Raw genomic sequence first — 143,812 nt, forward strand, 5'->3', positions numbered from 1 at the left:
CTGCATTGCGCAGACTTTCTCCCGCCTCCGCGTTTTCACGCTTGAGGAGAAACCTGGCCCAGCCTTGACAGGTGGCAAGTCTGCCTGCGAAGCAGAGAGCCCGGCTTGTATGCCTTTCCGTGGCAGGGTTTTGAAAGGAAGATCAAAGCCAGGGAAAGTGTTTCTGTACAAATAACGCGGATAACTGTAAAGTAAGCACTGGAGAGAAAGCATCACATTTCAAATGCGGCAACTGCCTCAATTAAGCTGAGGTGGGTGGATCTGGTTGCCGGCCTCTCGCTGTCTCCGCTCCTTTCCCCGCATTTTTGGATGACGGAACAAGTCTCCGTTCAGCAGAGCGTGAACCTCCATCCATCTCTGTTCGTCAAATGTGGGGTTTAGCCCTACGGAGGTATGCAAGTCATGCCAAGGGCAGGGAGACTTCCAGAAGTTTTCACCTCTCTGAATTTCACCCTGGATTCGGAGTTCCAAATTATCAGGCCTTGTCTTTTGAGGATCGCAGAGCTGCAGAGCTGCAAGGGGCTTGGGAGACAAAAATAAAACCTTCTTCTCAACGGAGAAGCTTTCAACCATGAGGGCTGGCTGACCCTGGCAATTTTGGCTTCTTTCAGTTTATCATTTCCCTAGCCTTAAATTCCGGTCCTCACATTTCCACACCAGTCTGCGGATTATTCCTTTTGAAAACCCTCATAAAATTCACCACCATTTTAGTGTGCGTTTCTTGGAATGTACACCTTTTTTTGCTGTGCAATCTTTGTAAATGACTACCACGATAGAGACGCAGGTGGCGCTGTGGGTTAAACCACAGAGCCTAGGACTTGCCAATCAAAAGGTCAGCGGTTTGAATCCCCGCAACGGGGTGAGCTCCCATTGCTGGGTCCCAGCTCCTGCCAACCTAGCAGTTCGAAAGCACGGCAAAGTGCAAGTAGATAAATAGGTACCGCTCCAGCGGAAAGGTAAACGGCGTTTCCATGCACTGCTCTGGTTCGCCAGAAGCAGTTTAGTCATGCTGGCCACATGACCCAGAAGCTGTACGCTGGCTCCCTCGGCCAGTAAAGCGAGATGAGCGCCGCAACCCCAGAGTTGGCCATGACTGGACCTAATGGTCAGGGGTCCCTTTACCTTTAGGGTGAAGTGTGACTTAAAAATGTGTATGTTACTGAATATAACACACATTACATTAAGCAAAACTGTTTTGCCCAGAGGTATATTAGGCCAAAAATGTACAGAAACATGTATATTTTCTTTGTGCATATCCTTTCAAGTTTGCAGTATTGCAATGCAGCCATCCAACCAAAACCTATGTGCAAAAATGTGTTAGGGGAAAGTATCCAGTAAAAAAAACAAAAACAAAAATACGCCACCTACATTAGCGAAGGCAGTGTACAAAAATGTGTTCTATCGTGGTAAAGGTAAAGGGACCCCTGACCATTAGGTCCACTTGTGGCTGACTCTGGGGTTGCGGTGCTCATCTCGCTTTATTGGCTGCGGGAGCCGGTGTACAGCTTCCGGGTCATGTGACCAAGTTACAGGGAACCAGGCAGAGGGCCTTCTTGGTAGTGGCGCCTGCCCTGTGGAACGCCCTCCCACCAGATGTCAAAGAGAAAAATAACTATCAAACTTTTAGAAGACATCTGAAGGCAGCCCTGTTTAGGGAAGCTTTTAATGTTTAATAGGTTATTGCATTTTAGTGTTTATTGTTGTTGTTGTTGTTGTTGTTGTTATTATTATTATTATTATTATTATTATTATTAGCGGGCTGCAGAACTGCATTGCAAAATTTGAAGCAGCATGAATCTCAAAGGAGGGTTCCTTTTTGGGTTGTGTGTTGTTTTTCGAATTAGGTAGGTTCCCCTTTAAACGCGGACCGGATCCCATTTCTGTCTCAGTCATACCTGATACTCATCCGGTAGCTGGATTTTTGTTTGGCAGGGGGAGGAGCCAAGTGCTATCTCAGTAATCAGTTTCATTTCTGCGTTGCAGCCTGGCACTGGAAACAAACGTTCTCCTGTTAATCCTCCTCGGCTGCCACTGTGTTTTTTTAAGGGAGTTCCCTCCCTGGCATGCTCTTCCAGGAAGCATTGCCAACGTGCATTTATCATAAGTGGATCTGATAGTCCTCATTAGTTGGGATAAACAGGCAAGCGTTTGAATCATTGCCTAAGCTAAAGGGCCCGAGGGGGTTCTGCTTTGCTTAACACGTACAAATTCACACTATCGTCTTGTAGCGCAGGGGTGGGGCATCTCAGGCCTGGGAGTCAAATGTGGCCCTCCGGGCCTTTCCTTTCAGCCCCCAGAATGCTCTGAAGGCCACGCCACCTTCTCCCAAGGCCACCTCTCCCTTCACTGGCTATCACACCTTCCTTGAGGGCCTTTGCCCAGCTGAAATGTGTCTGTGAACTCTGATCCTGTCTCTCACTTGTCTAAAGGAAGGATGAAGAAGTATTTGTGCATGTATACACAGAAACTAATTTTGGTTACCACTTTGGCCCTTTTCACCACTGGCCAGAGGCAAAGAATTTAGCCTTTGAGCAGAAGAGAGTTCCCCACCCTCAGTGTAGTTAATTTAAAGGCAAAGGGACCCCTGGCCATTAGGTCCAGTCATGACCGACTCTGGGGTTGTGGTGCTCATCTCGCTTTATTGGCCGAGGGAGCCGGCGTACAGCTTCTGGGTCATGTGGCCAGCATGACTAAGCCGCTTCTGGTGAACCAGAGCAGCGCATGGAAACGGCGTTCAACTTCCTGCTGGAGCGGTACCTATTTATCTACTTGCACTCTGACGTGCTTTCAAACTGCTAGGTTGGCAGGAGCAGGGACCGAGCAACGGGAGCTCACCCCGTCGCGGGGATTTGAACCGCTGACCTTCTGATCGGCAAGTCCTAGGCTCCGTGGTTTAACCCACAGCGCCACCCTTTGTAGTTAATTTGGGTGTCCCTTAATGCAGGGGTGGAGCAGCTTTGCTTGAAAGGTGGCCTTCTCCTTAACTTCATGTGGTTCGCAGAGATGGGTTGCACAGGGGGAAAGCAGGAAAGGTGTGGGAGAGGGAGATGGGATGGAGATGGGATGGGTGTGGGAGAGGGAGATGGGATGGAGCAAAGAATTACGTTCCGATTTTCATTGGTTTTAATATTGTATACTTGGGATTTCATGTGCCGTTTAGACATCTCCTGAATAAAATACTTGAATCAACGGGAGTTCTACATTCTTGCGGTGCTGTGGTAGAGCATCTGTTTTGTATGCAGAAGGTCCCAGGTCACGGCAGCCAAGTGGTTAAACCATATGGACATTAAACCCAATAGGGTGAAATTTTTCAGACCTGACAGCGGGCAGCTGACCACCTCCGGGAATGAACACTGGTTGGGCGATGTCAGGCGTTGCCTGGAGGAATGGTTGGCGAGTTGCTGGTGGTGTAGGTATGTGGAGGTGACGCTCCGCTTGTGCGGAGGCAAACCTTGCACCAGGCATGCAACAGTGTGCCAAGGTGTGTTGCGCCCACACTCCCCGACCTTCTGCCTTCTTGGCTAGCAAAAAGGGTTTTCCTCCTGACCGTCATTTGTCCTCTAACAGATTTGGTTACTAGACATAACGCTTGGCTGGAGCATGACCAGGGATGCAGATGTAATCAAGTATCGGAGAAAACATTTCAGGGAAACACCTGCTGACACGTGTATTTGCTAATGCTGGAAACGTGCTTAGATGGAAATACGTCCTGTTCAGAGTGGTTTCACTACTGTTTCCAATTGTTGGCTTCTGCTAATAAAAGGAACCTTTGCAGAGCTAGTCGGCAGCTTGTTTTGGAGAATGCTTGCCATTCAACCTCCCGTCGTCTTCGTTACAGTGGTACCTCGGGTTACATACGCTTCAGGTTACATACGCTTCAGGTTACAGACTCCAATAACCCAGAAATAGTACCTCAGGTTAAGAACTTTGCTTCAGGATGAGAACAGAAATCGTGCTCCGGCGGCAGCAGGAGGCCCCATTAGCTAAAGTGGTGCTTCATGTTAAGAACAGTTTCAGGTTAAGAACGGACCTCCGGAACGTATTAAGTACTTAACCTGAGGTACCACTGTATTCCTGCATAGGTAGCCTTGGCGGTGAGACCGCGATTCCGTGGTCTCAGGTGGCGGTTTCAGGCTTTGGGCAGAATCCTTTAGTCTATCATTCAAATAAGGGGGGGGGGCGTGAAGTGATGACTCACCCCCCCCCGGCGACAGTGTTTTCAGGGTTCCCTGTTAAAGGGAGTTGTGCGAGGGGAGTCACTGGCAAAACGCTGAAAGGCACTTAGTGAACTCCCCTAAGTTGCGCGGAGGGGGTCTGGCTGGCTGTGTAAACACATGTTTTGCAGTGCCCCCTCTGATCCGATTAACCCTGCTGTGCCCCAGTGCCCCGGCTGGGGGACTGAGAGGGATACACGCCCAATGCCTAAGCCAAGGTTGCCTACATCTGAAATGGTTAATAAAGCTGTGGCCATTTTGAATCTCAAAGTACATTGTCGTGTGCAATTCATTGCTCTTGGACTGTCTCCTGGGGGGGCAGGGATCTGCACCTGGGCACGCAAACATCTGTAACAATGGGAATTCTACATTCTTGCAGTGCTGTGGCAGGGCACCTGCTTGGCTTGCAGAAGGTTCAATCCCCGGCATCTCCAGGTAGGGTTGAGAGGGACTCCTGCCTGGAGTCCCAGAGAGCAGCTGCCAGTCAGTGTAGACAACACCAAGCTCAATGGACCAATGGTCCAACACAGCATATTCCAGTAATAATAATAGTAGTAATACAGTCATACCTCGGGTTACAGATGCTTTAGGTTGTGTTTTTTGGGGGGTTAAGGACCCACCGAAACCTGGAAGTACTGGAACGGGTTACGCACGCACAGAGGACTAAATCGCGCTTTGCGCATGTGCAGAAGACCAAATCACAACCCGCGCGTGCACAGATGCATTGCTGCGGGTTGCGAACATGCGTCCCGCGCAGATCACGTTTGCATCCTGAGCATCCAATGTAATAATTTTAATTGTACCCTTCCCTCCCCAGCCGAAGCCAGGCTCAGAGCGGTTAACATCATACAAATAACGCAGTACACATAAAAACAGGCATCAATTAATTAAAATACATCTTAAAATTAATTCAGACAAATTAAAATCTGGACAAATGGCAGTTATCAGGTTAAGACTGAGAGCGGTTAATACTTGCCAGGACCAACTGTTTTCACTGGTCATATAAGGACCTGTGAACAGGCTGGTTCTTATACTTCATGCTTGTTCTTATACAAAGGAAAATAGGTCAGACTGCCCCCTGGCCAAAGGCCTGGCGGAACAGCTCCGTCTTGCAGGCCCTGCAGAAAGATGTCAAACCCCGCAGGGCCCTAGCCTATTGTGGGAGAGCGTTCCACTAGGCCGGGGCCATGGCCAAAAAGGCCCTGGCTCTGGTCGAGGCCAGTCTAATTTCCCTGGGGCCTGGGATCTTCAGAGTGTTGTTGTTTGAGAATGTATTCTTAAGGCTGCAAACTCCTTTTGTTTCTGCCTACTCATCACATGCAGTTCTGGATTGACTTTCCCCATGGGGCAAAGGCCCCTCATTAGTAAAATAGTTGTGGTTCCTCCTCCCCTCCCCATCTTAAGCCAGGATGGGACTTGAAGTCCTGCCACATCTGGAGGAAACGTTGGGGAACGTTGGTCCTCCAGATGTGGCAGGACTTCAAGTCCCATCACCCCTAGCCACTGGCCATGCTGGCTGAGGCTGATGGGACTTGCTTTGCAGCAACATCTGCAGGGCCACAGCTTTTGCAGACCTGTCTTAAAGGTTTTCAAGGTGCAAGCCCATCACTGACCTCTTCTGAATGCAGGGCACACATTTTGACTTTCCATTTCTGGGATCAGCCAGCAGAAAAATCATTCCCGATATGACGGATTAAGTCCAACCGTTTCAAGAGCGTAGGAAGAAGGGCAGATCTGAAGGCAAGAGTTGAATCGGGATAGAACCTTTTGTGTTCTTGAAAGACTTGGGCTGCATTCAGGCAGCACTTCATTCCATTTTCCTGATTCCAGCTTCCTTACCTGGCAATTTCCACGTGTGATTTCATGCGGCAAAATCTGGGGAGGAATTCTGGCGTGGAGTTCTTTCCCGCCATTTGAAACGTAGTGTGACAAAGTGGTAAATTGACCAGAAGGCCATGGTTCCGTAACACAACAGGTAATGAATGATCCTGGACGAAGGAGTTGAGGGGATGCTCATTCAATTTGCAGATGACCCCAAACCCCGCTAATCACGCAGAAGACAGAACTGGGGTTCAGCAGTGGAGAACTGGGCCTAAACTAACAAAATGAATTTCAGGAGGGACTAAGGTAAGGTTCTGCACTTGGGCAGGAATAACCAGCTGCACAAATATAAGATGGAACACGTGAAAAGGATCAAGGGGTCTTGGACAGAGATGCTGTTGTGGCTAGCAGTCACAGATAGCCTGATCTTCCATGGATTTGCCTAATTTTCTTCTAAAGCCACCCAACGTGTTTCTGCCCATTTCCTCAACTTTGGGGTCAAATACCAGGCTACACCCTTCATTTTACCATCCCTCTGGAAAAAAACTAAGGCAGAATGATGGAAGCAACATCTACTTAGAACAGGCATCCACAAAACTCAGCCCTCCAGATGTTTTGGGACTACAATCCGCATCATCCCAGACCACTGGTCCTGTTAGCTAGGGATGATGGGAGTTGTAGTCCCCAAACAGCTGGAGGGCTGAGTTTGGGGATGCCTGACTTAGAGGAAAAACCAGATTACATCCAAGATTACTATCTTGGAAAATGGCACTACAGATATTAACCACATTTGCTTGGCGGGTAAGGGAGTATGTTTATTTTTCCATAAGGATATGCACCATAAATATAACAGCATCTGTTGTGTTGAGGAGGGTCCCAGCAGATCATCAAGACTTGTGCAGTCCAATGTGTGGTTTAATACACAAGCTGTCATTAGCTGGCATCCGGGAAAAGGGGTGGGGGGCAGCTGGCCAGACTGCATTTATTTGTTTGGTGAACTCACACACACATTTTTCAGCTCCGCACACACACAGGAAATAATCCGAATCATCCATCAGGCCATTCAAGTCAACGTTAGCCTGGCCGATATTGTTACAACGAGGCCATCCCTGGAGAGCACGAGGCGGAATCCATCAGGAAAGGAGCAAATCCCTTTTCGTTTCCATCCGTCCTGCTTTGCCGTCAGTTCCATCCCATCAGCATAAATCCAGATTGACGTCTATGGAAAGGAAAGGACAAAGAAGGGGGGGAAATAGCTGACGGAGAACAACAACATCGAAGATTCGAGTTCGGTTTCTGAGAAGCTCTCTAGGAGGCCGCAGTATCATGATGCTAAAACAACAGAAATAAAAGACTTGCAACATAAAGGGATCAATTAAAGGAAGGAGCTTTGAATAGAGATGGTGAGGATTAGCTTTGTACCCTGCGTGTAACTGTGTATGGTTCCCCCCCCCTCCTGGTTTGGCTGCAGCTAAGCGTCCTCAGGTTCCTTTGGTGGTCTCACGACAGGAGAGGGAAATCGATTTATCTCCAGGGCCCACAAGTATACAAACAACTGGATGGGGCTGGCCCACCCATTAGGCAAGGTGAGGCGACTGCCTCAGGCATCACGATCCACGGGGGCAGCCGATCCCAGTGTAGATCTTTATTCCCCCTTGTTTCTGACACAGATCTTCACTCGCCCTTTATCTCCTAGCAGGGAAGGGGGAAAACATTTTGTGATGTGCCTCTGGTGCCAAAATGTCTTGGAACAGGGTGGAATCTTTAGCTAAAATAATGCAAAAGGTCTCTTCATCACAGGCTGAAATACAGGGCAGGGCAGGAAGAATCAGGAGTGCTGAGGCGACGCTGCAGCAACGAGGCGTTCCGTGCCATCCTCCCAAAACCAAACCAAACCAGAAGAGGTGAAGCTTCAGACTGGTGCTACTGGGAAACAGATGCCTGACTTATCATTTTAATATCGCATTTAGGAGCTTCCAGATTACCTGTTTATTGAGCGTTTGTCCTGATGTGCTTGCCAGGAAATTAAGACGTTGCGTCAAAGCAAGTCTCACCCCACTCTTTTCCAGGGCATCGTCCCATCTTTTTCCTCATGGCAAGAAAGTCTCTTCTTCTTCTTTTTTTATGGGAAGCAGGCTGGTTGCACAAGGCTGTAACTGTACATGACCTGAATTTGCTGGTATGTGACTGAACCCCATCTGAATACAGGGGTGCCTGGGAGAACCCTCTTTTCCCATGGACAAAACCTACCAGGCAATGGAGGTTTTGTACTCCAGTGGAGTACAAAGGAATTTGCACTGTACTGAGTCAGACCATTGGTGCATCTAGGTCAGTATTGCTGACACTGACTGGCAGCAGCCCTCCAGGGTCTTTCCCCTGCCTGGGACTTTCTGCAAGCAAAGCAGGGGCTCTGCCACTGAGCTACAGCCCTCGTGGGAGAATCTTGTGTTCCTGTGTAATTGGGAGTAAGCCCCATTGAGTTCAATAGGATTGACTTCCGAGTAGACAGGGTTAGGGCTCCCGCTGGAAGTTGGCAGCCGGTTCTTCAGATCAAATCGCTGGCAAGGGTTGCCTTTGCAGAAAGGCAAGCAAGAGGGCTTTTTTAAAAAAATTAGATTTGGATTTTGCTATCACGGTCCAGTTAATTATTTTCTGCTAAGCAGACAAACCGACCAACTAGGCATCTGCCTTGATGCATGTTAGGGAGCATCTCCCCCTCCTGGCCAAGACGGAAATAAGAAAGGAATTAGGAAAGGAATGAGGCAAAAATTTAGAAGGGCCGTTTTGCTTAAGGAATAAGTAGGAGCTGCAACTGTTGTTGTTGTTGTTCCGCCCATCTGCCTGGTCTGCCCCAGCCATTCTGCTCAGCTTCCAACAAATTAAAACATTAAGCACAGTAAAACACCAAAGATTAAAAGCTTCCTGATACAGGACTGCCTTCAGATGTCTTGTAAAAGTCAGATACAGTCCTACCTCATGTTACGTTTGCTTCATGTTACGTTCTTTCAGGTTACGTCCCACAGCGACCCGGAAGTACCGGAAAGGGTTACTTCCTGGTTTTGCCACATGTGAACAACAGCGGCATAGCGTGGGTTGTGAGCACCCGGGGCAAGGCAAGTAATTTGCGCCCCCTAACCCGGGGCAAGGGAAGTAATTTGCGCCCCTAACCCCTAACCTGCCGCCGCTGCCAGCTTCTTCTTGCTGCTGCCTGGGCTGGTCGGGTGTGGTTCTCTCCCGCGCTCAGCGCTGCGCTGGGCGGCCGCTGCACTGTCCCTCCCCCAGATAGTCCCTCCCTCGCTCTCTCTCCACTCCGCACCGCAACGCACGCCTGGCACCCTCCCCCTCCACAGTGGGCTGCGACCCGGCAGCTCGGATCGGATTCGCACAGCCAGCACTGCAGTGAGAGAGAGAGAGTGAGCCAGGTAGGGGCAGAGAGCTGCGAGTGCGAGCGCCCCCCCCAATGTTGCACCCGGTGCGGCTGGCCCCCCTGCACCCCCCATGCTACGCCACTGGTGCACAAGCGCCAAATCGTGCCATGCACCTGTGCAGATACTGCGCTTCAGGTTGCGCTCTTTTCATGTTGCGAACAGGCCTCTGGAACAGATCCCGTTCGCAACCAGAGGTACCACTGTAGTTGTTTATCTCCTTGACATCTGAAGGGAGGGTGTTCCTCAGGGAGGGCACCACCACCGAGAAGGCCCTCTGCCTGGTTCCCTGGAGTTTCACTTCTCGCAGTGAGGGAACTAGCAGAAGACCTTTGGAGGAGGACCTCAGTGTCTGGCTGAACAATGAGGGTGGAGACGCTCCTTCAGGTATACTGGAGAACAGTATGTTGGGCAGCTGTGGGCAGGATTCGCTCATTGCAAGCAGCTGGACTAGATGAGTCTCGGGGTCCTTTCTAACTCTACAATTCTAGGGTTAGGGATAGGCCTCTGGCCTGATCGAATAGGCCACTTCTTAAGTGGTTTCTTCTCCTTAATCTCCTTTTCCCTGAAGAGTCTTTCGGGACATCTGCATGAGAACGTAAGAATAACCTGCTGCGTCAGGCCAGGGGCCACCCAGTCTAACATCCTGGTCTCAACAGTGGTTGCCCAGATGTGTGGGAAATCTCAACAGGACCTGAGCACAACAGTACTCTCTTCCTGTGCTTTTGGGCAACTGATACTCAGAGGCATTATTGCCTCTGACCAAGGAGGTAGAGCATAACCATCATGATTAGTAGCCGTTTGATAGCCTTTTCCTTCATGGATTTGTCTAATCTTCTTTTAAAATCCATCTAGGTTGGTGGCCATTCCTGCCTCCAGTGGCAGTGAGTTCCACAGTCGACCTACGCACTGCATGGAGAAGTACTTTCTGTTATCTAGCTTGGATCTTCCAACATTCGCCTTTGCTGGATGTTCACAAACTCCAGTGAGAAAGAGAGAAACCATTCTCTAGCCACTTGCTTCCACAACATGCATGATTGTATAAATGCCTATCCCGCCACTTCTGACTCGCAGAATTAAAAAGTCCCGAATGCAGAGATTGCTCCACCTGCTAACTTTGTGGCTCCTGCAAGCCTGGACATACCTCCTTGTTTTGTGCACGGATGGTGTTGTTCTGGATCCAAATTAGAGAACGCAACTGCTCTCGGCACACAGGGTGCAATATTCGGCTTGATGAGACGCAGCCCCCATGCGTCCAGAAACCAGGATGCGGCGAGCAAAAGAGCCACGGAGCCGGCTGAAGTTTCATTTCCTGATTCGACGGCTTGCCTCTTCCGCAGTGGGAACTCGCAGAGCAAAATCAGGATGTTTACTTTACCCTATCTGTTCTTTCGATCCCAGCCACGAAGCCTTGATTTTAGCAGAAGGCTGCTCTGCCCTCCCTTTCATAACCCCTCTGAAAGAACAAAGGCTTCCTTATCAATGGAATTAAAATCATGCCATGCTAAAAAAAAACGAAAATGAAAAAGGGCCGCGTTTCATAAAAGGCAGCCGGGCTCCACCAGCAGTAACCTTGAGCTGCCGAGTTCATTGGATATTTTTCAGGCCTAGAAATAGGGACATAGAAGCTGTCTGGCACAGAATCAGGCCACTGAGCCATCTAAGCTCAGTACAGTGGTGCCCCGCAAGACGAATGCCTCGCAAGACGAAAAACTTGCTAGACAAAAGAGTATTCTGTTTTTGAGGTGCTTCGCAAGACGAATTTCCCTATGGTCTTGCTTCGCAAGACGAAAACGTCTTGCCGCTAAGCCGCTAATAGCCCTGCTTCGCAAGACGAAAAATTCGCTAGACGAAAAAAACTCGCAGAACGAATTAATTTCGTCTTGCGAGGCACCACTGTACTATTTACAACAGGAACGGGGAAGATGTAACCCTCCAGATGTTCTCGGATTCCAACTGCAAGCATGACCAAAAATTGTTGGCATCCGAGTGTGCCTTCGGGTCAAACCACTGGGGAGTTTCGTGCAGCTGTAGAGTCCGATATGGGAGAGACATGTTTTGCTGCAACTGGGGCAGATGAGGGCATCTGGCTGCGCTGCTGCAGATGCTCAACAGCTTTTCTTGAAAGACCTACATTGGCTCCCAGTATGTTTCCAAGCACAATTCAAAGTGTTGGTGCTGACCTTTAAAGCCCTAAACAGCCTCGGTTCAGTACGTCTCCACCCCCACCGTTCTGCCCCACTGAGGTCCAGCTCCGAGGGCCTTCTGGCGGTTTCCTCATTACGAGAAGCCAAGTTACAGGGAACCAGGCAAAGGGCCTTCTCGGTGGTGGCACCTGTCCTGTGGAACACCCTCCCACCAGATGTCAAAGAGAACAACAACTACCAGACTTTTAGAAGACATCTGAAGGCAGCCCTGTTTAGGGAAGCTTTTAATGTTTGATGTATTATAGTATTATAATATTTTTTGGGAAGCCGCCCAGAGTGGCTGGGGAAGCCCAGCCAGATGGGCGGGGTATAAATAATAAAATTATTATTATTATTATTATTATTATTATTATTATTATTATTATTATTATTATTATTTCTTCTCTCTGCGCTCCTCCCAGCAGCCATTTCTGCTCTGGACACGACCTGACTGTCTGCGGTCATCTGCAAGGGATTCCCACACGGCGGCAGTGACGTCGCCAGCCTTCATATCCTGTTTGCAGACATTTTTGTAACACAGAGCCGGTCTGCCAACAGGCCTGGTGCCAGGAGCCAGCTCCCCGTAGCGCACGTCCATGCAGATCCTGCCACCTTCCATTCTGTGGGCATGACCAGGCCAGCACAGATGTCGCTGAGACAGGGGTGTAAACATGCTGGGGTGTTAGAATTCCTGCTCCATGATTGCAGTCACGGGATTTTTGTCTTTCACATGACGGTGCATATTTTGACTCCACAGAGTGGGAAGTGACGAAGACAATATGTTTGTGGTACTGTGTTCCGTGAAGTGGGACTATTGTCCTTTGTTCTTTTTCTCTTTGCTGTCTGATGCTAGAGAGAGAGGGAGCCATGTTGAAGTGCTCTGTGTATAAAGGTAAAGGGACCCCTGACCATTAGGTCCAGTTGTGGCCGACTCTGGGGTTGCGGTGCTCATCTCACTTTATTGGCCGAGGGAGCCGGCGTACAGATTCCGGGTCATGTGGCCAGCATGACTAAGCCGCTTCTGACCAGAGCAGCGCACGGAAATGCCGTTTACCTTCCTGCCAGAGCAGTACCTATTTATCTACTTGCACTTTGACATGCTTTTGAACTGCTAGGTTGGCAGGAGCAGGGACCGAGGAACGGGAGCTCACCCCGTCGCGGGGATTCGAACTGCCGACCTTCTGATCAGCAAGTCCTAGGCTCTGTGGTTTAACCCACATCGCCACCCGCGTCCCTGCTCCATGTATGTTTATATGTAATTAAATTAATTAGCCAAAATGCTGAGTTGCTGAGGTCTGTTACACATGATGCGCAGACTCTGTGGATCCCTAAGTGTGCCGGTGTCGGTTGGCATCGGTCGCTGTGATGTTTGGGCTGAAGAAAGCTTTTGAAGCTCCCGAACGAAAGACGAGGAGGGAGAGAACATGCCAGTTGGGCATGTGTCTCTGCCAGGGTCCTACTCGAGTGTAGGCCGAGCTCCTTACAACAGGGGTCGCTGAGACAGGGGTGTAAACATGCTGGGGATGTGAGGAATTAGGGGAGCACGTCTTTTTTTGAGGCTCTGCCCTGCCATGAGATAGGAGTGACAAACTCCTTCCCCTGCTCTCCCAGAATCAAGAGAGGCACGCAGAGGGCGGAGAAGAGGTTAGCTTCATGCTGGCGCAGCCTCAGATTGCTTGGGGGGAACCCTGGAGAGGAGAGGATTTAGGCAGCTGTGGGGAGGCTGGGACTCTCGATCTCAGCAGCTGTGTCACAGAGGCAAGACCTGCCAGAGATGGGTGCTGCGCTCATTAGGCCTGACACTGCAGATCCTGTTTTTGCTAATAAAGAGTTAACTCCATCTTGCCCAGTGTGGTTTACTGCTGGCTCGCTCCTGTCACCTGGAGTAGCACACAGGCATCATGTCTAGCAGCCTTGCCCTCCAACCATTTGTCTCATAGTCTTTCAAAGCAGTGTTGGGGCCTTGGAGCCGGCTCTCAGGACTCGAGAGGTGCGGAGGGCGGCAACACTACAACAGGGCCTTCTCTGCAGTGGCTCCCTGTCTGTGGAATGCTCTCCCCAGGGAAGTTCGCCTGACGCCTTCATTATACCGTCAGGCGCCAGGCAAAAAATGTTCCTTTTTAACCAGGCCTTTGCCTGACCTGATTGACACCCTGTACCCTTTTAAAATGCGGTTCTTTTTTGGAGGTGTGTGTTATTGGGTTATTGTTTTTACTTTGATTTTATATACTGTGATCTTTTATGTGAACTGCCCTAAGACCTCTGGGTATAGGGCGGTATATAAATTCAATTAACAACAACAACAACAACAACAACTCTCCCCCCCAAGACACCCCTCACTGTTTGTGTCTGACTCGAATGTGTCATTGGAACAAGGCCTTTTGCTTGTCTGGATGGAGGATAAAGGTATCTACTGTGCACAAAAGCTAGCCTACTGCGCTACAGAAACATTTCACAGAATCATAGAGTTGTAAAGTTGGGTTCCAAGGGTCATCTAGTCCAACCCCCTGCAATGCCTCGCCCAACAGCAGGCATGTATGTCACTTGCTCAGAAGGGAATGTGGCCTTTGAGCTGAGAAAGGTCACCCCCCCACCCGGTTTTACTGCTGTCTAAGCTAGTGGCATTCACCATTCCATGTAGCAGGGAGTTCCACAGTTTAAGCATCCCGAAACACATTCTCCTTGGACCCAAAAGGCTTGCAAGTGGGACCAGGCTGAAGGTTGGCAAAAGAAGGCTAAAGCAACCAACCTGCCATTTCTCAATCTTCCAGCTGTTCTCTCCTTTTCTTCAGATTCCTGATGCCGGGTGCTCTTTCGGTTGCTACCCAGGGATGGCAGCTAACCTCAGCAGCCGGTGACAGTAGGATCGGCCCCCGACCGCTTGGTGATGTGCAGTTTGGCCACTTCCTCTGCAGAGGTCGGGTGGATCCCAACCGTCTTTGCCATTTGGGAATAGGTAGCGCCACATCTACAAAGAAGGAAAAGGGATAAAATTGCGTGGACAGCGAAAGCCCTATCGAATTTTTCCTGCTACAGGATTACTGAATCAGCCTTTAATGACACATTTCTTTAATGACACATTTCCTCCTAGGAGCCAGAGCAATTGATCGCTCGTGTTTATTTCTTCTTTTACTGCAACTGCAAGAACAAAACAAACAAGTATGCAAGGAACTGTTTGGGCTGCAAAGAGGGAATTTTTTTTAAAAGGTTCCACAGGCAAGGAAATGACTTAGTAAAGGGAGAATTCAGTAATGTCAAAGGCCGAGTGAACAAGAAGCAGCTACAGTGGTACCTCTGATTAAGTACTTAATTCATTCCGGAGGTCCTTTCTTAACCTGAAACTGTTCTTAACCTGAAGCAGAAATCGTGCTCCGGCAGCGTGGCAGCAGTGGGAGGCCCCATTAGCTAAAGTGGTGCTTCGGTTTAAGAACAGTTTCAGGTTAAGAATGGACCTCCAGAACGAATTAAGTACTTAACCCGAGGTACCACTGTACTCTCCACAACACGCAATGTGCAATAACGTGTCTTGTTAAATCCTTTGCAAAACAACAGAAACAATCTTCATTTCCTATAATCCAGGACCAGGTTTAGGTTTGATGAGGCTCATAGCTACTGAAGGTAATGGGGCCCTTTATATATCCAGCTGTCAACAACAAATTGTCACTTTTTTGTGCTGAAAATATGCTATATGGTAATTTATGAATCTAACAGGTACCTAAAGCCATTTGCACATAACAAAATATGTATTTTATCAAAGTAATTGTTGAAAAGTCCATGCAGAATGCTAAGTCGATGCAGAATGCAGGCACCCTATATATTGAAATGAGAAAACCAGTGATATTGTAGGAAGCAGGCTGGCATTCCTTACATCATATGAGCCAACACAACAGAAAACATTGTTGCTGTACGTAGGTTTTATTTTATTTGTTTTTTATCTTATATATTGGGAATGTACATCTAGTTTTTCCCCCCTTTACATTTTTTTGGGCCCCCCAAGAGAGTGGGGCCCTAAACTATAGCTTGTTCAGCTTATACATAAATCCAGCACTGCTATCATCCCATGCAGAAACTTAGCTTACTTACTTAGACATTACTCCTTTCAGACGCTAGAGAGCAGCAGTTACAAGGAAAAGGAACCTGGCCCCAGGCACCAGGAGAGCAAAGTTTCTCCAGAATGGAAATTTACCAAAATTGCTTATCTCCAGGAGCGCCTTCCCCCACTGTCCGCAAAAAGCACCGCAGTCCTTTTTTAGCAACAGTTTAAAGTAATTAGACCAGCCTCTCCTAACTTGTAGTTCACTCCAGATGTGGTGAACTACAACTCCCCAGTGGCGTAGCGTAGGGGGTGCAGGGGGGCCGGCCGCACCGGGCGCAACATCTGGGGGTTAGGGTTAGGGGGCGCAAATCCATGGGTTAGGGGGCGCAAATTACTTGCCTTGCCCCGGGTGCTGACAACCCACGCTACGCCACTGCAACTCCCTGATGATTGGCCATGCTGGCTGGTGCTTATGGGAGTCTCCAGCAACATCTGGTTGGGGGAGCCTGAATTTAAGAAACTCAGAGGGTGGGTAGAGCAAATCTGCAAAGTTTAAAAGTTACTTTTATTTTATTTTATTTTAAAGCCACTTCTTACAACGCAACGTCTACTCAGTGGGACTGACTCCCAGGAAAGTATGCACAGGACTGCACTTTAATGAAATCAAAAGATGCCACAATTCAGTTTTTATTTCATTTTAAGGAACTGTTATTTTTAACCTAAGTTTTTTGGGGGTATATTTTGAGGTATGTTTCCCCCCAAATATATATTCCTTTCGTACGGTATTATGGACAGAGAAACACATCACGACATTTGGAGATGTGTGAATCTTGAAGGCACGTGTTTCAGTTTGAGTACTGTTTTTGAGAAGCGCCAACCAAACTCCTCCGCTATCCCAGCCTGTGATCAATGACTCTCCAGCTATTTTGGGCTATAGGACGCTTGGTTCCATAAACTCACCTCCTGTGCCCTCTAAGGTAAAAGGTAAAGGACCCCTGGACAGATAAGTCCAGTCAAGGCTACTATGAGGTTGTGGCACTCATCTTGCTTTCAGGTCGAGGAAGCCGGCATTTGTCCACAGGCAGCTTTCCGGGTCTTGTGGCCAGCAGGACTAAACCGCTTCTGGTGCAATGGGACACCATGATGGAAACCAGAGTGCATGGAAACGCTGTTTACCTTCCCGCCGCAGCGGTACCTATTTATCTACTTGCACTGGTATGCTTTCGCACTACTAGGTTGGCAGGAGTTGGGACAGAGCAACAGGAGCTCCCTCCATTGCGGGGATTCGAACCGCCGACCTTCTGATCAGCAAGCCCAAGAGGTTCAGTGGTTTAGACCACAGCGCCACCCTCATTCCCTGTGCCCCCTAACCCTATAAAAAGCATTATTCAGAATAGGGCTTGCATGAACCACTAACAAGATCGAATTCAAAACAGTAACAATTAATTGCACGCTTATTCAAAATCCAGAACTTTTTAGTTTAATTAATGCAACAAAACTGATGAATCTGATCCAGTCTGATAATCGTTTATACTGACAGTGCCCTACTGCTGCATCCTTGTCTCTTAGCACCCTGCTAGGTAACCCCACACTTTCCAGGAGTTGGGACCCCCTCAGTTCTGATGTTGCCAAACTGCAATCCTCACCAACTCTGCCTATTGGACCTGCGTGAAGTTGAACAACATCAGGAGGGCTGCAGGTTCCACACCTCTGGTTTAGTGAAACCAACACCCCACCCCCACTGTGGACGTGGGTGGACCTGTGGGTTAAACCACAGAGCCTAGGACTTGCCAATCAGAAGGTCGGCAGTTCGAATCCCTGCGACGGGGTGAGCTCCCAAGGCTCGGTCCCTGCTCCTGCCAACCTAGCAGTTCGAAAGCACGTCAAAGTGCAAGTAGATAAATAGGTACCTCTCCAGCGAGAAGGTAAACGGCGTTTCCGTGCACTGCTCTGGTTCGCCAGAAATGGCTTAAGTCATGCTGGCCACATGACCCGGAAGCTGTACACCGGCTCCCTCGGCCAATAAAGCAAGATGAACGCCACAACCCCAGAGTTGGCCACGACTGGACCTAATGGTCAGGGATCCCTTTACCTTTACCCCTCTGCCACGGTGGAGACTTTAAAGGAAAATATGACCATTCTCTCCAAAGCTTTGATGATTCCTCCTGCAAGCCTCCCCACAAAACATAATCAAAAAAAGCTTTTAGATTCCCCCTCCAATCTCTTTTAAAAGAAAGGCTTCTGCATATTTCAGCGATCATTTATTATCCTGAAAACATAAAGCTTTTGCCTTTGCTGCACTTTGAAGAGTTAACAGCTGCGTAGCAAAATGGATTTTTTTTTGGAGGAGGGCTGTACGGTTTGCCAAGAAACATATTTCATAAACATAAATGCAAGAAACCTGGTACATCCGTCACTAAGCCCAACATTTTATTAATAAAGAAAAGCCATATTTTTTTAAAAAAACGAAAATCTAGGAAACGAGACATAAAAGTAAATGGAAACATGGGCTCTTTTTTTAGCACTGCCAAAAGCTAAACCGCTATCTTTCATAATCTTAGGGTGACTTAAAAGAGAAGGCTTTCGGAAAACTCTAGGAAGGGAGCGGATGGGGTGGAGTGCAAAATTCTCGATTCCACTTACTTGATTCCAAGGGCAAATCCTTGAACAACTTCGCCGGCGTTTGGGCCAATGAAATGAAGGCCGAGGATTCGCTGTTCTTGCTGGCGTAGGCACACCATCTGAAAGCAAAATGAATATTTATTAAAGTTTTTAAATATAAATGCACAAATAATAAACAATCTTACTTCTATCACAGACATAATTTCATGACTTCTTTGGACTCCCTCGCGTCTCCCGCTCCCATTTACATCGTTAAAAGTTTTTTCCAAACAAATTATCAACTTGTTTACAATCTCATGTCCACACATTCAAATATAATCTAGCACTTCTTCCAAAAAGTTTTATATTTTCTTTAGTCTCACTTATCATCAAATTTCAAATCTAATTTAGTGGTGGCCAATTTTTTATAATCTAGCATCCTTCTTAACATTCAACCAAATTACAATGTTTTTGTAGATACTTCTTGAATTTCTCCCAGTCTTCCTCCATCTTCTCTTCTCCCAGGTCACGGATTCTGCCAGTCATCTCGGCCAGTTGCATATAGTCCATCAGTTGCATCTGCCACTCTTCCAGTGTGGGTAGATCTTGAGTTTTCCATTTTTTTGCGATGAGTATCCTTGCTGCCGTTGTTGCATACATAAAGAATGTTCGGTCCTTCTTTAACACCTTCTGGCCGACAATACCCAGAAGTAAGGCCTCTGGTTTCTTAGTGAAGGTATACTTAAATAACTTTTTCAGCTCATTATATATCATTTCCCAGAATACCTTCACCTTAGGGCATGTCCACCAGAGGTGAAAGAATGTTCCTTCGTTTTCTTTACATTTCCAACATTTATTATCAGACGAATGGTATATTTTGGCAAGTTTAACTGGGGTCATGTACCATCTATATATCATTTTCATTACATTTTCCTTCAGAGCATTACATGCGGTGAAGTTCAGCCCAGTGGTCCACAACCTTTCCCAGTCCTCAAACATGATGTTATGCCCAATGTCCTGTGCCCATTTTATCATAGCCGATTTAACCATTTCGTCTTGTGTATTCCATTTTAACAGCAAGTTATACATTCTAGATAATACCTTAGTCTTTGGTTCTAACAATTCAGTTTCTAACTTCGATTTCTCCACCTGGAACCCTAACTTTTTATCATTTTTAAAAACTTCTTTAATCTGAGCATAATGTAACCAGTCTCGCACCTTATCCTTCATTTTCTCTAAACTCTGCAATTTCCAATTGTCTCCATCTTTTTCTAATATTTCCCAATATTTTGGCCATTTGGCCTCCATATTGGGTCTTTTTAGGGCCTTAGCCTCCAGAGGTGAAAGCCACCTTGGAGTTTTATTTTCCAGTAAGTCTTTGTATTTTGTCCAGACATTAAACACTGCTTTCCTGACAATATGGTTCTTAAAGGCCTTATTGATCTTAACTTTATCATACCATAAGTATGCATGCCAACCAAAAGCATTGTTAAAACCTTCCAAGTCCAACACGTCAGTGTCTTCGAGAAGTAGCCAGTCTTTTAGCCAGCAAAAAGCTGCGGCTTCATAGTACAACTTTAAGTCTGGCAGGGCAATGCCCCCTCTTTCTTTCGCATCTGTTAATATCTTAAACTTAATTCTGGGCTTTTTGCCCTGCCAGACAAATCTGGATATATCTTTCTGCCACTTCCGGAAGCACTCCGTTTTGTCCACAATCTGTAATGTTTGAAACAAAAACAACATTTTTGGCAATACATTCATCTTGATAGCAGCAATTCGGCCTAACAAAGAAAGCTTCAATTTTGTCCAACTATCCAAGTCTCTCTTAATTTCAGACCAACATTTTTCATAATTATCCTTAAATAGACTCAGGTTTTTTGCTGTTATGTTTACCCCTAGGTATTTTACTTTTTTAACCATAGTTAGTTCTGTTTCTCTCTGAAACCGTTCCGACTCTATATCTGTCAAATTTTTTCCCAACACTTTAGTTTTCTGTTTATTTAATTTAAATCCTGCCACCCGACCAAAATCCTGTATCAGTTGTAATACTCTTTTCGTACTAGATTCTGGCTCCTGCAGAGTCAAAACTAAGTCATCTGCGAAAGCTTTCAATTTATATTGTTTCGCTCCGACCTGAATCCCTTCCACCAACCGGTCCCCTCTGATTAAGTTCAAGAGCACCTCCAGAACCGAAATAAATAACAAAGGGGAAATCGGGCAGCCTTGTCGTGTTCCTTTTTCAATTTTGAACTCTTCTGTAACCACATTGTTAACTATTAGTTTAGCCTTTTGTTCTGAATATATTGCGTCAATCCCATTCTCAAACCCCCGTCCCACTCCCATTTCATTCAAATTTCCCTTCATTGGCGTTTGGGCCAATGAAATGAAGGCCGAGGATTCGCTGTTCTTGCTGGCGTAGGCACACCATCTGAAAGCAAAATGGGGAGCAGCAGGAGACTGTCAGAAAAGGGCACAGGAAGCTGCCTTCTGCTGAACACTGGTTCATTGAGCTCAATTCTGTCTACACTGGCTGGCAGTGCCTTTGCCAGGGTTTCAGACAAGGGACCTTCCCAGCCTGACCGGGAGACGCCAGGGACTGAATCTGGGGCCTTCTGCAAGGTAGATGCTCTGTCACTATCAGAGGATAGCTGACTATCTAGCGCATCAGACCATCAGTCCATCTAGCGCAGTGTTGCACACACTGACTGGCAGCAACTTCTCCATGGTTTCAGGCAGGGGACACCCACAGGCCTGCCTGGAGATGCCAGGAACTGAGACTGGGACAGGTGAGACTGTTTATCCACCTGGCCCTAGTCTGCTCTGACTGGCAGTGGGTCTCCAGGGTTTATGGGCAGAGAAATTCCTTTCCAATCTGGGAGCATTCTGCATGCAAAGCATCTCCTTTTGCTTAAAATATAGGAAACTGCCTTATTTGGAGGACTATTCGTCCATCTAACTCAGTACTGTCTGCACTGACAGCCAGCAGTTCTCCAGGATTTCAGACATTTTCATTTCTCTTTTAATTTGTATACGCCTTTCTACAATACGATACACAAGGCGGTTTGCAAGCTTAAGAAACAACAAAATAGACAGCAAAGGGCACAACGCCCAAAAACAATCTGATTCAATACAAAAAAAAGTCATAATAAAGAGATAACTTTAAAATAAACAACTTGTAGCAAATAAAGCAATACAGTGGTACCTTGGTTCTCAAACACCTTGGTACTCAAATGCCTTGGTCCAAACACTGAAAACCCGGAAGTAAGTGTTCTGGTTTTCGAACATTTTTCGGAAGCCAAACATTGGCTATTGTTTCTGGGGCGCTTGCACTAATCAGAAGCTGCGCCTTGGTTTTCGAAAATATTGGAAGTCAAACGGACTTCTGGAACAGATTAAGTTAGGCGCTTTTGTTTTTGCTATTTATTTTGCGTTTTTGTTTTTGAGGCTTTTTTGGTTCATTTGTTTTTGTGATTGTGTGGTACCCAGTTTAGCTACTGATTGGTTGATGTGTGAATGCGGAAATGGATAAAAGCCCCCCATCCAAATAAAAACTATCATCAGTGCAGGTAAGAAAAAAAAAGTAATTTTATTTTTTATCATCTACAATACTGTTTTATTTTATAGTACAGTACACTGATTATCACTTTTATTTTATGGATCAACGGTCTCGTTAGATAGTAAAATTCATGTTAAATTGCTGTTTTAGGAGTTGTTTTTAAAAGTCTGGAACGGATTAATCCGTTTTGCATTACTTTCTATGGGGAATCGCGCCTTGGTTTTGGAACACTTTGGTTTTGGAACGGACTTTCAGAACGGATTAAGTTTGAGAACCAAGCTACCACTTGTATTCAACAATCCACTGGCATATAATAGTAAACAGTAAAATTAAATACCAGCAAATAATAATTAAGTAGTTTACGCTTAACAATTGCAATGAAGAACTATAAAAATAACGGCAAGTAACAATGCATAAAATGCCACAAAACATACACAACCTGGGGGGGGGGGCTGCCAACAGCAGAGGCAAATGTGAGCCTGGACAAGAGCAGGACACCCTGGCACTGGGAAGACAGGGGTGGCAGTTTTTTTGACACCCTACCGCTATGCAGAAGCAAATCATCAGGTAGGGCAGAACTGCTATGGCAGCTTCCCGGCAGACGAGGAGGTTGGTGCAGTGCAAACGCAGCAGCAAGGAGGCTGGATAGGCTCCGACAGTGCATTTGCCCCATGCCAGCCTCCCCAGGTAAGTGATTATAGCAAGTGCCATGGACTGCAAGAAGATCAAACCTCTCTCCATTCTTAAGGAAATCAGCCCTGAGTGCTCACTGAGCTGAGGCTCCAATACAGTGGTGCCCCGCAAGACGAATGCTTCGCAAGACGGAAAACTCGCTAGACGAAAGAGTTTTCCGTTTTGGAGGTGCTTCGCAAAACGAATTTCCTATGGGCTTGCTTCGCAAGATGAAAATGTCTTGCGAGTTCCTGCGGGTTTTTTCCCCTCCCCCCCCCTTTTTCTAAGCCGCTAAGCCGCTTATCTGCTTATCCGCTAAGCCGCTAATAGCGCTAATCTGCTAAGCCGTCAATGGGCTTGCTTCGCAAGACGAAAAAACCGCTAGACGAAGAGACTCGCGGAACGGATTCTTTTCGTCTTGCGAGGCACCACTGTACTTTGGCCACCTCATGAGAAGAGAAGACTCCCTGGAAAAGACCCTGATGTTGGGAAAGATGGAGGGCACAAGGAGAAGGGGACGACAGAGGATGAGATGGTTGGACAGTGTTCTCGAAGCTACCAGCGTGAGTTTGACCAAACTGCGGGAGGCAGTGGAAGACAGGAGTGCCTGGCGTGCTCTGGTCCAGGGGGTCACAAAGAGTCGGACACGACTAAATGACTAAACAACAACACACATACTACGACCCACCACCTTTCCAGCAAAGCCAAGGATGCAGAGCCTCCGTGCTGGAAGTGGAGGTCAAACGCCAGGAACACGGACTTACTTTTATGTAACATTGAGCTGCATCTCTTTCGGCCACGGTAAATTCCAACGGCTTATAAAACGCATGGTACACCTAACAGAAAGGAATATCGGAAGATGCAATCAGAGCCAGCGCCTGCCTTACATCATTGCTTCATTTTACATTTTTATCATTTCTGATAAGAGAAATCTCTCTCTTCTAGTGTTTCTTCTGCTAGCTGTTCCCCACCCAGTATTTCCCAGCTTCTGCCTTCTGAACTAGGCCCCTCTGCAAACCACTGTTCCTAATCTATACTGTCCTCCTGCTCCCGGGAAGATTCAGGATCAGGATTAGGTTGGAGGGGGTGACACCCACCATTCTTCCTCAGTGTAGCCCTCCTAAGCACGGTCCCTGACACACAGTGGCAGAGCAAGCTGGCTACTCAGCACTGGTGGCCAGCAGCCATGCCTGTCAGGAGCCCAGCGTACCTCTATATGATCTGCTCCAAACCGTCCAGCAGCTTCTTCTTCCGACAGTCCTACACAGCCATACTCCAGGGGAGTGAAGACAGTGGTAGGCACCTAGGCGATAGAAGGCCATCCTGTTACTTTCTCCCCCCCCCCCTCAAATTTTTTTATTCATTTTATAACACAAATAAAAAACACAAACAGAAAAGACGAACAAATCGAACAAATTCTTGTCATATCCTTATTTTTCTAAACATTGTTAAGTGGGCCTCCCCAAGTCCCACCTATCTGATTTTCATTTTACTTCATCGTTAGCAGTTTACATATATCATAATTTCTAACCATCTTTTTTTTAAAATCACACTTAAAATAACTTCACATTTTATCCCTTACAAATAATACTATTTTAAAATACACTATCTTCTACTTCTAACCCTACAGCCTATATCCACTTCCAAAGCTATACTGAGGTTTAAATATTAACACATTTTTTTTCAAATATTCCTTAAACTTCTTCCAATCTTCTTCCACCGTCTCTTCTCTCTGGTCTCGGAGTCTCCTGGTCAGTTCGGCAAGTTCCATATAGTCCATCTTCAATAGTTGGTAAATCTTGTTTCTTCCAATTCTTCGTGACCATCCTGTTACTCTCAAGCCAATAGATCAAGAGCCCCATGCTTCTCCCTATCTCCCAAAACTTAGTGACACACAGTAGTAGTGTAGTGGAAAAAGCCATCTAGGCCAACCCCCAACAATGCAGGAATCTCAACATGCGGTCCCCCATCCAATTTCAAACCATACTGGACCCTGCTTAGCTTCACAAATGTGTTAGTGGTTTCATTGCTGCACCATTTGGAGGGGTTGATGCAGGACCCCTTCATAATAGTAACAGCCAGGGCAACTCACAGCCATGTGTCCCCCACCCCCCAGATTATACAATAACTTTATAATTATACAAGTTATAATTAGGGATATATTGCAATGATCAGTGCAGATCCTCCATATATTGCCTTTCCCCTAGATCAACTCCTTCTCGGTGTTCTTGCCTCACCCCTTCTCCAGAGTGACCCCGGGAGCCAATCCTCAGTGGCTGACTTGCCTCTTTGCACTGTGATTGGCTCCCATCAACACACAGAGCAAGAAGGCTTATTCTCATTGGCCAAAAAAGCTCCCCTTTCATGCTGATTGGGTGGTTCTAGGATGCTATAGACAAGGACTCTGCTACAGAAATAATACTAACAAGTCATTGATCCCCCACAACCCTAGCATTGTTTTGCTGTTTACTTGAATTATCCATGTTTTGCAATTTGTGAACTGCTTTGATGCCATATTGGCAACTAAGGGGTATATCGATTTAATAAATACAAATTAGTGGTTAATTAATTAATTAATACTAATACACCGGCACAGGGATGCGGGTGGCACTGTGGTCTAAACCACAGAGCCTAGGGCTTGCCGATCAGAAGGTTGGCGGTTCGAATCCCCGATACGGGGTGAGCTCCCGTTGCTCGGTCCCAGCTCCTTCCAACCTAGATGTTCAAAAGCACGTCAGAGTGCAAGTAGATAAATAGGTACCACTCCAGCGGGAAGGTAAACGGCGTTTCCATGCGCTGCTCTGGTTCTCCAGAAGCGGCTTAGTCATGCTGGCCACATGACCTGGAAAAACTGTCTGCGGACAAACGCTAGTTCCCTCGGCCAGTAAAGCGAGATGAGCCCCGCAACCCCAGAGTCGTCTGTGACTGGACCTAACGGTCAGGGGTCCCTTTACCTTTAATACAGTGGTACCTCGGTTTTCGAACGTAATCCGTTCCGGAAGACCACCTGACTTCCGCAAAGTTCGAAAACCGAGATGCAAAGGGCAGTCTGCAAATTCAATAGAGAAAATTGTGGAAAACAACAGATACATGCAGCAGAAGCCGTTTGACTTCTGAGGTGCATTTGAAAACGGAAGGATTTACTTCCGAGTTTTCGGCGTTCAAAAACTGAAACATTCAGCTTCCGAGACGTCCAAAAACTGAGGTACCACTGTACTACAGATGTTAAATAACAACCACAACGAAACACTTATTCATGCCCAGAGGTATGTGATTGCTTTGCAACAAATCATTCATTTTCGAACCCCCAGGGAAGAAAAAAACTCGCAAACTACTCACGTTGTCATAATCCATGAGTTCTGCCGACTGGCCAAATAGCCTCTGAGCAACCAGCTTCCCTGCAGCAATGGCCGTAGGTGTTAGCTCGGGGCGACCCTAAGACAAGACAACAGAATTAGGAGAGGTCCAAAATGTCAGTACAAGACTTGAACTCATGACCCGGACTAAGTTATGTTATCTATCTATCTATTCAGTCAGAACTCAACAGAACTCAGTTCTGGCAGCTCTTAGCTGGGCTCCATTGCCATTGTGTGTGTGTGTGTGTGTGTGTGTGTGAGAGAGAGAGAGAGAGAGAGAGAGAGAGAGAGGGAGGGAGAGAGAGAGAGAGAGAGAGAGAGAGAGAGAGAGAGAGAGAGATAACAAACATGACTAATAGAATATTTCCAAAAATCAACAAAAGTGTGGTGGGATACAATTGAGAACGGTCAGGTATAAGGTAAGGAGACCAAAGATATAAAGAAAAACATTGGAAGAATTGTACAGTGGTACCTCGGGTTAAGTACTTAATTCGTTCCGGAGGTCCGTTTTTAACCTGAAACTGTTCTTAACCTGAAGCACCACTTTAGTTAATGGGGCCTCCTGCTGCTGCCGCGCCGCCGGAGCACGATTTCTGTTCTCATCCTGAAGCAAAGTTCTTAACCTGAAGCACTATTTCTGGGTTAGCGGAGTCTGTAACCTGAAGTGTATGTAACCTGAAGCGTATGTAACCCGAGGTACCACTGTACAAAAGAGGCAATACGGTAACACCTCAAGATAAGTCATAAACAGCAGATCATATAATCTGTTCGCCTTGTTTGTTATACGTTTAATGATAATTAAAAAGAACAGAAGCAAGTCCCAAGTTGCAGCTTGGGATTAATCCCAAGGTTTAGGCAAATGTACGTGTTATCTCCTTTTCTGAACTAACGTTTTGGCTTTCAAGATCGTCTGTCAATGTGATTTGTCAACGTTGCCGTTTCCCTCTCCCTCTCCCCCCCCCCCCCGCAAACCGCCTGAAATGCAGCTGCCAATCATTTCTGTGGCAGGAAATACAGATGTTATTTTGGCGTTCCAGAGATCAGAGAAAGAGATAAAACCTGGAGGGTGGGGGAGGAAAGCCTCTGGCATACATTCCTTTAAAAAAAAGCACAAGGAACACCCAAGCTAATTACTAAAACATCCCTGCAGACATAAGCGCAGCATATTTTTCCCCCCTCTGTGCGTATGAAAAAACAATGGCTTAAGACTTCCCTGAGTAAACAAGTCGATAAAAACACTCGCTTTGCACCCATGTGTGGGACTATGTTAGATTATCGGCAATAAAAATTCTAGGACCGGTGAAGGCTTGCTGGGAAATGGTATATAATGAGTTAAAGAAGGGGTTTAAAAATACTTTTCTTAAAAAACTGGAAACCTTTCTCTTGGGTATAGTGGGTGAAGAGATATCAAGAGAAGATAAAAGCCTGTTTATGTATGCAATAACTGCGGCAAGAATTGTTGTTGTTGTTGTTGTTTAGTCATTTAGTTGTGTCCGACTCTTCGTGACCCCATGGACCAGAGCATGCCAGGCACTCCTGTCTTCCACTGCCTCCCACAGTTTGGTCAAACTCATGTTGGTAGCTTCGAGAACACTGTCCAACCATCTCGTCCTCTGTCGTCCCCTTCTCCTTGTGCCCGCCATCTTTCCCAGCATCAGGGTCTTTTCCAGGGACTCTGCTCTTCTCACTAGGTGGCCAAAGTATTGGAGCCTCAGCTTCAGGATCTGTCCTTCCAGTGAGCACTCAGGGCTGATTTCCTTCAGAATGGAAAGGTTTGTTCTTCTTGCAGTCCATGGGACTCTCAAGAGTCTCCTCCAGCACCAGAATTCAAAAGCATCAATTCTTCAGCGATCAGCCTTCTTTATGGTCCAGCTTTCACTTCCATACATCACTACTGGGAAAACCATAGCTTTTACTATACAGACCTTTGTTGGCAAGGTGATATCTCTACTTTTTAAGATGCTGTTTAGGTTTGTCATTGCTTTTCTCCCAAGAAGCAGGCGTCTTTTAATTTCGCGGCAAGAATTATTTTAGCCCAAAAATGGAAACAAGAAGAAGTACCAACAAAAGAAGAGGGGCAGATGAAGATGGTGGACTTTGCAAAACTGGCGAAGCTGACAGGAAAAATCCCAAACCAGCAAGATCAAGTATTCCAAAAAGACTGGAGTAAATTCATACGATATCTGAAAGATCATTGTAAGCAATTAACACCACTAGCAGGGTTGTCTGAAGACTTGTAATGAGAAATTTCCTCTCTTTCTATCTTTATTTAAATTTTCGAGAAATTCTGTAATGAGTGTAATTAGAATTGGAAAACGTATAAATTGCGATGATATAAAAGGTGAATTTTGAAGGCCATGAGGTGGGAGGGAAGGAAGTTGATAGGCTCTAAGAGCCAAGGCGGTATAGTGGATAAAGATGATGTGAATGCATAATATTAAATGAAAAAGAAATAAAAATTATATTAAAAAATAAAATAAAGAATAAAATAAAATAAATAAAAATTATAAGTATCTAGGAATGGTGGTACAGGCCTCAGAAACCAACAAACTACACATAAATTCCATCGGGAGCTCAGCAGAAAATAAATAAAAATTTGAGGACCCAAAGCAATGAATTCAAGTTACAAGAATGGTGATTCCGACTAACCATCAAGAATAACGTTTCTGACAGTAAGATCTGTTTGACAGTGGAACAGACTCCCCTGACAGCCGGTTAACTCTCCTTCTTTGGAGGTTTTTAAGCGGATATTGGCTGGCCATCCATCATGGATGATCAAGCTAAGATTCCTGCATTGGACTAGAGGACCCCCGGGGTCCCAATTCTACAATTCTATGATTCTAATAATAATAATAATTTGTTATTTGTACCCCGCCCATCTGCCTGGGTTTCCCCAGCCACTCTGGGCAACTTCCAACAAAGATTAAAAATACATTAAAATGTCACACATTAAAAACTTCCCTGAACAGGGCTGCCTTCAGATGTCTTCTAAATGTCAGGTAGTTGTTTATCTTTTTGACATCTGATGGGAGGGTGTTCCACAGGGCGGGCGCCACCACCAAGAAAGCCCTCTGCCTGGTTCCCTGTAAGCTCACTTCTCACAGTGAGGGAACCATCAGAAGGCCCTTGGAGCTGGACCTCAGTGTCCAGGCAGAACGATGGGGGTGGAGACACTTCTTCAGGTATACTGGGCCAAGGCTGTTTAGGCCTCTAAGAGCCTGCCAGATCAGGCCAGGGGCCCATCAAGTCCAGCATCCTGTTCTCACGGGGTAAACCAGGTGCTACAATGGGAAGCCCACAACAGTGGCGTAGCGTGGGTTGTCAGCACCCGGGGCAAGGCAAGTAATTTGCGCCCCCTAACCCATGGATTTGAGCCCCCTAACCCATGGATTTGCACCCCCTAACCCTAACCCCCAGATGTTGCGCCCAGTGCGGCCGCCCCCCCTGCACCCCCCACGCTACGCCACTGGCCCACAAACAGCACCCAAGTGCGCCAATAAACGGTGTGGTGTGGCGGTTGAGAGTGCTGGACTAGGGCCTAGGTGGCCAACTTTGCTGAGTGACGCTGGACCAGTCACCCAGGCTCTGCCTAACTTCTACCACGCAAGGCGTGAGGGTACAGTGTGGAGAAGTGTGTTCACCGCAGCAAGAAAGGCAGGATAATATGAATGCCACAGATAACTAAAGAATACCCTCACTTCCTGCTCTTGACAGCAAAAGATATTCAGAAGTGTTACCTCCTCTGACAGGGGTTGAGGGCCGGATCCGGCCCAATCGCCTTCTCAATCTGGCCCGCGGACGGTCCAGGAATCAGCGTGTTTTTACATGAGTAGAATGTGTCCTTTTATTTCAAATGCATCTCTGGGTTATTTGTGGGGCATAGGAATTTGTTCATTTCCCCTCCCAAAATATAGTCCGGCCCCCCACAAGGTCTGAGGGACTGTGGACCAACCCCCTGCTGAAAACGTTTGCTGACCCTTAGCTTTCTCCTCCACACATTTGTCTGTTCTCCTTTAAAAGTCATTCCTGATAGAGGATTTGTCAAATGGTAAAAGAATATTGGGAAATAATATATAATGAAGTGGGGGGGGATGTTTAGAAGTACCTTTCCAAAAAACAACAACACCAGAGTCCTTTTTGTTGGGAATAATTCAGAGGGAAATTCCCAGGTGTAAAAAAAAAGGTTATTTGTGTATGCTACTACTGTAGCCCGTGGTTTTTTTAGCCTCAAAATGGAAAATGAGCGAGGTCCCAACCAAAGAAGAATGGCAGCTTAAACTGATGGAATCCGCACAGCTTGCAGATTTAACTTTTTGAATAAGAGAACAAGAAGAATGTACGTTTAAAGAAGACTGGGAAATGTTTACTGAATATATGGGTGAAAATTGTGGTTATTTAAAAACACTGGTAGCATGAAGTTTTGATGGATGTAACAATGGATTATTGAATGGTTCAGTTCATGTAAAATACACAGGGATGAATGGTATGCAAAATGAACCATGGAAAGAGAAGAAGGGAAGTGTTTGATTTAAGGTTGTGTAAATGAATATTTTGAAATGTAAATTAGAAAAATTACTTATATGTAACGTCATTCCAGTTGGTAGCCATTATTACCTTTTGTGGGAGCAAATTCTATAGTTTAACTAGGGACTGTGTGGAGAAGCTACTTCTTTTTTTTTTGTCTGTACTGAATCTTCCGGCATTCAGCTTTGCTGGGTGCCCTCAAATTCTAGTGTATATTAGAGATGGAGAGGAAACTTTCTCTGCCACACAACATTTTGCCTCTCTTGCAAGAATGGTTAGAAGTTGTGAGTTGCTGCCAGCAAGACAGCATGATGCATTTCTTTCAGAGAGAGAGAGAAAGAGAAAGCAAGCAAGAAGTGTTTTTGCAAAAACTGTGTGAACTTAATTGTCAATCAGTTTGATTTCACAGTCAAATTACTAACACCTTCAGCCTCTTTTTTTAAAAAAAAAGCTGTATTTTTTTTAATTTTTTTTTTTGCCTTCCACGGGCAGCAAAACCTATTTATTTCAGAGGCAGAATTGATATAGGATAGATAACAAAGCCTTCTTGCCAGCTGTTGCCACATAATGCTTTTCACCTGATAAGCATCAGTAATAATCTCTGATGCAGAGGTGTTCTGCGCGGAGGAAATTACTGTTCTGTGTTGCTGGCATAAACACTCTAAATGAAAACGAAAAGCGAGGCTTTAACACCCTGATATAGGCTTGACGACAAATGGGCAGCGGTTATTAATCAAGAACAAAGTAAGTTTTCCTGTCATTGTCAAGGAGTTTATGTAGACGTCTACCTCTGTTATGTCTCCAATTGCATAAATGTGAGGGAGAGAAGTGGTTTCTCTTGCATCAACAATGATTTTCCCCGTCGCGGGATTTGTTTTCACTCCAGCCATCTCCAAGTTGAGAGTTTGGGTGTCAGGGGCTCGGCCTGGGAAAGAAAGAGTAAGAGAATGCATATGGTTATTGTTGTTTTTCTTAGAAAACAATAAAAATTAAAAGAAACATTTTAAAAAGATTTTAGCAGTTTTAATTCTTACAAAAAAATAAATAAATCCCCAGCAATGTAACGACATAGGAAGAGCCTTCTAGATCAGGCCAGTGACCCATTTAGTCGAGAATCCTCGGTCCAGGTGGAGCGTCTCCACCTCCATCGTTCTGCCCGGACACTGAGGTCCAGCGCTGAGGGCCTTCTGGCGGTTCCCTCATTGCGAGAAGCCAAGTTACAGGGAACCAGGCAGAGGGCCTTCTCGGTAGTGGCACCCGCCCTGTGGAACGCCCTCCCACCAGATGTCAAGAAAATAAACAACTATCTGACTTTTAGTAGACATCTGAAGGCAGCCCTGTTTAGGGAAGCTTTTAATGTTTAATAGGTTATTGTATTTTAGTGTTTTGTTGGAAGCCGCCCAGAGTGGCTGGGGAGGCCCAGCCAGATGGGTGGGGTATAAATAAGAAATTATTATTATTATTATTATTATTATTATTATTATTATTATTATTATTATTTCAATTATATACAGGAAACCTGTAAGCAGGACCTTAGTGCAATTGTACATTCCCCTTCTGTGGTTCCTATCGACTGGTACTCAGAAGCAGGGATGCGGGTGGCACTGTGGTCTAAACCACTAAGCCTTTTGGGCTTGCCGATCGGAAGGATGGCGGTTCGAATCCCCACGATGGAGTGAGCTCCCGTTGCTCTCTCCCAACTCCTGCCAACCTAGCAGTTCAAAAGCACACCAGTGCAAGTAGATAAATAGGTACCGGAGTTTTCAAGACTCCGTTGGGATCCTGCACACTCCCGCAGAGGATGCCTTGATCAACCGTTGCCGACTTACGAATCAACTCCCCCCTGCCCACAGACAAATGTCGCCTTCTGCAGAAAGCTCTCCAGATTGTTTTGAGAAAGGTCCGTGCAGTTTTGGGGTAGACGCAGACCAATTTAGCCAACTCATTAATGCGAAAAGCAAAGGCCTTGACTGATTTCGACAAGGATGAATCCCAGCTGTTCATTTTCCTCCAGCTTTGCGGATTCAATCCTTCCCAAGGGGGCATGCTGGGGGTAGGGTGGGGGGAACAGCTTGGAATTTGCCAGCCGGTTCTCTTGTCGGGGATTTTTAATGAGGTCCAAACATCTCCTTGGACTCAAGAGGCTTTCCCTCTTATTACATGACAGAGATTCACCCCCCCCCCAAACCAGGCCATTGTCAACCTAGAAACCTCTAAAGTTACAGGTGGACAGATTTTGGCTGAACCTTAAGGAGGAACTGCCTTGAACCCTAAACTAAGATCCATTGGTATTTTGGTTCTGTGTGGGCCTATCCAGATGTTCTTTTTATTGTGCATTAATTATTATTGGGCGGGGGGAGGTTTATTATGACCCCACTTTAAATACTGTTTGTGCCTGCAAAATTTTGGGGCAAACATGCAGCTTTATTTCTAATCTATGCATTTCTCGTAGCTTCCTGGTGAAATCTTGTACAATAATAATAATAATAATAATAATAATAATAATAATAATAATAATAATTTTTATTTATACCCCGCCCTCCCCAGCCAAGGCCGGGCTCAGAGCGGCTTACAAGCAATAATAAAAACAAGTTGAATGATTACAACTTAAAAACAAAATTAAAATGCAACATTAAAATATTGAAACATTAAAATATTAAAATGTAGCCTCCTCGCAGGAGGAGAAGGAAAAGAAAAAAGAAAGAGAGGGAGGGAATCAAATTGGCTCCAAGCCAAAGGCCAGGTGGAACAACTCTGTCTTACAGGCCCTGTGGAAGGAAATCAGATCCTGCAGGGCCCTGGTCTCATGAGGCAGAGCGTTCCACCAGGCCGGAGCCAGTGTTGAAAAGGCCCTGGCTCTGGTTGAAGCTAATCTAACTTCCTTAGGGCCCGGGACCACTAGGGTGTTGCTATTTATGGACCTTGAGGCTCTCCGTGGGGCATACCAGGAGAGGCGGTCCCGTAGGTACGAGGGTCCTAGGCCGTGAAGGGCTTTAAAGGTCAAAAGCAGCACCTTAAATCTGACCCTGTACTCCACCGGGAGCCAGTGCAGCTTGAAAAGCACTGGGTGAATATGCTCCCATGGCGGAGACCCCGTGAGGAGCCTCGCTGCAGCATTCTGCACCCGCTGGAGTTTCTGGGACAGCTTCAAGGGCAGCCCCACGTAGAGCGAATTACAGTAGTCAAGCCTGGAGATGACCGTCGCATGGATCACTGTGGCCAGGTCGGGGCGGGAAAGGTAAGGGACCAACTGCTTGATGCTATATTGCCTCATTTGATTTTTTTAAGCAGAGGTTGGATAGCCATCTGTCAGTGATTCTTTAGCTGTGATTCCCATACTTCCGGGAATTCGAAATGTTGGCCCTTAGGGTTCCTTCGAACCTTATGATTCTGTGTTCCAGGTTTCTTTGTTTCCCTCCACTTTAGGCATTATACGTGCAAGTCTCGATATTCATACACAAGGCATTCTCAGGAAATAGTTTGCCAGTGTTCACAAAATGAGCCAACAATTTCCATTGATTCCTGTGGGGAAATTTCTAATGCGTTCCCGACCGCAGAATTTTGACCTCCAAAATGTCAACAACAAAAACCCAGAAAAACCTTCGGAAACCTTACAAAAGGCATACAAGAAAGGAAAAAAAAATGCTTCCTTATTTGTCCAACCCCCTCCATCCTTCCCACCATGGTTTCTGGTGAAATGTCTGTCGAAGACCAGCAAAACACAAAAAAGTAAGGCTTGTTTGTTTACAGTACTACAAGCAGGTCCAGCAGTTTGGATATCTGAATCTGCAATGTGTGTGGGGGGAGGCCAAGATTTGGGTCCTAATTCCTCATGTTTGGATAAGTGAATTTTTGTATTTGGATAGCGGGACCCGCATATATTGTGCAAGAGCGTTCCTCCAGGCGGCAATAGTGTGACCGAAGAGCAAACAATGTAACAGAACAATGCGTGCACAGTCCAGTATAAATCCACCACTGTTGAACTATTATTGCGTCAACCAACTGTCCACAGTCACATCATGTGTTTAGAGCGCTGTGATACTGCTTTTAACAGTCATGGCTTCCCCAAAGAATTCTGGGAGCTATGGTCTGTCAATGACAAACCTAGACAGCATCTTAAAAAGCACCTTGCCAACAAAGGTCCTAATAGTTAAAGCTATGGTTTTCCCAGTAGTGATGTATGGAAGTGAGAGCAGGACCATAAAGAAGGCTGATCGCCAAAGAATTGATGCTTTTGAATTATGGTTCTGGAAGAGACTCTTGAGAGTCCCATGGACTACAAGAAGATCAGACCTATCCATTCTGAAGGAAATCAGCCCTGAGTGCTCACTGGAAGGACAGATCGTGAAGCTGAGGCTCCATTACTTTGGCCACCTCATGAGAAGAGAAGACTCCATGGATAAGACCCTGATGCTGGGAAAGATGGAGGGCACAAGGAGAAGGGGACGACAGAGGACAAGATGGTTGGACAGTGTTCTCAAAGCTAGTAACATGAGTTTGACCAAACTGCGGGAGGCAGTGGAAGACAGGAGTGCCTGGGGTCACGAAGAGTTGGACACAACTAAACGACTAAACAACAACAAAATGGTCTGTCAAGGATGCTGAGAGTTGTTGTTCACCCCACAGAGCTACAGTTGCCAGAATGGTCTAACAGCCAACCCCTCTTCAAAGGGAACTCTGGGAATCGTAGCTCTGTGAGGAGCAGTCTCCCAACTACAATTTGGCCCTGTTTGCTGAGGGACTGGTGGGATCTGTAGTTCCGAAGCATCTGGAGGGACCACACCTGGTCCAGGATCTCGGATGGGGTAGGCCACACTGGACCTGGTGTTGGATCAACCCTCTTGACTTTTGTCAGGCAGATTCCTGCATTCCTAAGTACCTTTTAACACTTGGTGCGTTCAGTGTGCCACCTTCACTTCCTGCTCTCAAGGGTCTAAGCATCTGAAGAAAGCCAGCATTAGGCTCTGAACGCCAGTGTCTGGAATTGCAAGGAGGAAAAGCGCGGCTGTTGTGCTCAGATCTTGTCTTCCCATCGGGGCATCTGGTTGGCCACTATGACTTTTAGAAGACATCTGACTTTTAGAAGACATCCGAAGGCAGCCCTGTTTAGGGAAGCTTTTAATATTTGATGAATTATTGTATATTAATATTTTGGTGGAAGCCGCCCAGAGTGGCTGGGGAAACCCAGCCAGATGGCTGGGGTATAAATAACAAAAAGGTAAAGGTAAAGGGACCCCTGACCATTAGGTCCAGTCATGACCAACTCTGGGGTTGCAGCACTCATCTCGCTTTATTGGCTGAGGGAGCCGGCGTACAGCTGCTGGGTCATGTTGCCAGCATGACTAAGCCCCTTCTGGCGAACCAGAGCAGCGCACGGAAACGGCGTTTACCTTCCCGCCGGAGTGGTACCTATTTATCTACTTGCACTTTGACATGCTTTCGAACTGTTAGGTTGACAGGAGCAGGGACCGAGCAATGGGAGCTCACCCCATCACGGGGATTCGAACCGCCGACCTTCTGATCGGCAAGTCCTAGGCTCTGTGGTTTAACCCACAGCACCTAAAGGGAAAGGTATTATTATTATTATTAGAACAGGGTGCTGGGCTATAGGGGCCACTGGCCAGATCCAGTAGGGCCTCTTTTTACACCAGTGTTTCCCAAACTTGGGTCTCCAGCTGTTTTTGGACTACAACTCCCATCATCCCTAGCTAGCAGGGCCAGCGGTCAGGGAAGATGGGAATGGTAGTCTAGAAACAGCTGGAGATTAAGAACATGTTGGGGGGGGAGGCTTCAAAATTTAGAAGTGGAGCTAGCTAAGCCTCTAGACGCAACTAAAGCATTTTCCCAAACCAAAATACTTTCGCCCATTTGATCTTAATGGAGGGTATTGAATAGATCCTTCGGCTTGGAAACCAGAGCTGAACGTGGCTTCCAGCCAATAAAATTTCAACGTTAAGTTTTAACATTTTCGTCGCTGCTTTTAGGATTCCGCATGGGACACACGGGGGAAAGAGGATGAGGTTTCGCTTTGGGTCGGCCAAATGCATTTCACTTTCTTCCTTTTCGTTCTTAATGCCCAGATATTCAGATGTCGGGAGATTGGAACCGAGAGAAATTAAACATTGCCCTGCAGATTTGATCACCTCAGCTGTTGTTTTGGTTACAGCATAAAAAAAAAAATTGTCAGCCTGTTTTAGGGAGGGGGGAGATATTCAGTTCAGTTCCCCTTTAAATGCACACTTATCTAATCTGCACTTTCTCTAACAATTTGCACACTGGAAGACAGTGATCCTTCGAAATTTGCACTTCTCTGAATTTTGCAATGCTATCCTCCCTTCAGCTAACCTGTACAAATACCAAAACATTAGGAAAGTGTGCATGGAAATGGGTATATATTTGTGAAAGTAGTATGCACAAATGCACTGTATGTGGAGAAACTAGTATGCAAAAAATAAATAAATTTGAATTTGGAAAAATCGGATACAAAAATGTGCAAAGCAGGAGAAATTCACACTAAAATGCTGGTGAATTTTCATGAGGACTTAAAAAAAATGCAGACTGATGTGGAAAACTCAACTCAAGATTGGAAAAATGAGAAACTGAGAGAAACTTCAACTGACTGTACAGTGGTACCTCGGGTTACATAGGCTTCAGGTTGCATACGCTTCAGGTTACAGACTCCGCTAACGCAGAAATAGTACCTCGGGTTAAGAACTTTGCTTCAGGATGAGAACAGAAATTGTGCTCCAGTGGCACAGCGGCAGCAGGAGGCCCCATTAGCTAAAGTGGTGCTTCAGATTAAGAACAGTTTCAGGTTAAGAACGGACCTCCGGAACGAATTAAGTACTTAACCCGAGGTACCACTGTATCTCCCACCCCTAGTTGTGGTTGCAAGGTGCTGCATTAAAACGAAAGCTTTAATTCGCCCACTTCCCGGGCCTGACAGAAAATGGTGGAAATCAAAATGGGCAGATTCGCCCCTTCCTAATGTCTCGGCAGGGTGCTGGGATGAGAAATTTGTGTGGCTGTTTCTCTCTCTCCTTCTCCGCCCTCCCACTTCTCTCTATTTGTTTCTCTCTCTCTCTTAAAAGTTAGCATATTGCGTGCTAACTTGTTTCTCTAAGCTCTGCCTGAGCCGGAAAACGGGGAAACTGGAAAAGCCCCCATTAAGCTGCCGGCTTGCAGGCCTCCCCAGACGTTTTATTCTCGGCGCACAAAAGAAATACAACAGGAGGAAGTTGTTTCACATCCGAGCCCGAGATAAGGTCTCGCTTGTGTTTTCTTTAAAAGTATTGTCCTTGTTATTATTTTTGGTGCCTGATAGCATCGGAGCTCAGGGACCAGAGGGCCAAGAGAGGGACGGCAGGGATCTGGCGTCCCACAGGGAAGGCTGAAGGAAGGCAGACAGATAGCTTGAGTGCCGACAGCTCCACTCACTGATCCCAGAGGAAGTGTCAGTTTCGCCAGCTGAAATGAATCTGCTGGAGCCTTCCCAACCTCCCCGTCTCAGAGCCGTTCAGATTCAGCATTGTTTGGATTGGAAGAGCGGGGAGGACCCTGGCTTTTAAGGCAGGCGGATAATACAGTGAATCATATGTTTATTTATAATCAGATCTCCCATGCAGGGGCCGGGCTTTCCTTTTGTTTAATAATTTCCCTCCCTCCACATCAAAAGGCCCTTAAGTGTTTTCCTCTGCTCAGCCCTTGTTTTCAGAACGCAAACACATTTCCCATCCCGGAGGAGACTCTCAAGTTCACATCAAACGTTGGGATGGTGTTCCCTCTCCCAGCGAAGAGAGGGAGGGAGGGAGGGAGAGAAAGCTTTTATTCTGTTTTCCTAATATAAGCCTCTTAAAAGGCTTTTTTTTAAAAAATAAAAAAATCAGAGGGAAAATTTCTGATTTAGATTTCTGTTTCTGGATCTTGACCCCACCCTGGCCTGGCGTGACGATCTTATGACTGAGCTGACCGTTGCCTGGAATGGTTCCTCTTCCTCACTTTGCAAGGTTAAGTTGGGAGTCATAAAAAGAGGTTGCTGGATCAGGCCACTGGCTCATCTGCTCCCACATCCAGCATTCTTAAAGGGAAAGGTAATAATAATAATAATAATAATAATAATAATAATAATAATAATAATAATAATTTATACCCCGCCCATCTGGCTGGGCTTCCCCAGCCACTCTGGGTGGCTTCCAACAAAATATTAAAATTCAGTAATCCATCAAATGTTAAAAACTTCCCTGGACAGGGCTGCCTTCAGATGTCTTCTAAAAGTCTGGTAGTTAATGCCCAATGGAATTAATCTGCAGAACTCACTCTTTCAGGAGGCAGTGATTGCCTCCAAGTTTAGATGGCTTTGGAAGAGGATTGGGTAAATTCATGGCAAAGAGGAATATTGATGACTGCTAGCCAAGACGGCTATGCCCTGTCTTCGCGGTTGGAGGCAGCAATGCGTCTTATTAAAAAAGGTCAAGGACCCCTGGAAGGTTAAGTCCAGCCAAAGGCGACTATGGGGTTGCGGCGTTTATCTCGCTTTCAGGCCAAGGTAATCAGCATTTGTCCACAGGCAGCTTTCCAGGTCATGTGGCCTGCATGACTTAACCACTTCTGGTGCAACTGGACACCATGACGGAAGCCAGAGCGCACGGAAATGCCGTTTACCTTCCTGCCACAGCGGTACATATTTATCTACTTGCACTGGTGTGCTTTCAAACTGCTAGGTTGGCAGGAGCTGGGACAGAGAAATGGGAGCTCACTCCGTCGTGCGGATTCAAACCGCAGATCTTCTGATAGGCAAGCCGAAGAGGCTCAGTGGTTTAGACCACAGCGCCACCCGCATCTTGCTTTAATAAGCCATGATATCAACAAACCCAGAAGCTGAAGTGCGGCGATATGGAAATGCAAAAGAAAATCAGGACAGAAATTGCCGCCTCCTTACATCCCAACCTATGTAACCCCATAGGAACTCAATGCACCTCTTGCCGGCAACCTAGGTGTTGTTTTTCCATAGGCACAGGACCACGTAGGCAGTCTTGGCTCCTGTCCCTGTGGCTCTTGGGAACTACACCTTTTCCAAGCAAGTATGCTAAACATCCTGACAATAGCGCTCTGTGGCCACTTTCCCTTCCGTAGCGGCAGTTCCAAACACGGCCGAACGTTACGCCAAGTACACCTGGAGTCTTCTTCGACATATGGCTCCTAAATCAAGCATTGGGCTTGGCGCCATTCCAGGCGTTTGAGGCAAATCAGATAAGCTGCTCAGGGAAGAGCACAGAGGGGAAACACCCTCAGATATGCAGAACGAACCTTTCCTTAACTTTTCTTGATATGCATCACAACTGTCAGGCGACACCCCTTGACAAGGCAGATGGAAAGATACCTTTCGAGCTGGCTTTGGTATTTCCACCCCTCCCCGGAATCTCCTCCCTACTTTCACCTACAAACAGGTAGTAATAGCTCAGTTGGTTAAGAGCATGGCGCTGGGAATGCCAGGAGTAGCGCATCTGATCCCCTTATGGGAGAGTTGCATATTCCTGCATTGCAACTGCGCATGCGCAAAGCGTGATTTAGCGCTTCTGCGCATGCGCGACCGCTGAAACCCGGCGTCTGTAACCCGAGGTATGACTGTATATGAATGTGCCAACCGAAACAACAAATCTCCCCATAAGCACAGCATAGTAAGAGCCATTTGACAGTGGAACAGACTCCCACAAGAAGTGCCAGATTCCCCTTCCTTGGATGTTTTTAAGCAGAGGTTGGATGGACATCTGTCGTGTGTGATCAAGCTGAGATTCCTGCATTGTGGGGGGGTTGGACTAGATGACCCTTGGGGTCCCTTCCGACTCTACAATTCTATGATTTTGTATCACGTAAAAGGCAAGTCTACAATAGTTCTCCCTGACATCTACGCAGGAAGATTTATTTGTAATAGTGCATTTAGTCATGTAAACAAACACCTGCAGTCAGAAACAAGTTGATCCCTATGGTAAGAACTAGGCCTTGCCACCCGGATAAAGTAAACAGTAATGCTTGGAACAACCTCTTTGCCTAGTCAGCTGGAGCGAGTGCTAATCACAGCCAAGTAATCAAGAGCCTAATTACAGTTGATAGATTTTAGGTAACAGAAGACAGGTACATGAGCAGGTGAGTGAAGATGTGATAACACTGGTGGACTTTGTGACAAGGCCCCTCACAGAGACACCTTTCAGAGAAAGAATGTAATCGTGCAAGAAGGTACCATCCAGGCAACACAATTATTTCATAGCTGACATGTTTTAAGCTACTACAGCAAGAGAAAAGCCCTTGTGGAGACTTGCATATAGGCGTGTTTTGCACACATAAGTCAATCCATGGTTGTGTGCAAAACAGGCCTAGGGCTGGGCTGGATGAATCCCTAGCCGGAATTAAGATTGCCGGAAGAAATATCAACAACCTCAGATATGCAGATGACACAACTTTGATGGTAGAAAGTGAGGAGGAATTAAAGAACCTCTTAAAGAGGGTGAAAGAGGAGAGCGCAAAATATGGTCTGAAGCTCAACATCAAAAAAACTAAGATCATGGCCACTGGTCCCATCACCTCCTGACAAATAGAAGGGGAAGAAATGGAGGCAGTGAGAGATTTTACTTTCTTGGGCTCCATGATCACTGCAGATGGTGACAGCAGCCATGAAATTAAAAGACGCCTGCTTCTTGGGAGAAAAACAATGACAAACCTAGACAGCATCTTAAAAAGCAGAGAAATCGCCTTGCCGAAAAAGATCCATATAGTTAAAGCTATGGTTTTCCCAGTAGCGATGTATGGAAGTGAGAGCTGGACCATAAAGAAGGCTGATTGCCGAAGAATTGATGCTTTTGAATTCTGGTGCTGGAGGAGACTCTTGAGAGGCCCATGGACTGCAAGAAGATCAAACCTCTCCATTCTGAAGGAAATCAGCCCTGAGTGTTCACTGGAAGGACAGATCCTGAAGCTGAGGCTCCAATACTTTGGCCACCTCATGAGAAGAGAAGACTCCCTGGAAAAGACCTTGATGTTGGGAAAGATGGAGGGCACAAGGAGAAGGGGACAACAGAGGACGAGATGGTTGGACAGTGTCTTCGAAGCTACCAGCATGAGTTTGACCAAACTGCAGGAGGCAGTGGAAGACAGGAGTGCCTGGCGTGCTCTGGTCCATGGGGTCACGAAGAGTCGGACACGACTAAACGACTAAACAACAACAACAGTTTATAGAAAAAAGAGTCACATATCTCAGTGGTAGAGCATGCATTCTACAGGCGAACTATCTCAGCTTCAGTCTCTGGAATCGCCATGGAAGGCTTGGGAATGGCTCCCTGCCTGAAATCTCAGAGAGCTACTGCTTAACAATTGGGTGGTCCAATCGTCTAACTCAAAATAAGGCAGCTTCTTAGTAGAGGAAGTGCTGTAGCTCAGTGTCAGAGCATGTAGAAGGTTGCCCTTTGTTGCATGACAGATAGCACAATTTCTGCTAGGGCAATTGTTGCATTGGGTTCCTCAGCAACGCAATATTAAATCTCACCCTCGTGCTAGCAGACAGAGAAGATTGGATGGAACCCTCCATATATAGAACATTGTTGAGAACTGAGAGGTGTTTGCAATCACTCTTGCATGCCTATCTCTTCCCATGTGCTTTCCTTCCCCCAACATTTCCTGTGCTGCATTTTAAAAAAACAACAACCACGAGAGGGAACAAAAGGAAAAGGAGTGCCAGAGGAATTTCAAAACGCAAGTTTCTTTTTACCTACTGCCCACATCACTGTGTCAAATTCGTCCGACTTTTCTTTGCCAGAATCGAGGTATTTCCACGTCACGCGCAGCCGGCCGTTCTCCACCTTCTTCACTTTCGTTGGGCTACATTTCTTCAGGAATCTCGTCCCGTGGCCTTCCATGTGATCTGTCACAAGAGTAGCCATTTGCTACAAAGGTGATGAGAAAAACAAACAAGCAAACTGCATTTTTTTATTTTTACTTTTATATATCATTTACTTACTACAGGGCATGTGGCCTGAAGGACGTTGCCAGAAGGCAATGTGGTCCTCAGTCAGAAAAGGGGTTTCCATTCCTGTGGTATATAATAAGCAACTACCGCCTCACAACAGAAATTAATAGTGCTATTGGTTGGCAGTGGGAATGGCTAAATCTATCGATTTTGGTTTCTCTCAGTTTCTCATTTCCCCAGTCTTAAATTTAGTTATCAGTTTGCTTTTTCTAAAGCCCTCAGCATATTATTATTATTATTATTATTATTATTATTATTTATTAATTTTGTATACCACCCTTAATCTGAAGATCACAGGGCGGTTCACAAAATAAAAATACAAAACAAGAACACAAACTACACAATAAAAACAAGAACAAAAATAGCAACAAACCAATAATCCCCTTCCCACGAGCATATTTAAAAGGACATAGAATGTTAACCAACCAAAGGCCTGGTGAAAAAGAAACATTTTTGGCTAGTGCCTAAAGATATACAACAAAGACACCAGGCGAGTCTTCCTGGGGGGAAAGCATTCCACAAATATGATTCCCGTGCAATTTTCTCCCAATATACATTTTCACAAGGCAATTTCTCCCGACCTAGTGCATTTTTCACGTTACCTTCATAAACATATGCATATCTATGCACAAGTTATCCCAACATAATGCGCACATTGCTTGGCTGGAGAACTGCATTGCAAAATTCAGAGAAGTGAGAATTTCAAAAGATGGAAGCATTTCGATTCGCGAATTGTTTTAGAGTGTGCAAATCTGGAAGCTTCACTTTTAAATAGGAAGTGAGTTGAGTTTGTCCCTACAATCCAGTGTGGACGAGGGATTAGCAGAAAGATGGTTCCCGGTGCCCAAACTGTGCCTGGGCACCCAAAGGAACCAGGTTGTTTGAACCCCGTACTTCATACCTAGCCCTGAGAACACAAAGGGTTTTATCCCCTCCCCACGGCACCTGTCAGATGCCTTGTCAATATAGACGACTCGTTAAGGTATCCTGGAGGGCTCGTTTTACAGATGGAAAAGATGCCTTTGCAGAAGACATCTCCAAATGTTTGAACCAATGCCATGCTGCTGTCAGGCTCTAAACGCTCCTACTGACAACTTTGTTCAAAAAAGATGCCACAGCTGTTGATGGCAATAAGTCAAAACTGTCATCCGTCAAAGGATGAGTCTGGTAGTCGTGTAAAGGAAATATCACAAAACGCCCACACAGGAGAATTTAAGTGCTGGTGTTTGGCTTTTTTAAAATAAATTTAAAAATACATGCTCTCAGTTGCAACTGGCCCCAAAAAAGTGGGGGGCAAGATGTTTGTTCTCTTCTGAAACTTAACACTCCTGTTTCCCTTTCAGCCTGTGCTGACTTGAGCCCCCGTGCCTATTTTATCCCAGAAGGGACCCGACCCCTCACCTGGGGGGGGGGGAAGAGTCTGCTGGGGGCCCTTGAGAAAGATCGCTGCCTAAGGATGGTGATCTGTCCAGAGTGACAGCATTGGGCTTGATGAACCGTGAATAAGGACACGGGTGGTGCTGTGGTCTAAACCACAGAGCCTCTTGGGCTTGCCGAAGGTCGGCGGTTCAAATCCCCACAACGGAGTGAGCCCCTGTTGCTCGGTCCCAGCTCCTGCCACCCTAGCAGTTTGAAAGCACACCAGTGCAAGTAGATAAATAGGTACCGCTGTGGCGGGAAGGTAAACGGCATTTCTGTGCATTCTGGTTTCCGTCACAGTTTTCCGTTGCGCCAGAAGCAGTTTAATCATGCTGGCCACATGACCTGGAAAGCTGTCTGTGGAAAAACACTGGCTCTCTTGGCCTTAAAGCGAGATGAGCACCACAACCCCATAGTCACCTTTGACTGGACTTAGCTGTCCAGGGGTCCTTGACCTTTTTACCTTTACACGAGCAGGAGACCTCTTCTGATATCTGACAGCCAAGCCCTACACCGTGTAGACTCAGGCAGAAAGCAGCAAAAGAGCTTGGAAACCACCTGCCAGCAAAACCTAGAAGCCAGAGTCGGGTGCCCGAAAAACAGCAAACAACTTACCTGGTCAAATCCTCGGAGTGGGATGCTCCTCATCATAACTGTCGCGTTCAGTCCGAGGCCAGTGAGAAAGCCAGCACATTCGAGGGAAACATCTGGAGGGTTGCGGCTCAAGGAAAACAGCTCAAGTATTTTGAGAGGGCAAATGGACAAGAAGTGGAACAGCAAGACGTAAGGCAGCCATGTTTTGTCCAACCCAGTGCGATGCTTCTCAAGCACCTATCATCCAGCTGGTTGTTGGGGGTCTGAGAACCGCAGGGCAAAGGGCCAGGCAAAGCACAGGGCTGGCGAGGCTTCTTTCTGTGGAGCAGAGGTGGCCTTGGTGTATGTACTCATAATAATAATTTTATTATTTATACCTTACCCATCTGGCTGGGTTTCCCCAGGCACTCTGGGCGGCTTCCAACACATAATAAAACATCAAACATTAAAAACTTCCATAAACAGGGCTGCCTTCAGATGTCTTCTAAAAGTCAGATAGTTGTTTATTTCCTTGACATCTGGTGGGAGGGCATTCCACAGGGAGGACGCCACTACCGAGAAGGCCCTCTGCCTGGTTCCCTGAAACTTCACTTCTTGCAGTGAGGGAACCTCCAGAAGGCCCTTGGAGCTGGACCTCAGTATATGGGCTGAATGATGGGGTGGAGATACTCCTTCAGGTATACTGGTCCAAGGCCGTTTAGGGCTTTAAAAGTCAGCACCAACACTTTGAATTGTGCTTGAAAACATATTGGAAGCCAGTGTAGATCCTTTGGGACCAGGGTTATATGGTCCCAGTGTCCACTCCCAGTCACTAGTCTCAGCTGCACAGTTAACTCATCAGGGTTGAACTCACCACCCGACAGCTGATGGGCACTGGGGCTATCAAAGTAATGAACCTTAAGTTTCAGGGTTCCTAATCCTGGAGGAGCCCCAGGAAAAACTTTAGCCTCCATGGATTTAAAGTGTTGGGTCTAGTAGACCTGATTTGTTGTCTATAGTTCAACAACTCCAAAGTTTGAGAGTCAGTAGCACAAATGTTGTAAAGGTGTGGTGATCTGTCGTGGAACAAAGTCAATGAATAAGATAAAAGTGGTTAACCAGACCATGGTTGCTGGCTGCTAAGGGCTCCCCGTGACAATTAAACCATGGATTTATTTTAACCATGGATTTCAACACTTGAGACTATTGAACCTTCACAGGAAATGTAAATGGGTCACGTGATATAATAAATCGTTACAGCGTTTACAAAAGATACAGCTGGCTCCGACAACCAACCTGTTCAATGCGAAGCAGGGGAAGAAAAGAGAAGAGGAATGAGATGGGGAATATTGCTATAAACAAAACAAATTATTTTCTGGGGCACAGTGCGGCATAATAACAGGTAAATTGCACAGAAAGACATCTCAGGTTTCACAGGTAGACAGGGATAGAGAAAAAACAGCTTTTCAAAAACGAAACATACGCGGAGCTTAACAACTGGGGTGCCCGTTTTGAAAAGTTAAAACAGCTAGAAATTACATGATGTTCCCAAAGCACCTCCAGTGATCGAAAATGTTGAGGCTGCAAACCCAAAAAAGCACTTCGTGGGAAGTAAGCTGCATGGAACACAGTAGGACTAGCTTCTGAGTAAATATGTACAGAATTGCAAGGCCAAGCTACAATCCTAAGCACGCCTACAGCCCCTTCAGACTGGCGAAGATATTTGTTGTTGTATTTCACAATAGGCCATCAACAGCACTGACGTTCTATGTGAGAAAGTGATTCAGATGAGATTTCTCAGCAACGTGGGTTCAAATGAAATCCCAGAAAGCAAACGCCCAGGTGAGCATCGGGAGGGTCCACTTCCTTCTGTGTGAGACAAGGGTTAAGATCTACCTCTACCTTAACCCTTGTTAAGCTGTCACCCGATCAGGGCTGGATTTAGGTTTGACGAGGCCCTCAGCTACTGAAGATAATGGGGCCCTTTATATGTCTACCTGTCCTTTGTCAACAACAAATTGCCGCTGTTTTTTGTGTTGAATATATGCTATATGGTAATTTATGGACCTAATAAGTATCTAAAGCCATTTGCACATAAAAAATATGTATTTTATCAAAGTAATTGTTGAAAAGTCCATGCAGAATGCAAAGTCTATGCAGAATGTAGGCACCTTATATATAGAAATGAGCAAACCAGTAATATTTTAGGGAGCCGGCTAGCAGGCGGGGTCCATTGCTTATATCATAGGAGCCAACACAACACAAAACACTGTTGCTGTATGTAGGTTTTATTGTGTTTGTTTTTTATCTTATATTTTGGAAATGTACATCCAGTTTTTTCCCTTTAATGTTTTTTTGGGGGGCCCAAGAGAGTAGGGCCCTAAGCTATAGCTTGTTTAGCTTGCACATGATTAAAGGAGTCTTAAGTTGATTATTTGTGGGAAGCGGGTGGCGCTGTGGGTTAAACCACAGAGCCTAGGACTTGCCGATCAGAAGGTCGGCGGTTCGAATCCCTGCAATGGGGTGGGCTCCCGTTGCTCGGTCCCTGCTCCTGCCAACCTAGCAGTTTGAAAGCATGTCAAAGTGCAAGTAGATAAATAGGTACCACTCCAGCGGGAAGGTAAACGGCGTTTCCGTGCGCTGCTCTGGTTCGCCAGAAGCGGCTTAATCATGACCCGGAAGCTGTACGCCGGCTCCCTCGGCCAATAAAGCGAGATGAGCACCGCAACCCCAGAGTCGGTCACGACTGGACCTAATGGTCAGGGGTCCCTTTACCTTTACCTAAGTTGATTATTAAAACCATTAGACAATCATGGCTACAACATTACAGGCACTGAACTGGGATGAAAGGGCCATTGAACTTAATGGGACTTGGTCCAAGGACAGAGATAGAGAGCTATACTGTCAAACTGTATCAGATTTCCACAGGGAGGGCACAGAAATTCTGGGTAGGAGCGGATTGGCAGATGTACTCCAACACATTCCAAGCCATGTCAGTTTGGACTGGCCAGGGCAGAAAGTAGGATGGAGTGGGGGTGCAGTTTTTTGTTCCTTTTCAATATGTGTGTGCATAATGTGATACCAGGCACATTTGGTCTCTTACAATGGTCTGACTCAGAATAACGCAGCTTCCTATCTTTCTTATATGTTCCTTCTTAACCAATACATCCAAGTGGCCAATCAGACGAAGGTTGATGCTGTACCCATTAATCCTTTCTGCCCCCTCATCAAAGTGGAAATAAAACAGTTTGCCAGCCAGGTTTCTTAACAGAAAAAATCCAAACCATTTCACTACAAAACCATTTTTAAAAAGAAAATGATGGAGGGGAAGACAGTGGTTTTGGGTTGTGATGTGGGAGGGGCTCCTTCTGAAAAACTGAGCTGTTTGCGAAAAGGCTGCCCTGATGGCAGGAAAGAGAAAAACTCAAAGAAAGGAGGAGGGGGAAATTAATGAGGATAATCTGCAGGCAGATTTTAACTTGGGGAGAGAGGTAGAGATGGAAAGAATGTGCAAATATTGTACATTAAGACAGCAACTCCTCAGCAAGGCAAACTAACGTGTGGGTGGCCCTGCGCATTGGCCCTTTCAAAAGGATAAGGCAACGCTAGATCACATAATAGCCATGTCAAAGCTAATCCCCAAGAGGTACTAATAATATAATTCCACCTCAGAAAGAAACCAAAAAAAGCAGGCTCTTCAAATAATGCTGTGGGTGCCCCGACGAGAATCACCCACCCTCCGCCGCGCCACGAGGGGTGGAGTGACAGGAATGCGCCTAGAGATATTATCTTACGGCTCCTGCACAGACAGGGCGGGCTTGCAATTGTCCGGCTCTCATAAACCATGATTCGGCTTCTGAGAATAGATGGGGCTCAGGAGGATCAGACCTGAGATTTGGCTTCCACAATGGAGACAGACAAGAGCGTGACACTTTGCGGATGTTCAGGCGCTCTTAAAATGGTATTCCTGGGGGTGGGGGGTGAACAGATGAGCAAGGAAAGTGGGACCCTGCGAGCCCTCGTGTTTGTAAATGTCCAGGAAGGGTGGGAGGAGAAACACCCACCACCTGCGATTCATTGAGAGGAAGTTCTCACTGCCCCTCCTACATCGGAAGGCATAGCTAAATCCAATCTCATTTGGATACCTTAATGGGACGTACAGATTGCCAACGTTCATTTGTATTCTTAAATCGGGATCGGCAGAATGCTTTCACTGTTAACATCTGCTGATGATGTTTCTTCCCCCTGTTATAAGAGCATATCTACCTATATACATAAAAACGTAAGGCTGCCGTCACGCTTCAGTTTGTGACAGCCAACAGGCATGCGAGGGGCGGGTCTGTGAGGTGTAAAAGGAAGGGGGTTGGTCAACTGTGCAGGAAGGGCGGTTGGCAAAGGGGACAGGTGGGGGTTGGCGGGTGGAGCAAGCAGTGGCAGCAGCCAATGAATCAAAATGAAGAAGCGTGATGCTTTTTCTGCCCTCTCACAAGTCATGAACGTCAAACGTTACTTAATGTTAAAGGTATGCCCGTTTGCACGTGGGAAACGGGGCGGATTTCTATCCATGTAAGGAGAGCCTGCTGGATCAGGCCAATGGCCCGCCTAGTGCAGGATCCTGTTCTGACAGCAGCCAACCAGATGCAAGCAGGATTTGAGCACAAGAGCCCTTTCCACCCCCTGCAGTATTCAGGCGCACTGCTGCCTCCAGCTATAGAGGCAGGGCATAGCCTTTGTCACATAATCTTTAGGCGCCAGGCAGAAACATTCCTCTTGTCCCAGGCCTTTGGCTTATTAAACCATCAATAGCCTTTTAAACTGTGTTGGGGGTGTTGCTGCTGTTTTGTTTGTTATTATGATATGCATTTTTATGTTTTCGTATTGCAAATTGCCCTGTGATCTTGAGATAAAGGGTGGTATAGAACTTTAATAAATAATAGTAATAGCAGCAGTAGTCGTCACTGGTAGCCTTTCCCCTCATGAATTTGTCTAATCCTCTTTTTAAAGCCGTCCCAGTTGGGACTGCCTCTTGTGGGAGTGAGTTCTGCAGTTTAACAATGCGCTTTGTGAAGAAGTTGTTCCTTTTCCCTTCCCTGAATCCTCCAGCGGTTCCACGAGTTCTAGCGTTAGGCATGAGGGAGAGGAACATGTTCTCTGCCCAGTTTCTGAGCACCATGCGTAATTTTACAAAATTCTATCTTGCCGCCTGTTACCGTACTTTTCTGTGTATAAGACACCCCCATGTATAAGACGCACCCTACTTTGGGGGACTCAAAATTAAGAAAATGGGGGGGGGACAGGGTTGTTGAGCTTTATTTAGGCGGGATTGCTGAATTTTTTCTGCACGCGGCGAAAAATCTGCCTCTCGTCTGTCACCTCGCCAACTGCTGCAGCGTCAGCCAATCAACACCAGCCCTGGATGCAACAACCAATAACACGCCCAATAGCTGCTGACAGCTGTGGCAGCGGCCTATCAAATGTCCACCCTATGCACTATCCATGTATAAGACGATCCCCACTTTTTAGCATAATTTTTAAAGAAAAAAGTCAAGTCTTATACAGGGAAAAGTACGGTACTCACTTTTTCTCTAAACAAAAAAGTCCCAAATGCTGCTACCTTTCCTCACAGGTCATTTTGGCTGCCCTTTTCTGAACCTCTTCCAACTCTAAAAGGTAAAGGGGTAAAGGGACCCCTGACCATTAGGTCCCGTCGTGGCCGACTCTGGGGTTGCGGCGCTCGTCTTGCTTTATTGGCCGAGGGAGCCGGCATACAGCTTCCAGCTCATGTGGTCAGCAGGACTAAGCCGCTTCTGGCGAACCAGAGCAACGCACGGAAACGCCGTTTACCTTCCTGCCGGAGCAGTACCTGTTTATCTACTTGCACTTTGAGGTGCTTTCGAACTGCTAGGTTGGCAGGAGCAGGGACCGAGCAACGGGAGCTCACCCCGTCACGGGGATTCGAACCGCCAACCTTCTGATCGGCAAGTCCTAGGCTTTGTGGTTTAACCCACAGCGCCACCTGCTTCCAGCTCTGCATTATCCCTTTTGAGGCGAGGTGGCCAGAACTGTACACTGGACTCCAAATCCAGTTGCCGTATGGATCTGAATCATGGCCTTGTGATGCCGGTAGTTGTATTTTCAGCGCCTTTTCTAGAATCATAGCTGGAAGGGACCACAAGAGCCATCTAGTTCAACTCCCTGAAGTGAGAGGAGAGGGAGACTTTTTGCAGGCAATGCCTTTTCCACCTGCCTTGCCCCACCGTCCAGCCCCAGGAGCCTTTCCCAGTCCATGACTTTGAGAACAGCTGAAGCAGTTGGGAAGAGAGTTCAGCGATAGTTTTGAAAAATAAGCTGTGTGTCCTTGTTCTCAGCTTGATCCTTTTACATGGTTTTGTACGTTTTGTGGTATTTTATGCACTGTGATTTGCTGCCATTTTATTGATTCTAGAGTAGTAATCTTTTATTGTAACTGATGAGTGCAAACTGTTTAAATTATTATTTGCTGGTGTTTAATTTTATTTACTATGGGACTCTAATGGATTATTGAATATTGCTTTATTTGATAAAAGTTGTTTATTTTAAAGTTCTTGTGACTTTTTAAACATAGGATCTGATCGTTAGTATTACTGTTTGATGTTTTATTATTTTGGGGTATGTTGGAAGCTGCCCAGAGTGGCTGGGGCAACCCAGCCAGCTGGGTGGGGTATAAATAAAAATTATTATTATTATTATTATTATTATTATTATTATTATTATTATTAAATGCAGGAAACTTTTTGCCCAACATGGGGCTTGAACCCACAACTTTGGGATTAAGAGTCTCATGCTCTAAACCAGCGGTTCTCAACCTGTGGGTCCCCAGATGCTGGACTACAACTCCCATCATTCCTGGGCTCTGGCCTTGCTAGCTAGGGGTGATGAGAGTTGTAGTCCAACAACATCTGGGGACCCACAGGTTGAGAAAGGCTGCTCTAAACTAACTTGTTTGTTTTTATTACTCTGTATTTTACAATGTTGTTTTTAAATCCTGTAAACTGCCTTGAACCCCCACTTGGGAGAACTGGAGTATGTAAATATATTAAATAACAACAAAAACAACTTGGAAGGCGGCAGCTTGGCAAAGGCTCCCCTGTGCTGCTGACTGTGTAGCTCATATATAGTTTATATATATATATATATATATATATATATATATACACACACACACACACACACACACACACACACACAGAGAGAGAGAGAGGTAAAACAGAGGCAGAGCACATAGATGCAAAGCAAAGTTGGGAGATTATTATTGTTTTCAAATGTCAAGGCATTAAACTGAATCATGGGAACATTTCTACGGGAAATTCGTTTGACAGAAACAAATTGTTGCTGAATGCACCGGCTCTCGCTCTCCGTCTGCCGTAACACAGTCTGATAAAGTACAGAAGTGCTACTGTAGGCCTCAAGGCTTATTTTGACTAAAGCTTAGGAATGCAACTTATAAACACAGGACTCCCACATTACACTGTTACAACTTGCACTGGACAAAAGCCACATTTACAGAGAAATATCTCACAGGGATAAATCTCGTGTTTAGCTTTTCTTGGCTTCTTCTTTTTTTAAAACACACACACACACACAATTTCCTCACATAAATCACGCTCCCAAAATCCAAGAGGTGACTGATATACTGCAACCAACTGCAGGTTCAGTTTATCTTGCTTTCAGCACTATCAAAAGGCCACCACCCTGTTTACCTGGGCGAGGATGAACAGAACCAATGCAAAAAGGGTGGCATCCAATTACGTTCAGCTTTGAGTAGACCCATCGAAATTAATGGATCTCTGCTAGCCCATGTCCCTTCTTTTCAATTTGTTTTTTTTGGGGGGGTGGGGGTGGGGTAAAATTTACATGCTCACTGATTGTAAAAATGGCAACCCCCCAAAACCTAAAAGGGGTTTACAAAAAAAGAATAAAATTATCAGTAAAAACAGTTAAAAACAACTATTTAATTAAAAAATAAAACAAAATCAGTGATAAACAAACAAACAAAACCAGATTAAAGCACACACCAGCATACAGCATATTTGGGGAGGCTTGTCTGAAATGTTTTTTGCAGACACCAAAAAGAGTACAGCAAAGGCACTTGCCTGATGTCAAGAGGAAGGAGTTCCATAGTCAAGGTGCTAACACCCTGAAAGGTAAGTTTTCTTACAAATATGGAACAGGTACAGTGGTGCCTCGCAAGACGAAAAGAATCCGTTCCGCGAGTCTCTTCGTCTTGCGGTTTTTTCGTCTTGCGAAGCAAGCCCATTGACGGCTTAGCGGATTAGCGCTATTAGCGGCTTAGCGGATCAGCTGATAAGCGGCTTAGCGGCTGGGGGAAAAGGAAAAAAAACCCGCAGGAACTCGCAAGACTTTTTCGTCTTGCGAAGCAAGCCCATAGGAAATTCGTTTTGCGAAGCACCTCCAAAACGGAAAACCCTTTCGTCTAGCGGGTTTTCCGTCTTGCGAGGCATTCGTCTTGCGGGGCACCACTGTATTGGCGTAGCGCTTGTAACAGTGCCAATTCCACCAATTGAAGCGGTCCAGTTGGGATATATGGAGTAAGACAATCTCACGAGCAAATGAGTCCCAACTTAACAGCAACTGGAAACCAGTAAAGGAGACTGAGCACAGCAGGGCTGTTGTGGGAGTTAAGTAAGGAGAACGAGAACCATGTTTACCACCATGAGCTCACGGGAGGAAGACAGGATAAAAATGGAATAGATAAAGGATAAGGTCTGATTGGCTGCTGGTGAAATCAACTGAATCCAACCCACTGGATAGCTCAGTTGGTTAGAGCATGGTAATGATCATGCCAAGGTTGCAGGTTTGATCCCCGTATGGGACAGCTGCCGGTTCCTGCATTGCACGAGGCTGATCTCTAGATGGTCCTCAGGGTCCCTTTCCAACTCTACAATTCTAGGATAACGATCAGTGTCACCCCCCGCTGCCAAAAAATGTTTAGGGGTACTCTCGACTCAAGAAAATCACCATTTTATAGTTCAAATCATAAAGACCATAAAGAAGGCTGGTCGCCGAAGAATTGATGCTTTTGAATTATGGTGCTGGAGGCAACTCTTGAGAGTCCCATGGACTGCAAGAAGATCAAACCGATCCCCTCTTAAGGAAATCAGCCCTAAGTACTCACTGGAAGGACAGATCCTGAAGCTGAGGCTCCAATAATTTGGCCATCTCATGAGAAGAGAAGACTCCCTGAAAAAGACCCTGATGTTGGGAAAGATGGAGGACATAAGGAGAAGGGGATGACAGAGGATGAGATGGTTGGACAGTGTTCTCAAAGCTACCAGCATGAGTTTTACCAAGCTGCGGGAGGCAGTGGAAGACAGGAGTGCCTGGCGTGCTCTGGTCCAGGGGGTCACAAAGAGTCGGACACGACTAAAATGACTAAACAACAGCAACAACAAAATAGTTCAAATCGGGAAAAGTAAATACAGCAAATGGATAAAAGTGCAGTTGTACCTTGGAAGTCAAACGGAATCCGTTCCAGAAGTCCGTCCGACTTCCAAAATGTTCAAAAACCAAAGTGCGGCTTCCGATTGGAAGCTGTGGAAGTTGTGTCAGACATTTGGTTTCCAAAAAAACGTTGGAAAATCGGAACACTCACTTCCAGGTTTTGATTGTTCGGAAGCCAAAACATTCGAGAACTAGGCTGTTCGGAAACCAAGGTACAACTCTACAGTGGTACCTCGGGTTAAGTACTTAATTCGTTCCGGAGGTCCGTACTTAACCTGAAACTGTTCTTAACCTGAAGCACCACTTTAGCTAATGGGGCCTCCTCTGCCGCCGCGCTGCCAGAGCACGATTTCTGTTCTCATCCTGAAGCAAAGTTCTTAACCTGAAGCACTATTTCTGGGTTAGCGGAGTCTGTAACCTGAAGCGTATATAACCCGAGGTACCACTGTACAACGATTCACAAAATGTTTAGGGGTCCCCCCAGGAAAAAAAAAGGCACTGATAACGATAATTCCTTCCACCACCACCCTGCGCTTTGAACTTCAGCTGTTTTCAAGCCCCTTGAACTCTGCCAAGTTATCACTGTTAGCAACAAAGCAAATTGTATTCTTCCCCTCCTCCTCTGCCGCCAACTCCGATAGAAGACACAACAGATGTATGGAGAAGAGACTCTAGAATTACATAAACCAAAGTAGGTGATCGAGTCTGCATCTTAAAGCACTTGCTGCCCTCTTGTGGCAAGCGACCAGCAAAAGAGAAATCAACAAAACGGGGACTGTATGCTTAAAAAATATATCGCTGTCACTTTTGCTTATTGCATACCATCAACACTGATTGAAATCTACAGTGGGGCTTTATAATCTAGAAGTCACCGTTCTTACATGGCCTCTGTTAACTCACGCTGGGAGTTTAATTATTGCATGGATATCCCACTTTTTTCCCTCCCAGGAGCTCAAGGTCGTTGTCAGGGAACTGCCATCGGAGCCAGAGGGAGAGGGAGGGCTCCAGAGGGATTCTGGAGAGCGTCCTAGGAGGGAGAGAAGCAGCCCATCTTTTGGGGAGGGAAATCCTCGTAGCACCAGTGGAGAAGGGGGGCAGATGGGGGAATCGGCGAGGTTGCTCCATGACTCCTCGCCGGAGACCAGTGGGGAGAGCACGGGTCCTCCGCTGCCCACACCCTCCCTGCGCAGAAGACTTCCGCGCAGGGAGAGTAGGTGGAGACTAGGCGTCAAAGAGCTTCTTTGCTGGAAGAAGTTCAAGAAACGCCCACTGACGGATTCTGCCAGCGACTGAGACAGCCACGGGTGAGTGGCTGTCCGGACAAAATAGGGTTCACCCAGGTAACTCAGCCAGGTGTGGCGACGACTTACGCACGAGCAACCCCTAGAACCATTACAGTCGTGTACGTGGTTCTCCACATTTTATCCTCATAACAGCCCTGTGAGGTAGGTTAGGCTGAGAGGCCGTGACTCGCCCAAGGTCACCCAGTGAGCTTCATGTCAGAGTGGAAGGATCTGAAGTCTGGTCTCCCAAGTCCTAGCCTGACACCCTTAACTGTTGTACCACACTGGTTCACTCAATCGGGCTGTTTGACCAAAATGTATTTAATAAAACAGAACCGTTTCTATATATGTATGTGTGTGTGTGTGTGTGTACACACATACACACACACCTACACACACACACACACACCGTGTTTTTTGCTCTATAAGACACACTTTTCCCCTCCTAAAAAGTAAAGGGAAATGTGTGTGCGTCTTATGGAGCAAATGCAGGCGGGAGGCTCTGCTCAGCGCTCCCTGTAAAGAATATTTTTTCCCTTGCATTCCCCCTCTAAAAATTAGGTGCGTCTTATGGTCGGGTGCGTCTTATAGGGCGAAAAATACAGTATATTCTCCTTGGATGTTGACATTCTCTAAACTGACAAGTTTTCCCATTAATAGCTACCACCCTGAAAATACCGCTCCTCCGTCAAATAAGCTGTTACCGGTTTCCAATTTTGGGCTACCGCCCTAACAGAAAAGGAAACCGATAACCACCAATAAAGCATCTTTATCGGAGCTTCTTCTAAAACTCTTCAGTCACTGTCTACCACGTATGTCCACTGCATATGGCAACATGGACCTAGTCTCCCACCCTCCCAAAATTTGGGGTGGCACTGAAATATTCATCTCAGAGTCAGATATCACCCATGAACCAAACTAAAAGAATTATCTTTAAGCTTTGCTGATGAGGAAGGAAATGGAGTTTTCTCCCACACTTTTTCTGACCCGTTTTTCTGAATCTATCCCCTTACTAATATCCTGTTCCCATGCTTGACATAGACAAGCAAGTGACCCAGCAGATTCAGCCAGCAAAACATTATATACAGTGGACCCTCCAGATATGAATTAAATTCATTCTGGGGGTGTCTGCAACCCACAAAGTCCGTAGGCAGAGGTGCCACTTCTGCACACGCGCGCGGCGAAACCTGGAAGTATACACTTGCAGGTTTGCAGTGTTTGTAACCCGAAAGTTACGCATCCAGAACGGTACGTAACTAGAGGGTCCACTGTACAGTGGTACCTTGGTTCTCGAATGGCTTACAGTGGTACTTTGGGTTACATACGCTTCAGGTTACAGACTCCGCTAACCCAAAAATAGTACCTTGGGTTAAGAACTTTGCTTCAGCATGAGAACAGAAATCGCGCAGCGGTGGCAGCGGGAGGCCCCATTAGCTAAAGTGGTGCTTCAGGTTAAGAACAGTTTCAGGTTAAGAACGGACCTCCAGAACGAATTAAGTTCTTAACCTGAGATACCACTGTAGTTGACAAACAAATCGGCTCCCGAATGCCACAAACCCGGAAGCAAGTGTTACAGTTTGCGGACGTTTTTCGGAAGCCGAATGTCCGACGTGACTTCTGTTTGAGTGCAGGAAGTTCCTGCAGCCAATCGGAAGCCGCGCCTTGGTTTTCGAACAGTTTCGGAAGTCGACCTGACTCCCGGAATGGATTAAGTTTGAGAACCAAGGTACCACTGTACGTTCCTTCTTGCCCCTGGGATATTCAAGGCAAGGAACCACCGCAAACGTCCCATGCTCTGGGGAAGAAATGTTATCACTCGTGTGGGAGACCTCGATCTGCGATACTTACGTTTTCCCAGGAGACCTTTTCAGCCAGAAGAGATCGTCACTCGTAATCCCATACTCCCGTGCTCCTGCAACCTAAGAGAAAGAACAAAAGAAAGGTGCAACCATCATAAGCAGACAAGAGCAGGCCTGCTGCATCAGGCCAAAGGCCCATCTAGCCCAATGCCCTGCACTTACAGTGGCCAAACAAATACCTAAAGGAAGATCTTCAGCAGCTCCTGGGTGTTTTCCACCCCCAATTCCTAGAAACTGGTGCCGAGAGGCACACTGCCATAATTTGCCCCTGCCTATCACCGGAATGTAGGGACGCGGGTGGCGCTGCGGGTTAAACCACGGAGCCTAGGACTTGCCGATCAGAAGGTCGCGGTTCAAATCCCCGCAACGGGGTGAGCTCTCGTTGCTCGGTCCCAGCTCCTGCCAACCTAGCAGTTCAAAAGCACATCAAAGTGCAAGTAGATAAATAGGGACCACTCCAGTGGGAAGGTAAACAGTGTTTCCGTGCACTGCTCTGGTTCGCCAGAAGCGGCTTAGTCCTGCTGGCCACAGGACCCAGAAGCTGTACGCCGGCTCCCTCGGCCAGTAAAGCAAAATGAGCGCCGCAACCCCAGAGTCGGCCACGGCTGGACCTAATGGTCAGGAGTCCTTGACCACCACCGGAATGTGGCCCTCACATGGTTGCCCAGAAGACCACATGGCCCTTGGGCTGAGAGTGTTTACCACTTGCCGTAGCTTGCAAATCAGGATCCATGCCTGGGTATAGGTGTGATGGCTTTCTCTCCCCTCCTTGTTGCAAACTGCAGTTTGACAGATGTACCGCCGCTAACTATGGTTAACACCAGCCAGGGTTGGATTAACGCAAAAAACTTACGTTTGTGGGATATTTAGGCCTTCCCCCCGTGGCAAGGACTATGTTTTCTGCTGTGAGCAATGTCTGGGGATAAAAAATGAAAATAAATCAGAAAGGAGAGTTTAAAGGAAAGAGCTGCCACCAAGCCCGAGCATGTGTACACTATTCAAAAGAATCCTTTACTGTATTTGCAAAACTATTAAAACTACATTTTATTGCATTTTTTTAAAAAAACAAAGGAAAATATAGACAAGCAACTTACCTCTTTGCCTTTCATCAGCCCACGAATTGTGTGTGGATCCACAAAACTGCCTTTCACGTTTAAGTATTTCACTTTCCTATTATAATGAAAAAAGAAAGCAGTAGCTTCCATGCTACTCCATTTGCAGCACGATCCTCAACCTGATCCAGCTTATTCCTGGGTAGATCCGAATCGCCTTGATCTGGGATTCAGCTGGATCTGATGCACGTCCTGACCTAATTACATCTATTGGTAACACAATAGTTGATACTTATTAAGTAAAAACAGTTTGACTGCGTGAGAAAGAAGAATTGCATTTACTTATCCTGCAGCTGTACCCTGTGGCCCCAGTTCAAGGATTTGACGTAGTTTTGAACAGCTTTTGACATTGCAGACCTGGGAAGAAAGAAGAATAGGAATGTTATATTTGCTTTAAAACAAAACAGGAAACGAAGAATCACAGAATACTAGAGCTGGAACACGAGGATCATCTAGCCCAGGAATGTAGGAATCTTTCACCCAACGTGGGGCTCGAACCCACGAGATTAAGAGTCTCGGGCTCTGCCCACTGAACTATCCCTTGTTTTAAGAGAATAATGAGAGAAAAAGCACCTCTGCTAGGTATTTTGTAGAAGACATTCATCTGTCTGTTCTCTAAGTATCCGGACATCTCTTAAGCAAATTGTCAGGGAACTGCCATCGGAGAGTCAGGTGGTGGAGGGGCTCAAGGAGGCTAGGAGACCCTCGGATGCAGAGGAAGGAACCAGCAGGGGGAGAGAGAGAGTTCCTGCAGAAACTCAGTCGGAGGGATGGCTCCAAGATACTTCCAGTGAAAACAGCGGGGAGGTCTCAGGACCTCCTCTGGGAAAACCTACTCCTCGCAGGAAACTGTCACGCCGAGAATCCCAAAGGAGAGTTTCCGTTAAGGAACTCTTATGTTGGCGCAAATTCCGGAAACGCCCACTGACAGATTCTGCCAGCGATTGAGGGAGTCATGCTTTGAGGGCTCCGCGCAAAAGGAGAGCTTTGAGACTTATTGCAAAGCTCTGAGGGATTCAGCTCTTACGCACAAGCAGCCCCTTATCCCATCACACAAATCATAAGCAAATTTGGCATGATGGTTTTTGCCTATGTTTTGGTGCCATTTTGAACGAAGATGGCAGGCAAAGGCTTTCAAAGCTTTTGCACTGCTTTTGATAACCGATTTCAAAATGGCCCTGACTTTTGTTTGATTTCCAAGCAACACCAGGTATGAGGCTGCAGTTTCCCATAACCACTTGTGGGAAAGGCAGTGTGGAGGCCACAATATGTGCAAAAGCACCACTTGAAGTTATGGTCAAGTTACATGACACCGTGCGTGCAAGAACAAGACCACAGTCCCCTTCTGGACTGCCCAGCAGAGTGTCGAGCTGGCCCAGGAATATATGCTGCTTATTTATTTTTTATCTGAATAGATTCATCTATCGCTGAATTGATTTTTAAACAACAACGACCATGCACTTTACATAAAACCATATAAAATATTCATTTAAAAACTCATAAAATTAACACATTAAAAACAAACTGGCATACAAATTTATCAAAGTACAAATAAAACCGGCAGTTCTAAAAACAAATACACATAATAAACCTACAGTGGTACCTTGGGTTAAGAACTTAATTCGTTCTGGAGGTCCGTTCTTAACCTGAAACTGTTCTTAACCTGAGGTACCACTCTAGCTAATGGGGCCTCCCGCTGCTGCCGCGCCGCCACCACGCGATTTCTGATCTTATCCTGAGGTAGTTATTTTTTAAAAAATAGCTTTTATTGAATGATTTTATGTTACAAGAAACAATACAGCCATACTACCACTAAATATAATTGAGAAATAAAAATTACATACATCAATATTTAGTTTGTTATTTGTTATTTACCTCTTTCCTGAGGTAATGTTCTTAACCTAAGGTACTATTTCTGGGTTAGCAGAGTCTGTAACCTGAAGCGTCTGTAACCTGAAGCGTCCGTAACCTGAGGTACCACTGTACAGTGGTGCCTCGCAAGACGAAATTAATCCATTCTGTGAGGCTCTTCGTATAGCGGTTTTTTCGTCTTGCGAGACAAGCCCATTGACAGCTTAGCGGATTAGCGCTATTAGCGGTTTAGCGGCTTTTAGCGGATCAGCTGATAAGCGGCTTAGCGGCTTAGGAAAAGGGGGAAAAAAGCGAAAAAAACCCTGCAGGAACTCGCAAGACATTTTCGTCTTGCAAAGCAAGCCCATAGGGAAATTCGTTTAGCGAAGCGCCTCCAAAACAGAAAACCCTTTCGTCTAGCGGGTTTTCCGTCTTGCGATGTGTTCGTCTTGCGGGGCACCACTGTACTTGTTAAAATTGCATGACGTAATTGCATGGCTGAGTAGCCTTGCCTAAACAAAAAAGCTTTTCTGCCAGTGCCGAAAAATCATCCCACCAAGACGCTTTCCTTAATATCAATGGGCAGGGAGTTTCAGAGAGTAGGTGCTTGCAAGTGTAGCATTAATATCACGTGGCACTTGCACAAGGGCCAGTTTCCACGTTTCCATATGAGGTTGCATAATACTTTTTGTCCCTCTCGGCTTGCATCTTACTGGCAGTTCAACAGGGCCTTAGCCAGAAGGGTCTTTTCCATCCTTTGCCACCTGATCCATTTCAACTGCAGATGCTAGATAATAGACACAAGACCTTCTGCATCCAAAAGCCTGGTCCCTCCCATACAATGTCAGAAGCAGTAGGGCCTCCTGATTTACAAGCAGTCCAGCGAGTGGAGCTGGCTGCTCTTCCTCCTCCTAAGTCTCAGTACTGCCTTTGTAGAACTCAACAGGGAGCAGGTGGGAAGCAAAACCAGAATTAGTGGGCTCTGCCTCCCATTAGCTCTGCTGGACTTTCTCTCCTTCCTGCCGCACTGGTCCTAGCTGGCACCAGCCTCCACTGCCTTTGCAGAAATTGAACCTGGAGCTTCCCCACCACCCCACTGCTGATTTCCGTGCCTCCCCCGGTTCCATTCCCCCTCCTTCCCTTCCGAAGCTCCAGCCGAATTCTTTAGTGCTCTGGATAATACAAGGCGGCGTTAGAATCCTGCTGTTTATTTTACCACGCTGCACAGTAACCGGCTTTCAATTTGATTTATCTGCAAGCGCTGTGAGCTATTACTTAGGGAATGATTGCAAATTAAGACCATAAATAAAGGCACCTTCTGGGCAAGGACGCCAAGCTGGGAACAGAGCAGGAGAAGAACCTGGAATTTCTATGCAAATATCTAAATCCGTTTGGCCTGAAGGCAGAAGTGCAGGCCCTGGATGGAGAATGCCACCAAGCCTCTGTCCATGCAGCGCTTTCTTATTGGATGATAAGTACAGCTAGTGAGGGGGCGTGGCTTTATTTGAGGGCCAGACAGAAACTCCCGGAGGGCCACATTTAGCCCCAGTCATGAGGTTTCCCAGCCTTGCACTACAAACCCACTAGGAGCTTTCCATGGTGCTGAAGCTGGGCTGTTTTTTCCTGAACCCAACTTTCGTGGCCTCTCTCTTTGTACATCTGATTTGACTCCTCCTGCTGTGAATTTGCCCAATGCGTCTGCCTGATGAGCTTTCGCTCAATTCAAGCCACATCTGCAGAATGCATTTAAAGCACTATTATACTACTTGGACAGTCACAAGACTCCCCCCGAAAGAATCCTAGGAACTGTACAGTGGTGCCCCGCAAGACGAACGCCTCGCAAGACGGAAAACCCGCTAGACGAAAGGGTTTTCCGTTTTGGAGGCGCTTCGCAAAACGAATTTCCCTATGGGCTTCCTTCGCAAGACGAAAGCCCATAGGGAAATCTCCGGGACAGCAGGGAAGCGCAGCGCGTCTTCCCCACTGTCCTCGGACCTCCTCTGAAGGCTGGCGGTGGGGCGGAGAGACCTCCTCCCGCCGCCAGCCTTGGGATGGCTGCTCCGAAGGCTGGCGGTGGGGCGGAGAGACCTTCTCCCCGCGCCAGCCTTCGGATGGCTGTCCTGAAGACTTGCGGTGGGAGGAGGGTTTTCCTTCCCACCGCCAACTTTCAGAATGCTGTTCTGAATGTTGGCGTGGGGAGGAAAAACCCTCCTCCCACCGCAAGCCCCGGGAACAGAGGAGAAGCGCTGCTGATTTTCAATGCATTCCTATGGGAAACCGTGCTTCGCAAGACGAAAAACTCGCAAGAGGAAAAAACTTGCGGAACGAATTAATTTCGTCTTGCGAGGCACCACTGTATTTCCCCCTGTAGAGCTACAACTCCCAGAGCGGTTTAAAAACCAGGGAATTCAGGCACTGTAACTCTGTGAGGAGAACAGGGGTCTCCTAACAACCTGCAGTGCCCTTAAGAAACGACAATTCGTAGGATGCTTTTGTGGAAGCCCTGTTTAAAACGATATGGTAGTACAGTCATACCTCAGGTTACAGACGCTTCAGGTTGTGCGTTTTCGGGTTGTGCACCGCGCCGAACCTGGAAGTACCGGAACGGGTTAGTTCCAGGTTTCGGCGCTCGCACAGAAGCACTAAATCACGCTTTGCACATGCGCAGAAGCGCCGAATCGCGACCCGTGTGTGCCCAGATGCGACGCTGCAGGTTGTGAACGTGCCTCCCATGTGGATCATGTTCGCAACCCGAGCGTTCACTGTATTTAAAATGTACAGTGCAGATGTGGCTTAAGTTAAGTCTAGGACTGCTCCCCACACCCTATCCCCATGAACTCCAGGCCTCCCCAGAACAAGATGTGAGGCATCGGGGCAGAGTATTGTGTGTACTGGACAGATTGCGTCCAGGTTTGCTATCCCAAAACAAATGACCACCGTTCTTAGTTATTCCAGAAGAAATGTGGTGCTTCCTTCATCGCGTATATGTGGAACACCCTAAAGTAGGAATGGGGAATCTGTGGGCCTCCAGATGTTGCAAAGACTACAAATTCCAGCACTTCCAGCTGGCAAGGCCTGTGGTCAGAGATGATGGGAGTCGTAGTTTAGAAACAACTACAAATTCCCCCATCCCTTCAGTAAAGCAGATAAATGGGATTCATTTTACCAGTCGTGATTCACAGGATAGGATACATTCCAGCCATAGCGCTGGGCGTCTTTGAGAAAACTTCCCAGGAGAGCTGCTTGGTGCATCAGCTTCTTAGGAATGCAACCAACATTCACACAGGTTCCACCAAGACCCCATTTGGTTCCTGAGGAAAAACAAAAAAAACCGGACGCATGTGTTCAGTGCCCCAGCCTGTCCTTAAATCGACATATATAAATATTGTTATTATTTGAATTTAGGCCCCACCTTTCCTCCCCAAGGAGCCCGGGGTAGCAAAGAGATACACAACTTAAAGCAAATACAACACCGTCCGAAAACAGTGAAAACTTCCGACTATATGGAAATGGCGGAAATGACTGGCAGAATCCGAGACCAGGGAGAAGAGTTGGTGGAAGAAGATTGGAAGAAATTTAAAATCTATTTACAGAAATATTGTAAAATTTTTGAATGTTGATGACGTTGAAATGAAATGAAGGGGTTCTAGTAATAAGGTAAAATAAGAATATGGAAGAATGAATTGATACTTGATGAAAATTTGAAGTTACAATATGTGAGGGAAAAAAATTAAGGATAAATCAATAGGGTATGAATTTGCTGAACCAATTTTTAAATGGAATACAAAAAAGGGAGGTGTGAGGAAGTCAGGAAAATAAGTTAATGAATGGTGAGAAATTAAAAAGAGGGATTTTTATTTTTATTTTTCTCTCTATGTTAAATGTTTGTATTTTTGTGTTGTATTTTTGTGTGGTTTTTTTCCATTTATTGTCTTATAACTTTATTCTTGTTAAAACTTAATAAAATATCATTAAAAAAAAAGATAACAGTGAAAACTTCCTAAAACCAATCTGTATTTTGATTCATATTGTTACGTGCCACTCCAAACTTCACTGAGCCACTACACAAGATTCCAGTTGGTGCAGGCGTACCGTTGGCAATGAGGCAGGATTACGGCTATAGTGTATTGATCATATAAGGCTTATTTACACATTTATAAAATCATAAAATTGTAGAGTTGGAAGGGACCACAAGGGTCATCTAGTCTAACCCCCTGCAATGCTGGAATCTTTCGCCGAACATGAGCCTACTTATGGAGGGGCTCGTAGCAGCAGCACCCCAAGATGTGACAGCTCATTTCATAGCAGTAGCAACAAAAACCCAGCACCATCCTTTCTCTGCAACCTATCCTGTGCTGCAGGGCACAACCCAGCTTTACTGTTCTTTTCTCTGCTTCCTGGTTACATCCCTTTTGACCCCAACCCTATAGCCTCCCAGCTTTCCATTTCTAACTCAGGAAGAGGCCTCACATCTGCATTCTCACGCCTATTTCTTTTGATCCTGTGTTGTGTTAATGCCTAATCCTTTGATGCTCTGAACTCGCTAATTGTTTCTCCCCCCCCCCCCCCCAGGCCTTCACCTCACAAAGAAGTCTGGGCTACTCCATTAACACTTGTTGATTTTGCTAGGATCACAATGTCCAAGGCACAACTCATGAAGCTTTCCTGGGTTAACTCTTCACATATGCTAATTCCAGGGGGTTGACAGTGGCTAACCCCTCTCTTAAATACGCAGGAGTCTGGCTATTGCCAGTCATAACGTACCAGTTCAAATTATATCCTAAGCATTGATTAAACCCAAGCATTTAGCAGCCACAGATCCATAACAATATATTACATGATGATGGTGATGATGACTGAATTGTTTCTTACCTTTGGGAGAAGGTTCCACATAATCTAATACAGCTACCTTCTTTCCAAATTGGGAAGCTTCAGAAATAAAAAGAAATCGCACAGTTATTTTAAAGGAAAGAGTAAAGCATCACCATTAGGGTGCCAATCTTGGGGGGAGGGGGAGATTTGTTGCTTTGGTGAGTTAGTTTTGCCGCTGCCTGTACCCAACATCCACCGCACCTTACAGCGCATTCAATTTCATTTCACTTCATTCTCACTTTTAATTTGTATACCGCCTTTCTATATCACTACGCACAAGGCAGTTTACAAGCAGAAGAAACTAAGAAGCAAAAAATACAGTGGAGGTCACACACATCCTAAAAATTTGATCCAATACAAAGAAGCATAGAAGCATAGCTATAAAATGAACAATAAAGTAATATCCAATAGCCCATTAAAAAGGTAAAGGTAAAGGTACCCCTGCCCGTACGGGCCAGTCTTGACAGACTCTGGGGTTGGTGCGCCCATCTCACTCAAGAGGCCAGGGGCCAGCACTGTCCGGAGACACTTCTAGGTCACGTGGCCAGTGTGACAAAGCTGCATCTGGCGAGCCAGCGCAGCACACGGAAACGCCGTTTACCTTCCCGCCAGTAAGCGGTCCCTATTTATCTACTTGCACCCGGGGGTGCTTTCGAACTGCTAGGTTGGCAGGCGCTGGGACCGAGCAGTGGGAGCGCACCCCGCCTCGGGGATTCGAACCGCCGACCTTTCGATCGGCAAGCCCTAGACGCTGAGGCTTTTACCCACAGCGCCACCCGCGTCCCTAAATAGCCCATTAGAATACACAATAACTTAAATTTAGAATACAGTAATACACAATAAATTAAATAACCAAGAGCTGGCCAACACGCTGTTCACTTATTTTCATTCTGAATTTCAATGACGGTAACTTTGCTGTCACATTATGATGTTCCACAATAAATCAGGCCAGAGGTAGCCAATGTACTGTACTTTTCCGTGTATAAGACTAGGGGCTTATTTTTACTCAAAAACAAGGTTTAAAAACTGGGGGCGTCTTATACATGGGTAGTAGGTAGGGGTGACGGGTGATTGGCTGCAACCGTGAGCTGCAGATTGTCACTGGCGAAGTGTGATTGGTGGCTGCGGCGAAGGGTCGCTTTGTATTGGCTGTGAGAAATGGGTGTGTGATTGGTTGCCGCGTCAAGAGCTGCTATTTTCTTCTGCTGTCGGTGATCGGATAGATGCTTGTAGCAGATGTGAGCGATTGTTAGCAAGCGGTACGAGCGATTGCAATCGTCGGGCTAGTGATTTACTGCATCCCCACACAAAAAAACTCGACAACTCTTCTCGATCCTCCCCCCAAAAGCAACAACTTTGGGCCATTTTGGAGTCCCCCCAAATAGGGGGTGTCTTATACAAGGGGGCGTGTTATACACAGAAAAGTACGGTAATCTCTCTCTGGATGTTTTGGGCTATAATTTCCATCAGTCCCAGCCAGCACAGCCAATGGTTAGGGATGACTGGAATTGTGGTCCAAAAAAACCAGGAGGGAACACTTTGGCTCCTGTGATCTATATTAAACACTACTGCTGCTTGACTCGTAACTGCAACCTCTGGGATGTGGCAGAGGTGCAAAGGGCCTCCATCCTCCCTCTCAAGCTCCTCTTTGCCTATGGCACCATCCATGTCTTCCTGCCCCTCTTCCAGCCCCAAGCCAGTCAAGGTAGTGGGAATCACAAGCCCTCCATTAAAGGCAAGCCGGACAAGCAGTCATCTGCAGCCCCACAAAGGAAAGGCGACCTAGGTTCTGCTGGACCACAACTCCCATTGTTCCTGACCATTGGTCATGCTGGCCAGAGCTGATTGCAGTTGAGAGTCCAAAAACATATGGGAGAAACAGACTGGCTAATAAGCTAGAGCAACAAAAGGATGCGGGTGGTGCTGTGGGTTAAACCACAGAGCCTAGGGCTTGCCGATCAGAAGGGTGGCGGTTCGAATCCCCACGACGGGGTGAGCTCCCGTTGCTCGGTCCCTGCTCCTGCCAACCTAGCAATTCGAAAGCACGTCAAAGTGCAAGTAGATAAATAGGTACTGCTCCGACGGGAAGGTAAACGGCGTTTCCGTGCGCTGCTCTGGTTCGCCAGAAGCGGCTTAGTCATGCTGGCCACATGACCCGGAAGCTGTACGCCGGCTCCCTCGGCCAGTAAAGCGAGATGAGCGCCGCAACCCCAGTTGGCCACAACTGGACCCAATGGTCAGGGGTCCCTTTACCTTTACAGCAACAAAAGCAACTGGGAGGATCACCCTCGGATGAGCTGCCAAGTAACACATTGCAATAATGATTTACAGGTGCAGAACTTGCTACAGCATTGTGAATTTCATTACCCCTTTTGGGTGAAAGGCCAGGCAGAGATAATGTTGAGATAACTCAACCCAAGGAGAGCCATGATAATAAATCGGGCCAAAATCCAGCACCTTGTTCTCAAAACGGCCAATCAGGAAGCTCAAAAGGAGGACCTGAGCGCCACAGTGCTCTGCCCACCTGAAATTCCTAGCAAAACAGATATTTAGAGGCATAGTGTCCTCAACAGTGGAGACAGAGCATAGCCGTTATGGCGAATAGCCACTGATAGATTATCCACATCTCTGTATGCCCTGCCTCCTTCCCTCAGGAAAACCTGATCTTTAGTGCTCAATTAGAACAAACAGCAATCAGGTTTTCTGTGGTTAGTCATTTGTTCTGATCTCAGAACCAAACAGCAGGTTTTCCAGAGGAAGCGGAAGGGGGAAGGCAGAACCGCTTTGACCCATGCCTAGAAAAGTATGGTTCAAGTGGAAAGCAGTTCAGACCACAAGTGGAAGCGTGGACAAGCCCATGGGCTTAATGTAGATTGTAAGCCCCTTCTTCCTCATTTAATTCTCCCTCGTCTATGCAGAGTCCTCCTCTACCCCCTGCTGTCCCATAGCATTCGTATTCCATCGATTTATAGAACGGTGCTATGATGTTGACAGTTTTATACTCGACCCCTTTCTCAATTGTCCCTAGCAAAATTAGGTTGCCTCACAACTGCACATGATGCCATGAATTACCTTCTTTTGCACAAGCAAGGCCGCCAGATCCTCCCCCGACGACTAGGAGATCATACTCGTGCTTCTCTGAAAGAGAGAAAGGAGAGGAGATTTTTTATTTATTTTAATAGCACAATCCAGGAGAGATGATGCTAAGTATCTGAAGAGGCAGCCTGATATTTGGTTGGTCTATTTTGTTAGCCCGCTTAGGGCCCTCGTATTTACGGGACTGCCTCTCCTGGTCTGCCCCGCAGAGGACCTTAAGGTCCATGAATAATCATAGTTTAGAGGTCCTGGGCCCTAAGGAAGTCAGATTATCCTCTACCAGGGCCAGGGCCTTCTCAGTGATGGCTCAGACCTGGTGGAATGCTCTGTCCCATGAGACCAGGGCCCTGCAGGATTTAACCTCCTTCCACAGGGCCTGTAAGACAGAGCTATTCTGCCTGACTTTCAATTTGAATTTAGCCTGATCTTTTATTCCCCTTCCTTCCCTCCCCCTCCCCTTTTAATGAAGATTACCCACTCTGGGATCCCACAGCTAATTCTCCCCTGGCCTCCTCGCTGGCCCAAATAGGACTAATTTAGCCACCTAGCCCTGGTGATCATCTAATGTTTATTGGATGGATTTTCCCCTAAATTGATTTTTGAACTTTGAATTTATTGTTATTCACACTTTTATACTGTATTTTATGCTGTTTTTTGTTGTATCACAATTGTGTTTAAAATTTGTTGTTAGCCGCCTTGAGCTCGGTTTTCTGAACTGGGAAGGGCAGGGTATAAATAAAAATTTATTATTATTATTATTATTATCTTGGCGGGGGTGGTTACAGGTTGCTCGCCCTGCAGTACATGGAGTTGAACAGGTGCTGGGAACCTTTTGTTCCTTAGATGTTGCTGAACTACAACTCCCATCAGCCATAGCAAGCGTGGCCAATGGCCAGGGATGATGGGAGAGGTAGTTCTGCAACATCTGGAGGGCCCAATGTTTCACACACCTGGAACAGAACTTTCAGTAATGCCCTGGTTCACATATAACAGTTAACCATGGTTTAGTTTAACCATAGTTAAAGTTGATTGTCTGAACCACCCCCTTGGCTTAACTATGGCTTATTTACTATTACGAGGGTTGTTCAGCGCAGAAATCTATGGTATCAGTATTTGGAGGGTCCCCCCCCCCAAGAATGCTCCTATTTTCAGCTGTAAAATTGTAGATGTTGTGAAGTGTATCACAAATCTCTCCCCCCCCTTTTTTTTTTTGCTGAGCTTCAGAATGACAGACAGAGACAGAGAGAATCACAGAGAAATTTCTTTGCAATGGGCCTGTTTGTGCTCTTGCAAGGCTGTTGCAACAGTAGAAAATATTACCTCAGCTTTCCCCACCCATTCTAGGCAGGAGCATGCAGGAAAAGTACAAAACAGCTCTAAGCAAGGACATCACATAACCTGGCACTGAGAATCTAGAAATTTCCGAATCATGCATGCCGAGTTTGGAAAACAGTGCAGAAAAGACATGTTTTAATTGCATTCTCAGATGATAAGTCATCATAAAACACAGTGAGACTCTTATGACAGGAGCTGGGTCAAAAGTGTCCCCAAATTTCCATCTGTTTATTTGTGCCGGGGAGAGGGAGACTAACCCTGCCTGTCACATATTTCAGTGACCGAAATGGTTACGAGGGAGGGGGGAAAACAGCTTTGTGGTCTGCGCTCTTTAAGAAAGCCTTGGGAATTGTTTGAGAGGGAAAAGGTTTGTTTTTCTTGAGGTTTATTTGCCAGATAGGCAAGCAGTGATTATTTTTAAGCCTGACACATTATCATCGCTGGGTGTACAAGGGAGGAAATGAGATTTAGCCAAGAAAACAACAACAAACAAACAAACTGAAAATAAACCCTATCAACCATCAGATTGCTGAAGTTTTGCTGAGGAGCACAAACAGTATCCAAATCGAGCCAGCCCTCCCCGAGTCGCCTCAGACGGCCCCCAAAATTGGCCAGATTGCATAACAACAAAGCAAATATCATAGATTCAGAGCGATGGAGGGAACGTTACAGGCCATCAAACCCAAGCGGATGTTGACAGCCGGCCGCTTCCACTCCTGGCTTCCAAAGCAGACTGGTTTCTCTACTGCCTGTCGCTCACACCTTTAGCATCTTCCCGGCAGGTAAAAGAGGGAAGAGAAAAAAAGGTAAGTAGGAAGACTGATAATAGGTTGGACATTCCCTAGGTTATGGGGTGTGGCAGCTCAGGAAGAAGGTATTTATTTAGGGTGTGATTCTGTTTGCAGTTTCTATTTTAGTTTAGGGAAGCTTTTTAATGTTTAATAGATTACAGTGGTACCTCGGGTTACAGACGCTTCAGGTTACAGACTCCGCTAACCCAGAAATAATACCTCGGGTTAAGAACTTTGCTTCAGGATGAGAACAGAAATTGTGCTCTGGCGGCACGGCGGCAGCGGGAGGCCCCATTAGCTAAAGTGGTGCTTCAGGTTAAGAACAGTTTCAGGTTAAGAAAGGACCTCCAGAACGAATTAAGTACGTAACCAGAGGTACCACTGTATTGTATTTTAATATTCTGTTGGAAGCAGCCCAGAGTGGCTGGGGAAACCCAACTAGATGGGCAGGGTATAAATAATAATAATTATTATTATTATTATTATTATTATTATTATTATTATTACAGTGGTACCTCAGGTTAACTGTTCTTAACCTGAAGCACCACTTTAGCTAATGGGGCCTCCTGCTGCTGCCGGAGCACGATTTCTGTTCTCATCCTGAAGCAAAGTTCTTAACCCGAGGTACTATTTCTGAGTTAGTGGAGTCTGTAACCTGAAGTGTATATAACCTGAAGCGTATGTAACCTGAAGCGTATGTAACCCGAGGTACCACTGTATTATTATTATTTTAGGGGAGGGCTGCAGCTTAGTGGTGGAGCACCTGGTTCACATTGCGGAAGGTCCCGGGTTCAAATCCCCGGCATCTTCAGGTAGGGCTGGGTGAGACCCCCTTGCCTGAAACCCTGGAGAGCTGAAGTCGGTCAGTGTATAAGACAATACTGAGCTGGATAGACCAATGGTCGAACTCTGTTCCTGTGTACTTAGTATTATCAGAATAACCGTCTATTAGCTTTCTTACCTATCCTTCACCACAAGGTCCCGGGGAGGTGAAAACAATGCAAAAATATAAGATTAAAAAATATATATAAATGCAAGATTAAAATTGGTTAAGACAGTTGGCAGTCAAAAGAATATACTGCATTGCAGCGGGTGCAAAAGAATCTTCCCTTGCAAGGCTGATCTCTATAAACAGAGATTCAGACTGTGTACACACATTACACTTAACGCATATGGCTTTCCCCAAAGAATGCTGGGAACTGTAGTTCACCCTCACAGAGCTATAGTTCCCAGCAGCCTTAACAAACTAGATCCTTTGGGGTGAGTCGGGTGAGTCAGCTCAGAAGCAGGTCCTGCTGTGGTTCGAAGGACCTCCCCGCCAAATTAGCAATGTTGATTAATACCATATTCAAATTGCTATGATCTTTTAAAAATGGGTCTAACTGTATTTTGAATGTTGTACCACCGCAGTGACTGGATGGGTGCTCACATCAAGGAAACCCCTCTTCCCAAAAAAGCTTTTCTGAATACGACAGGTTTTTTAAACTTGATTGTTGCTCAGTTTCCTTACTTTTGTACTTGATCGATTAAAGATTAAAGCTGTGAATTGCTCAGAGACGGTGGTTAATTGGGCTGTACAGTGGACGCTCAGGTTGCGAATGTGATCCGTGTGGGAGGCACGGTCGCAACCCACGGTGCCACGTCTGCACACGCGCGGGTTGTGATTCGGCGTTTCTGCGCATGCGCAAAGCGTGATTTAGCGCTTCTGCGCATGTGCGACCGCTGAAACCCAGAAGTACAGTGGTGCCCCGCAAGACGAATGCCTCGCAAGATGAAAAACCCGCTAGACGAAAGGGTTTTCCGTTTTTCGAGGTGCTTCGCAAGACAAATTTCCCTATGGGCTTGCTTCGCAAGACGAAAATGTCTTGCGGGTTTTTCCGACTTTTTTTCCTCCCCCCCCCTTTTTCTAAGCCGCTAAGCCGCTTATCCACTTATCCGCTAAGCTGCTAAAAGCCGCTAATAGCGCTAATCCGCTAATGGGCTTGCTTCGCAAGACGAAAAAACCTCTAGACGAAGAGACTCGCGGAACGGATTCTTTTCGTCTTGCGAGGCACCACTGTAACCCATTCCGGTACTTCCAGGTTTCGGCAGGGCCATAACCCGAAAAAACGCAACCTAGAATCATAGAATCATAGAGTTGGAAGAGACCACAAGGGCCATCGAGTCCAACCCCCTGCCAAGCAGGAAACACCATCAGAGCACTCCTGACATATGGTTGTCAAGCCTCTGCTTAAAGACCTCCAAAGAAGGAGACTCCACCACACTCCTTGGCAGCAAATTCCACTGTCGAACAGCTCTTACTGTCAGGAAGGTCTTCCTAATGTCTAGGTGGAATCTTCTTTCTTGTAGTTTGGAACCATTGCTCCGTGTCCGCTTCTCTGGAGCAGCAGAAAACAACCTTTCTCCCTCCTCTATGTGACATCCTTTTATGTATTTGAACATGGCTATCATATCACCCCTTAACCTCCTCTTCTCCAGGCTAAACATGCCCAGCTCCCTTAGCCGTTCCTCATAAGGCATTGTTTCCAGGCCTTTGACCATTTTGGTTGCCCTCCTCTGGACACGTTCCAGTTTGTCAGTGTCCTTCTTGAACTGTGGTGCCCAGAACTGGACACAGTACTCCAGGTGAGGTCTGACCAGAGCAGAATACAGTGGCACCATTACTTCCCTTGACCTAGATGCTATACTCCTATTGATGCAGGGTTAAGAACTTTGCTTCAGGATGAGAACAGAAATCGCACTGCAGCAGCAGGAGGCCCCATTAGCTAAAGTGGTACCTCAGGTTAAGAACAGAAAACAAAGCAACCTGAAGCGTCTGTAACCCGAGGTATGACTGTATATGAATGTGCCAACCAAAACAACAAATCTCCCCATAAGCATAGCATATTAAGAGCCATTTGACAGTGGAACAGACTCCCACAAGAAGTGCCAGACTCTCCTTCCTTGGATGTTTTTAAGCAGAGGTTGGAGGGACATCTGTCGTGTGTGATCAAGCTGAGATTCCTGCATTGCAGGGGGTTGGACTAGATGACCCTTGGGGTCCCTTCCGACTCTATAATTCTATGATTTTGTATCAGGTAAAAGGCAAGTCTACAATAGTTCTCCCTGACATCTACACAGGAAAATTTACAGCCATACCTCAGGTTAAATTTGCTTCAAGTTGAGCGCATTCGAGTTGCGCTCCGCGGCAAACCGGAAGTAACGGAGCTACAGTGGTGCCCCGCAAGACAAACGCCTCGCAAGACGGAAAACCCGCTAGACGAAAGGGTTTTCCATTTTGGAGGCGCTTCGCAAAACGAATTTCCCCATGGGCTTGCTTTGCAAGACGAAAATGTCTTGCGAGTTCCTGCGGGGTTTTTTCCCCTTCCCCCCCCTTTTCCTAAGCCCTAAGCCGCTTATCAGCTGATCCGCTAAAAGCCGCTAAACCGCTAATAGCGCTAATCCGCTAAGCTGTCAATGGGCTTGCTTCGCAAGACAAAAAAACCGCTAGACAAAGAGCCTCACGGAACGGATTAATTTCGTCTTGCGAGGCACCACTGTAGTTACTTCCGGGTTTCGCCGCTTGTGCATGCGCAGATGCTCAAAACGACGTCACGCACATGCGCAGAAGCAGCGAAAAGCAACACGCGCGCGACAAGACGTGCCATTACTAGATACGTTTACCTCTAGATACGAACGGGATCCGTTCCGGAGCCCCGTTCGGATCTAGAGGTACCACTGTATTTGCAATAGTGCATCTAGTTATGTAAGTAAACACCTGCAGTTTGAAGAGCTACAAGTCAGAAACGGGTTGATCCCTACAGTAAGAACTAGGCCTTGCCACCCGGATAAAGTAAACAGTAATGCTTGGAACAACCTCTTTGCGTAGTCAGCTGGAGCGAGTGTGAATCACGGCCAGGTAATCAAGAAAAGAGCCAAATTGCAGTTGGTAGATTTTAGGTAACCGAAGACAGGTACATGGGCAGGTGAGTGAAGATGCGATAACACTGGTGGACTTTGTGACAAGGCCCCTCACAGAGACACCTTTCAGATAAAGAATGTAATCGTGCGAGAAGGTACCAAAATTATTTCATCGCTGACACGTTTTAAGCTACTACAGCAAGAGAAAAGCCCTTGTGGAGACTTGCATATAGGCCTGTTTTGCACATGCAAGTCAAACCATGGTTTAGTGTGAAGACAGGAAAGAGATTACAGATGCTGATACACTCAGGGAAGCTTACGCCAGGCTTATCTGGCTTTTGTGTTACTGAAACCCAGGCTTGCGGTTTAGTTTTCTCCAGACTAACCACAACCTGTAAACCCCAGAACAAACCGGGAGCCCACAGGTTCACACTAAACCATGGTTTGGCGTGGAGTGCTGCGGAAGCAAGCACACAGACCCATTGCAACATAAGCTATTGTGGACAGAGCACAAAACATTGGTTGGTCTTTTAAGATGTCACTGGATTTTTGCATTTTATTTCATAGTTGGGAACCCTATCATTTGCAGGTCTATGTAGATGGCAGGCCATCAACTGTTGACAGAAATCAATTATTTGTATTTACAAATGGGTACTTTGTTGACACAATCCTCCTGCTTGACAAAACCTGAAGGATTTGGACGTAGCACACTTTAAGGAGCACCTCAGACCTTTTATCTCAGCTCAGTCACTGAGATCATTCAGCATCGATAGCTGTCTTTCATGTTACAGAGGTCTAAATGGCCTTTCAAGTGTCTCTTAAAAACCTTTTTATGCCTTTGTAGCAGTTTAACTTTTATTTTTGAATAGCCAGTACACCCCTGAGCATTTTTATTTTATCTTTTAAATGGTGTTTTAGGGTTCAACACTGTACACCTCCTTGATAACTCGTATTTCTGGCGGTACAAAAATACTTCGGCAAACAACTAAAACTCTTCCTTTCGCACTGTTAAATTAATCTGAGGACTGGCAGATCCAAAAATGTAAATAGACATCATGGTACCCACTCGCTGTTTTTGTGTGTTATTTCTAATTTCTTGATAGCTTAGGTGCCAAGGCAGGAAGTACAGGGCACCCATCTAAGATACGTGCTCTGAAACACCCTGCCTATAATTGGCAAGGCAGGCATTCAACAGGTGGAGCATTCCAGGCACTTGGTTTGGGCCCCTCTTCTCTATCCTGGCAGAAGTCTAACTGGTAGAGCATGGCGTGGCAAGGCAGGCATTCAACGGGTGGAGCATTCCAGGGACTTGGGTGGGACCCCTCTTCTCTACACTAGCAAAAGTCCAACTGGTGTGTGTGTGTGTGTGTGTGTGTGTATATATAATAATAATAATAGCTGTCAACTTTTCCCTTTTCTTGAGAGGAATCCTATTCAGAATAAGGGAATTTCCCTTAAAAAAGGGAAAACGTTGACAGCTATGATATATATATATATATATATATATATATATATATATATATATATACACACACACACACACACACACACACCCCGCTTCAGTGTAGAAAAAAACACAAAGCAGCCCCCCCCCCCCAAAGATAAAGCAATAAAAGTATCCCTTAAAAAATTTGGACCAGTTAAAAACATACAGAAAGTTAAGACCACAATAAAATAGACTAAAGCTGGCACAGATTTTCTAAGCGTAATAATGACCATTGCTGGCTGCTCTTTTTCTTCCCTGCCTCCTACTGTCGTGGCTGAAACCGGTGGTGTAGCAGGCAGGAATTCAACAGGCAAAGCCTCCCCCAACAGGGGAGAATGCAAAGGCGGGACCCCAGGCTGGGAAGGCTTCCCCGGTTGGATTCCTGCCTGCCAGGGCCCTCTCCTCTCCAGCCCAGCTTTGCAGAGGCGCCTGCTCCGTCTCCGCCCGCCTGCGACCCCCGCCGACCATCGGGGATCCCCGTACCTGAAGACAGGGCCCGCGCTGTACGGCAGAGCCCGGGCTTGCGTAGGAAGCGCGGGCTCGCTCGGCACAGCGCCGCCATGCTGCTGTACGGCAGCCCAGCTTCCTCACGAGGACCCCGGGCTCGGATCAGGGGCTGCCCGCGCGAGTGCCTGGCTGCCTGCTCGCGCCGCCTCAGACGCCCCGTCGCCCAGTGAGGAGGAGGAGGAGCCAGGCGGGCGGCGCGGAGAAGGGTCGCCTTCGGGGCCGGGTAGGTGAGACTCGCGGGGGAGGAGTCCGCGGTGGGAAGGGCCCTGCCCAATGGGTGGGGCCGGAGAGGGAGGGGCCACCCACCTCTCCTCTTTCCTGGCAGAGGTTCAACTGGTAGAGCATGGCTTGGCAAGGCAGGCATTCAACAGGTGGAGCATTCCAGGCACTTGGTTTGGGCCCCTCTTCTCTACCCCGGCAGAGGTCTAACTGGTGGAGCACGAGCAAATGCAGGCATTCAACAGGTGGAGCATTCCAGGCACTTGGGTGGAACCCCTCTTTCCTACCCTGGCAGAGGTCCAACAGGTAAAGCATAGCTTGGCAAGGAAGGCATTCAACAGGTGGAGCATTCCAGGCACTTGGGTGGAACCCCTCTTTTCTACCCTGGCAGAGGTCCAACAGGTAAAGCATGGCTTGGCAAGGAAGGCATTCAACAGGTGGAGCACTCCAGGCACTTGGTTTGGGCCCCTCTTCTCTACCCTGGCACAGGTTGGTAGAGTAGGGCTTGGCCAAACAGGTGGAGCAATCCAGGCACTTCGTTTGGAGCCCTCTTCTCTGCTCTGGCAGAGGTCCGACTGGTAAAGCACAGCTTGGCAATAGCAGGCATTCAATAGGTGGAGCATTCTAGGCACTTGGGTGGGACCCCTCTTCTCTATCCTGGCAGAGGTCCAACAGGTAAAGCACGGCTTGGCAAGGAAGGCATTCAACAGGTGGAGCATTCCAGGCACTTGGGTGGAACCCCTCTTTTCTACCCTGGCAGAGGTCCAACAGGTAAAGCATAGCTTGGCAAGGAAGGCATTCAACAGGTGGAGCATTCCAGGCACTTGGGTGGAACCCCTCTTTTCTACCCTGGCAGAGGTCCAACAGGTAAAGCATAGCTTGGCAAGGAAGGCATTCAACAGGTGGAGCATTCCAGGCACTTGGGTGGAACCCCTCTTTTCTACCCTGGCAGAGGTCCAACAGGTAAAGCATAGCTTGGCAAGGAAGGCATTCAACAGGTGGAGCACTCCAGGCACTTGGTTTGGCCCCTCTTCTCTACCCTGACACAGGTTGGTAGAGTAGGGCTTGGCCAAAGAGGTGGAGCAATCCAAGCACTTCGTTTGGAGCCCTCTTCTCTGCTCTGGCACAGGTCCAACTGGTAAAGCACAGCTTGGCAATAGCAGGCATTCAATAGGTGGAGCATTCTAGGCACTTGGGTGGGACCCCTCTTCTCTATCCTGGCAGAGGTCCAACTGGTAAAGCACGGCTTGGCAAGGAAGGCATTCAACAGGTGCAGCATTCCTTCGCGCAGATAGCAGGTTGGGAATGGCTGGAAGGTGGTGGTTTTTGTTTACGCTGCATTGTTTGTGTGATTCTCCTTACTAAGATGGACTTGTTGCTGTTTAGTCAGAGCACATCACAAGAGGAACAGGAAGGAAATGATGTCTGTGCAACGAAAGACAGGCATAGGCAAACTTCAGACTACAATTCCCATCATCCCTGACTACTGGTCCCGCTAGCTAGGGATGATGGGAGTTGTAGTCCCAAAACATCTGGAGGGCCGAGTTTGCCTATGCCTGTCCAAAGATGTTGATGAACTGCAACACTAGGACTCTGTCAGATCCCACATGCCTCCTTCCCAAAGCCCAGCGCCTCCTTATCCAGCTTTAGGAAGGCAGCATGAGGGCTGCGGGGACGTCAAAGGTTGCCGAGGGCCACCAAAAAGCCTTTGAGGGCCACATACAGCCCTCGGGCCACGTGTTGGGCCGCCCTGAATTCTAGACAAAAGTCTCAGGTTTCCCCCTCCCGATATATGAACTGACAGACAACCCAACCTGAGGGCAGTCAGCCCTGTATAGAATAGTGCATTTGAAAATATGCTCTACCAAAATGGAACCTCAAATCAAATCCTTGCAGGCTGCCTGGATTACTCCCAGCATTCCCTATCGCTGCAACTTGACACAAAAACCCTGCACAAACACTATACAATAGAAAAAAAGGTAAAGGGTAAGGGGACCCCTGACTGTTAGGTCCAGTCGTGGCCGACTCTGGGGTTGCAGCGCTCATCTCGCTTTATTGGCCGAGGTGTCATGTGGCCAGCATGACTAAGCCGCTTCTGGCGAACCAGAGCAACGCACGGAAACACCACTTACCTTCCCGCCGGAGCAATACCTATTTATCTACTTGCACTTTGACGTGGTTTTGAACTGCTAAGGTTGGCAGGAGCAGGGACCGAGGAACGGGAGCTCACCCCGTTGCGGGGATTCGAACTGCAGACCTTCGGATTGGCAAGTCCTAGGCTCTGTGGTTTAGACCACAGCACCACCTGCGTCCTTAATATGCAATAGAAAGAAATATCATTATCCCTGCCCCATCCTCTGCCATCGCTCTCTGTCCCAGTGCCGGATTTTCGTATAAGCTAAACAAGCTATAGCTTAGGGCCCCACTCTCTTGGTGGCCCCCAAAAAATTTAAAGGAAAAAAACAACTGGATGAACATTTCCAAAATATAAGATAAAAAACAAATAAAATAAAACCTACATACAGCAACAGTGTTTTGTGTTGTGTAGGCTCCTATGACGTAAGTAATGGGCCCCGCCTGCTAGCCTGCTCCCTAAAATATCACTGGTTTGCTCATTTCTATATATAGGGAGCCTAGGGTGAGTCTTTGTAAACTGTGTTTCTAAAGGAACTTTTGTTATTGCCAAATGCCAATGTGTTTGCATTATTAAGTTTGTTATGAATAAAAAATCATTTTAAGTTAGAACTTAATAATTATTTCACCATTAATATACTTATTCTTAATTGTATTTCACTATTAATATACTTCTCCATAATTGTATTTCAGTTCAACAAATTACTTTGATAAAATACATATTTTGTTATGTGCAAATGGCTTTACATACCTATTAGGTCCATAAATTACCATATAGCATATATTCAACGGGGGGGGGGGGGGAGACAGCAACAATTTGGTGTTGACAAAGGACAGCTGGACATATAAAGGGCCCCATTACCTTCAGTAGCTTAGGGCCTCCTCAAACCTAAATCCAGCCCTGCTATCTCCCCTTTCTCCCCCCCCCCCATATGTATAACAATAAAGTCCCACACCGAATGTAAACGAACTGTGAAAAAGACTCAATTAATTGAAAGTAGAGACGCTTTATGTACTTTTCCTTGTTTATTTGTTTGCTTTGTAACACAGAAAATCTTTAATAAAAATTAATTTCAAAACAGCGTGAGTCTTTTCATATGAAATTGTATTTGCCACGCAAGTAATCACCTTGAAGACGGTTATCTTGGAGGTAATTACTCGCCTGGTACTGATACGGCAAGTGCAATTTTGTATGAAAGAACTTCACCTCCACAGAGAGCGGAATAAATTCCTTCCTTCCATTCATGTCCAAGAGCAGTTCTTTGTTGGCCCAACTTCCTGTGCATCAAGGTGACGTTAAAGACATTAGAAGCTTTGTGGGCACAGACGGGATTTAATTTCACCTCTGGCTCCTCTTTTCAATGCCAATACCTGGCCATATAAACATATAAAAGGTTGATTATAAAGGAAGGGAATTGTTGGTGTAACGTGATCCAAAAACCTTAGTCTCTTCCAGCATTGGTCTTTGCATGTTGAAAGCCCAGCGGCCTTGCTTAGTCATGGATTCATCACACTGCTATCTCTTGAAACATTTGCTGAAGCAATGTGTCAGCATAGACGCCGTGTTGTGAAATGTACACTGCGCACGTCTAAAAAACAGAGAGGGGTGGATCGTTTTGCTCCTTTGATGGAATTGTTGTTCCATTCCTTTGCAGAGTTATGCAGACTTACCAGTTCATAGAATATTATTGTTGTATTGCTGTTCATTTAATCTCTGTACCACTTCATATTTTTAAGGGGGGGAAACAATCTCAAGGTGGTTTACAGCCTGCATTAAAACAGCAAACAATATAATCCAGAACAGAACATTGCTGAAGAAAGTCAGATATAAAGTATCCATTTAAAGCAATGTAATTAACAGGAAAAGGGACGCGGGTGGTTACACCATAGAGCCTAGGGCTTGCCGATCAGAAGGTCGGCAGTTTGAATCCCCGCAACGGGGTGAGCTCCCGTTGCTCGGTCCCTGCTCCTGCCCACCTAGCAGTTCAAAAGCATGTCAAAGTGCAAGTAGATCAATAGGTACCGCTCTGGTGGGAAGGTAAATGGAGTTTCCGTGTGCTGCTCTGGTTCGCCAGAAGCGGCTTAGTCATGCTGGCCACATGACCTGGAAGCTGTACGCCGGCTCCCTCGGCCAGTAAAGCGAGATGAGTGTCGCAACCCCAGAGTTGTTCATGACTGGACCTAATGGTCAGGGGTCTCTTTACCTTTAATTAACAGGAAACTAAAATATTATCTTAAATGTTTCAAAATGAAACATTACAAAGGAGGTCAAGTACAGAATGCACATTTAATGCAGCCAAGTTAAAAAATATATTTTAAAACAGCACAAAAGAAAATAGGATCAAACCAGAGGATGCTGGCAGGACTGTGTCCTCATATCAGGAGAGTCATGAATAAGGTGCTGATGGCTCTCTCACAGAGGCCCCTACCCCTCACATTGTTGCCATAATGGCACTTTCGACCACTGGTCCTTGGGGTGTTGTTTCGTGGCCATCAGCCACTTCTGCCATTGTTGCAAGTGGGGCAGAAGTGAAATTGTTAATGCAGATGTTGTTACAGGATCAGTTCCAGCACTAATTTAATTCTGGGTGTTTGGATGCATCCTATTACCGTATTTTTCGCTCCATAAGACACACTTTTTTCCTCCTAAAAAGTAAGGGGAAATGTCTGTGCATCTTATGGAGCGAATGCTTGGTGCCTGGAGCTGAATTGCCCAGGGGCAAAAAACAGATCTTTCTTTCTTTCTTTTTTTTTTAGAAAGAGGGAAGGGAGTGTTGAAACAAAGCCACTGAACAGCTGATCGGCAAGCGATCGGGAGTGAGATAAGGGACTCTAGCGATAAAGGAGGCTGCCTGGGAGGGGGGAGGTAAAGACAGCCAACTTGCAAGGAGAGGAGAGAGGAATACTAAAACAAGCAATGAGGAGAGAAATTAGAAGAAAAGGAGGAGCAAAAAACTGCTCCAGCATTGGCACAAAAATATGGTTACAAAGCACGGATCCACATGGAACCTCAGGATTTTTGCATTGGGTCACCCCAAATTCACCATCAGATCATATAGCATGTCCATGGCTACAGACTGCACCAAAAAATCACGCATCCACTGTTTCGTGGGGATGCAATGGCGCAAAAACATGGTTACAAAGCACAGATCCACATGGATTCTCAGGATTTTTGCATTGGGCTGCCCCAAACTCACCGTCAAATCACATATCCTGTCTGTGGCCACAGCATGAACCACAAAAATCATACATCCACTGTTTCATTCAGAATATTTTTTTTCTTGTTTTCCTCCTCTAAAAACTAGGTGCGCCTTATGGTCAGGGGTGTCTTATGGAGCGGAAAATACGGTAATCCGGGAACTTGTCCTAAGTCCTTGATCCTGTCCTAAGTCCTTGACACCAAACTGGGAGGGGTGGCTAACACCCCAGAGGACAGAATCACACTTCAAAACGACATTGACAGATTAGAGAACTGGGCCAAAACAAACAAGATGAATTTTAACAGGGAGAAATGTAAAGTATTGCACTTGGGCAAAAAAAATGAGAGGCACAAATACAAGATGGGTGACACCTGGCTTGAGAGCAGTACATGTGAAAAGGATCTAGGAGTCTTGGTTGACCACAAACTTGACATGAGCCAACAGTGTGACGCGGCAGCTAAAAAAGCCAATGCAATTCTGGGCTGCATCAATAGGAGTATAGCATCTAGATCAAGGGAAGTAATAGTGCCACTGTATTCTGCTCTGGTCAGACCTCACCTGGAGTACTGTGTCCAGTTCTGGGCACCACAGTTCAAGAAGGACACTGACAAACTGGAACGTGTCCAGAGGAGGGCAACCAAAATGGTCAAAGGCCTGGAAACGATGCCTTATGAGGAACGGCTAAAGGAGCTGGGCATGTTTAGCCTGGAGAAGAGGAGGTTAAGGGGTGATATGATAGCCATGTTCAAATATATAAAAGGATGTCACATAGAGGAGGGAGAAAGGTTGTTTTCTGCTGCTCCAGAGAAGCGGACATGGAGCAATGGTTCCAAACTACAAGAAAAAAGATTCCACCTAAACATTAGAAGGAACTTCCTGACAGTAAGAGCTGTTGGGAATTTGCTGCCAAGGAGTGTAGTGGAGTCTCCTTCTTTGGAGGTCTTTAAGCAGAGGCTTGACAACCATTTGTCAGGAGTGCTCTGATGGTGTTTCCTGCTTGGCAGGGGGTTGGACTCGATGGCCCTTGTGGTCTCTTCCAACTCTATGATTCTATGATTCTATGATTCTACAGATGGGGATGGCTCCTGTTTACTAAGACATGTTTGCTGTTGGCAGATTTAGCACATCAGCATTTTGGCTTCCCTAGAGATGGCACAATAATAACATGTTGAGCAGATGTGAACCTGCACAAATGATCCCCAGGAGGGGCAATGATGGGCCCAGGCTGAAAAAGGTTGCTGACCCCTGGTTTAGTCAATACAAATGTGCACTGTTGTTGTTGTTTTTTAATACAGTGGGTTAATTGATTAAAAGTTGCCAGGATAATAAATAATAATAATAATTGCAACAATGCCCTCTCACAGCTAGCCCTACCAAAGTTTGTTGACGGTGGCTTGCATTTTTGCAGGCTCTGTGCTGTGCTCCAGCTGCATCTATGCTTGCCACATCAGCCATGACCTTTGGAACAGCACACAATGGGAAAGCAATAGCGCCCACTCAGCATTCCAGGCAGCATTAATTGCGCCACAGGAATTTCTGAAGTTGGTCTCAACAGACTCACAGCACAGTCTGCACCATGTTTACACAGACGTGAGTTGTCTTGAACTCAGTGGAGTTTGCTACCTGGTAAGTCAGGTTGCGGTCTGAGAACGAGAAGCTGGACACCTTCGTGTGGAAATACCAGGAGGTGGGCGTGGGGGGGAGGTCCTTGCACTTGTGCTGCAAGCACAGAATGTGATCCTGAGCATGGGATCCAGCTTTTGGGAAACCTCTCCTTTGAAGAACAAAAACTAGGCAAGTTTCCAGCCCTTTTAAGATGCCTGGGAAATTGCGAGGGCAGCGTTTGCTGGGCTTCTTGAGCTCCTCAGTTTTTATTTTTTAAAAAACGACGACAACAAGGCAAGCTGCTAGCCCTTACGATTATGCTTGGAAAGTGTGGGCTGTGCTCAACAGGTTGCTGAGTATGGATACTTTTGCTACCCTGCAGAAAAAGTCTATTGCCCTAGCACTCAACAAATCAGGTCAAATAATACATGTCAAACCTCTCAGGTTTAAATGCTAAGCTTGATCATGCACAATCATAGTTATTTCCACTTCAAGAAGTTGGGGTGGAAAAATTAGACGTGACATTAACATGTGGAAGCAATTAATGTGTGCAGTTATGGGAGATCCTGAGCAGAATCATGAAATGACGCCAGTTGCCAGGGTCTTGCGATCTCAATTGTCCTACCCTAGGCCACCCCACTGTACCATATAAAGATATTAAGCGGCCTTATAGATAAGTCAAAATATTGGTCCTTTTAGCCCAGTATTTAGCCATGAAGCTCAGTGGATGCTTTTTCAGTACCTGTTAACCCAGCCTACCTCACAGGGTTGTTGTATAGATAAAAATGCTCAGGAACCAAGCGTGCTGCCCTTGAGCTACTTATGGTTGTCATTTGGCATCCGTCTGTCTCTGGGACAATGGAGGAGTGCAGCTTTGGGGGTGAAGTCAAACTGTTGGATGGTTGCAGCGCCTGCTGTAGCTGTAGAGAAAAAATGCAGGCGAGACATGTTTTGTTGCAGCTGGGGCAGGTGAAGGCATCCAGTTGTGCTGTGGCAGATTCACCATGACATTTCTCCTCTCTGCGCTCCTCCGAGCAGTCATTCCTTCTCTGGTCATTGCTGTGGAAACATGACTTGACTTTCTGTCTCCAGCCACTGCAGTCGTCTGCAAGGGATTCCCTTACAGCAGGGTTGACATTGTCTTTTTTAAAAAAATAATATTTATTAAAGTTTTAAAGGTTACAAAAAGAAAAAGAGAAAACACCACGTTAAACAAAAACTAAACAACACATCACAATATAGAAAAAAGAGAATAGAAAAAAGAAATAATAATTATAAAAAACAGAAAAACAGAAAAATAGAAACAATTAAATAAAACGACGAACCTTCCCATAATTTATCTTTCATTTGCTTGTTTCCTTGACCTCCTCGCACCTCCCTTTTTTGTATTCTAGTTCGGTTAGCTATTTCAGCAAATCCTTTCCATCTTTCCCAATTTTTATCCTATAATTTATCTTAATATAATGTAACTTTACCTTTCCTCCTTTCATCCATTAACAGTCTATTTTTACTTAGTCCTTTATAAAATTTCTGCTAAAGCCACATAACTTCATTCCAGCCTCCTTCTAACATTCCTTAATTTTACAATGTTTCTGTAAATAAGCTTTAAATTTCTTCCAATCTTCTTCCACTGACTCTTCTCCCTGGTCTCAGCAGTTGGCTCCTTATCTCTCTCGCCCTGACCTAGCCACTGTGATCCACACGACGGTCACCTCCAGACTGGATTATTGTAACTCACTCTACGTGGGGCTGCCCTTGAGGCTGACCCAGAAACTCCAGCAGGTGCAGAATGCCGCGGTGAGACTCCTTATGGGGTCCTCGCCGTGGGATCACATTCACCCAGTGCTATACCAGCTGCATTGGCTCCCGGTAGAGTATAGAATCAGGTTTAAGGTGCTGGTTTTAACCTATAAAGCCCTATACGACCGAAGACCTTCGTACCTACAGGACCGCCTCTCCTGGTATGTCCCACGGAGGACCTTACGGTCTTCAAATAAAAACATCTTGGAGATCCCGGGCCACAGGGAGGTTAGGCTGGCCTCAACCAGAGCCAGGGCTTTTTCGGCTGTGGCCCCTGATGGAACGCTCTGTCACAAGAGGCTAGGGCCCTGCGGGACTTGACAACCTTCCGCAGGGCCTGCAAGACAGAGCTGTTCCACCAGGCCTTTGGCCAAGGCACAGTCTGACCCCCTCCTTCTGTAAACCTCATAGAACTCTAGCCCAATGGTTGCCATTAATTTGACTCTGAATTGATTTTAGAATGTATTTCAATTAATTGATTGTGATTTTATGTAAACTGTGATATTTTTACTGTTGTTAGCCGCTCTGAGCCTGGCTTCGGCTGGGGAGGGCGGGATATAAATAAAATTATTATTATTATTATTATTATTATATCCACAGGCATTTTTGTAACACAGAGTTGGTCTGCCATAGGGCCTGGTGCCTGAAGCCAGTCCCCTGTCCTTGGGGATCCTGCCATTTTGCGTCTGTAACAAAGCCAGGGTAGTCGTTGCTGGGACAGGAGTGCAAACATGCTGGGAAAATGGGCTTGGAAGAGCGCATCTTTCTTTGAATGTGATGCTCTGTGATGCTCTGACAATAAAACAATGAACAAGGTGGTGGTACAGTGGAACCTAGGTTTTCAAGCATCTCAGAAGCCGAACAGCCTCCGCTGCATGTTTTTCTTTTTTCTTTTTTGCCGACCGCCCATTGCTCCTTGGTTTTCGAATGTCAAACGGTCTTCCAGAACGGATTACATTCGAAAACCGAGGTTCCACTGTATATGACTACTGCAATCAATGCAAGATAATATCACCAAGACAACTATTTGTAAACAAACAATAAATGTCCATAAGTATGGCAAAAGTAGTTTCTTTCCCAAATAGTCTTTTTATCTTAAACAATTGCAAACACAGTAAATAAATAGTTCACTTGTAATATATCAGTGGTTCAGTGCTCATTTCTTCTCTTTCCAGAATAGATTTTATCTTGAACAGTTGCAAACGCAGTAATAAAGAGTCCTTTTTTGATATACCAGTGGTTCAGTGTTTGGACGTCGTTCCAGTAATCAGACGTTTTGTTACTAAAGAGCTTAGTCATCAAACTTTGTAGTACAGTGGTACCTTGGGTTACATACGCTTCAGGTTACAGACTCCGCTAACCCAGAAAGAACAGAAATCGGGCCCCGGCGGCAGCAGCAGGAGGCCCCATTAGCTAAAGTGGTGCTTCAGGTTAAGAACAGTTTCAGGTTAAGTACGGACCTCTGGAACAAATTAAGTTCTTAACCCGAGGTACCACTGCAAATAATATAGAAGAGAAGACAGTATGTAAATGACTTCAAGCAGGGGCATATCTGTCCCCACCTGCATGTTTCCATCGGGAGGAGCATAGAAAGAGGACAATGTCCTTCAGTTTGTTAAGCCTTTAAGGGGCTGGTGGGAGTTGTAGTCCAAAAGATCAGGAGGGCACCAGGTTGGGAAAGGCCGGTCTGCATTAATTATTATTATAATATATTTATTCATACCCTGTTTCCCGCCCCCCCTCATGGGACTCTAGGCAGATTACAGACAAAAATAAGAACCTCTAAAAACAGTCACTAAAAACAGTTAAACCTGGATAAGATTAAAACTATATACTTCTAAAAAATCTATTAAAACCATACCAATAATTTCAGTAAAAACAGCACGGCCCCATGCCATGCAGAAGAAATTGTATAAATGAGTTTTGCTTGCATAATTTATTCAAGTTGCAGAATCAAGCTGCTCTTAGTGCAGAATTTGACTTTAAGAATCGATGCAGAATGGGGATGGTTTTAGCCAAAGTACGGGGAAACAAAAGATGTGAAAGTAAACCGGTGAAATCTACAGGCTTAATGTAGCAAAGGATTAAGCATGTGCCTTTATGTCCTCCTTGCACCGAATTCTTTTGTGACCTCAGTCACACATCAGCCCTTCTTCCCCCTTTCCAAGCATGAGCCAACAGTGTGACGCGGCAGCTAAAAAAGCCAATGCAATTCTGGGCTGCATCAATAGGAGTATTGCATCTAGATCAAGGGAAGTAATAGTGCCACTGTATTCTGCTCTGGTCAGACCTCACCTGGAGTACTGTGTCCAGTTCTGGGCACCACAGTTCAAGAAGGACACTGACAAACTGGAACGTGTCCAGAGGAGGGCAACCAAAATGGTCAAAGGCCTGGAAACGATGCCTTATGAAGAACGGCTAAGGGAGCTGGGCATGTTTAGCCTGGAGAAGAGGAGGTTAAGGGGTGATATGATAGCCATGTTCAAATATATAAAAGGATGTCACATAGAGGAGGGAGAAAGGTTGTTTTCTGCTGCTCCAGAGAAGCGGACACGGAGCAATGGATCCAAACTACAAGAAAAAAGATTCCACCTAAACATTAGGAAGAACTTCCTGACAGTAAGAGCCGTTCGACAGTGGAATTTGCTGCCAAGGAGTGTGGTGGAGTCTCCTTCTTTGGAGGTCTTTAAGCAGAGGCTTGACAACCATATGTCAGGAGTGCTCTGATGGTGTTTCCTGCTTGGCAGGGGGTTGGACTCGATGGCCCTTGTGGTGTCTTCCAACTCTATGATTCTATGATTCTATGATCTTTTCCTGTTGCTGGCAGAACGAAACACATATGTGGAAAATAAAAACACAGCAATGCTGAGAAAACGAAGCACATGCCCAAAAGTGTGAATGGGTGCCAAGTTGCCAAGGTTTCAGGCAGAGGCTTTCTCCTTCTTCCAGCTCCTTTAGTGAGACCTTTTGCCTGCAAAGCGCTTGCCTGCAAATCTCTCCAACCTGCAGGCCAGTTGGTATTCCCTGGGCAAGAGCACTTTCTTTCAAAGGAGTTCAGCTCAGGGGTGAATTGGCTCCTTACCTGGGCTCTTGGCCGTGTCAGCTGTGTGTCAGTAACCAAGTAACAGGGGGCGTGTCACAATAAAATGCGCGCATCCCGAGGTCAGCTTTAAGAAACAGCCCCTGCAAGCTGAGTGTGGTTTGGGAGCAGCAGGGAAGGAGGACGAGAAGGGAGGACTCTGCCCCTTTTAGAAGAAGCTCTTGCTCTCGGAATCCCTAAGCTCTTGTCGTAATGTGATCAGTTGTGACCAAAGAGAATACTGCAAGCCTCCAAGATCTCTGTAAGATCCACATCCCTCCAAGCACAGAGAAAGATCACTGCAAAACTGCTCCCATCCTTGTCGGAAAGGTACCCGTTTATATTTTTCCAGTTTCTCTGCAGACCTCTATCTTTGTTGCGTTTTAATGCCATGATTTAAGGAGCCAGGATGGAGGAGAAATTTGAGGGACGGGGGGAGCCTTCCTGGTCTCCCTTAATTCCACTTTGCTTCTCGCTTGCACAAGCTTTGGTGAAGCTAATCTGTGCGGGGAAAAGAACGTTTTGTTTTTAATGCATCCAGTGTGGAACAGTGGCACTTCAAAGGGGTGAAACAAGATAGCTTTGTGTTGTTGTTGTTGTTTAAACTGAAAGCGTAGCAGCTGGATAACTACCTGCAGTGGAACCTATAGTATGTGTACAGAAAGGATTTTGTTCGAGAAATGACAGAACAGCACAAGTGGGGGTTGGCTGATACTTTAAATAGAGCCGGCTGCCAAGTTCTGTTAACTCCTGGATTGTGTTTCACCTTAAAGAGCTTCTGTTATAATCTTTCTCCCTCTCCCTTTCTCTGAAATGGAAAAGCAGGCAATCAATTCTTGTTGCCACTTGCATGCCCAACAGGAGAACCTGATTTTGAAGAAAGTGGTTGTTTGTTTGTTTCCTTGCTTGTGAGAACAACTTCTCTATCTCTCCCCACAACCTCTGAAACCATTTTTAAAAGCTGATTTCTTCATTTCCAAGCTTCTGTCTGCCTCTGTGCTTGCTTTTTGGGAAGTAGCAATGACCATACTCCTATCAAAATTCATTTCCCTGGTTTGTTTTTGGAAAACAGATAGCTTGATTTGCGCTGTAAACCTTCCAGACCCGCTTAGTGTTGGTGTTGAATCGCTGAGGTGCAAAAATGCTGCTTTTGTTCAGTGTGTTTTATTTTATTGCCGTCTTATTGGGTGTTCCTTTTGCAAGTTTCTAAATGCTAGTCTGACACAAGCAGTTGATGCTGTCCGTTATACCACTCCGTTGCCTGAATGCCAGAACACCGCTGGCGTCTCTGGGGCCTGTAAGATTTTTGTCGGTCCAGCTGCCGTCTGGCCTCAGACAACCTTCTGCTGGGAGCCGAGCTGTTAAACAAGAGCAGCAAGAAAATATTTACCTTTATACCTCCCCCCTGCCACTGCAAAAAAGCAACACATCAAATGTCTGTAAAATTCAGGGCAGCAAGCCGTATTTCTTATGCAGCAACAGATTTTGAGCGGTTGCTTAGCACCACCTTGCTGACTCCTGTCCATACGTGGAATTGTAAGATTGCTGGGTTCTGCTGTTTCGGAAACCATTTCTAAAGACATTGCTTTTTGAGCACATTTAATTTATCAATAAGTTAAAAAACGGGGGGCGCTGTAGCCAACTAAACTCTACTTGGCACAAACCCATTGAAATCAATATACATGACTAACTTAGGTCCACTAATTTCAGCGGATCCCCTCTTGAGTGGCACTTAGCTAGAGATAACGCCAATTTGCCTAGAATTCCGAAGCAAATCCCCACTCCCACCCTCAGATTCTGAAGAAGCTAAAAAATCGAAAGGGAGTTTGCAAATGAAGTGGTGTTTATACAGTAATTTGCATATCTGGTTCTGAGATCCAGGCTGAGCGGCAGTTGAATCTCATTGAAGACTAGGGGATAAGTCAGTTACAGATAGGTAGCCGTGTTGGTCTGCCATGGTCAAAACAAAATAAAAAAATTCCTTCCAGTAGCACCTTAAAGACCAACTGAGTTAGTTCTAGGTATGAGCTTTCGTGTGCATGCACACTTCTTCAGATAGGGGATAAGTCAGGTGGGCCTTTAAGCCCCATTGATTTCAATGGGAGCTAAGTGCAAGAAGCTCAGGATATGATAATCTCCTGGTTCCCTTGGCAGACACCCCTTAGTGGAATTTAATTTTTAAGTCAATGCGCCTAAGATTGTGCTGATGGTCTGGATCCAAGCCTCTGGCTGTTTGTGATGTTTAGGGTCATTTGCTTTAGCTTAAATATATTATTCATAATTATTATTAATATTTGGTAGTTCCTTTTTTTTTTTGCAAGATGAACTCAAAGCAGCATTAAAAGTGAGTAAAAGAAAGAGAGTTTTTAAAAGCCTAACATGCCAATATGTACCAAAAAGCCGACCCACTATTTAAAAAAGGCAGAAAATTATAGTCCAGAAGCCTGGGTGGATATAGATATCTTTGCCTGGTGTCTGAAAACAGATAGTGATGGGACTAGGCATGCTTCATAGGGGGGAGCATTCTGCAAATGGAGAGCCACCACCGAGAAGGTCCGTTCTTGTGTTAGCAAGGCCCTGTGAATACATCTAGGACAGGGGTCAGCAACCTTTTTCAGCCGTGGGCCGGTCTACCATCCCTCAGACCATGTGGTGGGCCGGACTATATTTTGAAAAAAAATATGAACGATTTCCTATGCCCCACAAATAACCCAGAGATGCATTTTAAATAAAAGGACACATTCTACTCATGTTAAAACACGCTGATTCCCAGACTGTCCGCTGGCCAGATTGAGAAGGCGATTGGGCTGTATCCGGCCCCCAGGTCTTAGGTTGCCTACCCCTGATCTAGGATATTCCTATAAACCCTAAAGCAGGAGACCTACTCTACGGCAACCCTGGTACGTAGGGTGGCCCTCTGGCCTGCACCTCCTGGTCAGTGACGGCTATCTACCCATGCAGCACAATTGCTGGCAGGGTGAGACCTTGTCATCATTCAACAGCTCAGCTCAGAGATTGCTGACTTACTTACTTACTCACTTACTTACTTATTAAATTTATATACCGCCCTTGCCAGCCCAAAGGTCAAGGTGCTAGCTACTGGTGCATAAGGCCCTCAACAGCCTGAGACTGGTTTGCTTGCAGGATCACCTCGCCCCATATGTTCTCACTCAACCACTTCAATCTGGGCACTGTTACCTTCTCATGCCGTACTTGCAAGAAATCAATCTTTTAGTATGCTTTGGAACTCCCTGCCGGCTGACACTTTGTTGTACTGTCTGAAAACATTTTGGTTTGGGCAAGCCTATCCATGTTTACATATGTTGTTTTTTATTGTTAATTTTAATTATCTTTAAATGTTTTTATTTATGACTTTAATATTGCTTGCGTACCACATAGAGGTTTTATGACAACCAAGCGTTATATAAACTTTGTTAAATAAACAAATCCGTAGAAAGTTCTTGTGAGGAAGAGCTTGCCACCTTCCAAAGCAGTCTTGTTCTGCCGTTACATCACCAGGAAGTACTTCTAATATTTATTCAAAATTTTGTCATTTGAGCCCATTTATTCAGGGCTTATCTTCTGGAATGAAAAAACACATTTGCTCCATCATCTATGTGACTCACAGCTTTTTAGGTTTTTGAAGATAGCTGTCACATCGCCTCCCAACGAAACAATCTCAACACATTCAATCTTTCTTTGTGAGATGTGGTCTTCACTTTCTGAAACACGCTGTGTGGCCAATTTTAGACATCTTCTGAGAAGGGAATATTAACTTCCTTAAAAAAACAAAAAACAGTTCCTGCAGCTTCTAAATAAGTGGGATTTTTAAAAGCCAAAAATGAAATTGGAACATTATGTTTTTGCTTTTTTAATGTACTCATTTCTGTTTTCATTGTAATGAAGTTTTAAATTATAAAATTTGGTAAATGGGCAAAGAAAACAATTTATGCCACAATCCTATTCCCACGTGTACCTGGTTTAATGAACTTCTGAGATGACATGAATAAGTTGCACTGCTGGTTTCACATTGACTGTGATGAAGTTCTCCATATGGGGGAAAATATTGGTATTTAAAATCCAGGATATTGAAGAGAAAACTTATTCTTCATAGTCGCTGAAATTTGGAGCAAAGTCGGTCGTCTTAGTCGGCAGGGGGAAAAAATAAATTTTGTTTCATGACCAAATAAACCCTTTTTTGAAGGTAAGAATATTCCTTAGCATTCCCTAACAACCCGTCTCCTGTTTTAATGGTAATTGCCACAGCAACATAATCTTAACAGTGGAATTGCTTGTATGACACATGCTGGGCACGTGTTGTAGGTAGAATTAAAATATCCACTGGGGCACATTGCTAGGGATATCTTTTTTTAAAAGGAAGAGGAAACAAACAGAACTCCAGCTGCTTCAGATTCTTTAGCCAGGAAAATGAGAGCTTACCAAGTGTAAGGGATTTTACGCATACCTGAGAACCACCCTCTCATCCACAGCTTTTCTGTGAATATATGTCTGGTGACCATATCTTCTGAAAAATCAGTTTCGCCACCCACAGAAGCATGAGGGCTGCTGTTGTTAAGAGTGTTGGACTTGGGAGAACTAGTCTAAACCAGCCCGTGAAGCCTTAGGTTCAATTTGGGCTAATCAGTATCACTCGGCCTTGATCCAGTTCTAAAATTGAAATACACAGCATTCATTATACATTGTAGAGCATGCTTCACATTATTGGTGCTGACCTTCAAAGCCCTAAACGGCTTTGGCTCTGTATACCTGAAGGAGCATCTCTGTCCCCATCGTTCAGCCCAGAAACTGAGCTCCAGCTCCAAGGGCCTTCTGGCGGTTCCCTCGCTGTGAGAAGTGAGGTTACAGGGAACCAGGCAGAGGGCCTTCTTGGTGGTGGCACCCGCCCTGTGGAACGCCCTCCCATCAGATGTCAAGGAATAAACAACTATCTGACTTTTAGAAGGCATCGGAAGGCAGTCCTGTATTGGGAAATTTTTTATTGTTTGATGTTTTACTGTGGTTTTATAGTTTTTTGGAAGCCACACAGAGTGGCTGCAGAACCCAGGCAGATGGGCAGGGTGTAAATAAATAACAATAAATGCTATGAGTTAATCTGTGACAAGTGGCTTGTGCAGACTCTCAGGCAAGGGGTGTCTATAGCATTATTCAGGGAACAGCCACATAGTTCAGGCTCACAGGAAAGTCTGGGAGAAACTTCAGTCTGATTGTCGGTGTGGACAGTACTGTGCTGGGTGACACAAAGATCTGACTAAGGCAGCTTCTTGTGACTAATGGAGGGAGAAGGTAGATGTGATGCAGAAGATCTGTAATAGGACCATCTCGGCCCCCTTTTTCTGCCTTTCCATCAACAAACTTTCCCTCTGTTTCATCCTCTCCCCACCCCTTCACACCGGTCCTTTATCTCCCACATCAAATCTATTTCATCCCTTATTTTTGTGTCATAACATTTGGTGGCCACCAAACAAACAAACAAAAAATGCATGAAAAATTTACTTCTCAACATCTTTTGAAACCCATCGTGATTAATACTGAATTGATCACAAAAACAACCATCACAGGTAAATGAATTTCTAGGACGAAGAACTGGGCCTGTTCTTTTGACTACAGTTTCTAGACTGCTGTATTTTTCGTCGTATCATTTCTGGAGAAAGAGAGAGAGGGAGAGTTTTAATTTGTACACGTCAGTTTTACAATGGCCTTTGGCTATAGCAACTTGCTGAAAGAGCTAATTAATTTTGCTTTGCCATTTTGGAAAATAAACCCACTGTGTAATTGCAAAGTATTATTACACTCTTGCTGGGGAGGACTCCGGTTATTAGTGGCAACACCTCTGCAATGAGATCAGGACTGCTCTCCCCCAGGCACTGTGCCATTAAAGTTTGCGTCGGCTACCATCAGCGCCACCAGGCTGATGGAGAGCTCATTTTTGTGGAAAAGTAGACTGGATTTCCTAAGCACTCCAGAATGAGCTAATAACATCTAGATTAGATTGTAAACTCTTGTGTGTCTGAATTCCACCGCACAAACCTCAAAACCCTGTAATAAACCTTGAGAAGCTAATCATGCCCCTGGAAGGAATTTGAAAACTAATGCTGCAACTGGATGTAGTATTGTTACCATTCGGTCCTAGAGATAAATTCTCAGTGGCTTCAAAAATACAGGGACAGGCAGCAGGTAAAAGACCCCTGGACAGTTAAATCCAGTCAAAGGCGACAGTGGAGTCCGGCACTCATCTTGCTTTCAGGCCGAGGGAGCCGGCGTTTGTTCACAGGCAGCTTTCTGGGCCACGTGGCCAGCAGGACTAAACCGCTTCTGGCACAACGGGACACGGAAACACCGTTTACCTTCCCGCCAGAGCGGTACCTATTTATCTACTTGCACTGGTGTGCTTTTGAACTGCTAGGTTGGCAGGAACTGGGACAGAGAAACGGGAGCTCACCACCGTCACACGGATTCGAACTGCTGACCTTCCGATCGGCAAGTGGTTTAGACCACAGCGCCACCCGCTCCACAGGAATGGGCAAAGCTATATTGACACCTGAGGCAGAAAATCTCAAGAGCATCCCCACTACGTACAGCCTGGGGTAGCCGACATGTTGCCTTCCAGATTATCCCTGGAGAGCTCAGTTGTTTAGAGCATGGTGCTGATAACACCAAGGTTGCAGGTTCAATCCCCATATGGGACAGCTGCATATTCCTGGATTGCGGGGGCTTGGACTAGATGATCCTCAGGGTCCCTTCCAACTTTACAATTCTATGATTCTATGGTGATGATGATGATGATTAAAATTTGTATACTGCCCTATACCCACTGGTCTCGGGGCTGTTCACAAGATAAAATCAAACTATGAAAACTTAAAATACATACTCAAAATAAAACAAGAACAACCCAATAACCCCTCTCCCCAACACATTATAGAAGGGCAGATGTTGTTGAACTCAGCTCCAGCCAACATGGAGGGAACATGGTGGGAACATGGAGGGCATTTTGTTCTCTATCCCTTGTCTATGCCAACTTGCAGTAGCTCTTTGAAGTTATATATATATATATATACACACACACTATACACACACAAACACACACACACACACACACACACACATTTTTATTAGTTTTTTAACATATCATTTTCAACAGTAATTAAACATACTTTTACATCTTATTCATTTTTTTTTACTTCCATCAGTCCTGTCTGAAAATTTTCCAATCTAATCTCTTAGTATGCATTTCTTATTTTCCCTATTACATTTCAAACTCATAACCAATATCTTTTTCTACTTTGTAACACTTCATATATTCCTTTTTACAAAACGTCTTGTAGTCCTACTAATGTAATTTGTTGATTACAGTTGCTCTTCAAATAATTCAGGAGCAAAACACACTCTCTTCGTCCAAGCCAACTGTTTCACGGGCATAATTCCATTATTCAGGACATAATTTTAAATTCCCCACTGAGTTGTTGTGAGACATGTTACCAGAAATGGCATGATTATGCCAGGTTTTCTGCGAGCTCCTGAAATTATCTGTGCATTGTGAATTTGGTCTTTGGCAAAGTAGAACAGTTTTACTGCGCCTTCAGGAGTTTTGAGGTGCACATATTGCACATGTGTCCATGCGCGCGCACACATACCCCTTCTGTCCGGGGGACAAGGAGCAAAAAGATTGTCAGCCTCTGCTCACCATGTTGGCTCCCTGCCATTCCCAGAGGCTAAACGGAGACTGTTTCTATGCAGGAGAATAAAAGAGACATTTTTTATTTAAAAAATTGTCACGCACAGAAACCAGCGGGGAATATTTTAGTCTCCCTGAACACTCTTTTAACTGACTTGAAAGTTGCCACTTCTCAACAACAATAACTTTTCAAAAGAAAACTCCAGTGTGAAGCTGCCAAGTTTGATTTTCAGACTTGAGTTCAGGCGAGCAGAAAGTAATTATCTTTTCCCAATTCATCACCAATTGTTGGTGGGTCAAATCCACTTGGGCTTAATCTTCAACCCAGATCTTGTTGTCCTCTGCTGGTGTGAGGAGCTGTGTCAGCCACATGATTAACCCTCCTGAAATTAACTACAATTGCTGTGAAACTTGCTGAATGATTAATCAGCAGGATGCATGAATTGTCTAGGCTCTAGACTAGGATTACCCATTTCCAGTGTCCTCTTACAACCTCCACCCTGGGAAGGAGATGGCTCCACACCTTAGGAGCCACTGTGGAGCCACTGTCACCTTGTCCCCTGTACCCCATGGGGGTAGCTCTGCCACGAGACTCCTGTGAATAAACCAGATACCTTGAAAGATCAAGAAACATATGAGGAGCTTCCCCCACAGCTTGAAAACCCACTGTCCAGAAGAAGCTAATGACTGTATTAAAAGATGCTCATCCTTTGCATGGCCAGATGTAGCACTTGGGGGATGAATTTTTAATCTTGACTTTGAATGTAAGAAGAGCCTGCTGGATCAAGCCAATGGCCCATCTAGACCTTCATCCTGTTCTCACAGTGGCTGCCCAAATGCCTGTGCACAAGAGCACTCTCCCCATCTGTGATTTCCAGCAACTAGTACTTCTACCTTCAACTGCAGAGGCAGTTGTATGGCCATTGTATGGCCCAGAAGATAAAAATTCTGGCAGTTGTACCAAGCTGGGGCTGAAACAACTTGCATCTTTGGCTCAGCTGCAGGGTTGCTAACCGTGGTGCTGAAATTCACGAACTTTGCATCAGGACCTCTGCGGCCTTAGTTCACAACTAATTCCAGATCCCTTGGCCTGCTGGTCTCCATCTTGCTTTGGCCATCACCTCTTGTCTGTGGTGGGAATGGCAATGGATCAGGGAAGCTTTTAATATTTGATGAATCATTGTATTTTAATGTTCTGGTGGAAGCCTACCAGAGTGGCTGGGGAGACCCAGCCAGATGGGCAGGGAATAAATAAATTTACAGTGGGGCCCCGCAAGACGAACGCCTCGCAAGAAGGAAAACCCGCTAGACGAAAGGGTTTTCCGTTTTGGAGGCGCTTCGCAAAACAAATTTCCCTATGGGCTTGCTTCGCAAGACAAAAATGTATTGCGAGTTCCTGCAGGGGTTTTCCCTTTTCCCCCCCTTTTCCTAAGCCCTAAGCCGCTTATCAGCTGATCCGCTAAAAGCCGCTAAACCGCTAATAGCGCTAATCCGCTAAGCTGTCAATGGGCTTGCTTCGCAAGACGAAAAAACCGCTATACGAAGAGCCTCACGGAACGGATTAATTTCGTCTTGCGAGGCACCACTGTATTAATTAATCATCATCATCATCATCAACAACAACAACAACAACCTGCATAAACCCTCTGGCAGCAAAATGACCCCTCGTTTTCTGCATGTTGTGGAGCAACAGTTGCAACAGCAAGGTCCTTCCTCTGCCCCTGCTGTGTGCACCCTGGGGATAAGGAAGGAAGGTGCTGGCTTGGTTCTAGTTGTCTTTCGTGGCACCAGCTGCCAGTGCTTCAACCAAAACAACAACAAACAGATTAATCTGGCAGCACAAAACAGCAAGAACGGTACACAGGGGAAGGAAAGCGAGCTGAACAGGAGCTGTATCCAGTGCTACTCGTACTCAGCGTCGATCCACTGAAATTAACAGGCATGATTAATATAGGTGCATTGAATTCAATTGGGTCTGGCCAGAGTGAAACTTTGTTGGCTACAACCCCATCTTGCTAACTCATGATGGCTGCGCTGTATTGCTGGCAAACCCCACTGGGATCAGAAGCAATCCCAGTAGAGCACGTTGGAGGAGAGGGTCTGGTTTCGTGTAAGGCACACCCCTGTGTACATATGAAACATCAGGCTGGGTGCTACAGGACAATGTCACATTTGTGCATGTGGGATGCACCCAGCTGTCTGGAGCACCAGGAGGGCAAATGGTTGGTAGTTTTATTATTTATTGACAAAGCATACATTCATGGTAGCACTTAAGGTGCACAGTGGCTATAAAACAGATCCGGTCGTCACTGAACATTCTGGGGGCTTCTTACACACACACACACACACACACACACACACACACACTGGATCTTTCACTCTGTGTGTGTGTGTGTTTGTGTCCTTCTGCATACCTTGGGGTTCATGCAAACCTGCTACTGTTTCCCTCTTATACAGTGGTACCTCGGGTTACATACGCTTCAGGTTACATACGCTTCAGGTTACAGACTCCGCTAACCCATAAATAGTGCTTTAGGTTAAGAACTTTGCTTCAGGATGAGAACAGAAATCATGCTCCAGCAGCAGGAGGCCTCATTAGCTAAAGTGGTGCTTCAGGTTAAGAACAGTTTCAGGTTAAGAACGAATTAAGTACTTAACCCGAGGTACCACTGTGTGGGGGTGCCAATGCTTGGACTACACAAGCACTCACAACTCGAACGCTGGAAACAGAAGGAAGTGTGGCATCTTCTCTATTTTGGCACTGAAAAGAAGCAAAGAAGGAAGCAAGGAGAAAAAAAGAACAAATAGGTATCACAGGGTGAAAGCGTAGGAAGGGGAAAGGCCATAGCTCATCGGTAGGGCACCTGCTTGGCATGCAGAAGGTCCCAGGTTCAATCCCCATCATCTCCAGGTAGGGCTGGGAGAGTCCCTTGCCTGAAACCCTGGAGAACTGCTTCCGGCAGACTATACTGAGCTAGCAGTGTTTGAAACTCCCATTGTTATAGCTCATTTTGCAACAAGGAATTTCATTAGTGTGAGCAGGTTCTGAGCTCTGGGCGCAGTACTGCGCTTAAGATTTCAGCTTAAAACTGCAGAGTGGAAGGACCTTTTTCTACCTCCCCACTTCCAACTAGTCTCTGAAGACTTGGAGAAGAGACCCTCTTAAGAATATTAGGGAGGTGGGCAGGGGAAGGACTAGACCATGCGAAAAATGAACAGAGTACTTTAGCTGCAGTTCATTCATTTTCAGCTTTGTATTCTTATAGAAAAGTGCACCTAGACACCCTGTTGTTGCTCCCATAACCTAAGTTCAAGGTGCCATTTAGCTCCTAGTTCTCATATTTCAGTTTCTAATGCTGTGAGCTAGATGCATTGATGATCTGACTCCATAGCTTCCTATGTGGAAATGGAGTACTTCCAGTTTTCAGTCCTGACCTTTTCCTCTCGGAAGGGCTGGTGCTCAGGTAGAGCATCCGTCTTACATGAATAAGGTCCCAGGTCTGGTCCACAGCATCTGCAGGTAGGGTTTGGAATTGCTTCTGCCTGAAACCTTGAGCGAGCTGTTGCCAGCCTGTGTCGGCAACACTGTTAGATGGCCGAGTGGGTCTGATTTGGTGTAGGCAGCTTCCTCTGTACCTGTGGCCTCCTCACCCCGTCTCAAGATAATTCTGAATTACCTTGCAACCGTGTGAAGAGATCCAGATACACATTGTGCCTTGGGGAAGAACTCTGTTGGAAATGCATTAGACTTAGAGGTTCATATTTCTTATATTTCCCCCGATCAGAATTTGAACCTGAGCCTGGCCTGCTTTCGCTTACCACTCTGCTACGGTTGCGGTTTTCTACGAATTGCTCCTGTGCACAAAAAGCAAAACAAAGCAATATAAAAGGGCAGTTTGAAGTTCCAGCCTTTGCAAAGCAAAGAAAATGCATGACAAAGTTTTGTGGAGGAGAAAAAGAGGCCGTTTGCAAGACTTTGAAACGGATAACGCTCCTCGCGCAGCCGAGATAAGTAGATGGGTGAACAAAGACCAACTGCACTGTGAGCGGAGGGGGTCTCCATGGCAACGTAATTATTTTCTGACTTCAATCTGCGTCCTGCATAATGATAAGAAGTTTAAAGGGAGGAGGAGGGACATCTCTCCCACTTGCTTCCCCAGCAAAACCGACTGGAGAGAGTAAGCTATCAGGGCATGTGTAGCTGCTGCCATCCCTGTTTAAGCAAGATGCCAGCCCTGTGCGGTGCCAGCATTGGGGGAAGGGCCATACAGCAACTCCATAGCAGAGGAGACAGTCCCTGGTTCCAAACTAGCAAAGCCAATGATAATATCCTGCGGCAGGGAGTTTTTCTTACGAACAGGCCCCCAGGCTTCTGTGAGCTCTTTTACGATACGATAATCTTTATTGTCATTGTCCCATACAGAACGACAAAATTGAAAAATCTACATAAAACATTCAAAACAACAAGCCTGCTATCCCAACCTGGTTGCCCCTCTAAAAACTCTGATACCCCATTTTTAAATACGATATATTCCCATAGAGACTCCCTACACTGCGTTTGGGTACCCAAAATTGCATTTGGGTAGAAACTGTTTCAGGGTCTATACGAGCAATCTCTACCTCCGGGATAATCTCACTCTGCCAGTTAAGTAAAAAAACCCAACAAGGTCTCCATTGGCCACCTTCAGGCCTTAAAATTGAACGTGTTGGTGATGTCCCCAATTTCTCTGGTCCTCTGGTTTTACCTGTACAGTGGACCCTCCGGATACGAACTTAATTCATTCTGGGGGTCCATTCGCACCCCGAAAATTATGTAAATAGAGGCATGCTTCTGTGTATGCACACGGCGCGATTGAGCACTTCTGCACATGTGTGCGTGGTTAAACCTGGAAGTATACACTTCTGGGTTTGCCGTGGCCATAACCCGAAGATTCCATATCCAGAGGGATCCGTAAGTAGAGGTATAATAATAATAATTTATTATTTATACCCCACCCATCTGGCTGGGCTTCCCCAGCCACTCTGGGCGGCTTCCAATTTTTTTTAAAAAATACTGTACTACATTAAACATTAAAAACTTCCCTAAACAGGGCTGCCTTCAGATGTCTTCTAAAAGTCTGGTAGTTGTTGTTCTCATTGACATCTGGTGGGAGGGCATTCCACAGGGAGGGCGCCACTACCGAAAAGGCCCTCTGCCTGGTTCCCTGTAACTTGGCTTCTCCAGTGAGGGAACCGCCAGGAGGCCCTCGGTGCTGGACCTCAGTGTCCAGGTAGAACGATGGGGGTGGAGACGCTCCTTCAGGTACGACTGTATGTCTCTTGGATTCATCACTGAGCATTGAATCCTGTCCGAATGTCAGGCACTTACCTCTAGGTCTTTAGCCATCAACCACTCAGTGTCAGGGGACTGAGGAGGAATGGTTGAGACTCCCCCCTTCTCCTACACTTCCCATAGAAGAAACAGACAGCATAGATTTAGAACAGTGGTTTGCCGAAGGGCATATTTAAGAGGATGCAGAGGGGAGAAGCTGGGAAATATTGGGAGAAGAGCAGCAGGAAGAAGAACCAAGGGAGAGACAGCTGACAGTGTCTTTAGAAAGCATTCCTGACCCCCCCTCTCCCAGGACCAGGTGAGCATTGAGAGTAGTAGAACAGAAAGCTCAGATGCAGAAAGCTCAGTTTAGCCATCGCAGGGATGACGTAGAATTAGGAGAGATGGCGCGGATGCGACTTATTCAGAACACCACCATTATTTAGCGGAGATTGTCTCTCTCTGTGAATACTGAATAAATAATCGGTAAGAACTCTTCTTATTTTATCTGCTCCTTGGCTGCCACTGTGGGAGGGATAGGATTCACTGAAGCCTGACACTCAGGTAGCAAAGGTGCAATTTTTGTCCTCCAAAGTTTTACAGCTTTGCTGCCAAGTCGGCATGCAGCTCAGCAATTTGTGCAGAGATCATGTCCATCGCTTCTACTGCCGTTACAGTGGCATCATTTGGTGACACCTTTTCGCCGTGTTTGCAGCCTGTGTCCGATCATTCACCTGAGATTATGACTCGCCTGTTAGAATATGTTAAGATAAATTACAGGACAGAAAACAGAGGAAGATGGAAAGGAATTGCTGAAACAGTTAATTGGAATACAAAAAGGGAGGCGTGAGGAAGTCGATGAAGCAAGTGATTGAAAGATAAGATTGAAAATATTGGATGTTTTTTTTTAATTGTTCTTGTTTTGTTTTGTTAATTCAATGTTCTATGTTGTGTTTCTGTTTTTGTTTTTGGTATTGTATTATATTGTTTTGTTTAATTTTTTTTTTCTTTTTGTAATCTTTAAACTCTTAATAAATATTATTTTTTTTAAAAAAGAGATTATGACTCGCCTGTTAGCTTAGGTAGTGAAATTGTGATCCTTCCTTGCTGGTGCACCACGAATCATGTCGCATCTAAGCAGATGTAAAATTGTGCATTCCGACTGTGGAATGCTTTCCCTAGAGAGACTTGCTTGGTGCCATCCTTACATGTCTTTAGACGCCATGCAAAAAACATTCCTCTTTACCCAGGCTTATGGCTGTTAAATAATCTATGGCCTGTGAAAGTGTGTGGGGGAGGACTTTTATTATTATGATTATTTTACTATTAGGGTATCAGTCAGTATTCTTTTTGCTATGTCTTTATTACATTTTTAACATTGATGTTTTGTAATGTCCTCCTAACGTTGCACACCACCCTGGGATCTTTTTTGTTGTTTTTTGTTTTGTTTTTATGAAATCATTTTTATTTGATTTTACAAATATAGAATTATAACAAGCCAAATACTCTGAATCTCAAGACTTCCGAATCCGAGACCAGGGAGAAGAGTCGGTGGAAGAAGATTGGAAGAAATTTAAAGTTTATTTACAGAAACATTGTAAAATTAAGGAATGTTAGAAGGAGGCTGGAATGAAGTTATGTGGCTTTAGCGGAAATATTATAAAGGATTAAGTAAAAATAGATTGTTAATGGATGAAAGGAGGAAAGGTAAAGTTACATTACATTAAGATAAAATTATAGGATAAAAATTGGGAAAGATGGAAAGGATTTGCTGAAATAGCTAACTGAACTAGAATACAAAAAAAAGGGAGGTGCGAGGAGGTCAAGGAAACAAGTTAATGAAAGATAAGTTATGGGAAGGTTCGTTGTGTTTTTTTAATTGTTTCTATTTTTCTGTTTATTATTATTATTATTATTATTATTATTATTATTATTATTATTATTATTATTTTCTATTCTCTTCTTTTTTACCGTGATGTGTTGTTATGTTTTTGTTCAACTTGGAATTATGTCTTTTTCTTTTTGTAACATTTAAAACTTTAATAAATATATATATATATTTTTTAAGACTTCGCCCCGCCCCCTTCATGGGTCCTATTGTCAGCATTCACAACTGCATATTATTCTGTGCTTTATTTTATATCAACCCATGTTGTCCATAGTATTTGTTACATTACAAGTGAGATTAAAATCCTGCTAATGTTTTCATCTGCTTGCAATGGTCTCTTAAATAGATTATATTTTTTTTCCACCCCGGAATCTTTTGATAAAAGGTGGTATATAAATTGAATAGATGATGATTATGATGATGATGATGATGATTATCATCATCATCATAAAGCCCTTTTCTGAGTATGGGAATGGGAAACCGAAAGTGGTAAATTCGACCATGCCTGGTAGGATTGCTCTGTAAAATAGCTAAAATAGGCACGCATAGAATCTTGGCTTAGGTTTCATGGAACAGGCAAAGGCAAACTGGGCCCTCCAGCTGTTTTGGGACTACAATTCCCATCATCCCTGACCACTGGTCCTGTTAGTTGGGAGTTGTAGTCCCAAAACAGCTGGAGGGCTGAGTTTGCCTATGCCTGTCATAGAAGCAGTAGCCTCAGTCTCCTTAGACGACTAGCTAGTTATAAAACCTTGCCTATGATAGAGTGGACCTTTCATGCCTGGGTTCCCTTCTCTTTGTCTCTGTCTTCGATAGCTGGACTGTACTAGAGGCTCTCCTTCTCCTGAATTTTATTTCAATAAGAAAATGTGAGGGAATGCTAGCAGTTTGGGAATCATCCTTTTTTGGAGGGCTTGCAAAATAACAACAGCAACCACCTGTGCCACAAACCAGATTGGATGAAAACTCGTATCGGAGTGCTCTGGAAGTTGATAGCCATAGTTTTTAATATACTAACCCTTTATGCTCTTCCACACCCATTTAATTAGATTCTTATAGGCTTTTATATATACCTTCTGTTTCAATACTTTTTAGCTTTCCAAAATGTTTTACAGTTTTTAAATGATTGTACCCCATCCTACTTATCCTGGTCTACGACCGTAATAAAGATTTGAATTTGAATTCAACAACAACAACAACAAGAATAAACTTAGGTGGCGACAAAAGTGGTGGTTTGCGCCTCTTTGCCTTAGCAGCTTTGCTGAGACCTTTTAAAAATGTTTAGTGTTTTTTAATCTGTGTTTTCATGATAACATTTTGTATAGTTGGTTTTAATGCGTCTTGTGGATTTTAGCTGTGGTTTTATCTGCAGTTTTATGATGTACTCTGTCTGGAGAGCTCATTGACTGATGTATTAATCTTTCAATAAGATAAATGTTCCATCTTAAAAAAAAATATTTATACCAAGTTTAGCGCACCAGCTCACATTAACGACGCCAGGGGCCGTCAATACACCTGTCTCAGCTTAAACATACAAGCCGAAATACGCCAGCTACCTTGAGACATATCCACATGAAATATACATTTATAATGCAATGGTAGTAAGGTTCTCAGACCATTGCCTGGTTGTAGATTGTGGGTGATTATCTTTCCAGTGCAAGTCACATGGTGATCATAAGTGTTTGCCCCGATTAGCTCAGTTTTTCACTCCAGTCTTAAATTAAGTTATCTACATTTTGCAGCAGTTGTCGTTTCTTAAAAAACAAACGTTGTCGTGAAAATTCATCAGCACTTTCTCCTAGTAGACACCTTTTTATATGCAGTTTCCCTCGTATGCATTTTTTGTATGTCGTTTTCACTAATATCCTCATTTTTATGCATACCTTAATATATGTATCTTTTGCAATCATTGTTTAGTCAGCACTGCAAAATTCAGATGAGTGCAAATTTTGAAGGATGCAATGCTTCGGTTCACGTGTTGTTTCGGAGAGCACGCATGTGATAAATCCAGCTTTCTTTAAAAAAAAATAAAATTAGATTTTCCACAATTGTAACAAAAACCACAAAGCAAAATAACACACAAAGACCAAAAAAATAAACAAATAAACAAACTTAATTCTTTGAAAATCCCACCTTTTTACACCTCTTAATTGACTTCTAGTCCCTCCCTTTGAGTTTCCTTATAATTGAATGTAACAGCTTTCCAATATCATTATTAAACTAAAAATCACTCCAATTAAGTCCATTTTATTCACTTTTCTTAATAGTCTAAATCCCATTTATTTATTTATATCTTATTCTAATCCTAGGGCTATTTGGTACTTTCAAGTAGTTTTTAATTTTTTATATTACAATATTAATTCAAATAGTCCTTGAATTTCCTTCAGTCCTCTTGAAACTCCTCTTCTTTCTGGTCGCGGATTCTTCCAGTCAAGTCAGCTAGCTCCAAAATGTCCATCATCATCATCTGCCAATCTTCCAATGTTGGTAGTTCCTGTGTTTTCCAATTTTTAGCAAGTAATATTTGAGCAGCTGTTGTGGCATACAAAAATAATTTAACATCTTTCTTGGGCAGTTCCAAGCCTATTATTCCAAGAAGGCAGGCCTCTGGTGATAAATCCAGCTTTCAATGTGTTCTGAAATGGATTTCTTCCCCATCCCTAACTGGTTGCCTACCTATGTCTTCCAGATGCTGGAAGGTTGGATATTGACCATCCTGGTATCTGTTGGTGTCGGCTCCCTCCTGTTTATGGTGGCGCTGGTGATCCTCCTCAGAAACAACATCCATGCTACTATGTTCTGGAATGAAATCGTGCTAGAGAAAATCACCAACTTTGTCATGGATCAGAGCAAAGAGCAGCGGATCTTGAACTCTGTGTCCTACAATGCCGTCAAAGGGGATCCCGAGAGCGTCTTGGACTGCATCGACAACTACTGCTCCCAGAAAGAGTGGGCCATGAACGTGGGCGATGAGAAAGGTAAACGGGTGTCATGGACGAGTTGGACGCAGAGGAAGGGTGGGAGGAACCAGCTGGGGAACCCCCAAAGGAAGAAGGCCCGAAATCCGGGGAGTGGTGGTGGGATGACAATGAGTGGTCAAAGGGAGAAGACTGGGAAGAGGAGGTCTCGAAGGATGAAGAGATAACAGGGCTTAGTGAGCTGGGATGCAGAGTCTGTGGTGCAGAGTCACAAGTGTCTCTCCCTCCTGCTGCGGTGCAAGCTCCCTTTTCCCTGGTCTCCCAGCGGTGTGAAAAGAGGGGAGGAGGGGTTAGCTTCATGCAGACACAGTCTCTGATTGCTTGGGAGAAGCCCTGGAGAGTCAACTCCAACTTTGAGCGGTGTGATCTGCTGTTGGTTCGCTCTTTGACAATGGGCTGGAGCTCCTTTAAAGTTGGTCTTTTGTCACCACCAAGAGATGTGGAGATGGCTTCTCTTTAGAATATAAAGAAAGCCTTGCTGGATCAGGCCAAGGGCCCGTCTGGTCCAGCATCAATACCCATCCAGAGTCTCATGGGAAAGAGCCAGCAGAACAACACTAATAATAATAATAAATTTTATTTATACCCCGTCCTCCCCAGCCAAGGCCAGGCTCAGGGCAGCTAACAACCAATAATAAAAACAAGTTGATTAAAATACAATTTAAAAAACAAGATTAAAATACAACATTAAAACATTAGGATGCAGCCTCTTCACAGGAGGAGAAAGGAAAAAGAAAGAGGGGGAGGGAATCAAACTGATTCTAAGCCAAAGGCCAGCTGGAACAACTCTGTCTTACAGGCCCCACGGAAAGAAATCAGATCCTGCAGGGCCCTGGTCTCATGAGACAGAGCGTTCCACAAGGCCGGAGCCAGTGTTGAGAAGGCCCTGGCTCTGGTTGAGGCTAATCTAACTTCGTTAGGGCCCGGGACCTCTAGGGTATTGCTATTTATGGACCTTAAGGTCCTCCGTGGGCCATACCAGGAGAGGTGTACCATAGAGAGAGCATACCACTAGCCTTCCTTGTGATTCCCAGCAACTGGCCTTCAGAGGCATTCTGCTTCCGCCAATGAAGGCAGACTGCCTCCGGACAGCCTTGCATTTAACAACGTGCCTGGTAGCCACAGCCGGCCAGGAATTCCATGCAGGCACATCCTTACAATTCCATGCAGGCCATTGAGACACCTGGTGGAGAAAAGACCAATCTCTTCATTTTCCCATTGGCAGCCTGCTGCATTTTGGTGCTGGTGGGACACAGGTGGCGCTGTGGTCTAAACCACAGAGCCTAGGGCTTGCCGATCAGAAGGTCGGCGGTTCGAATCCCCGCAACGGGGTGAGCTCCCGTTGCTCAGTCCCTGCTCCTGCCAACCTAGCAGTTCGAATGCATGTCAAAGTGCAAGTAGATAAATAGGTACCCCTCTGGCGGGAAGGTAAACGGTGTTTCCGTGCGCTGCTCTGGTTCGCTAGAAGCAGCTTAGTCATGCAGGCCACATGACCCGGAAGCTGTACGCTGGCTCGCTCAGCCAATAAAGCGAGATGAGCACCGCAACCCCAGAGTTGTCCGCGACTGGACCTAACAGTCAGGGGTCCTTTTACCCTTTACAGGGGAAGGGGAGCCCCAGTTCATTTTGAGTACATAGCAGTGCCCCTGGGCATGGATAAAAGAAGCTGGTGAATGCATTGATGCAGGGGATGAAGGAATGCAGTGTATATTTATGTGAATGGATGGGGTTTTTGTTAATGAATGGGACTGATAGGGGATATGAATGGAGGGTGTTGTTGTGATGGGAAAGACAGAGAGAGGGGAGGAGTGACTTTGGCCCCACCTACCAACTGCAAGCATCCCTAAATAGCCCTTTCAAGAGGTGAGGATACATGTCAGGATTTGGCTCATGGCAAGGAAAATATTCTCCCTCTCAGTACCCAGAACAGTTCTGTATTAGCTGCCTTGCCTCCTGGTAAGATGTGCACAATTCAGTCTCGAGCTATGCTCATCGCAGATTGAAAATTTCAATCAGAATGTAACCTAAAAATTTTAGGATATGGCATTTCTGTTCTAAACATCAACAAGTCAAACTCAGACAAATGAAACAGATATAACAACCAACAACAAAAACTCCAATGCATTCTGTTCTTAAACAATATTAAACACTTGTTAATAAAGCATACAGTTGTACATTGTCCTGTCCGTTTCTCATCCCAGTGCCTCCATTTTCAAACAGAAGCACTGCCTGTTTCCCCCCTCTCTCAGTCTCTCAGTGTCTTAGTCCATTTCACTGGGTATACCATGTCCCAAATTCTCAATAGCTATTCAGTGGGAAATCTATACATATGATCTTGCTCCCAGGTACCCTGTCTCAGACACCTCTACTGTAATTTAGAAAAAAGGAAAAAAGGCAGTTTTTAGGGCTCTTCTGTCAACTAATCAGGTCTCCAGGCCTATTAATCGAGCCCTGCTAAAGTCAACACCCTCCTTTTCCAGGTGTGATCCTAGATAAGGTCGTCGAAGAGGCGGATCCTACCATCGCTTTGGAATTTGGAACGTACGTAGGCTACTCGGCCATCAGGATCGCTCGCCTTTTGAAACCAAACGCCCGTCTTCTTACCATCGAATTCAACCCCGAGTTTGCCTCCATTGCCAGAGAGATCATCGAAATTGCTGGACTCAGCGAGAAGGTACTATCCGGCACACAGAGAGCTCCGAAATGTTTGTCAGCAGCAAATGGGTGGTGGTCGCGGCTCTCTGAGAGAGTCGTTGTTTTTAATTCCGTTGAATTGTGGAGTTGGGAGGGGGCCCATCAAAGATCATCTGGTCCAAGTCCCTCCCAACGCTCCCACAGCATCCCTGATAGGTGGCAACGCTCTGGGGCATTGTGGGAAATTTAGATGGCAGACCTCCACACCAGCTGTGCTGCTGGAAATTAAAATGTCAGGCCCAGTGCTCATTGGATTGGAAATCAGGGCATCTGTCCATCAGTCCTGGTAGCCCTGCCTAAGGATGTGGGTGGATGCCAGGCCAGAATGAGGTAGGAAAGGGAAGATGCAAACTATACATTTGAAACATATCCTACACACATTTAAAGCACGATTTCTGCACTATGGTTACCAGATTTTTTTTCAATGAATCCGGGGGCACTTTTTTTGTGTGTGAAGCTGAGTAGCAACAGGGAGTCAGTAGTGGGGATGTTGAGGCAGAAGACCCTGGTCCCAAGCACACATGCATATTGTATAAAGGTGCAAAGCCCTTCTTTCGCACCCTGTGAAACATAAATGCCCAGAGTTTTTTAAAAAACTGGGCAACGGCGCACCACCCACCTGTGACTCCCGAGCCCTCCCTGATCTCCTTCCTCCTTCCCCCTTTGTTTTGACAGATCTGGGGAGGCTCGGGAGTCACGGGCAGGTGGCCGTTGCCCAGGAGAGGCCAGCCTGGTAGTGCAGTTGGCTCTGGCTGGCTTCAGGAGCTGCTCACTGCCGTGGCACAGGAAATATGGCAGGTGCCACGGCAGTGAGCAGCTCCTGAAGCCAGCCAGAGCCAACTGCACTACCAGTCTGGCTCCGGGCTGCTGAGGCTGCCACGTTTCCCGGGGACAGATTTGCAAATCTGGGGACATTCTGGGGACAGAATTTGTCTGGGGACAAATTTGCAAATCTCCAGGAACTGGGGACATCTGGTAACCCTATCTTAGACTACATATCCGTTTTGCTGCTGAAATGGAGCGCACACTCTGTTTTGTGATCAAGGATGGCGAAACTGTAGCTTTCCAGATCTTTGGTGGACTACGGCTCCCATCATGAGTGACCCTTGTCCAAGTTGAGTTGTTGGGAAAGGCCTTGCTCTTTATTATTTTGCCCTTACAGAAGAAACAATTGCAGCCTCATAAACTTTCCCGGATCATAAGCCAAGCGAATCACTACTTCCCACCAGAGACTTCCCTTTCCACTGGCAGAATGTTAACATTCCCTTGAACAGGAGCAAAGGTCATCTACTTTATAACTACACAGAGAGAAAACGTTTGGGGAAGAAATAACCAAGCCAGCTTATTATGCGCACACAAAACCCAAGTGACCCCCGAAGTCGTATTTGACCGAAGCATTTTTTGTTGTTTACAGCAGGGCAATTCAACTGCTTTGGTGGCTGGTGCGCAATGGGACTGATAGGGCAGAAGGCAGGGAGACCAACAGTAGGTGGCGCTGCACGCAATGACAAGCAGAGCCAACCAATTCTAGTTTTGTCCCTGCTGAGTTCTGCAAGGGGTAACACTGAGACGAAGGAGGAAGGAGCTGACAGAGGCATCGCTCCAACTTACTCCTCTTGGATTCGTTGTAAATAAGGAGGCAGGTGCATGGGGGCTGGTTGAGGGCAGTGCCCCCTAATAAACCAGCCTCTACTGCAATAGTTTCCAAACTTTTTCAGGCCACTGCCCTTTGGCTTCATAAACTCATCCCCAGTGCCCCCTGAAGGAGCGTCTCCACCCCCTCATTCTGCCTGGACACTGAGGTCCAGCTCCGAGGGCCTTCTGGCAGTTCCCTCACTGTGAGAAGCGAGGGCCTTCTCGGTAGTGGCACCTGCCCTGTGGAACGCGCTCCCCTCAGATGTCAAGGAAATAAGCAACTATCTGACTTTTAGAAGATATCTGAAGGCAGCCCTTTTAGGGAAGTTTTTAATGTTTGATGTTTTATTGTGTTTTTAATATCCTGTTGGAAGCCACCCAGAGTGGCTGGGGAGCCTGGCCAGATAGGCGGGGTATAAGTAATAAATGTTGTTGTTGTTGTTGTTGTTCCCCATAAAAAGCATTCTTCAGAACAGCGGTTTGCAAAATCCGCTATGGAAGATAATAGCACAGTAAGTTTCAAAACAGTAGCAATCAATTGCACATTTATTCAAGGTCCAATTAAAATGATTTAGTTTAATTTTCAGCTGTAGACCACCCACTTTGGCCCTCCTGCTTTCAACATCTAAAGCATATCATCATCACCATTACTAATTTATTAGTTGATTTACTTCCGAAAGTGACTCAAACAAGCCACTAAAATGGTTACTCTATGCAAATCAACCACAACTACTTGAAACTCTTCAAACGAAGAGCTGACTATTGCTATTATTGTAATAATTTCTTAGTTGCTTTACTGACAACAAATGACTCAAACGAGCCACTCAAATGTTTAAAAAGTATGCCAATAAAAGGCAGGTCTTTCATAACCTACCCCTCTAAAAACAACCACAAGTGCTCAAAACCCTACCAGTTATGAGCTAAAAGAAAAGTTTTTGCTTGGTGTCTAAAAATAGATAAAAGGTGGCCCCAGGTGAGTCAGCCTTGGGGAGAGCATTCCGCAGTCTATCCATAGCATACAATCTTGGTTTTGTATCTGGGACTGGCTCTGGGACCTGGGGCAAAGTGGCCTCTTGTGATCCTCCTCTTCTCTTGGTGGGACCTGGCGGGTTTACCTGGCGTTGGCGAGAGACAACGGCACCATTTTAACTCACACTAGCTGCCCTTTTTGTGGGACGCGGGTGACGCTGTGGGCCTAGGGCTTGCTGACCAGAAGGTCGGCGGTTCAAATCCCCATGACAGGGTGAGCTCCCGTTGCTTGGTCCCTGCTCCTGCCAACCTAGTAGTTCGAAAACACATCAAAGTGCAAGTAGATAAATAGGTACCGCTCCGGCGGGAAGGTAAACGGCATTTCTGTGCGCTGCTCTGGTTCGCCAGAAGCAGCTTAGTCATGCTAGCCACATGACCCGGAAGCTGTACGTCACGACTGGACCTAATGGTCAGGGGTCCCTTTACCTTTTTAGCTGCCCTTTTGATGTCTCATATTGCCCAGAGAGACACTGCCTAGGGCAGGCTTCCTCAAACTCAGCCCTCCAGATGTTTTTGGCCTACAACCCCCATGATCCCTAGCTAGCAGGGCCAGTGGTCAGGGATGATGGGAACTGTAGCCTCAAAACATCTGGAGGGCCTAGTTTTAGGAAGCCTGGCCTAGGGGCACTGTGGAAAATTTAAAATGGCCGCTGGACCCAGCCACTAGATGCTGCTCACAGTACCAGGTCAGGGAGGAGGGATTAAAGGGGGCTCCAGAAGAGACATCAGCAATGCCACCCCAAGTGCAGTGAGACCCCAAAAGCTGCCCAAGGAAGGAGGGTACTGACGCCGAACCTCTCTGTAACACAGCTCTTCTTTGCTTTCAGATCACAATCATCGAGGGCCATTCTCAGGACATCATCCCACAGCTGAGGGAAAAATATCAGGTGGACAAGGTTGATTTTGTCTTTCTGGACCACTGGAAAGAAAGATACTGTCCTGACACCATCCTTCTCGAAGTAAGTTGGAGCGATGCCTCTCTGGAAATTAAGAGATTCCATATTCCTGGTGTGGACCACACGCAGCGGTCTGAACTCTCATGCGGCCTAGAGCCTGCTAGATTTTGTCTTTCATTTTGGTCTTCCGAGGCGATGGGAGTTCAGAGCATCTGGAGTCAAAAACATCTGGACGTCACCAGCTTGGGGAGGGCTGAGTTAGACTGCCTTGCATCCTTTGAGAGGGAAAAGCTATCAGCTTGCCAGCTAGGGGCCTTGCATTCATTTTTTAAGGAGTCCCATTTGTTTTAGCTGTGAAAACAAATGGGAATTCAAATGAACGAGTTCCAAATGAAAATTACCTTTGTTTTTCATTGGTTTCTACGGGGATGAAAACAGTGAAAGAGTTTGAAGCAGGTGTAAAGGGCACAGCAAGATTTTAGGAAGCTACCAGGGGTGGAGGGTGTGGGAGAACAGTAAAACTGACGGAGCTAAAAATGGGGTCCACAAAATGGGGTCCTGCCTGCACCCAGCAAAGGGAAGGTGGTATCATCACAGAATGCCTAGAAAACGCAGAAGTTAGAGGCAACAGAAGTCTGGCCAGGTCTCCCATTCAAGCCATAAAGCGAACAACAAATGGAAGTAATGCAAAAAGTACAGTTCAAGCCAGTGTAGAAACAAAACAAACTTGCTCAGCCCACTTCCAAACTTCCACATTTCCACTTCCAACCATATTAGATAAGAGATGGAAAGAAGATGAAGCCCCTTCCAGCGAAGAATGGCAGATTAAGTTGATGGATTATGCCGAAATAGCAGAAATGATGGAAAGAATCAGAAGTCAGGAAGACCAAAATCTTAATAAGGAATGAGGGAAATTTATAACTTATCTTAAAGACCATTGCAAACAGTTAAAATCATTAGTAGGATTGGAATATCGCTTGTAGTTTAAATGGTGAATTTTGGACACAATGGAGAGGTAAAAGATTTGGGTTAATATAAAAGATGCGGGAGGAAATGATTAACAATAGGACCCACAAAGGGGAGGAGGGAAGTCCAAGAGATTCCTTGGAATCTCGTTTTTATGTGGTAGATCTTCCAAACATCTCCTTGATGAACTTCTGGGATTCTTCAAAATGAAGTAAAGACCTCCCTTAGAGTGGTAGGACCACTCTCAAGAGAGAGCTAATCGTCTATCTCCTGTCTCTTTTCTCAGGAATGTGGCTACCTAAGGAAGGGCTCCATCCTTCTGGCGGACAACATCGTCTACCCGGGGGCTCCAGATTTCATCAAGTACATCCGTAGCCACAAAAGCTTTGACTGCACTAACTACCCCTCTCACCTGGAGTACATGAAAGTGGAGGACGCAATGGAAAAGGCCGTTTACATGGGATGAGAGTGAGAGTATTAAAACCTTAGTGTCAAGCCACTGCTTGTATGTGTGAGCACACACTGTAGTCCTGTTTGTGGGTCGGCGTTAGCTTTCTGTAGTTTTGGGCTTGTGGCTAAAGCGAATTTGTCACAGTAGAAGAAGTTGCAAAGAAGGCAAGTCAGCAGGAGAACAAGGAAGCTTCTGTTATGGTCAACTGAGACCCACTGAAATGAATGAACATGGCCAACCTAGGTTCATTGATTTCAGTGGGTATACCCAGAGTAGACCCTAGCAGGATACAACCCCTTGTGTATAAATAGGCTAGGCAGCTAAGGATCCATGGGCAGTTTTGTTACATTTCCATTTTAGCGAATGACCATTTTCATTGATGGCCTCACCTATTGGATTTTCTGCTTTTTACCCAACAATGCCAAAGCCCAGTGGCTCGCTTTGTGTTTCTCAGCCAAACAAGACCAAATTGCCTTTGGAGACAGACATAAAAGGGGCATTTCTTGGGGGGGGGGGGAGGAAATGGGGGAAAGCAATGAACAGTCAGACCCCATCTTCTTCTTTCGCAGCGGCCAGAAGCGACATGAGAATTGCAAACTGGGAGGCAGAGTCTGTTCCATAGGAAGCAGCAGGGGCTGGATGTGGCTGTGACAAGACTAGTCATTGCGCTGCAAGCCATATATGCACAGTGCAATTTAAGCTTACAATTGGTTCATTTCCTGCCCCCGCTGGTTTTGGAAAGGAGAAATGGGAGCCCCTACTGTCACTTTAGTCGCCTTCCAACATGTGGAAGGCAGTGTCTTCCCCCTTCCCATTTTGGAACCCTGGATTCGAAAACAGACTAAGAATCTCAATGCACAGAAAAAGTTCTCAGCTTCATATGGTCACATTCCACAAGTTTGGGGGGCGCTGACTGAAAGAGCAGTGGAAGGTAGAAGGTCAGAGCACTTGTACTCGGCCCCGCTCCCTCCCTCCCGGAAACCCTACTGGGTTCCTACTGCCTGACAAGAGCTTCTTCCTCTAAAGCCTTCAGAATGTGGATAGACAAGCAAGCAGGTGCAACCTGGCAAACTGGAAGGTGTACTTTGGCAGGTCCAGTGGTTCAGCAAATCCACACTTTTACTGAACCGCTGGAAGCCTCAAAATGCAGCTCTCTTCGAAAATCCAGTCTTCTCTGCATTTTTACACCAAACAAAAATAGCATAAGATAGATAAGATAAAACTTTATTCGCATTAGCCAATGGCCATAGCAACAGTAAAACACTACAGTATACGCAGAAAAGGAAATTTGGTACAGTGGTGCCTCGCAAGACGAAATTAATCCGTTCCGTGAGGCTCTTCATATAGCGGTTTTTTTGTCTTGCGAAGCAAGCCCATTGACAGCTTAGCGGATTAGCGCTACTAGCGGTTTAGCGGCTTTTAGCGATCATCTGTTAAGCGGCTTATCAGCGGATCAGCTGATAAGCGTCTTAGCAGCTTAGGAAAAGGGGGGGAAGGGGAAAAAACCCGCAGGAACTCGCAAGACATTTTCATCTTGCGAAGCAAGCCCATAGGGAAATTCGTTTTGCGAAGCGCCTCCAAAACGGAAAACCCTTTCGTCTAGCGGGTTTTCCGTCTTGCGAGGCGTTCGTCTTGCGGGGCACCACTGTATAAGAGCACAATTAAAAGTCCTGAATCAGCCGCCAGTTAGTGTCCCTTATTCTGATTGCCCCTGCTATGAACCTAGTAACCTTTGTTGTAATCTGCTCATTTTGATCTGATAGAAGAAAGGACATTGTGGCAGTGGCTGAGCGCCCTGGGATGGTTAGTACTAGTGGGGTGATGATCTCGTTCCTCAGGTCTTTGTAGAGAGTACAGGACAGGAGGACGTGTGCCGCTGTTTCGGTGCTGCCATCTCCACAGGGGCAAAGACGTTTCTCAGGCGAGATCTTTTGGAATCGACCCTCAAATACCGCAGATGGCAAAACATCCAGTCTTGCAAGTGTAAAAGGGCACATCTGTATTTTGGGATAAGAAGTTTGTCAAAAATAGCATATATTCAGCAAGCGTGTGTGCAAAAATGGGTACATTAATGAAAAGAACGTTGACAAATATGTAATGTTACAAAAAGTGTGTCATAGAAGAAATGGGCACAAATAAGCACATCTGCGCATGCTTTTATTAAGAGCTTCTCCCCTCCCTATTACATGATTGCTGAGGGTTCACCCTCCTGTTCATGCTTTTCTCATTTTCCCTGAAACTGCCTGTTGCTTATCAGTTTTAAAAGTCAAAAAGAGTGTTGGTTTCTTAGGTTGAAGATATACCACTAAGCATATACCAATTGGGGCTGCGTACACTGTGGGACGCGAGTGGCACTGTGGGTAAAACCTCAGTGCCTAGGACTTGCCGATCGCATGGTCGGCGGTTCGAATCCCCGTGGCGGGGTGAGCTCCCGTCGTTCGGTCCCAGCTCCTGCCCACCTAGCAGTTCGAAAGCACCCCTAAGTGCAAGTAGATAAATAGGTACCGCTTTCTAGCGGGAAGGTAAACGGCGTTCCGTGTGCTGCTCTGGTGCCGGTTCGCCGGAGCAGCTTTTATACGCTGGCCACATGACCCGGAAGTGTCTGCGGACAGCGCTGGCTCCCGGCCTCTAGAGTGAGATGAGCGCACAACCCTAGAGTCTGTCAAGACTGGCCCGTACGGGCAGGGGTACCTTCACCTTTACCTTTACACTGTTGTTGTCCCCACCCTCCTGAACAGATTTTTGAGGGAATTTGGACAAAATTACCTCCCCTGTAGTGCATGGATGGGGGATCTGGTGGTCTTCCGAATGGTGTCGGGACCTCCCAGCTCCCACCAGTCCCAGCCAGCATGCCCAATGGTCAGGGAAGATGGGAGCTGCAGCCCAGCGACATCTGAGGAGAGGTTATACTGCTGCCTTGTAAACAGATTACATGAAAAAATAAATGCTTGGATTTATGGTGGGTCCTTCGTCTGAACTGATTGACGATGACCTTCAGGGTCCCTTCCAACTCTCTTTGATTCTATGAATTCTTACAACGTTGTAGTAATTGCAGAAAGAGAAGCCGCTTCTTTCTACTAAAGGCCAAGAATGTGCAGTTGACAAAGACCCTGATGGAGGTGTAGCTGTTCTTCACTTTTATCTCTTTGGGCATTGCTTGTAAACCAAGGGAATGATCTGTGGGAAATTCATGTCACTGCGGTTGATAGCCGTGCTCCCATTGGTTGAGCTGTCGTTTGTGTTCTGCACTGTAAAATTGCTGAGTGATTTCCTCACTTTCCAAGGTGAGAGGGACCAAAGCAGAGAGAGTGATGATGTATCTCCTCAGAGCTTTCAATAAATCCCCTGGCTGTGTACTCCCTGTTGCAGGTCCCAAAGGGTGTATATAATTCAGATTTATAAATAAAAAATAGATTTACCCACCCACTCAAAGAGAACCATTTGTGTAATTTGCCATTCTTGCCTCACTCATGCCTATACTCTTTTATAAATTCTCGACGTTATTGCAGACTCTCGCGCACTTGTTTTATTTCTTTCCGTGCTGCCTTTAAAGATGCGCCTATCCCTGAGGGTATATATATACACACAGTAGTAACGACTGGTACATAATATAACAATCATAAACAGACTAAAATTTATAAGCAAGATGAAGAACAGCCACTGAGGGGGGAGGGAACCCCATAATTGGTTAAGAATTAAAACCCTGACAATTTTTTTAAAAATTATTTGCCAATCACTGAAAAGATAGCAGGTGGGACCAGGTGAGCATTCCTTGGGGGAAGAATTCCCTAGATGGGGTGCTAGCAACCAAGAGGGCCTCCAACGATTATCAGAACAGGAGTCGCCAGCCTTTCGGGGCCTGTGGGCAAATGAGGAATTTTAAGAAGATGCTGGAGTCGCTGCTCAGAAGATGGCTGCCATGGAGGTGTGGCATAACTACATAATGGCTGCTGTCAGGTGTGTGGCAAAAGTCAAAATGGCTGCCATATTAAAAGCAGCAGAAAAAGAGGACCACAAAACATACCTCCGCCAGTGTGGACAAGACACCCCTACAGTACATAAGCACACGGCTGCATTTGCTTACGCTGAAAAGCTCTTTGCTCCTCCTGTTCCGAACAGGAGGAAGAGTGGGCGTCCACTCCAGGCATCCAGCAAAATCAGATACAGTCATACCTTGGGTTACAGATGCTTCAGGTTGTGTTTTTTCGGGTTGAGGACCACCGAAACCTGGAAGTACTGGAACGGGTTACTTCTGGGTTTTGGCTGTCACACATGCGCAGAAGTGCCAAATTGCAACCTGCATGTGCACAGACGGGCCGCTGCGGGTTGCAAACGTGCATCCCACATGGATCACATTCACTGGGTTTAATTTATTTATTTATTTATTTATATTGATTTGTATGTGCGCACACAGACAATAATTATTATCTCATACAGTGGTGCCCCGCAAGACGAATGCCTCGCAGGACGGAAAACCCGCTAGACGAAAGGGTTTTCCGTTTTGGAGGCGCTTCGCAAAACGAATTTCCCTATGGGCTTGCTTCGCAAGACGAAAATGTCTTGCGAGTTCCTGTGGGGTTTCCCCTCCCCCTTTCCTAAGCCCTAAGCCGCTTATCAGCTGATCCGCTAAAAGCCGCTAAACCGCTAATAGCGCTAATCCGCTAAGCTGTCAATGGGCTTGCTTCGCAAGACGAAAAAACCGCTATACGAAGAGCCTCACGGAACGGATTAATTTCGTCTTGCGAGGCACCACTGTATTAAAAATTGGGAGAGGGTGGCTCTTAGTACAGCCCTCCAGTGTACACTAGAGTCCAGAACTGTGGAACCTTCTGGAAAAAAATATATTTCCAAGGTTTGATGGCTCATAACACCACTCTGTTTTGGAGTAGTACCAGTGATTTTTTTTCCCTGTGGGAATGCAGGGGGTGGGGGTGGGCTCATACCCCTAAACATTTTGTGAATTTAACAGGAGAAGAAATTCGCTGTATTTATTTTCCCCAATTTGAACTGTATTTTCTCTCAGTGGTCATTTTGTTGAGTCAAAATGAGAGTATGCCTAAACATTTATTTAGAAAAAGAGCACTGAGTTATACCATAAAATCATATATCAATGGAAAGATAATTTAATGAATGTAATGCAATCATTTTTATGAAGGATTATTTATTACAACAGCAGTCATGAAGAAGAAATGTGAAACACACAGAAAAAAATGAGATATACAGGTTAAATTGCCGTGTTGGCACTTTGCGATAAACAAGGCAGGCTGTGACCCTACCTGCCTGTCTGCGGACTGTCTTGCCAGAGTGGTGCATGCTGTAGTTATCTCCCGCTTGGACTACTGCAATGCGCTCTACGTGGGGCTACCTTTGAAGGTGACCCGGAAACTACAATTAATCCAGAATGTGGCAGCTAGACTGGTGACTGGGAGTGGCCGCCGGGACCACATAACACCGGTCCTGAGAGATCTGCATTGGCTCCCAGTATGTTTCCGAGCACAATTCAGCATGTTGGTGCTGACCTTTAAAGCCCTAAACGGCCTCGGTCCTGTATACCTGAATCCCCATCGTTCAGCCCGGACACTGAGGTCCAGTGCCGAGGGCCTTCTGGTGGTTCCCTCACTGTGAGAAGCCAAGTTACAGGGAACCAGGCAGAAGGCCTTTTCGGTAGTGGCGCCCACCCTGTGGAACGCCCTCCCATCAGATGTCAAGGAAATAAGCAGTTATCTTCTCTAAAAGACATCTGAAGGCAGCCCTGTTTAGGGAAGTTTTTAATATTTAATGCTGTATTGTTTTTAACACTTGATTGGAAGCTGCCCAGAGTGGCTGGGGAAACTCAGCCAGATGGGTGGGGTATAAATAATAAATTATTATTATTATTGTTAAGTTGTGGGTGAACATATCAGACGACACAGCGATTCTTCAAACAGCTCTTGTTTATTCAGAGGCCAGAACAGAACTGAACTGAAGGGCTCAGTCAGCCTGCTTATATAGAGCTCCAGTACAACGTTACTGTAGCAACTTTATAAAAGTATCCAATCACTGAACGTCACTTTCAATCCTTCATTTGCATAACTATCTACAGTATCCCCCTGCTGGCCCAGGGTGAGAACTTCAGTACATAACAATTATATTATTATAACAAGTGGGTTTGGGGTTGCTGTTTGGACACTCGATCTCTAAAAGGTTCACCATCACTGATCTAGATACATCCTTGCACCCACTTCATCCCCAGGCAACTGTCTCCACTGCTGAACCGCTCATACCATTAAGCTGTTCTTCTAACGTTCAACCAAAACTTCAGCCCTGCGCTTTGGGGCAGCAGAGAACAAACCTTTGCATTCTTCATTGCAACAGCTTTTCAGCTATTTGACGATGCACTGCAGCCATATATTTAATGCTGCCTGAAAGGCGAAGGCAATTTCTAAGTACACAGGTTAGTACTTTTCTCTGAGCTGACAACCCACAGCATGGTTTCTACAGCCCAGGAGTTATGGATCTGCTTTCAATTCTTTTGAGGGAAAGATGTCAATAAGCAGAGCACCTTTGATGGACTGAAAACAAGGTCAAAATAACACCCTACCCCACACCAAAGGGAGCTCTGTGTGTGTTTCAGACAAGTTGATTTCAAACAATTAAGCCTAATTAAGATAAATTAGCCAAACAAGATATATTGGCTGGGCCCAGTAGCTAATGATCTGCTAACACAAGAGCAAACAATTGGGTCAATGACTGATTCATTTTCTTGACTACTTCTCATTTATTCGAGATGTGGTTTTTAATAAGCTGCATCAGGAAACATCTGGAGGAAGGAGACAGAGCCAGACACTGTTCTCAGTCAATAATTGCAAAAGAAGAACAAGAGCAAGCAGCCTTCCAAACCCTTCAGTCTTTCAAAACCAAACTAGCCACTGTAATCAGCTGCCCTCCTATTTCTGATGCTCAAGCTAGAGTGATTTTTCCTCCTAATAGTTTTATATTTTATTGTTCTGCCCGGACACTGAGGTCCAGCGCCGAGGGCCTTCTGGTGGTTCCCTCGCTGCGAGAAGCCAAGTTACAGGGAACAGGCAGAGGGCCTTCTCGGTAGTGGCGCCCTCCCTGTGGAACGCCCTCCCACCAGATGTCAAAGAGAACAACAACTACCAGACTTTTAGAAGACATCTGAAGGCAGCCCTGTTTAGGGAAGCTTTTAATGTTTAATAGGTTATTGTATTTTAGTGTTTGGTTGGAAGCCGCCCAGAGTGGCTGGGGGGACGCAGCCAGATGGGCGGGGTATAAATAATAAAATTATTATTATTATTATTATTATTATTATTATTATTATTATTAAAACTTTTCAACGGACAATAAAAAACAGAAACAAGACAAGAAGAAAGAAAGAATGAATGAAAATGAAGAAAGCAAACAAGGAGAGAGAAAAGAATAAAGAGAAAGTAACAGTGCCTTCCAAATATTCCATCTGTAAGTTGGGCCTGCAAGAGTTCCTCTTAATAGTCCAATGTTCAATACAAAGTAGCATCCAGTTAGCTGATGTTTTCCCAGCGTTCAATCCAGGCATGGCCCAAATGGACAGAATCAAACTTCCTGATGAATTCTGATTCAGCAGTTGCATATTGGAATACAGGTGGTGACCATTTTCGGCACTCCCAGTGGACACGCGATTCGGAAGAGGGCACAACAGGGTGGAATGGGGGCATGGCGTAACGGAACCCCTGCATGACATGGTCACCACTTGTATATCTTTTAAAGCTCCTTTCCTGTTGTCTGCTAACCACCTCAGCTTTTACATCTGTCAACTGCATTTATTCAAATTGCTGCACAGTAACAAGAGGGATGCAGTCAAAGACCCCCCCATTTGCACTCTACATTTAAAACAGTTCCATATCACTTTAAACAGCCATTCCCTTCCCCAAAGAAACTTGGGAGCCATAGTTTGTTAAAGGTGCACCAAGTGTCATGAGGACCTACAATTCCCAGAGTTCCCTAGGAAGAGTGGTTGATTGTTGAGCCACTCTGGGAATTGTAGCTACGTGAGGGGGTATAGTAGGGTGTCTTCTAGCAAAGCCACTTCTGAACTAGAGAGGAAGTGGGGTTGCGGGCTTCATGCCCAGCCCACATGCGCGGGGGCTGGTTTGCAGCCTCCGCGCGATTGAGGGAACTCCCGGTCGTGTCATCGCCCGGCCAGCCAATCGGCTGGGTGGGTGAGTGTGGCTAGTGCTATTTAGCTCTGGTGCAGCTGGCGGATCTCCCTCTTTGGCCGCTTCTACACTCTGGTTGGTAAGGGGTATTGTTATGCAGATGAGAGCGGGGAGGATCTGCCATCACTTCCCTAGATATTGAAGGCTGGTCCGTTAAAGGATTCTGGGGGGCGTGACCCTGTCTGAAGCCTATGGAGGTGAGGGCCCAAGGCACGCTCCCGAGCAGTGACCCCGGGGGAGCTCCTAGTTGATGTGCATCAGCAGGACTCCCTCTACTGGTGGTTAACCCTTCCCGGTCTTCAAGCATGCAGGCTGAAGCCGGATAGACAGTTAGGACCAATGCCTAAGCCAATACCGCTCATTAAAAGGTAAAGGGACCCCTGACCATTAGGTTCAGTCGTGACCGACTCTGGGGTTGTGGCGCTCATCTCGCTTTATTGGCCGAGGGAGCCGGCGTACAGCTTCCGGGTCATGTGGCCAGCATGACTAAGCCGCTTCTGGCAAACCAGAGCAGCGCACAAAAATGCCGTTTACCTTCCCGCCGGAGCGGTACCTATTTATTTACTTGCACTTTGACGTGCTTTCGAACTGCTAGGTTGGCAGGAGCAGGGACCCAGCAACGGGAGCTCACCCTGTCGCGGGGATTCGAACCGCCGACCTTCTAGTCGGCAAGTCCTAGGCTCTGTGGTTTAACCCACAGCACCACCTGCGTCCCTTTTATGCCGCTCCTTACTTGTAACCAAGAAAGTTTTGGCCATTTTTAGCCCATCAACCTTAATACTGGTGTCACGTGTCATTATTTCCTCTGGGGGAGGCGGGAACTCGCCACGCAACCCTCAGCACCCTTTACAAACTATAGTTCCCAAGGTTCTTGCAAGTGGCATCTCAGTGTTCTAAATAGTGCTGCTGTGACCAAATTGTGAACAAATCCTGAAAGGAAATGCAAGCCGCGACTCGGACACAATTCTGAAACACAAAGGTTTTCCCTTCACAAGAGAAACCAAAGCTACTCCAGTGACTACTTTTGGAGCACACGGCTGATTCTGTTAGATCCCCACCCTTAATATAAGGTTAGGGCCCTTATATTTCATGCTCGCGATTCCCAGGATAACCTTTGACCTTTGGGACTCCATTCTCCAATATGCTCAGGCTGTGATGGGCTCCGAATGAAGCAGTTCTGACAGCTGGAAAAGGTCAAGATGCAGAAATACTGCAATTTATTTCACTTCCGTAGCTCTCAGGCAGCATCTACGGCTTATGGGCATTTTAGTCCACCTGGGAAGAGGGGGGAAACCCTGGAAAAAACCCTCCAGTGGAGCAGAACATTGAAGATGTTCAGCAAGCATATCATTATGTGCCAATCTCAACTTTTTCTATGGCTTATTTCTGTGGATCATGGCATAACTTGGTATAAAAAAAGACTCCACAACCTGGAACAATTTTGACCTTGGTATTGGTCTTTATCTTAAACGTAACCTGGAAGGGATGAATAAAAGTTCTCATGACCTAATACTTAATGTAAATATCAGCACACTAATCCTGTCCCACCAGCAAATATTATTTTATTTATTAATTAAATTTATATAATAATATCTGGTATGAAAGAATGGTGTTTGTACACATAATATAATCTTCTTCCAAAGGTAAACTCATGATTCGGGAAACATACAAGACAGCTAGTTAAGTCATTTCTCACTAAGGTCATGTTCTTTCAAACTGGGTAGGGTAAAAAGAAAAGAAAAGCAGACAGGAACTTGTAGGAAATAAAGAATGGAACAAAGGAATAAAGGGGTTACAGCAGTGTACATAACAATGCATATATCTGTGAGCATAACATACAAAAATTACTATTGTTATTATTTTTATGTTAGGCAAAGTTGCATTAAAAAAAAATGTCTCTGAGGAGAAATTCGCACTAAAATGCTGATGAATTCTCATGAGGGCTTTAAAAAGAAAACCCAGATGGAGGTGGTAATGTGGAGAACTGTGCTTAAGACTGGAGAAACTGGAATGGACAGATTTGCCCATTCCTTAGCTAGCGGCACCAGAAGAGATGCTGTCCCACCAATCACTACAGGCATCCGAGGCCAAAGATTTCGCGCAGACCAAAAGCAAAATAACAGAGAACACAGGAATTCGTTCCAGGCATTGTTTATTGAAAACACACCAAATTGTTAACCTACACACCTGCTTCCAACAAGCATTCTACTTGTCTGTGTTACGGAAAGTTCCTAGAATAATATTAATACATTCGGGTTATGTTAAGCATTGGTTCTGTAAAGCGTATAATCCACCCCCCCACCCCTCCCTTTCTTGAATCTTAAAACCAAACCAGTCTGTTTATAGTACAGTTTAAATACAATGCAAAAGGACTCCCCGGCCCCAGCCCTGCGACCGCCCTCCCCCAGTCTAAACCAGAGCGACCACCTTGAGGAAGAGTACAGAAGCACACATTGTTGGTTTTAATTGTCTTTTCTTTCTCTCTCTTTAAATTCCACTCTTTTAAAGGGTTTGGGTTATTTCCTTCCCACCCCACCCCACCGTGAGAAAATTTTAAGGCACATGATTGTTTACAAACACATTGGCTACTAATTTGCCAGGAACTTGCTGGGGTTGAAAGCGGCCTCCGCTGGATTTGTGGGATCCACATGCCCCCCTGCGACACAACGATCTTACATCCACTTAAAAATCTGGGGCCACAGCTGCCTACCCCCAAAAGTGCTTAGCGCACCCCTCGTCTTACGTTCCAAAGACACAAAAGCCCAAATGGCCGGGTGGCGATTTAAAGAGATTCCCCTGTGTGGGGGGTTATTGTGGCAGATGCCCCTCAGAGGCATGAATTGGGCTGCAAAGGTGCTGGCCGCAAAGGGACATTGCTGAGGCACGCCACTAAGGTCCAGTTGACACACACGTGCACCAATGCGCTCATTGCTTCACAACTCGCTGCATGTAGCATGGTCAGGGACGATGGGCGCTGCAGTCCCTCAACATGGCTACCCCTGACAATGAAGAAGGGGTCAGAAACGCCCATGCAACGTTGGCAACGTTCGTCTGTGTCAAACAAACACACTTCCTGCGAGTTAGAAATGAGTGAGCAGGCTGGGCCAGAATCTTTCTACCTTTGCTGGAAGAAGAGGCTGGAAGGTCTCCCTATCAGAGATGCTGGCAGAGGTGGCCCTGGGTCTTTCAAAAGTCAGTGGTACCCCGTGCAAGGCCACAATTTGGCACACAAAAACATGTCTCTGGTCTTCCATTCTGCTCAATTCACTACATCATAGCTGTGACACCTTGAAATGCCCCCTAGGCTTGGCACCCAGTGTGACAGAACTGGTTGTCCTGCCGTAAATCCACCTCTGGTGCCAGAGCCATAAATTCCGTGCATGAGCTGGAGCTTGGAATGGATCAGTGTTCTTTGACATCTGGAGTCCACAGATTCTTTTTGACTACAACTCCCACTATCCCCAGCTAGCTTAGCCATAGGTCAGGGATGAAGGGAGCTGAAGTTGAGCAACATCTGAGGGCCCAGATGTTGAAGAACTCTGGGCTAAATGACCTCCCATATCTGACATGCAAGCATTTGTATTTTCATTGTTTTGCTTGCCCTTATAACCTTTTTGGGTTGAAATGCTTGGGTTTCCTTGGAATAGTTACCGTATTTTTTGCTCTACAAGACTCACTTTTCCCCTCCTAAAAAGTAAGGGGAAATGTGTGTGCGTCTTATGGAGCAAATGCAAGCTACGCAGCTATCCCAGAAGCCAAAACAGCAAAAGGGATCGCTGCTTTCACTGCGCAGCAATCCCTCTTGCTGTTCTGGCTTCTGAGATTCAGAATATTTTTTTTCTCGTTTCCCTCCTCCAAAAACTAGTTGCTTCTTATGGTCTGGTGCGTCTTATAGAGCGAATAATACGGTAACTCAGGCCTCAATCTTTCCACCGGATGTCCTCAATTTCTGCTTACCGTACATGGCAAATCCATGTGATCCACTTACTCAAGCACCAGCATATCAACAGAATAGCGGTGACTACAGTTTGAGGTGGTCCTGTCCACTCTTTGCTCAGAGATTCTACCACCTCATTTTGCTACCGGAACTCTGGGTGTACAAGAGATCCGAGAGTGGCAAAGGTTGCAGTTCTTACCTAGCAGTAAGCATGATTGTCAATAGGACTTACCGTATTTTTCGCTCCATAAGACACACTTTTTCCCTCCTAAAAAGCAAGGGGAAATGTGTGTGCGTCTTATGGAGCGAATGCAGGCAGGAAAAACCCGCAAGAGCCGCACTCCCTATAAAGAGCGTGCGGTTCTTGCTGGCTTTTGCGGGAGGTGGGGGGTATTTCTGAGCTGGTATGGTTGGGGTTGCACTGTTTGTTGAGATGAAAGAGCCACAATACATCATATGCAACAGGCAGAGGTCTCCTTCTGCCTTGCGACACAATGCTTTTCGACAGAGGCTTAGCAGAGATCTTCATGTGAAGAACGAGAGGCAGCAATCACCAGGTGTGTCTGCACACTGGTTCTGATTTAACAAGGTAACAGGAACAGAATGCACTCATCTTGAGAACGTAAAAACACAAGAAGAGCCTTCTGGATCAGGCCAGTGGTGCAACTGGTCCAGCATCCTGTTCCCACAGCAGCCAACCAGATGTCTGTGAGAAATCTGCAAGCAGGAGCCCAGCACAAGACTCCTCTCCCTTCCTGTGGTTTCTAGCAACTGCTGTTCAAAGGCATTACTGCCTCCAACAGGGTTGGGGTGCTGCTAAACCTTCTCATATGCCACGGCCTTTCCCATACTAATGCCACCCAGATGTTGCTGGACTACAGCTCCCATCATTTCTGACCATTTCTGACTGGGGCTGATGGGAGCTGGAGTCCAGCAACAGCTGGAGGGCACCAAGTCAAGGAAGTCTGCCCTGAGCGTAATTTAATATACAATAGTCCCAAATCAGGTAAGTGGAAACACACATTGTGGTATATGGGTGTTGGTGAGTGCTGGACTCAAATGCCCCAACGTAAGTTTGCCACCCTTTTTTCAGGCTGTAAAGTTTTGTTGTTTTTTTCTTTGGAGGAGGTTTCACTGATTTTGAGGGGGCATGAGCAGGGGTCAATAGTGTGTGGATCACCAGCAGTATTGACAGTATCCCCAGCTGCCGGAGGGGGAGTCCTATTCTTGACCCACAATGCACCAGTCAGGAAATGAAGCACTGCCCTCACTCAGATTACTTCATGTTGCTGCTACTTAAGCACTGGTGGAGGAACAGGAGTGTGGGGGGAGCGCATCGCCCCCGGCGGCATGATCCCAGTGGGGTGCCATCATGGCTGCCCCCCCCCACTGGGCACCATGCCCCCAGGACGCATGCCACGCCCCTGCAGGCAGTGTGCCATGCCCCTGGGACATGCGCTGCACCATGCCACACACCCCGGGACATGTGCCAGTCACACCCCTGCCTGCTCTCCACCACACCCCCCCCCCGCCGGAGCATAAAGCTCCACCACTGTACTTAAGGACCTAGAATTGTCACAAAGGCCAATCAGAGCGAAGACAAACGTTTCCTGACCTCTCACTCCATAGCCTTGTGGGTGATTTTTTTTTAAAATGCCCACTAGTAGCAGGGACTCCATCAACACCAAGGCGATGAAGCAGGAGATAGCAACAACAAAAAGCTGAATTGGGTGGGTGTCATTGAAACTTTCTCTCCCTCCTCAATTCACTTTCAAGTCAAAAGTTGAAAGGTCCTTTGGGGTCAGCTCTAGCATTGATAATCTTCCAGGTATGATCTTTAGAGACGCCGTGATGTGGCTGCCTTTTGAAACCATAACACTTCGTTCCACTGTCTCACTCAAACCGTCTGGGAACCATCTATCTGCTTATAGATTTCTGAGGTATCCTTGTCCAAAACTACCTACAAGAGTTCTGGGAACACAGACAGCATCCTCTGCCCAAATGCAGTAGTTTGGCCAAATTGATTATACACACACACTATCATGGTTGGGCCACACATTTCACATCCCGTTGCCCCAGCTTATTCCACACAGGTCTTACCAATACACCTGCCTCTCTTTGGTATCTTTAGTCTTATCTGATACTGCCCAAATGGAGCCAAGGAGTGACAAAGGGTTGCATTGAGCATCCTAGTGGTCTCAGGTGCAGAAGCTTTGCTTGAATGAGATGAAATGGCTATGCCTGACATCCACGAGCAGCTCATATTCCATCAGCATTAGCATGCCGTGATCTCATGGGTCAAGCATCGGACCGTTGTGTTCTGTGCCACCTTTAAACCAGAGATGGGAAACTTATCGCCCTCCAGGTGCTGTTGGACTCAAACTCCCATCAGTCCCAGCCACCATGACCAATGTTCAGGGAGGATGGTAGCTATAGTCCAGCCACATCTGGAGGACCACAGATTCTCCTTCCTGTTCTGTTATTGGTCCAGAGCATTATCCCACCAACTCCATCCATCACTAACAGAACCGCGATGGTGGCTCAGACTGATGGAACAGGTTGGCTTAATCCGGAAATTTGGCACAATAAATTCAACCCAGGCCTGTCTCTTGTGACCGAAGGCCAATAGAACGAGAGCCCCGCAGTGCCAAAACTGAGCCATGACAGTTAAGAACTTAAGAAGAACCTTGTTGAGTTAGACCAAAGATCCTAAGAAGAACAACAGCAGCAGTAGCTCTGCAGCACCAGGCTAGTGGTCCATCTCCTCCAACATCCTATTCTCATAGAAACTTATGGGAAGCCTGAAGGCAGGAGCTGAGCATAACAGCATTCTCCTCGCTTGTGATTCCCAGCAAATGGTATCCAGAGGCATACCCATCTAGTCCAATAGGTTCTCCAGAAGAGATTTCTGCTCCATCACAGCCTGCATGGCCCATAGTCAGGGATGATGAGAATTGTGGTCCAGCAACTTCTGGCTACTCTTGAGCTACACCAGCACCCCATTTCCTACAGTGGCCAATCAAATCCCGACATAAAAGCCCATATGTAGGGCAAGGAGGCTAGGAGAACCCTGACCTACTGTTGCCTGCCTGGGTAAACAAGGAAGGCTCTTGCCTTGACGCTACTACACTGGCAATTGTGTGAAACAGAAGCATAACACAACAGCCAAAGAGTGTGCCACAGGCAGGGCTGGGTCAAAACAATGCTGGGCCAAGAAAATAGTATTAGGTCAGCTCCGCACAGCATATGACATTAGCACCTTTTCATATATTTGCACATGTGGTGTAATTTATCTTGCCTTTGCTATCCAGGGGGTAGGGGAATCAAGGAGATTCAAACTCTGCCATGGATCAGAGAGGATGCCCATGATGCAAGCAGGAGCAATGAAGAAGGGACCACGGAGAACTGCTAAACAAGAACCAACATCAATCTAGCCCCACAGCAAACTGCCCTGGAGATATGCAGGCCACAACGGACATAGCTTTACCTAAGGGCAAGAGACTTCAACTCCCATCAGCACCAGCCAGCATACCCAAATAGCCATGGACAATGGGAACTGTAGTCCAATCATATCTAGGGGGAGAAATTGGATCCGGTTTGCATTTAAAGGCGAACCTACTTAATTCACACTTTCCGAAACAATATGCAAACATGACATTAGGGGGAACTGTCTTGCAAAAGTGCATTAGGCAAAATTGCATACAAAAATGAGTACACTGGGAGAAATTTGCAGTAAAATGCTGATGGTAACTTTTTAAAAAAATGCAAACTGATGTGGAAATGTGAAGAGCTGAACTTAAAGTGTGGGGAAAGGAGAAATGGAGAGAAATCGAAACTGACACGATTTGTCCATTTTCAACTATATCTGGAGGGCCACAGATAGTTCCTTCTCCCTACGCCCTCTAACTGGCCACAATGCATCTAGAAAGAAGAAGTTGCAGCTCCTGAATTAGGAGTCTCTATTTTGAGCATTCAAAGCCAGCAGGTGGTGGCATTCACAATAGAAGGGTTAACAAAAGGGGTGGGGATTGTGTTTTTTTTGTCACTGCCCATGGAAAGGTAGCAGTGCTGACTAAGATTCCTACAACTGACCTATTAAATGCCTACTTATTGCTACGTACAAGCAGAGTAAAAATTGCCACTAGACAGAACACGGAAGGAGGAGCCACCTAGACAGCCCTGGCACACATTTCCAAGGTTCTCTCTGTCAGTTTTACATCTCATGGACAGCTAATATTGGTGAGGATCAGCTACAAGAAGCTCTGGAGTACTAAAGGGACAGACAGCCAATACAAATACTAAGAAACAGGCCCCGTGGGTGAGGAGCAAGTGATCTTAGCAGCCAGTTTGCTCCCTGGCAAGGTCTCCTGAATGATAGACGAATCCTTTTGGATCACCACTTGACTTTTCAAATGTCCTTTCATTTGGGTCCTTATAGACACTGCTGGCCCAATGGCATTGTTAAATGTTCATCCTGGCTCAGACTACAACATCAGTGATGTGTTTTGTGCAGAGGAGGTGTGGGAAACCTTTGGCCTTCCGGATATTGATGAACTACAACTCCCATGATCCCTGGCCATTGGTCTTGCTTGCAAGGGGCAAAGGGAGTTGTAGTTCAGCAATATTCGGAAGGCCAAAGATTCTCCCACACTGATGTTTTCAATCTGGTTTAGGTAGGGTTGCCATATTTCAAAAATTCCCGGCACCTGTTGAGCTTTTTTTTAAGGAAGACCCCCAAATTGTTGAGCTTCACCCCCCCCCGGGTTTCCCCGATGCCATTTTTACACCCGAAAACAAGGACCTGTCAGGAATTTTCATGACAAATGGCAAGCCTAGGTTTATGATGCTTAAGAGCACCATCTTAACAGGTTTCAAATGAAACAAAATAAAAAAAATTCCGTCCAGTAGCACCTTAGAGACCAACTAAGTTAGTTATTGGTATGAGCTTTCATGTGCATGCACACTTCAGATACTTTTTCAGTGTGCATGCACACGAAAGCTCATACCAATAACTAAATTACTAGGTCTCTAAGGTGCTACTTACTCCTTAGGGTAGTGATAAGGGACGCGGGTGGCGCTGTGGGTTAAACCACAGAGCCTAGGACTTGCCGATCAGAAGGTCGGCGGTTCGAATCCCCGCGACGGGGTGAGCTCCTGTTGCTCAGTCCCTGCTCCTGCCAACCTAGCAGTTTGAAAGCACGTCAAAGTGCAAGTAGATCAATAGGTACCGCTCCGGCGGGAAGATAAACGGCGTTTCCGTGCGCTGCTCTGGTTCGCCAGAAGCGGCTTCGTCATGCTGGCCACGTGACAGGGAAGCTGTACGCTGGATCCCTCGGCCAATAAAGCGAGATGAGCTCCGCAACCCCAGAGTCGGCCACGACTGGACCTAATGGTATGGGGTCCCTTTACCTTTACCTTAAGGTGCTACTGGAAGGGGGAAAAATATTTTGTTTTGACTACGGCAGACCAACACGGCTACCTACCTGTAACTAGGTTTCAAATGAGTCATATGGCTTGCAATTTGACTCAGGGGAATCCTGAAATTGCCTGAATGGTCTTTGGGTTGGAGAATGGGTTTTGGAGAGGGGCCTTTACTCACAGGTAGAACACATGTGTTGAAAGCTGAAAGTTCCAAGACTGATCCCTAGCACCTCCAGCTTGGCTAGCAGGACCAAGAAACATCCCAGCCTGAAAATCTGGAGAGCCACTGACAACAAGATTCAACAATACAGTTGATTGAGCAGTCTTACCACCCTTGAAAAAGGGCCAATCCCTTGCCAGCATTTTAATCTCAGAATGTCCACCGCACTGCTTGACCAAAGTAGAAGGGGATGGTGGCATCATGCAAAGTTGAGACTACCGCTGGCCACAAACTGAGCTATGCTCAAATGGACCCTGCCTGCGATCATGAGTGAGCGCCCCCGCTCGAATATTCACAAGTCAATTCAGGGAGAGGCTGACCACTGGTCTGATTCTGTATAAGCAGTTTATCACGGTTCCAAAAACTAGGCTATTAATCCTCCAAGTGCCTTGTAGAAGTGAAACTCTCCAGAGCCCTTGAGAAAGATTAAATGTCTAGGCAGGGTATATGTGATTAGACACACACACACACACACACATATATAGCGAACGGAGCCGAATGTGGCAGCCCAAATCAATTATGCAGATTAAGGATGCAAATATTTGCTTGCATCGTACCATTTATTGTGGTTTTGCAATCCATAGGTAGCAGGTCCAATGAGCTACCAGAACTGAGCAGAAGAATGAAGCTTTCCCTCTGGCTAATGAAAATTTAGTAGCTCTGCTCCCCCCCCCCCCCATTTCACCCACTGAGCACATAGCCCTGGGAAAGCTTGTGCCAATTGCTTGCTTCTGCATTCCATTCCACAATCCATTGCTTGCTTCTGCATTTCAGGCGTCCCTGTTGCCGGTCATCTTCCCCTTCCCCTCCCTGGCCATTTCTTCCTGCCTATATTAACCTCCCAGTGGAAATTAGACCTTCGGATTATGGATCTCTCTGCCTCAAAATATTTGAAGAGGCATAGCTTAGTGGTAGAACACCTGCTTTGCATGCAGAAGGCCCCAGATTCATTCTCCAGCATCTCCAGGTAGGGCTTGGAGGGGGCTCCTTCTCTGAAACCTCAGAAAGCTGCTGCCTGTCTGTGTTGACAGTACTGAGTTGGATGGACCAGTGGGTCTGACTCAGTATAAAGCAGTTTCCTATGTTCGTGGAAGGCTCAAGAGATCTTTGGGACGGTCAGCAGGAAAAGGGCAGCCACATGATCGTCAGAAAGGCCAGTGAACAAATGGGGGAGATTTATACCCCCATCCCACCCACCCACCCAAGTAGCAATCTGACTCCCATTTCTTTTGGTAAATAAAAGGCAGGACCAGAGCATAGACTGAAGCCAGGGTGACAGAGACGATTCGCTTGCAGGGGGGTCTAATAAAACTACAGAGCAGCAGACTCAATTAGTTACAACTTGCAGACGAGCTTTTCTTTTCTTTTTTTAAAAAAACACAAAACAAAACAAAAAACCCTTTGTATACAAAAAAGAAAAAGAAAAGAGGAATTACATACGATTCGTATATAGATGATATAAAAATGTACAGCCCGGTTAAAAGGGTCTTCACTTATCAAGAGTAGAAGTATGAAAAGAGCACCATTGTTAGAAACAAGAAAGATACTGATCCTGTTCCACTCTTCACTGTTTAGATCACGGAGGCAAAGAGGTCTCCAGTTAGAATCCAAAGAGGGATCCACCTGTCATGTGTTCTTTGGCCAATAAAGAGCTCTTGGGCCAGCATGGGCCTCCCTCCTGTAGGTCACTGGCGCCATGTGCCTCTGCTTCCATAAAGAGACTCAGAGGTAACCCCAGTTATGTGACTGTGATGGGTTAGGGGGCGAGAGACTGGGGGCAGAGAGGGGCAGGTACATGCTTGTGTCTGCACCAGCCAAGTTGCCAAATAGCTTCTGACACCAGTCTTTTCCCTGAATTGTTGCAAAATGCTTTCCTGCTACAAATGTCACACGGTTTTGGCAACCTATTTTCTGCACAATATATAGATAGAGATATATATTTATATATGTAATTCATGTCAAATTTTATTTTCTTTATATTCCAGAAGATACAAAGCTATTGATGCTTGCTTTTTCTTTCTTTCTTTCTTTCTTTCTTTCTTTCTTTCTTTCTTTCTTTCTTTTTTATGGATTTTTATTATTATTATTACTATTATTATTATTTTTTTTACAAAAAGTTAGATGTTTAACTAATACAGCATTTTTTAAATTTTATTCTCTCCCCTCCCCTCCCCTCCCCACCCCAACTTCATTTTAAATTACAAAGGAAACAGCAGGAACCCCCCCCCAATGAAATTTGCTGGATTAATATTTTTTAAAAAAACAAAAAGTGCTTTCCAATCACATCATTTAAGTGAATATGGCAACCAACTAATTTTAGCAACAAGGGAGAGAGAGAAAGTAGGCAGGAGTAAGTGGAATTGAAGATTCAGACTGCAATCCTATGCCTGATTTCTGAGGAGTAAGACACATTGACCTCAATGGGACTTACTTTTCAGGGGGGTGCATAGCACTGCACGGTTAAAGGTTCTGCTTCCATTTTCTCTCTACAACAGACCAAACCCGAAAGAAATTAATGTGGTTAAAGCACAAAGCATCATTGTACACAATGCACGGGACTAGGGATATGGTTATATGCACCAATGGCAAACATCTCGCCAAAGACCTATAACAACAGCGATCCTAGGTAATAAGGCTTTGCACATAAATAGGATGTCGTCATTCCTCGAGTGTACAACCCTAATTAATTACAAACTAATCTATCCACACATGGGTGGCTCAAAACATATTATAGTTCCCTTTGAAGCACTCTGTTAATAGCTTAGCCAAAATCATACATGAGATCCAGCAATGGGTGGCGATTATTAACATTTTACCAGCAAAAAAGAGTAGAGACATATGAAGTTTATGATGCATTTGAAACATCTTCCTTGCAAGGAAGATTCCACTTTTTCCAAAAGTTTTAAATACTATCTATTGGTGGGTGGGGAGCGCGATGCTGACATCATGTTGCCGTCAAGTCAACACCTCAGGCTAGAAAATTAAGAAGCACTCATCAGCAACAACAGAAAGTCAACCATGTCTGTGTGGTCAGGGGATGTCGTTATCACTTTTTTTTCCCTGAAGGAGGACAGCAAAAACCTTGAATGAATCATTTATATGTTTGGAAAGTATAAACAGAGCCATTACAGAAGTCAAAAGGCAGATGAATGGAACACTAATGATAATATAGGCAGCACAGTGTGATATCATTTACTTCAAAAGCAAAGTATACAGCCCACGTCAATTCCAGCTTCCACCTTTCCAAGCCAGTCCACCAAGATTTCCCCCAACTCCTTCTCTCCTTTCGTCAAAATCCATCCAACTCAGCTCCACAATTCTGCATTTCCATTGGATCAAAGAATAAAAACCTCAACAACAGGCCACAAAAAAAACTTGCTTTAAAAAAATCACAGTTCATAAAGAAAGGAAAAAGTGCTAAGTTGTTTTTTTTTTATGACTATGCCTAAGATATACTCCCAATATTCTGCACTTTTTCTTTCCACATGTGAATTCTTTCTCTTTTTTTTAAACTTCTCATTCTTCTTCTCCTTACCCATCTCATGACCTTCAACTCATAACTTGGCACCATCCACATAGAAGAGTCAGTTAAGAACCAAACCTGTCCGACATAAGCTTGGAGAAATTGTCTTGCGCCTTTCTGTGTGGAAGTTTGAAAGGGCAGGGAGATGTTGGGCGGGAATGTGATTGGTTCTTAAAAAGCAGAACGGTCCCCGCTGTAAGGCATGCTGCTCTGGGATTGGCTGATGGTCCGTCGCCCTGTCCCTGCCCCATAGAGAATCTGCAGCCTGGTTGGTTGGTTCCACCGATGCAAGCGCCAAGGCTTTTCCATATCTGAATGGCAGTGATGGTTAATTAATGAGATCCTGTTTGTTGAGTCGTCATCTTCTTCTTCTTTTTTAGTTGAGGAAAAATAATAATAACAATAACAAAACAAGCGGCGGGACTTTAGCCCTAAAAAAAGAAGAGCAAGAGTTAATTAATAGGGGTAATGGGGAAGGGAGGCACCACAAACTCCAAATAGGTTTTATTCTAAGAGCAGCTGAAATTAAGGAAGAAAATTAAAACAAGGTACAGTCAAACCTCGGTTCTCAAACGCCTCTGTAGTCGAACGTTTCAGCTCCCGGATGCCGGGACCTTGGAATTAACTGCTCCAGTTTTTGAACAATTTTTGGAAGCTGAATGTGCTACGCGGCTTCTGTCTTGAGTTTCCCTATTGTATCGAGGCTTCTCCTTTCAGTTTTCGGTTGTCAAACATTTCGGAAGTCGAATGGTTTTCTGGAACGGATTATGTTCGACAACCGAGGTTTGACTGCATTGGCACAGGGGTTACCTCTCTTTCAAGTTTTTTTGGGGGGGTGGGTGGGTGCTCAGCGTCAGGGCCAGCCCATGCAAGAGGCAAGGTGAGAAAAGCGCCTCGGGCGGCAGAATCCACAAGGGCAGCAGATCTGGCCTCCAAGGAACACATCTGCTGCTGCTGCTACAGTTGTGATGCACTCCTTGGAGGATGGATCTGCCACCAAGGATCCACCAAGGGGTGTGTGTGTGGCAGATCTGCCACGTGGATCTGCCACCCCACCATGCCACCTCTACAATGGCCTCTTGGTGAAGAGGAGGCGCTGCTGGTCTCCTCCCCACCCCTAGGGAGGAAATGGCAGGGGCTTCCCTCTGGGGTCTCCTGGGCTCTGCACACACTTAGCATCATTCAGAGCGGGGCCCTTTCTCTCCCATGACGGCCTCTGATTCCCACTTCAATCATTGGGTAAGGTAGATATGACTCCCACCCGTGTTCCCAATGTAGATCTTCATTCCGCCCTTGTTCCTGGTGTAGACCTTCGCTCACACGTCCTTCCTTGGCGGGGGCGCGCCATTTTGTGGTTCGCCTCAGGTAGCAAAATGTCTTGGGCCAGCCCTGAGTCAGGGTAGGGAGTTTGTGACAGATGAGATGGTGAGAACAACAGGGGCTTTTTCTTTGGCGATCTTGACTGGGAAACTTGAAAAGTCTCCGCTCCTATTGAGGTGAACAGGAAGGAGACCACCCAACCAACCCTACCTGGAAGGTAACATATTACAGTGGTACCTCCGGTTGCGAACAGGATCCGTTCCGGAGGTCCGGCCGTATCCCGAAGTTTTCGCAACTGGAGAGACCACTTCTGAGCATGCCCGAGCAGTGAAACACTTCCTGGTTTGCCGCTTTCGCAACCTGAAGTTACGTTACCCAAGGGTAACGTAACCTGAGGTTCCACTGTATTCTAAAGGAACAGAAGAGAGGAAGGAATAGGCAAAACTCTGCCCCAGGGTAAGCTACATAGTTGGAGCAGAACTGTGTAGAGCAGCTCCTTAAATAATCCCAGCTATAACACACTTTGGGGTTTGAAACAGGTCCTTTCTTTAGAACAAAGGTTGCCAACATGGTGCCCTCTAGTTGTTCTAAATCCCACCAGCCTCAACCAGCATGGCCAGCAGTCAGGGAAGATGGGGGCTGCAGACCAGCAATGTCTGGAAGGAACCTTCTTTAGAGAATGAACGAGGCAAGGGGGATAAATCACAGCAACATTAATAATATTTAGCATTTAAGTTGTGCTTTAATGCAGCATCCAAAGAACGGCACATCCATTCACTTGCTGTGATCTATACTGCAACCCTGTAAAGCAGGTCAATATTTTTTTCTTTTACTTGACAACCCTGTAAAGTAGGTCAGAAAGAGTGGCTGGCCTAAGGCCCTCTAGCGAGCTTGGAAGTGGCGAGATTCAAACAAGGGATTTCCTGGTTCATATCATCATCATCATCATCATCATCATCAACCACAACATGGAGGGGTGAACCCAGCTGCCATGATGCTACAGCGTCCCCTTGTGTCCTGACAGATGCTTCTCAAACCACTGGAACAGAGCTTAGGTTCTTGCCTACTGAGACCTTGGAGACAGGAAGACCCAAGTTGTGCTGGCCACCATGGCTGCAAAGCACGGTTTCATTGCTCAACAGTCAGAACAGTGAGGTTCACACTGATTACACACAACATCATAGCTGACAAACCGTGGCAAATTCTAAAATGGAAGCCAAACTGGGTCAAGAGTATGACTGCACCACAGACCAGCTGTGGCTAGAACAGCTCAGAGAGAATATCTGTGAGAAATCAACGTGGAAGAAGCAAGCAAGCAAGTATGGAAGAAAAAGTGAGCCTATCAGGTTGGGATTGCAGCAAGAAATGGAACTGTTGATCTGTGGTTGGACTGGCCGGTAACCAGATCAGGCAAGAGCACAATGAGCCACCGTCTAAAGCTGCCTTTCTCAAACTCGGCCCTTGTAGTTTTGGGACTACAACTCCCATGATCCCTAGCTAGCAGGACCAGTGGCCAGGGATGATGGGAATTGTAGTCTCAAAACATCTGGAGGGCCGAGGTTGAGGAAGCCTGGTCTAAAGGGCTAGGAGTCAGAAGACTGTGCCTGTTTTCCAGGAGAAGGCCTCCACTTGCTCCAAATTGCCTTGGATCAAGCTTGTTGATCTGGGAGTGGTTTTGAGCTTCACACAGGGTATGGTAAGCAGAACTCCTGCAATTTTGGCTCGGGATACTAGGGGCTGCCTCTTCTGTCCATGGGACATGGGGATCCATTTTGATCTCAGCTGTTACGTGGCCACTTCTCCCCTCTCAGTTTTGTGGTAGTGGACTGATCACCAAATCCTTGAAGGCACTGAAGAAGACCCTCAACATCAGGCTGCTAATAAAAGTGAAAATACACAGAGAACTGGAAGTATTCTGGCTCCATATATAAGAACACCAATTCACCACCTTTTCAGGAAAATTTTATCAAGAATTTCTGTTTCAAAAGCAGGTGGCGGGCAGTTTTGCGACCAGTTGCTTAGCTTCACGTACATTTTGTATGGGTTACAATGGACTCCACCAGCAGTGCATTGCAGCATTTTATCAAACAGTGATGAGTGAAATATATATTAAACAGAACACACTGAAAGCAATTTCCTATCTGCTTCTGCCTGCAAAGGAGCCAGGCGGGCAGAGAGAACACACAGCGATGCAACACCATGCGCAAACAAGAAAAGTTAATCACGAGCACCAATTACCGTGAAAAAGACCTACCATGCATGCAAATTAGACCCAGGAGTCAACAGGCTGGGGTTTAGGGTCACGGGCATCCACCAGAGTCACCGAAGCCCTGTTACTCCTGTTAATGGTTTTCCTATTTGTGTCATTCTGCAGCAGACAGGGTGAGGCGTTAAAAAGGCAAAACAGAGCAGATTAATCAAACAGACAAACAAACTTGCCAGTTCAAAAGGTTTGCAAGGTAGCATTAGTGCAGAAAAGAAAACGAGAGAGACAGAGAAACAGGGAAAGAGACAGAATCAGTAAAAAGCATGCTTCATTCCAAACTCCAGTAACAATAGCCGTGAGCACTAGGCAGACAGTGCTAGATGCATCTATGTAATTGCAGCTCACGACAAGTGGCTCTCCCAGCAGCGGAGCCAATCAACTGCAAGCACAGGAGATCAACACACACCCTGCCTTTGGAGGAGAGGAGGATATTGCATTGTAGGGGTAGGGAATCTGCACCCTGCCCCGTAAGAAATTGCTGGGTGTCAACTCCCATCACTCCATGCTGGCTGGAGCTGATGGGAGTTGGAGTACAACAAAATCTGGAGGGCTACCCAGTAGAAGTGACTTGCCCAGGGCCGGATTAGGACAGAGTGTTAGCTTCCCAGCAGGGGAGTTGTGGCAAAGTGGCAGGGAGGTTAACGCAGTGCAAGCACATCAGCAGAGCCAATCTGGCAATCCTGCCAGTGTGTAAACACTGCGCCAACCTCCCCACTGCTTTGCCCCCTTCTCTTCCCGGTAAGCAGCAGCAAGTCTGCTGTCCAGGAGCTAGTGTTGCGGCTCTGCCTCACGAAGCAATCTACTTCTGGGCCACAGGTCTTCCCCAATGATGTATTGCTTTGCACTCCAACAGTGGCTGCTACTGGCTTGCTCAGAGTGTGGCAAAGAAACACAGCCTGTCCACATTACCTAGAAGGGGGTGGGGAATGAACCTTTCTATAGGAAGGCTGAGTCAGGGAACCGATAAGAAATAAGGTAAACTTGGGAAAGGCATTAGAAGAAAACTTCATTCTCCTTCCTTGATCCGTGTTTTGTGTAGATCCATGTTTGAGCCTGAGATCAAAAAGTAAAAGCATGGACTTGAACTGAGAGAGAGAGAGAGCAGGGAAGCCAAAATATCCAGCTTGTGTATATGACCTCATTTTGCTTCGCTAATATGAACAGAACTTCACATCTTCGGCAAACACTGTTGAAGAAGACAAAGCAGATCTTGCTGCTTTGTGAGCAGCAGAAGGACCTCAACCAGCACCCTTACGAACCAGCTGAGCTTCTTGACATTTTGGGGTGAAGAATGGCTTCCTTAGAGAAAATACAGAGACCTACCAGAAGTCTAATGCCTTATTAGCTTAAGACATCAAGCAACCAAGCACCTAAATGGCACAAGGCACGCGCCCAGCAGCCCAAGACGAAGCACTGGCTTACATATTTCAACTTCCACAAAGGCAGAGACATTTCGGCACCTGCAACATTTGGATACTCAATTTGCAGGAATAAGATTGGGGAGCTTTCACACTTCTACTGCTTTCTACTGTTTTATAATTGTTCTCGCTGTTAGAAAATCAATTTCTTTTTGCATAAATAGATAAAGCAAAGCAGTGACACTTGCTGCTGTTTTTTTATTTTTTGAAATTATTATTTTTTTAAATAGCAGTTGTGGAGGCTCTGAATTTGAATGGAGAAGTGCTTAATCCTTCAGCTGCCGGCTGCTCCTCTCCTGAGCATCTTTTCTCCTTTCAGGGAGAAATATGCCTAGAACCAGTATCTTTCCCCTTGTAGTTGAGAAAGCACTTGCAGGGAGGGGAAAGGAGGAGATTTTGATTGGAAAGATAGCCCACAAAGGAAGGATTAACCACCCTGTGGCTACTACTCTGATAAAATTCAGAACACCCACAGCTGCATTCAAAGTAAAAACAACATCCACCGGGCCATTCCATCGATATCCTGCATCAGGCCCAGTTTAGCTCAGAGGATGACTCTGTGTGTATTGATTTGTGGTACCCAATGGCTGCTGCTCAGCAGACAGCAGACAGGACTAGCCATACATGCTTAGCTGGAAGTTAAGTCCCATTAAACTCAATGGGTAGACATGCCTAGGACTGCATTGTTAGAATCATGTGCCTTCTTCTTGTTCTACAGCAGGGGTGGCCAACTCTCAAGAGACTGGGATCTACTCACAGAGTTAAAAACTGGCAGTGATCTACTCCCTTTTTTGGGGTTCAGGTCAAAGTTGTTGAGTTTTTTCAGGGAGGAGGTGAAATGTTGAGCTTTTTTAAGGGGAGCCACAGTTGCTCAGCTTCTTTGGAGGGAGCCAGTGATCTACGACAGACGTCCAGAGATCTACTAGTAGATCACGATCTACCTGTTGGGCATGCCTGTTGTATAGCATACAGCCCACTGAGCAATGGGGCCTATCTCTCACCTTTCAACAGAATAAACACTTGCCCATCTTGACCCAATGTGGCACTAACACACACATACCTGCAGGGGGGAGGAGAGTGTAGAGAATTCCGTTCCACCTTAAGGAACAGACGTGTGGAATTATTGCATGTCACATGTCTGTTTACATTCCAGCACAGTATGCAGGGAACTTCCATTTGTGTATAGCTTTTGCTTTTGCTGTTCTCTCTGAGACGACATGAGAGAGAGGCGACATGTTTCTTTGTTCTGATTTATGATTAATAAATCTGTAGCATGACTTCACAAGCCTCATGCCTATTCTGGGTGCGCAGTACATTCTGCTAATAGCGTGCCCTGGCTTTTGAAGCTCGGGTCGTTGATGTATGTCAGAGCACGGGCCGATGGAAGGAGACGGCACAGCTGGGGCTTATCAGCTGGCCTCCTGGCCCTCTGCATGTCGACAGAGAAGCAGAAACATGTGCTACTTGTTGATTCCCTCCCTCCCTCTCTCTTTTTTTCTTTTCCTTCTCCTCTTGCGATGAGGCTACATTTTAATATTTTAATGTTCCATTATTTTAATGTTGTATTTTATTTTTGTTTTTAAGTTGTAATCATTCATCTTGTTTTTATTATTGTTTGTAAGCCGCTCTGACCCGGCCTTGGCTGGGGAGGGCGGGGTATAAATAAAAAATTATTATTATTATTATTATTATTATTATTACTGCTAATAGTGAGCTCCACCTCTCTGAGAAACTGTCGGAGAACTTTTCCTTCCCCTCGAGAAATTCAGTCAAGTGGTTACACCTTCCCGATTCCTCTACCCACAAGCAGGTTGGAGAATGAGAAGTCATTTGGACGCTGCTCTGGTGTCCTGACTTCTCACTTGCAGCTTGGAACCTTGCCTCTCGGTTTGTCCTTTAGTTCTGACTCACTCTTCAGACCCGAGTGCTCGCTTTGCTTCCTGGCTCTTGGTTCTCAGGGGCTGGTTTGCCTCAGATTTCTGCCTACAACTCAGTCAAGACACCACCCTCACTCGATGGCACAAGGTGAGAAAGCTCTGCGAAAAAATCCTCTCCTCTCCTATCTTTTGTGCTCCTGACACAAAAGGCAGGTGCGATCTGTGTGCTGCTCTCCTGGGCCAAAAGGGGATAGCTAGTACCGTGTTTTTTTGCTCTATAAGACTCACTTTTCCCCTCCTAAAATGTAAGGGGAAATGTGTGTGCGTCTTATGGAGCGAATGCAGGCTGTGCAGCTATCACAGAAGCCAGAACAGCAAGAGGGATTGTGGCTTTCACTGCGCAACGATCCCTCTTGCTGTTCTGGCTTCTGAGAGTCAGAATATATATTTTTTCTTATTTTCCTCCTCCAAAAACTAGGTGCGTCTTGTGGTCTGGTGCATCTTACAGAGCGAAAAATATGGTAAGTCCCCTTTCCTGGCCAAGCACAGGCTTAGGAGAAAATCGCAGTCAGGCCAAATGGGTATCAACGACAATTGTGTCCTTGGGTCATGACCAGCTCTAAGGGTCACTGAGGTCTCTTAATCCACGTACAGCTGTAATCTTCACCCACTAACAGTGCTGCCCGGTGGAACTTCATATGGAAAGCAGAGCAGTGGGTCAGGAGGACAGCGGGTCTTGCGATCACACCACAGCTTTAAGGCTCTCGAGCACAGCTAAATAAAGCAAGCGGCTTATTGGAGTTGCCACTGGGAGTGTGTCTGGGAAGACGAGGGATTACCCTAACGAGGCGGGCGGATGAAAATTAAAAAGCCCCTGACAAAATTGCTGAGCTGAAACAATCCTTGCAACTTGAATGATACAAAGTTCCCCAGGACAGGATGCTAATTGCAAAACCGTAAGGACAAAAAAAGAGAGAAGATGACGAGCGCAGCTTGACATATTGGGAGAGGACCGAGAGCCCAGATAAAAGGAGATTTCCGAAGGCAGAAGCCATATTGAGTTGTTGCTGGTCAGTGTTAGGGACACCTGCTTGGCATGCAGAAGATCCCAGGTGCAGTCCCTGGCTTCTCTGGTAGTAAGTAGATGCTTTATCATTTCCCAGGGACACTGGAACCCATAACATAGGGAATAAGTGTTGTGGAATCCACAGAACCTGATGGTTCTATGTTCCATGTCCACCAGTAAGTTGGAAGGATGGGAAACCAGATTATATCTGAGCACAAGCCTGCGGAGTCAACCTCGCCTAATTTTGCACAGACACTCGCACGCATTTCCAGTTCTTCTCACCACAGAAACCACAAGGGAGCAGAGGTGCTGGTAGTGACTATTCTCAGGACAAAGTCTCCTGCACAGCTATAGACTTTAAGGTTGGGGTTGGTTTCCAAATGGAGGAACTGAAAGCAACAGAACAAAGAACAAAAGCAAACCATGTGTGCCTTATATGTAAGGAGCTGCTAAATCATGGCACCACTGGCTCCAAAAATCCTGGCAGGGCCCACCACTGAGGTCCACCCTTTGCTTTTATTCTCCAACTCAGTGGTCTGAGCAGAACCAGGTGGCTAAGTCCAGCTGCCATTTTAACTCCACACAATGCCTCTTGACGCAGCATCATGCGGAGGAAATGTCTCCCAGGGACATTAAAAGACTGGCCCTCCGCCACCCAGTCCTAGAAACTAATGATGCCAGGCAAAACCAAAATAAGAAGGGGGCTCACTAGAACACACTTTGCCCAGGACCCCGTCAAACATGGCTGCTGCTGTCACCCTGAGTCTCGGTCTTAGCTTTTCACAGAAATGCCTTGCCCCAAGAGCTCTTCCTCCTCCACTCAAACTTCCTGTGAAGGAAATGGCCTTGGGATGTGCAGCGAGGGGACACACTCCCTTCTTCTTAGAACTGCAAGGATGAAGGGTCATTCTAAGAGAGTAAAGGGAAGCAGAGGTCCTTGTGAGACAGTGGCTCACAGGAATCCCCCTTGCCATCCCAACAGGCTGGGCAGGTGGTGTGG

At 45.9% G+C, this 143,812-nt stretch overlaps 3 protein-coding genes and 1 long non-coding RNA gene across 12 annotated transcripts in view; 1 reads left to right on the top strand and 3 right to left on the bottom strand.

Annotated features, from left to right (window-relative positions):
- Window positions 1-6,824: 6,824 nt before the first annotated feature.
- On the bottom strand, window positions 6,825-76,104 carry TXNRD2 (thioredoxin reductase 2). The gene is made up of 18 exons (XM_081842804.1): window positions 75,969-76,104; window positions 67,950-68,015; window positions 64,878-64,934; window positions 63,172-63,316; window positions 58,437-58,511; window positions 58,137-58,212; window positions 57,896-57,958; window positions 57,032-57,102; window positions 45,676-45,695; window positions 44,442-44,533; window positions 42,150-42,324; window positions 31,180-31,316; window positions 25,851-25,946; window positions 23,722-23,814; window positions 23,276-23,347; window positions 18,326-18,423; window positions 14,396-14,614; window positions 6,825-7,254 (listed from the first exon to the last, which is right to left on the bottom strand). The coding sequence occupies exons 1-17, from the start codon at window positions 76,045-76,047 to the stop codon at window positions 14,491-14,493; spliced, it is 1,539 nt and encodes a 512-aa protein (XP_081698930.1). The 5' UTR covers window positions 76,048-76,104; the 3' UTR covers window positions 6,825-7,254; window positions 14,396-14,490.
- A 12,016-nt stretch (window positions 76,105-88,120) lies between these two features.
- COMT (catechol-O-methyltransferase) lies at window positions 88,121-113,617 on the top strand. Its single transcript, XM_081842862.1, has 5 exons — window positions 88,121-88,358; window positions 105,610-105,898; window positions 108,379-108,572; window positions 112,084-112,215; window positions 113,405-113,617. The coding sequence occupies exons 2-5, from the start codon at window positions 105,610-105,612 to the stop codon at window positions 113,582-113,584; spliced, it is 795 nt and encodes a 264-aa protein (XP_081698988.1). The 5' UTR covers window positions 88,121-88,358; the 3' UTR covers window positions 113,585-113,617.
- LOC309330949 lies at window positions 91,425-94,372 on the bottom strand. Its single transcript, XR_014151661.1, has 3 exons — window positions 92,796-94,372; window positions 92,494-92,696; window positions 91,425-91,610 (listed from the first exon to the last, which is right to left on the bottom strand). It is a non-coding gene; the product is annotated as an uncharacterized lncRNA (long non-coding RNA).
- Window positions 113,618-134,520: 20,903 nt separating the features above from the next.
- The window catches only part of ARVCF (ARVCF delta catenin family member), a 330,432-nt gene continuing 321,140 nt past the window's right edge, over window positions 134,521-143,812 (bottom strand). For 8 of the 9 annotated variants that reach the window (XM_081842755.1, XM_081842752.1, XM_081842750.1 and 5 more), the window contains 2 exons: window positions 138,440-138,553; window positions 134,521-135,296 (listed from right to left, as the gene is read on the bottom strand). In XM_081842755.1, the coding sequence (XP_081698881.1) occupies window positions 138,452-138,553 (102 nt within the window). In that variant the 3' untranslated portion in view covers window positions 134,521-135,296; window positions 138,440-138,451. The remainder of the gene's footprint in view (window positions 135,297-138,439; window positions 138,554-143,812) is intronic. The other variant, XM_081842756.1, reaches the window with a different exon arrangement.

This window comes from Podarcis erhardii, assembly GCF_964252035.2.
Source record: "Podarcis erhardii genome assembly, chromosome: 15".
In the NCBI taxonomy this organism is placed as follows: domain Eukaryota; kingdom Metazoa; phylum Chordata; class Lepidosauria; order Squamata; family Lacertidae; genus Podarcis; species Podarcis erhardii.

What these genes read in the sequence shown, in the direction of transcription:
- COMT (XM_081842862.1), top strand. Translation starts at nt 105,610, where the DNA reads ATGCTGGAAGGTTGGATATTGACCATCCTGGTATCTGTTGGTGTCGGC. An exon ending in GAACGTGGGCGATGAGAAAG is followed by an intron (nt 105,899 to 108,378) that starts GTAAACGGGTGT and finishes CTCCTTTTCCAG; the next exon opens with GTGTGATCCTAGATAAGGTC. An exon ending in CTGACACCATCCTTCTCGAA is followed by an intron (nt 112,216 to 113,404) that starts GTAAGTTGGAGC and finishes CTCTTTTCTCAG; the next exon opens with GAATGTGGCTACCTAAGGAA.
- TXNRD2 (XM_081842804.1), bottom strand. Translation starts at nt 76,047, where the DNA reads ATGGCGGCGCTGTGCCGAGCGAGCCCGCGCTTCCTACGCAAGCCCGGG. An exon ending in AAAAGGTCTCCTGGGAAAAC is followed by an intron (nt 45,696 to 57,031) that starts GTAAGTATCGCA and finishes CGCATTGAACAG; the next exon opens with GTTGGTTGTCGGAGCCAGCT. An exon ending in CACTCCGAGGATTTGACCAG is followed by an intron (nt 42,325 to 44,441) that starts GTAAGTTGTTTG and finishes TCACCTTTGTAG; the next exon opens with CAAATGGCTACTCTTGTGAC.